Below are 115,440 nucleotides of genomic sequence, written 5' to 3'. Positions count from 1 at the left end.
TCTACTTTTTATAAATATCTATCATTATTATAAAATATATTTCAGAAAAATAGAAAAATACAATACTTTTGGAAATTATATCTTAAAACGAGAAAAACTTCCTAGTCTTCAGGGAGATTTTAAGTTTTTGGCAATTTTGTTTTAATTGTGTGTGATTGCCAGAATATGCAGTCTGAAAATAATACTTATTAATGAGTTTATTATTATTAATTTATTTTAGCAAATACGTTTTCAATCCAAGCATACATTTATTAATATGAGGTTCCAAAATGATATGTAAATGCTAAATGAGCAAAAAAAATAAAAACTAAAGTCAAATAAAATGCATAAATGTTGTATTTTCATATGCCTATTTTTTGTTTATGCCTAAGAATGTATTTTGATGGAAGGGCTCAGATTGTACCTAAAATTTAAAATTGTTCGAAACTGTTCGATTCGAAAAGTAAGAGACCCGAGCGCATTAGCACACATATTTACATCATGATTAGGGAATTGTGTATGTAGATACACACGCACACATACAAATGCACAGATACATTGCGATAAGAGCATAGAGCATAGTGGAATATGCAAACATGTGGCACAGTACTCAGATACATATTCAAACATACTTAAATACACGAACACATATTTGAGATTCGACTGAGCAAATGTAGAAATGTTGGTCAACAACTCGCCAAGTTCAAGTGCAAACTATCTGGCAAGCAGACAGTGTTGAATTGGCTACACACACAACTAAGTGCCACATTGATAACAGCAAAAATTCGAGGCGTGGTTCAGGCTACTAACTGACAAATGCTCGGGACAGGGAAATACGAGCACGATAAGCACAAAGCCATAAACCAATCAACAATCTTCTCTAGCTGCTCGCCAACTACCTGAGACGGGTTTAACCCGGCTGTGGTCCTGTCGCTGATGAGTGGTCAAGTGCTGCAACTGTGGTAACACTGGCAGGTAGCCATTTTGTATTGATAGATCGACCACCATGCCAATTTAACAGGCCACAGGCTGCTGGACACGATGCTGCCTGTTTGTTTTTTTCCATTTCTGTAGGTAAAGGATGAGCAATGGTCACAACAATTAAATTAAGTGCCTCTGGCTTTGCAATAACAAAATCACTGAAAAATCCCACAATAACACAATGTGTCAGCGGATTAAACTGTTTGCGTTCGTTACTCCATCCCGACTCGCAAAAGAAATTGGATTTCACAACATTGATGATGAAATCAATTGGGCAATTCTACAACCTATTCTTGCCGAGACTATTATTCTTGACGAACGATTAATACTACACTCAGAAAACATTGCCCTGAAATAAAAATAGCTCTGATAACTAGATACATTTTATTTTTTAAAAATAATTTTTAAATACATGTAAAAAGTCTTTTGCATTTATCAGAAACATTTTCCTAATAACGAAATATATTTCAAAAAGAGACAAATGCAATGCAAATTCAGAAAATATCCATAAAATTTGGTCTTTCGGCGACTAAACTTTTTCAAATTAAATTATATGAATATTACAACCTGTCTAAAAGCCTCTTAAAATAATAATATTTAATCTTCGTATAATTAACAAAAAAAAGAAGCGGGAAATTGAACATTCATTTTGTAAATGTTAAAAGAAAAAATTTACCCTAAAATGAAGAAATGAAAATATATTCTTTCTGACTAATAAAGTGTTTTACCCTTCGTGCCAAAAGTATGTAGTACTGTTCCACCAAATTGGGGGCGCTTTTTAAATTTTGCCATTTGCCATAACTTCATAACTTTAATAGCAATACCTTTTTTCTTATCTAGATTGAAGTTTGGAAACGCAAAACACAGTCCTAATTCAAATTCTCAACAGCGGACCATTATTATCATATACGCAAAGTTCAGTTGTAAAAAGATTACGATTTCTTTTTCTAGACTCCAGCTGTGTTATTTATTTATTTTTATTTTTTGCTTTTGCAAATTAGTAATGCCAAATTCGTTTATGACTTCATTAACTTTGGGAGGCGCCACTGGGGCCATTAAATTCACAGCTTTAACGAGCTGCTCAGCCTTAATGTGCCAGCGATTTCTTGGTAAGCCAAATAATGTAACAATAAATATAACAGCTGTATTTAAAAAGATATGTACATATGTACTAACGTAGACAATTATGTATATCCATCGATTTGAATGTGTAGCGATGAGTTAATTGAAAAGGATGGAGAACATCCTACTGTGGAAACAGTTGATCTGAATATAAATTACTCACTCCAGCAGCGTAAGGGGAAGCCCAAGATGAGTCCTGTCAGCGACAGAATCCAAAAGCCCAAGCATGTATTATATTACAAATCGACGGGAAATGTTGTGATAGGAAAAGCGATTCTATTTCCAGCCGGCTGCTAAATGGGGGACAAAACGTCGCTCATAAGTATAATTAAAAAAACATTTATATTAATTTTGTCGAATACTGGACGAAAGCAAACAGAAGTTGACCCGGCTGGAGCATTCATACAACTACCCCAAGCCCCCAACCAGCGCCACTTGAAGTTGGCCATCAGCGTTAGTCCAGTCAAGTCCCGTGCTGACAATTTCCGACTATGGGTGCCTGAAAAAAAACCGGAGCCATAAATACGCGCATACAGCAACATGCCACATGCCTCACTCTCCTTACGCAACGCCAAAGCCATTGAGTTTGAATTATGTCAGCGCAGTAATAAATTGCTCAGAGCATTAAATTAAAATATACGATACATGTGTGTGGGTGCTAGTGAGTGTGTGTGTGTGTTTGTGGGTGTGTGTCTATACAAGGCGAGGACGAGAACGTTAACACAAATATACATATATATATATATATATATATGTGTATATATATATATAGTATTAGGCAGTTGGCATTGGGTGCCCAATAGGATTTGTGGCGAGAATTTACTACAAAATGACAAACATGTATCGTATGGATTCTAAGGCATTCACTTGATCCTTGGCAACTCTTTTCTCTCTCTCTCTCTTTTTGGGTTAAAATATTGCACTGCCTGGTGGAACATTGAAGGAGTAGTGTTGTTGGCAGGATGAATGGAAATGTACTGTGGGTGTACATTTGCTTTTGTACATTTCGCATACATGCAAACTATTTTATTACGCTTTGGAACAACGAATGTGTATATAACCAATGATATAACTAAGCATATGTCATTCTGTATTAGCCAAAGTGAGGTTGGATCAAGACGAAGCATTTCGAAGTATTTCGGATGCGGAGATGAACAAGATGAACAACTGTAGGCGGTAAGGGTGGGCGTGGTCATATTCAATCAAAGTTGTATTTATGAGATTTATAGTTGGGTTTTGGGTTATTGAGTTATTATAATTTTGTCGTTTGCAACAAACTCAATCAACTTGAAAGAAAGAATTATTTTTGTATAGGATGTCGGATACCGATAGGAACAATCGGTCGAAGGCTGAATTTACGTTCATAAACAGTTTAATTGTTGACCAAGTTATCCGAAGCAAACTCACCAATATGCTGTTAAGATTTAGTCAAATAATTATTTAAATTTAGACAACAATAAAGTCGATTTTATATCATAGATTACATGGGAGCAAACGGGTATAATTTTTACGTTTTTTAGACTACAGTCAGCAATATTCTTTATAATTTACAAATTTTATACCGTCCTTCTTGACCATAGTGAAAAGTTCATATTTTGCTTAGAACGCAATAATTTTGTATATATTGCTTAATGTTCATACGTCGGTTGTAATTCTTACATTTAACCTTTGATTGTGAATTTACAAATTAATATTGAATTTTCCATTTGTATTTAATACAGTCAAAATTATGATTTTAACTATAAATTTGTAATTTTTTAAAATTTAAAAATACCAAGAAATATGTCGGTTCTTAATATTTCCCACACAAGTTACAGTTACAGAGTTTTCCAGAACAATATATACATTCAGTTTTCCTATATACTTTGCTGTAATAAATTAATATTTGAATACAAATTTTGTAGATATGTTATCAAAACAGACAAAAACTACAAATTTTGTGGTTTAAATAATTTTCTTTTGAAATAATCGACATCTTATTTATACATATACAATGGACATACTTTGAGTGCATGTGCAATTATCATTTGGCTTGAGAGATTTTTAAGTTCACATTTTATATCTGATATCAATAATAAAAGGTTAAATGTGAAAAACACACTTAACATACACGCTGGCAAATATATAAGTACAGTCAAACTCGTCAGTCAAAATCGGGAAGTTGTTGAGCATTGTTCTCACTCAATTTGGTTAGAAAATATAAACAGATAATAAACAATTTCCAGTGTACCATATAATTCTGCCGCATGGCGATATTTAAGACTAACATTGTAGTATATACATGGAAAAATAGTTCCACCTTATGCATTGTCAAATGGTTCAGATCAGTGCTAAGCGAACATGATACAAGCCTATAAGCTATGCTAGCTTTCCTAGTAATCCGTGAGCAGATTAGCCCGAGCAACCGCGACAACCGCAATGAACGCATTCCACAATGCGACCCTCCTCTAGTTTAGATTTTGGCACACGACAAATGCAATTGGTGCCGAAATTCGTGTCGCGCGTTTGAATGCAACGCAGACAGCAAAGATTCTCATAGCCAGACTTCTTCCACTTGGCTATCAAATTACTGTCGGCAATCTTCTCCTTCAGGCAGTAGTCGTATAGCTCGCGACTTATGGCCTTGCGTCGATAGAACAAGTCATACACGTAGCGCGTTTTCTGGTGATGAATCTTGAAGATGGGCCACAGAGATTCCGTAATGCGCTTGCCCTCGTGCGGTTCCGTCTCGGCTGCAAATAAGAAAAGCGTTCAAAGTTGACTGCATACAGGAAACATACGGCAACATTTAGCATTTTTAATCACCCTCGCGCATTTTTTGTTCCAACTCTTCCAGCGTTGGTTCAATAAGTTCCCAGCCATCTGGCGGCGGTTTACGACTGCGACGAATTTTTGGCATTTTGATTTATCTATTTAATGTGCGCGTCCCAAAACAAAATCGCTAAAATGCTACGAAAAGTGAAATAAAGCGCAAACAGCTGACGAATACGAACATTGCCTAGTGTTGCAAAATACTCACATTATGAGCGAGCGAACAACACCACTTACTAGTCAGAGCTGCAGCAAGCAGTCACATCGATAGGTGCTGCTGCTATCGATAACAGTAGTAGTTTATTTTCCATTTCAGTGTATATGTAATCGTAGAAGTAATGAGTTGATTGTTTTTGTTTTGTTTTTTGTGTGCCTCGATATAAGCGTGTTATAGCTATTTATTTAAATTTGAATCTGTGGTCAATTAGTGCTGTTTAGCAATATTCAATTGTTAACACAATAAGTGGATCAGCAATCAAGCGCCGCGAACACTGCGCAGCCAAAAGTAAGCAAAGCCCAAAAAAGAGACAGACTCCGTGTGTGCTGTAAATGTGCATGTGAATGTGAATGTGCAGCAGCACACAGCCCACAGTGCTCCACAATGCAAACTAACCCACATACACAAGTTAAGCGCAGCTTCACATGAGAAGCAGTGCTGTATTATTGCCATCGACTGCAGCACTTCGTTTTGCTTAGTGACAATAATTACTGAATAATTACTCGCTCAACTAACAGCGACATCAACTTTAAAAGCAAAAAAAAACACACTCACTTGTGTGTGTGTGTGTGTTTTGCAAAGTATATACCTATATATATATATATATATATATATATATATATATATGTATATGTATGGGTGTTAGTGTACTATTATTATTAGTGTTAGTGTACTATTATTATTGTTGTGACTTCGCTGCCTCACTATTGTCGTATTTGTTGTAAGCCCCGCTTTCATTCATTCATAAGTCCGGTAGCTTTCTTTGCGGCCAGACACAAGATGTCATATCAACAACCACAAACGATAAAAAAAAATTTGGCCTTCGCCTAATGTGCGTTCGCTCGCCTGCTCTCTCTCTCTCTCGCTTTGTCTCTCTTTCGCACTCGCCCGCATCTTTGCTACTGCATTTTCCATTCATTTGGCGATTAGCGCGTACGCTTTGATTGTCATTCGCATTCGTTGTATTTAGTGCATGGTACGTGAAATAACAAAATTAAGCATACACACAAACACACAGCACACAGCTGCAGAAAGAGAGATCAGCCTCCCCCTCCCCACCCACATTTTGTTGGCTCATTAAACGCCCCCTTCGACGGCGTGTCTGTGGCTCTGTCTGCATGTATGTGTGTACAAATGTACTATGTATGTATGTAAGTGGGTAATGAGCGCTGTAAATCAGAATTCTGTTGTTTTGTTTTGCTTTGTTTTCTGTATGTGCACATTCCTCATTTCTGACATTTTCCCCAATGTGCACACATACATACACATACGTACACCCTCAATTGTAAAATTGGCAGCCAAATCAGCAGCTCCACTTGAAGCGTATTCCATGGGGCCGAGTCACCCACCACTCACAAACTACCTGCAAATTGGTCACAGCGTTTATCTAATTTTAAGTACCTCTATGTGTGTATGTGTATGTACGTAATCCATGTGTGTGTGTGTGTGTGTGAACAAAAATGTTAAGACTTAAAGTCGCCTGTGCTTACTGATAGATATTAATATTGATATTGATAAGATTGCAAAAAAGAAAATAATTTATTAGTTAAACAATTGTAGTTATTATATTTTGAAAGGTTTGTGAAAGTTACTTCGAATGTGAAAATGGCAATATATTGGTCTGATTCCCCGTTTCTATTTTTATCTTTTAAATGTAGGATATCTGCTAGTCGAACACTCGTCACTAGCGCGGTCTATGTGTTTTCAACTGAGTATTTCAAATACTCCCCCAAAATGAGAGCTCGTGATTTATTGCATTGCTTGGCAAAAATACTTTTCGCTGTGTACTTTTTGAAATGAAATGAATTTGATTTGTTTTCCCAAGTGAAACTGTAGAATCAGATCAGGTTGATAAGCAAGCTGTACGTCAATTCAAGGACGCTTTCCATGAGCTGATGCTGTTCAGACGCATTAGTTTAATGCACATTTACATTATCTGCCTGCACCTACATAGTAATAATAAACAAACAAAAAAAAGTTCAAAGTGAATTACAAAATTATACTGAAGATGATGAAAAAACATTGAAAGATGAGATAGATATAAGATTAGTAACAGAAAAGTGAAAGTTTTGAAATTCACCTAAATAAACTGATAGCGATGAGTGAGGAGACTGAAATGATCCAAGGAATCGAAGGAAATCGAAGTCGTTGAGCGTTTTTTCTGTTTATCACATCTGTAGAAATGCATGTATGTATATGCATTGTATATATGTATATATCTCTCGGTCCAAGTGACTGACGTCTAGCCCTATCACATGGCAAGTGGGCGTTAATTACCGAGCAAATAGTTCGCTGATCGAGTGAGTGGGAATGGAGAAAGACACACAACAATATTTTATAATTATCACGTATATCAGTAGATCCCATCAATTACAAGCTGGAATGTTCTAGTCGAGGGAGCTCGACTAGGATATACTCTGAAGGTAGCAGGCTTGCTGACACTGACAGTGGTTTCTTCAATATGAAAATACGTTTTGGCCAATAAAATATGCGTTTCTTATCGATTCAAGTGCGATCAGTTGCTCAATAATATGTCTGGGTACATTATATATCAGTTTATCAATGAAGTTAAATACCCCAAATATGCCTATAGTATGTGAAAACTTCTAACTAACTTGCAATCTCTGGGAGCTGCTCAGACTCGGGCGTTGATGCTGATCAAGAACATATATAAGTTATTTGTATATATAAATATGTGTATTTATTCAACTGGAAATGTACGCAAATCTCTTTCATTTGTTTATCTTAGAAAATAAACGAGATAATTATTTAAGAATGCGTTGAAAGTATATCAATATTTGCAGTCACACAATAGCAAATTGAATCTTCACAATATTGTTGATCTATTCAGGTAAAAAGATCCTCACCATGGAGTCCACAGCAGCCGGCAATCTGCTGGAGATCATGGATCTAGCTCGCACTCTGCGCCAGGAGCAGCTGTTCATAAAGCAAGAACAGGCGGCCTTCGCACGGCTCACCGATGCCCTGGAGACAAATGCGGCGACAATAACAAAGGTAACAATAACAACACCCATATTTGTTAAACATATTTAAAGCGATGTCACGTCCCATTGCCTTATACTGACTGAGTCACCGTTTGCACCCCTCGTCCATTTAGCTGGCATACATATGCGCACAACAAAGACAGAATCTGCATGATCTGCTGCTGGACAGAACGGATCACGATCCCCTTGTTTGTTGTCGACGTGCGACCGCCTTCGAAAATGCCCCATTCTTGGATGCCAAACAGGTGTTGCCCTACCAGGTAAGCACAACTCACTTTTATATATATCACTCACATATTTACAATTCTACATATGTTTTGGTTGGGTTGGGTTGGGTTTGGTTGTTTGTTGGTTGTTGTTGTTGTTGCTGCTGTTGGTTGGCTGCTTGCAAATCCAGACAACAAAGAGCAATTTCCGACGTAAATAGAGGAAGCATTGATATAATAATTGCGTTCTCCTTTTGTGAGCGTAGTTGTTCCAGTCTCCAGCCTCCAGTCCAGGAAACTATTTAGTTCAAAGATACTGTGTGGCGGTATCTGAAAGTATCACAAATTGTTCGTGGCTAGCCATCAGTAGATGTAGCTATAAAATGCATATTATTGCAACTATTTGCAATTTTAGAAATTTGTTTGCGACGTAAAAGAAGATTAGGTACTTGCCCTTGCCGCCACATTTATTTTTCCTGTATTATTTTTGTTGTAAACAGAAGTGGATAAGTTTTTCGCGAATGGTCAACCACACTAAAAAGTTGCTATTTTCGACGAGTATTCTTTTGGCAACTCTGGAGACTCCATACAGATATCGCTCAGCTGGTTAGACTTATAACAAAACATAGACTGTATGCAAATATGCCAGGTTGCTTAGTATTGAGTGCGCTTACTGCACCTTTTGAACCTTGAACTTGTAGCAACAGTTAATCGGATTTTGTATTCCATGTTTATAACTTATAGTATGCCCTGGCCTATGAGGATCTGTTCAACTATCTGTACAACACACCATATTTGCTGGCCCTGTCGCTGGCCACAGCGGATCGGCTGTCGCTGCTCGCGCCGTCGCATCTGGGACAGATTGTGAACACAATTGTGACGGGACTCTATGGCAATGCGATCAATACAAAGGATGTGGAGCTGCTGCTCAAGCTGCTGCGAGAACTTATCGAGCTGCAGCTGCTGAACAGCGATCAGCCTCGTCGTTTGCTCCGAGCAAATGGCAGCGCCTTTGCCCGCCTCTATCAACGGCTGGTCGAGTCCCTCTTCTCGGCGCGCATCTTTTTAACGGCCGTGCTGTATGAGCCGCTGATGGCAGTACTCAGCGAGCACGAGGCATTCCTCGATGTGGATCCGCACAAGTTGCTGCAGAGCTTCACTGCTCGGGAGCGCCAGCGTCGCTTCGGTGAGGATGAGACCAGTGCCGCCTATCAGCGCAATGTGGCCCGCTTCCATGCGGAGACTCTCGGCAATTTGCATACCCATGCGCAGGCATTTGTGCGGAGCCTGCAACAGAGCTGGGCATTGTTTCCCAGCTCGCTGCGCTGGCTGCTGCAGACGCTCGGGCAGCAGTTGCGGCAGACGCAGCGGCACAGCGATCACGATATACGCCAGCTGCTCTCCGATCTCGTCTTCACCCACTTCATTTGCCCGGCGATCGTCAGTGCCGATCTGCTGGGCATCGTCGATGCGAACGTCAACGAACAGATGCGTCACAATCTCAATCAGATTGTTCAGCAGCTGCAGCGTCAGGCACTCAGCGATAGCGACAGTGAACTGACACAGCTAATGGAGCTGCTGCTGTTGGGCCAAACGGGCGAGGACATCGTTGCCATTCTGCCGCAGCAGAGCGACTTTGAGCGCGCCCAGCTGGCGATCAATGAGCGTGAATTGCAACAGTTTGCCGACTTCTTTCGCCTGCTTGCCGCTCGCGCCGAATACGATGTGTCCGCCGAGCAGCGACAGCGACTCCGACGCATTCTCGCACGCATACCCAAACAGGAAGCGATCCCGCCAGTGGCGGCATCGTCGTTGCCAGCTGCTAGCGATGCAGCCGCCAGTCCCGAGAAGAATGGGAAACGCTCCAACAAGGGCCTCATGCGGCTGGGCAAGGCCACCAAAAAGAAGCTCGCCAAGGGCATCAACTTCACAACCAACACGGCCACCACTACCACTACCAGCAGCAGCAGCAACAACAACAGCAACAATAGTAATAACAATAACAATAGCTACATCAACAGCAATCACACCAGCAGCAGCAGCAGCAGTAATCTTGCTCCAGATGTGGGCAACGGAAGCATGGCAAATGGTGGACAGACTGCTTTGGCCAATGGCGATGTGGAGCCGTGCTGCTCCTCGCACAGCGGCAGCAACACCAGCCTCAGCTCCTGCGGTGGTGTCGCCACCATCAGCAATGGAGCAGCTGTGGCAACAACTTTACTCGAGCCAGAAGCATCCGATGGGGATGGGCCGGTTCTGATGTTCAGCATTTATAATGCGGCTGGCAAAAGCAAGTTGAAGCCGCTGACCGAGGAGGATCTGTTGAAGATGAACTGTATTGGCCAGGAGATTGTGCCAGTGGCTGTTGCCGCTGCAGCCGCATCCTCGAATGCGGACGATGTGAGCAGCTTGGATGCGATGCGTCGACCGCTGAACGATGATGCTTCAATTGGCAATTCGGACAATTTGGAGGCAATCAGCGAGGCGGCTCACTCGGCAAATCATTCGGTGGCCAGTTCCCTGGATCTGGAGGAGCAGCAGGAGCGTGATGTGCACGATGCTGAAAACGATGACAATCTCTCGGACATGGTATCCGCCAATGTCTCGGGCCGTGGCACACCCAATATTAGTGGGCGAGACACGCCCTCATCCCAGGTAACGGATGGCGATGGCGCCGGCGGTGAGTTGGCCCATCATGTGGCCCGGCCCACACCCCAAATGCAGAAGATGCTTCTATCCAAGGCGCGCTCGGACATCGAGGACAAGTTCTGCAAGTTCGAGCTGAAGAAATTTGAGGGCGATGAGAATGTGAGCATCATTTCGGACACCTGGTCGACGGATGTGCTGGCCAGCGATTCGGAGAACACGCTGGACGCCAGCAGCGAGCAGCAGCGCGAGCGGGACAGAGACAGGGAGCGGGAGCGCAATTTCTCCACACCACTAATACCGTCGGCTGTGGTGCTGCCAGGCGATAATAATAATTTTGTGGTGGAGGCACTTGCACGTGCCGCTGGCGCTCCTGTGCTGGATGCCTCCGATCAGCGTTCCGAGTCCAATTGGAGCACCGATGTGCTCGCCAGCGATTCGGAGAAGCTCGCGGAGATCGATACCGATGACAATGCGAGCATCACAGCCAAATCCGATATTGCGGTGCCCCTGGCACTTGCCGCCGTTCTCGACGATGGCGAACAAACGCCAGGCAGCAGCGGCGATGCGGACGGGGATGGGGATGGGGATGCCGGTGGCAATGGGGGGAATGCCAGTGCCAGTGAGCGCAGCCAGGAGGATTCCGCCTTCTTCGATGCGGTCAACTCGTACGAGGATGCGCACCATTATCAGGCGGCATCCTCGCTGGCTCGCAGCTCGGTGCGCACCAGCTACCATGGCCTGGGCGGCGATAGCGGCGACAGCAGCTTCCAGCAGCAGTACAAATGCAGCGCAGCCGAGGGCAGAAAGAGCACACCCCTCATGGGCACCGCCTGCATGCGTCGGCAGACGTCCGCCGAGAGCAGCATCTCCAATCAGAGCCTCAATCTGGAGGAGCCGATGGCGACGACCAGCAGCAGCAGCAGCAAACAGCAGTCACTGCAACAGCACCAGCAGCAACAACAGCAGCTGCATCATCACCATCATCACCACCACCATCATCATCATCACCACAAGAAGAAGAAGCAGCAGCAGCTGCTGCTGCACCCGGCAACGGCGTCGAGTGGCCATCAGGATCTGATTGATTTCAGTGACTATAGCGAGGACAAGGAGGATCCGCCGGGTCTGGTGCAGCAGCTACTGGACAAGTTTGGTGACGAGCAACATTTGCGCGGCGGCGTCCAGCATCGCCGCATCTCCATGGAGCAGCGCACGGCCAGCGTGGATGGGAGACGCAATGGCATACTCGCCGGCACCGGCAACGGCACCGGCAGCACCAGTGAGCGGCGTCACCAGAGTCTCAACTATGAGAACCACGAGATCATGCTGCAGGCCATTCGGCCCAATGCCACCGAGCCCAAAACGGACGACGATAAGCAGCAGGAGCTGCAACTGCTCTGCGCCCGGGCTCAACAGCTACAGCTGCACGATGATCCGCCAGCTGGCGATGCAGATGCAGATGGAGCTGGAGCTGCTGCCGGCGCCGGCGCCTCGACCCCCGCTAGTAGTAGTACTGCAGCGGCCAAACCGAGCAAGGCAACCGGAGCGATACCAAAGAGCATCAGCTTCGATGCCAGCGCTGATAAGGAGAAGCATCGCAGCCAGCGGGAGCAGCGAGATCAAAGCGCCGGCATTCTAAACAAACTGAAGCAGGGCATCTTCAAGAATCGGCGCGGCAACAACAGCAGCAAGTCCACCTCGTCAGCGCAAAGCCAGCGTTTGCCGCCCAGTGCCAACAGCAGCAATAGCAACAACAGCAACAACAGCAACAGCAGCAACAACAACGACAATAACAATATCGGCGGCGTCAACGATCCGAATCGTTGCGTCAGCTTCGATGCCAGTGCCGCGTGCGTCAGCTTTGGCGCCCACTGCTGTGATAGCAGCGAGGACATTCTGGCCAAATACAGGCGCAAGGTTAGCAGCTCCAGCGAGGCAACCAATTCGGATTCCACCGGCAACGGCCATGGCGGACGCGGTAGACCCTCGGCCCATGGCCAAGTTATCAATGGCGGGTAAGAGTCCTCTCTCTCTCTATATACCCATCTCTCACACACTCACTCTCTGTCTGCTTTTGTTCCTGTTTGTTGATTCATGAATTAGACGCGAAATACTCGCTGAAGTCTTGGTAACGAATCCAAATGAAACAGCAACATATTTGCCTGTCTCTCCTGTTCTTGCTGGATCATTCTAACATTATCTCTCCCTCTCTCTCTCTCTCTCTTTCAGAGAATTGCCTGGCGTGGTGTTCAGCAGCGTTAAGCAGAAGCTACGCATGGTTTTATCCAAGACTGATCTGCACAGCGGCGACTTTCGGCAGACAACGCTGCGACCGTTGGACGCGACCCCGCTGCAGACGTACCTGCAGATTCAGCTGGCGCAGTGCACCAGCCTGCAGCGATTGCCGCAGATATCGCATGTTTCGGAGGCGTTGCGCTGCCTGGCGCAACTGGAGCGGCCGCAGCATGCGCAGCTGTTGCTCGAACTCCAAAATGATCGGCAGCGTCGCCAGAGTTACCTGCAGTACCTGCTCGTCCATCGACAGCAGCTGCTGCTGCGGTCCGAGCAGCTGGAGCAGCTTGAGGAGCGACTGCGTGGCGAGGCGCGCAGCTGCCAGCGTTGCCTGCTGCAGTCGCTGGTCCGTCAGTATTTGGGACGGCAGCAGTCGAAGCTGCAATCCTTCCGCGCCGAGTTCGCAATGCTCAGCGGTAGCGATGAGCGACTGGAGGTGATCGAAGAGTTTATCGAGAGTCTGCTGCAAGAGTTGCGTGTGGGCGGCATGCAGGACGGCTGGCAGCGGGAGTCGGCGCGCGTGGCCATTGAACGACTGCTGTTCGAGCTGATGTACGAGCAAGTGATGTTCCCCAACGAGGATGCTGATTTATCCAGGGATTCTGTGCTCGCCGCGCATATTCTCAAACTGCAGCGTTTTGTGCATCCGGCGCATCCAGCGCTCTGCATCGCCCAGGAGTATCTGGGCGAGGCGCCTTGGACGTTCGCCCAGCAGCAGCTCAACTACATGGCCGCCTACAAAACACCGCGCGAGAAGCTGCACTGCATCATTAAGTGAGTCGATTTGCTTCAATTTAATCAAATCAAATTCATTATTTTACCTAATTGCTTTTCACTCGAATTCTATTTTTGCAGCTGCATCTCCAGCATCCTGAGTCTGCTGCGCATGTCCAGCTGCCGTTCGCCTTCCGCCGACGATATCCTGCCAGTGCTCATCTATGTGGTCATTATGGTAAGTCATGCATCTTCACACACATATCTGTGATATTTCTTAAAACGGTTTTCTTTGATGGCAACTTGTACCTATGGTACCTTGTACCGACAAACTAATTATAATAATTCAATGTGGAAATTCATCTGCGACGTTTTTCAAAAATTTATTTAAAACAAATTAAATCTTATTTGTTCAAGAATTTATTCGAACTTGAATGTACTAATAATAATCTTTGACCTTCAAAGAAAATCAATCAAATACATTTTGGTCGTTATCAAAATAATATCTTCATATTTCTGTTACAGGCGAATCCGCCGTTTCTGCTCTCCACCGTGGAGTACATCAGCTGCTTTCTGAGCAAGGCGCTGGATGGTGAGGATGAGTTCTACTGGACGCTATTCGGATCCGTTGTCAAGTTCATCAAGACCATGGACTACATAGACTAGTGCACAGTGGAGGCTCTAGAAGCCTTCAATCGGAAATATTGGCTCGCATTCGAGTCGTAGCTTATGTATATGTTTATATGTTTTCGACTTGGTGTCCAGTCGACGTTTGATATTTCTGTATTCGTTAAATGTGAACGTTATTCTACTTCTATGCATAAATACTTATATTTAGATCATACATACATATATATATATATTAATATACGATATTTACACATGTATAAAATCGAAATCGAAAACGGCGACACGAAGCTAAATTTGCTAGCAGCTAAATGCAGCTGCCCAACGATCTTAACTATTTTTCGATGAGCCCATTTTTTTTTGTTGTATACTCGTACATACTTAGTAGGTACATGCTGTAAACATAGTACATACATAAATACATACATACATACACACTTACATACATATAAACATATATTTAGCTATATACATATACATTTATAGAAGCATGCACGACACATGAAAATCAACTTAATATTCCTTATTGTGTAACACAAAATTAAAAAACAAATTCCAAAAAAAAAATATATTCACATTGTTTTTTATTTTTTATTGTTCTTAATATAAGGATGTGTATTTTGAAAACTTGCTAGGAGGCTTTTAAGAATTATCCAGATCGGAATATACCTCTAAGAAAACAAAAAAAAAATGACTTGCGACTAAAAGCATCCAAGTAGTTAGGCTCTTAGATGACCGCCATGATCCTTGACTACAGTTCGATAGAACCTGAAAATCTGCAGGGATTTGTCCAAATTCAAGGTGTTTTTGTACATTTTTATTTGCTGCTTTTCTGCTATCCATTTGGATCAGCCTGGAGGTATGCTTTAAATCTTTATTTTAAAATATATACGCTGATGTTTTGTTTAATATTTACAGGTGTGGGCTATTTTGTTTGTTTATTTAATTGTTTATTCTGTAACGAATATCAGCAGAAGCTGAACGCTGCCATACAGAATTATTTGGAGACTGGCGATACGAATCCAAATAAATATTAGAGTAATCACAAGCAAATTAATTTCAAATCAGACTTGAGTTCAGACGGTTCCGGACATCAGAGCCGTAATGATCAACACAAAATGAATTTAACAAGAAAAAAAAATAACAATACGAGAATGAGACGATTAAAGATGCTTTTGTGGTGGATAATGGTGCGTTGGATTTACTGACGCAACGCGTACTTCTCCAGATTGGTGTCACGCCCGCCCATCAGGTAGCTATTGATGCACATCTGGGACATGATGCGTACGCCACGCTGCTGCAGATAGGCAAAGTCCTGGGCGGCCAGCGGTGCCTTCTTCGCATCGACGAAGCAGTGTGTGGCCCTCGCCGCCGACGCATCCGAGCTGAAGGGTGTGCTGGGCTCCAAAATATGGGCACCGCCGGCACGCAGAACATTCTTGATGGCCGCCAGATTGCGCTCCTGTAGACTGAGTATGACACGATGATCACTGAAAGCACCGCTGTCCATGTCCAGTTCGGTGCGCCAACGATGCGCAGCAGCAGCGATCTGCTGCTCCTCCGGTGGCAGCGTCGGCAAATTGAGAGCCTTGGGATTACCCCACTCGTACTGGCACTCATCCAAAAAGACGCCGCGGGCATGACACTGATCAATGTAGCTAATATGCAGCACCCATTTGCCGGCCGCCATGCAGCCGAGCAGCTTCTCGCCGCGATTGGGATGCTCGCAGAGTAGGTGCGTGCAGGCCGGATCATAGTTGGACAGATTCTGGCAGATCTGGCCGCCCAGCATACGAATGCGTTCCATGAGCAGTATACGTTTCTCCTCATCATCGCTACAGGAGATGCTGAAGCATGGCGTGCCCTGGTGACGCATGAGCGACAAGTCAGTGACGTCGGTGCTGCGCCTGGCGCCATTAAAATCGGCCGGATCCCGCCAACCGACCATCTCCTCGCTGCCGGCTAGAGCAAATCCCTCCGACTCGAAGGGCTGCACAACTTGCGCCTCACTTCTCGCCAGGCCGTCGTGATCACGCTTCAGGCTGCTGCGACGTGTCTCGCGACTCTTCAAATAGTCGGTGATCTGCTTGAGTTCCAGCGAATTGTCCGTCGTCTCCTCAAAGCTGATCTTGTCAAAGTTAATGGTGCTGCCACTGGGCAGCTCTTCCTGGGCAGCTGCACCTGTTCCTCGGGGACTTTGTGTACTGGGTACAGATGGTGAGCCGCCAGCTGCTGCTGCTGCTGCTGTTGCCACAGCTGATTCCGGCTGGAATAGCAGGCGTCCAACTGATTGCTTCTGCTTCTGCTGCTGCTTCTGCTTTTGGGGCTGCTGCTTCTCTTCTTCCTCTGGTTCGCTGTAGTCAATGCCCAGCGTCTCGCAGGTGATGCGCATCACTCGCTTCCGAATCACCGCGATGGGCGTGTCCGGCTTAATTGGCTGCTTGGGCAGACGCCAACGTCGCTCGAAATCATCGGCCATTCGCTGCTGGAACTCTGGCGTCAAACAGAAGTTAGGTATGCCAGGAGCTGGCCGCTTTGACTGACGGTGATTCACCGGCGTGCACGCCTGCCGCCTAATCCGCTCCAGCTCGGGCGTCGGATTCTCGCGCATTTCGCGTATGATCTGACGGACACAGTTGCGCGCCTGACTCGTCTCCAGGCGCTGCACCACCTGCTCGAGAAACTCAAAGTTGCATGCACCAGCGGCGCTGCTGCCTTTCTGGCTGAGTGGTGTCCGCGGAGAATCTGGTTGGGTTTGTGGGGCCGGAGAGACGCCACTGGAGCTGCGTCTTCGCGCACTCGGCATGCCCGTGACCAGCTCCGAGATGCGCGGATTACGCAATGGCGTCAAATCCGGCCGCTGCTCCTTATCCTGCTCCTGTTCCTCCACATCCAACTCCTCTTGCTGCTGCTGCTGCTGCTGCATTTGATTTTTGGGCGTCAGTGTTTTGCTCTTGTTGAGGCCCGGTGAGATGGGAAACTCGCTGGCACATTTGCCCACCAGAAAGCGACCGTAGGGCAGCTTCTCGCCACGCTGGGCGCACTGCAGCAGCCAATCGGCATGCACCACTGGATAGCCCCATTTGAGGGCACCCTCGTATTTGGAGCCCTCCGCGCTGGAGCAAACCAGCAGTGGTCGCTCCCTCTTAACGAATGCCTTGTTCAGCTGTGCGCCAAGCAGCTCGGCCAGCGCATTGATGAAATCTCGCTCCAGACCCGCATAGATGGACACCACAATGGTCATGCCGCGCAGCGGTTCCTCTTGTGCCCGATGCGGCACGGGTCGGTGATAGTACTCCAGTGGCAGCAGCTTGTTCTGCTTCATGCAGCTCTCCAGGTAGAGTTCGGTGACCACATGACGTGCTTTGATCGGCAGCACAGATTCGTCCAGCGCCTGCTCGAAGCTGACAATGGCATAATCGACCAGATCCGTATAGCTAGGTGGCACAAGGCAGCCCTGTGCAGCTCGGCACTCGTTCAGCATCTGGTCGTAGAGTTCGCTGCTGAAGCACGACTCGTGCACATAGACCGAGGCCCCCATAAAGTAATCCAGCTTATCAAAGTCAATGGAGAGGGTGCTGGCACTCAAATCCGGCAGGGCAACTGCCAAAGATGTTGGAGGAGGTGGATGTGGATGTGGAGGAGCAGCAGCCGTTGAGAGTGAGAGCTGTGTGGAGCTGGCAGCGGGCAATGGCATTGCTGGCTCCTGCTCCTGCGAGTAGTGTGTGAGCAGTTCCAGTTCGGGTTCGGGTTCAGCATCTGGCCGTGCCTCGTCCGCCTGCTCGAACAGTTTCTTCTTGATGGGCACCGCCGGCTGCTTGAAACTGTGATTCATGGAGCGCAACGTTCGCTTGCTGGCCGGCGAGGCGGCTTCCGGTGGTTGCCCATGCGGCAGCGAGATGCGATGATTAACTTCACTGACAATGTGACCAGCACGTATGCTCTCCAGCAGCCAATCCAGTTGCACCACCTGCACGGACGAGAGCAGTCCTTGCGCTTGCCACTGTCGATAGTCAGCATCTAGCAGCTGGCCGACGATGATGTGCGTCAGTGCTTCGTGCAGGTCATCGTATCGTGTGGCGCCACCCGTATTCAGAACTCGACGCAGCTTCTCGCGTTCAACGCTGCGAAAGCCACTCAAATAGATACAGCAGCCGTCGAGGAAGCTGCCAGCTTGCTTCGCCTTGCGCGGACTAATCTCGGCCAGCGTCTGCTGATATTGGCCGCCACTGGACGTGGCCTGTTTGAGCAGCTTGGCAGCACTGCTTGCGCTTCCGCTCCCGCTCCCGCTCCCACTTCCGATCCCGCTGCAGTTGCTCGAGACGGTCTCGTTTAGTGTGGTATTGTCGCTGCACATGCGACGACCTGGCGCGGACACGAAACTGATGCGCGAGAGATCCGAGAGCTGGGTGTGATCCGCAGCGGTCTGGTTGCCATGCCGCTTCGTCGGCGTGGACATCTGCTTGCGGGGATGCACCTCGTACTGCTTGGTGGGCAGCGCATAGCCACGCTGGTGACTATCGAATATCCATTCGGGCAGCAGGATGTCCTTTTTGAAGCGCAGCGCCGCCTTGTATTTATCGGAATCGGTCTTCGACTGCTCGGTGATGACAATGTCGACCAGCTGGGAACGGAAGGCGCGATGATAGATGCCGCCATTCTCATTGACCAGACGCATCACAGCATCCTTGCGACTCGTCTCCAAGCCGCTGCACGTGATGTTCGCGCCAAAGAATGTGGGCAAACGATACTTGTCGAATTGTGGATCTGTGGCGCTTATGCCACCGCTGCTGGTATTCTGTGTGCATGCCCAGACGCACTGCACCCAGTCGACGTGCATGACGGGCACACCGTTGAGCGTGGCATGCTCGTACTTGTTCGTCTTGATTGTGTTCGAGATCAGGTGTGTTATGTTGCGTCCGAAATTCTGGAAATAATGTCCGCCCATCCACTGGACGAGCTGCTTCAGCTCTTCCTTCTCCTTGCTGCTAGTGCCGCTGGCCGAGATCTGCAGATCGCGCATTGCAGTCGCATAGATAGGACTGCTGCCCAGCGGCACTGGCTCACATCGGCCCAAGCACTCCACAATGCAGGGCGGTCCCAGCACCAAAGCCTTTGTCAACTGCAGCTGCACGAACAGATCGCCCTCAAAGTGCGCCAGTACGAAGACATCCTTCTTGCTCAGTCCGCCGCTGGCGATCAGTGGGAAGCCCTCGCTGGGACGAATCTCGCGGATCTGCGTGTCCGCAAGCTGGGCTCGCATCAGCCTCAATGCGTTGGCATATTGCTCGGCGATTGCCCGGTCGGCATCCGTTTCGCTCTTTGTGTTGTTGACAAAATATGCGCATATCGTTTCGTCCAGGCTTGTGCTCATCTTTGCAATGCTTTCGCCTTATCCAATTGACGCTATTTTGCGAATGTTGATGCTGCAATTCACTGCACTTTTCTCGCGTACTCTTTTTGGCGCGTTTGGCGATGTTTATGGCGCGACTGCTGATAACTGTTTATCTCAAATTTTCTATCGCCTGGCATTTGTTATCGATACTTAATAGTGCTCTCAAGTGAGTATATTTATTTTTGAAAGCTCATTTCAATTATATTGAATGAACATTTATATTTATAGAAAACAAAAATGCCAGTTTAGGCCAGCTTGCATCTACTTAAGAGATTTCATAAGCAATATGAAAAAATTCATGCGAATATGTACTATATATTTATATACGATGGCTAACGTTGCTATCGTATTGCATGGCAATGCTTCAAGAGGGTGGCAACCCTCCCTGCCACACAGTTCGAATTTCGCACAGTTGGCGCGTAATTCAAATTTCAATTGGCCTGGCTATATAGCATTTGTATGCAGAAAATAACAAGAAAATAATGAATGGGTTGCACTGTACAATATCTATTTATTTGTATGTTTTATGCGTTGTGTTTTAACATTATTCAAGGTTTGATTTACTTTTAGTTATGTATATTTTGTTTGGAGTTGATTGCAGTTTACATTGCTTAAAGTACATATTTATTAATGCTTATTTTGCTAATTTGCTGTTTGATTGAGTCTATTGTAGTTATTGTTCACGGTTGTGGGATAAGTGTTCATGTTGATGTTAAGCATTAATTTGACTCTTATCGTAAAAAAAATAATACAAATCATATAGATTATACATATAAATTTATATATAGTTAATTATACAAATACACATGTTGTTTATGTATGCACGCAGATACTTTCGGTCACTGATAGTCAAATAACAATTAAAGTTAATTAAATAAATAAAATACAGCTATGTAGGCCTTAAAATGCTAAATAAATCAAATTAAATGCGGGTGTTAGTTAAATTAAAGTACCGACACTTTTACGTGGCGAAAACAATCAAAAGGACGACAAAAAAAAGAATACATGTATATATATGTATTTATATGCAATATGTGTTTATATATGTGTGTATATGTGTATATATATATATATAGTATATAGGATTTTGAAACAAAGCAAAGAAACCACGTGGCTACGATTCTATGCAAAAATTCATTGGGGTTGTGACGCTTTGATTTGATTTTCGTACTTATTTTAAGTTCTACAACCTACGCATATGGTTAGCAAAAAAAAAAAGATGGAAAAAAAGAAACAGAAGGTAGATGGTTTATTAAATTGACAGCAAAAGGAGTGACAAAGATGGACACTGTGTCTGTGGGAGCAGGTTGGCACATCTACGCACAACTGCGCGCTCGACGTTGAAAGCGCTTCATGCGTCGATACCAATCGCCCTTCCACTCGATAACTATTGAACGCGGTCCAATGCCCAGATAACCGGGCGGCGCCTCCGAGTCTCGCCCCAAGATCAAATAGGATCTGCAACGAATGCAACAAAAATAAAGTGAGTTTTTGATATCATTCTGTCGTAGTATAGTAATTATACAGAATATAATGATCTGACATTCCTGGTTCTTTCATTCGTTCATATTAATACCTAAAAATTTAAAAGCTTTTAAATAGTTTATGGGCAAGAAATAAATACAAAACACAGCAAATATCGCGAAACGTGCTCTGAAAAAGAAGAATTTCAAAAACAATGCTTTGGCCCCTACCCGTAACCGATCTGTCTCAGTTATTAAATATATCAGATCAACAATTGTTTTGAAATTTACTAACGCATCCGGTTGGACGCCCTTTGGTTTTGCCGTTTCATCCAGTGACAGGAGAACGGAATACAGAACGATAGCAAAACGAGACAATTTACTGGCGAACAACCGTCTAACCTAACCGTATATGGCCAATAACCAGTGTTGTTATAGTTTTTGAAATTTCGACTAACATACACAGGCCGAACTTCTGTATCCTATAGCTCCTCTGGGTAAAACATATCTTGATGATGACTATGATCTTAAATGTTTAGGCTTTACCGTATGAAATACGTTATGGAAGGAACGATTGGGAATGATTGCCCGAAAGTTATGTAATTTCAATAGCAATAACACTCTCCTTTGCCTGCAGGTATAACTACTAAATGTAATCTTTTGTAATTGCTTGGGTTCTTGCGTGGATAATTTTTAGTTAGCTATAGTAATCGATTGCTACCTGTTGACTTTGATCCTTGGACAGCGGCACTCCAAATTCTTAATCGGTATGATCCAGGTCATAGGACCTCGTTTCAGCATTGTATTCGGCATTCCGTAGGCGCTGGTTTTGCTGTGCTTGAATACCGCCTGGATTTGTAGATCGTAGCGCGTGGCTTCGCTGTCGTTGGGATAATCCGGAACGCTGGCGCTGTTGATCCCAGCTGCTGACCGGTACTCGTACTCCTGCCCCCCAACCTGTTGCTGGTCCATTTCGTAGTCCACGTCCATTGGATCCATTGCGCGACGTCGCTCGCTGCTGGCCGCCTCGCTGCTCGTATCGCGGCCAATTACTTTGGCCATTATTGCTGATTAGAGAGAGAGAGAGAGAGAGAGCGAGAGAGAAATATGGAGAAATCAATTGCTTTCAAGGTGGTTCCTTATTTATTTATTTTTTTATTTTTCTGTGCTGTGGCAACATACCGTAATCTCTTTTGCAGTATTTGTTGAGATTTAATCTTTTGGTGCTGATTTTGCACTTTTCGCACACTAAAATAAAGAGAAACAGAGAGTTATTAAAAAATAAGTAAGCGTCGTCGCTTAGTAATGATTTCTGCACAGATGCATTTGTAAATTAGCGCCAGACCTTCGATGTAATCCTCCCTGCCCACCCCTCCCCGTGCTGCCACGCCTACGACGTTTCTTTTTTTGTTCGTATTTGTGTTTACAATTTAATTGCAAAATTTATGTCTTTATGGCCAATGCCAATTAGTACGTCCAACAGACACAGAAACAGAAACAGACGCTGCAGCAGCAGCAGCAGCAGCAATAACAACATTAAGGCGCGATTGGCATTGCATTAAAGCTGCCACGCCCCGACCCGCCCCGCTACACATGGGGCAGTCTAAGGTCGCCATTGCCCTCTTTTGTGTTGCACTAAAATTAGCCCAGCGATCATTTTGCTCTCGGGTGTTGTGATAGCTGGCAATGCAAATTGCATCGTTTGTTGATTGTTGTTTGTTTCGTTGCAAGCGCTGTTGTTCTCCTTCTTGTTGTTGTTGTTGTTCCTTGTATTTTTCTTGGTACACATATTTATACCCATTACAAATTTGTTGAAATGAGCATATCCGTTTTAAGCAGGCAGTGCTCTCAACAAATTTAGACATACTGTTTCATAGTGATATTTCAAAACTATTTCTATTTCGCATCTTGCATCTTAATTATGTTGCAAACTTTATATAATAATGACAGCTCTATTTTATATAATGATCTGACATGCCTGTTCTTAAGCATTATATAAATTATGGATCTTTGCATATATAATATTTCTTGCGAAACAAGAAACATATGCGAATAGCAAATAGTATTGCCCTTTGTGAAACTCTTCTCCTAATATGCCGCGTTGATTTTACCATTTTTAAATCTCTAAATAATTTAAAAAATTAACTAAATATTTTTCTGGCCAAGAGCTTATTTTGTATTTGCGTTAGCACTGAATTGAAGACTGCAAAACTTGCCAATTGTGACCAGTAACTTGGGGAGTTCATCTAGGTGGAGTTAATCTACGCAATTTACGCGAAACTTTTTCCTTTTAATTTTTAACAAAAATCTTCCGTTTTTCCGGTTTTTGGGTGCTCTAATTTACACGTCAACTTTGTAATAACTTTTCCGTTTTCTTAAATTGGAGCGCGTCTGATTGTTTCTTGTTTACCATACAAATATTAAGATGGTTTCATCTGATCGATTGTAGTAATGCCCTCAACTGAATTCCGTCTCTGTGATCTGTTTTATGGCTGATCGTTGCATATTTAATGAACAAAGTACGATGATGATGTGCAAAAGAAGCAGACCAGCTTGCAGAGAGTGTGTGTGGCTTGCTTACTGGGTATCATCTAGTCAAGCACATGTACATTGTTTCGCAATCGTCATTCAGACTGCAGCTGTCAATGTCATCGGCAAGTCGTGACACAATTGAGGCAAGGCGAGTTGCAAATACGAGAACTTTGTGCTACATACATACATATATGAGCAGGCGAGCGATAGATCGATTGATCGATCAAAGTGGGTGGGGAGGTAAGCTTCTAAATTTGGACGAGTGCGCCAACATTTCGTGGATGTCGCCACCAATTTGGTATTTATTGCACGCACTTTCAAACAGCGCAGCGCAAACGAAACCCGAATTTCATTTCACTCTAGTTCTTCCTGTTAAGTGGCCCGGCCATATTTATCGCAGCTATTTGCGGCTCTGGCGCTAAAGAGCACTGGATACGCCCACAAGCCCCAAACTCTATATATATATATATATGTATGTAAAGAAAGAAACTAAATATTGTTGAGCGTCATTCGTGCGGCGCTTGCAACTCATGCAGAGTGACTAGTTAATCATTTACATAATTGTGCATTAGATTAACATGTCATTAAATTTCGCATGCAAAATCAGATGCGAGATGTGAGGTCGATAAGTGGGTGGCGCCCCAGGCAATTGGGGTTTTGCGACTGGTGGTGTGAGTGGTGAGTGCTGGGTATGTGGACTGTTGCTGGCAAGCGGCACTAACTTTAAATTGACTCAAACTCGACAGAATTTCAAATTAATTTAATAAGATTATCAAATTATAAATTCATAATTAATATTCATGTCGAGCTGTCTCGCCCACGCCTCGATTTTGCACAGCTCGTACTCTGCCGTCTCTCACTCCTTCCTGCCCCGCAGCGAACCCTATGCAAGGACTAACTTTTTAGCCATGTGTTTGTGTGTGTGTGTGTGTGTATGTGTGAGAGAGAGAGAGATAGAGATAGAGTGTGAGAGTGAGAGAGTGAGAGAGAGAGTGGGTGTGTTAGAGTTTGTCCATCTTGCTTGTGCGCTTCTTGGTTACAAGCGTGCAAACTTCAACTTCATCTTCAACTTGGGTTTCTCAGCATCAACTTTGTGCTTTTCTTTGCCATTGACAAATAAATTTAACTGACTGACTGCCTCTTTAAGCAGCAACAGAACAGCGCCAGAGGTGGCCGGGTGTGGCAGGAGGTGCAGCCGGGCCACTTTAACTGCAAGTCCTATTTGCATTTGATGATGGATGCTCTTCTGAATGGGCGCCCAATGTGTGTTCGCATTTAGTTCTGTGCATACAGCTACTATTTTTTACACTTTACATTTCTTATTCTTTATTTTGTTTTTCTATTTATTTCCGATTTTTTGCTTTCAAATTGTATTTCAACTGTGACTTGACTTTGATTGAAGCTTATGCTGACAACCTTACAGCTTCATGCTTTGGCACAAGCTCCCACAAAAGACAAAAGCGCATTCATGTTCAAATCTATGCATATATATATATATATATATAACTCAACCAAATCGATTCTTCAGAATAGACTAGCAGGAAAATTCAATTTCCCCTATCTATGTATCTGTGTACTAAGAAGTATGTTTATTAATCAATTTGTTTATTTTACACAGCATTTCCATATGCTTATGATTACGACTATATAATAGAACTTCCATTAGAGCGATTAACCCATATTTACAAACATATGCACATCGCTCTATCCCAATATTCCAGACGAATCTATATTCATATCCTTGAATGATGGTATTACAATTTTATTTTCAAGTTTATAACGCATTGAAGCAGATTTTTATGACCCCATAGGGTGTATCTATTCTTGAGCAGCGTTCAGTTGTCCATCCATCCAGTAGAAGCTATTTTGATAAAGTCTACCTAATGGGACCATTACATTTGTTATCGTAGATTTGTGTATTATAAAGCTCTTTATATTTGGCAAAAATGAACAATCGGTTTTAAGTTGGGGGATCGACATAGTCGATCTGCACCATGGGATTATCCGTTGCTAAATGCAGTCTGCAAATAGTCGGCGGCAATTAGTGGGCATGGCAACAGGCTACTGTGCCGGAGTGGCACTTAAAATTGGACGCCGTTGCTCATTCATGAACAAATTAAATAAAGAAACTTTTTAATACATTTGCGTAGCAAGTTGTGAGTTGGTCGCCGCCTGTTTTTCTATCTTTTTGTTTGCTGCTCACCATTCGCTTTGTGCAAAGTTTACTTTTGCTTTTGCTTTTGCTTTTTCTTTTTCTTTTTCTTTAGCACGCGCCACCTTAAAGCGCCAATAGGATGGGGCAGGGAGGCGGCGAGGCGGCGAGGCGGGTGTAAGGCGGCTTTAGCATGATTTATGCCGTTGTGGCGCATTCTGTTTGCTGCTTGTTGCTGCAAGCACTCTTCCCATTTACCACCATTTACCTTCCACAACCCCACTGGCATGGGCAAAAATGTAACTAAAAGTTGCGTTTAAACATTTGCACTATCTGTTAAGTGCTGAACGCCCACGCGGCCATCTTCTGCCCTGCCACGCCCACAAACGCTCTGAGTTAACAGCTAACAGCATGCAGCTATGCCCCCCCAATGCCTTTGTCTTCTTTGGAGGCACTGGGCCGCCGCTTAACCGACAACCGACTGCACTTTAGCGGATTTGTGTTTTCTCACCCATTTGAAAGGATTACAAAGCGAGAGTAGCGAAGCGGCAAAAGTTTTGCCGTCTGACATTGTTAGTAGAAGCGACCACAGCAACAACAGCAACAACAACAACATCAACAATAGTGGTTAACACACACACGCACCCAATGCTCATACTAACTATGAGAGGGAGACATTGAGAGAGAGAGAGAGAGAGAGAGCACTTACTTACCCCTGCCGCCCTCGGTGCGATAATATGGGGATTGGGCGGCCGCCGATGAGGCGCCTCTGTCCACGCCAACGCCTCCAGTTGACTCATTTGGCTCTGGCGCCGTATTCTGCGTATCCAGCATGTTGATCGAGCGTGGTGATTGCTCTGCAAAAGACAGATTACACATATATTAGATACGGCTTAGCCCTGACTTGGCATTTACTGGTTGTGGCTGACAACATTTGGCGATAAATTTCAAACCCACGCAATTTGAAAATAAATATGTATATCTATGACTGGTATCGTATCTCATTGCTTTCATTTTTTGTACTATGATTTGTAAAATCATCTAGCAGACAGGCATCCCCACAGACAAAGTCTGTGACTGCTTCACATACATATAACACGAAATAAAACTAACTCTAATAAGTTATATGTTATCTTTTAAAATATATATATAATATATATAATGTTAAATATTTTTCAATATTTTTCTTTCTTGTTTCTGATCACACAATTTAAGTTTTCTGATTTTTTGTTTCAATTTATTTTTTGAGCTACGTTTTTTTTTCAACAATGTAAAGAAATTAGTAATTTACTCTATATATAAAATATGAAAAAATATTATATTCAAAGGGTTCTTTTAACATTGCAATATATTGGAAATATGTGAAGAATCAAGATTCGTGTTGAAATCGAACCGTGAACCGAGTTCCAAACAATTTGGTTTTATGATTGTGGTCTTGGTTCAGATATTTTCGAATTTTTGATTAACTCATAATATAGAATAAGTAAAATAAAAAAAAGCAAAAATTGCTATTTATCTTAGGCACGCCAAATATTACATACCCTTTTAGACCGGAATTAATCTGCGGACAATCACATTTTTGTGCAAAGTTCGAATTGATGAATTTGAATATATTTTACTCTTAATCAAATATTTTTCTTATAATGCCTGCCTCAAGTCTACAACTCTCGATCCCACAACCTATAACTCATCTTCAGACGATTGCTCCTATGACAGCTGAATGATACAGTGTGAGTACGAGGAACTTTATGACATGCATATTTTGTGAGTTTGGACAAGATTTGTTGGTTAAAATATAATTTATGCAATGCGAGAACTAATCTTTCGATCTAATAGAAGTTATATTATTTAGTGGTTCGATTCGGGAGTCTTCGTCATCGTAATTGACCAATGTAAAAATGGATATGGACCACGTTTCATCAATATAACTTTAAAATTGAGGAAGTTCAGCAAGACTCAGAAGCGGTCGCGACTATATCGACTCAGCTAGTGATGCTGATCAATAATATATGGGGTCGTAGACATCTCCTTGAATGCATTTTAATAGCTTCTTTAAGGTTATACAAAAAATAAAATATAATATTGCATAAATATGCACTAACTGCTTTGTGAAAACAAAACTGATAATGGGGTAGGGGGATGCAAAGTAATTAAGTGTATACAAAGGTAATCATCACAAGTGAGATCTCGGGTACTACTCGGGTCTACTTACTGATGCATGGTGCGATGTGGGAGCGACTTTGTTGATAGCCGCGGGCGCAGCGATTGCAGGTCAGCCCAGTGACGCCGTCCTTGCAGGGACATTGACCGCTCGTGTTGTTGCAGATCTTATCAGAAGAGCCGATCGGGTGGCACTCGCAGGCTGCAAGAAAGGAGAGAACCAGAACAGATCAGAACGAGTTAAGTACAGTTATAAGGCATTGGGATACGCTGTAACCAGATACAGATACAGATACAAATATGATTATAGATACAGATACAGATACAGATGTTGGTAGAGATTGTTGTTTCACTTGCAGCTGCGTCGCGTTGAGAGCTTAATTGCGCTGGCCGCACTTCAAAGCCTTTTTGTTTTTTGTGTTGCCAATCGCAAATGCAATCTGCACGCACACACACACACAACAAATGGCCATGGAGGCTACTTGAATTCAACTTATTGTTGCTTTCAAGTTTTCTCTTCCTTCGAGTTTCTGGGAAGCCAGCGGGTGACGATTGCCAGTCCCCCACCCCTCTCGTTTCCCGTAGCCAGCTCTTGCTGCTCGCTTATGAGCCGTCGAAATGTGCATTAACAGATAACAGAGAATGCATGCATCCACCCAACACCCAACACCCAGCACCCAGCATCCACTACCCAACAATCACCATTCACCACCCACTGTCGGTTAGCCAAATTGAGTGCATGCTGTCAGTTCATTGCTGGCCAATGTTGCCACACGGCTAATTGCAAATGAGAGTGCGAATGTGCTCGGACCAGCGGCAGTCTTTTATCCCGGGTCCTCATTGCTTGAGTGTATTGCATGCATGCAAACTGACTCAAATTATTTAATTTAAACACGCACAAAAATGCAATTGACCCCAAATCAATATTGAGATTGCCAGCAGTCGAGCATCGCCCACCGATTTTGTGATCAATTGAACATGATCGTTGTTGTTTGATCAAAAGATTTGGCTTGTGGCATGTGGCTTGCAGCATGAGGGGAGAGTACATCAAATGTTCTCGACGTGATGGAATGAAAATGTGATTGAAATCGAATCAACTATTCGTCTCTCTTACTTGTACCCTTGTAGGGTTATTAGAGTTTTGTTTGTGATATGTGTAACGCCTGTGCGATTTAATATAAATATAGATATAATCTTGATCAACATCACTAGCTAAGTCGATATAGCCATGTTAGAATTTTCCTATTTAAAGCTATCTTTATAAAAATTCGCATGTATCCTAATTTTTGTTGCAGGCAGGATAAGTTCAAGTAAGAAAGTCTTTTTTGTTCACTGAAATATCTAGCCCAATTTAACAACAATCGGTCAGTTTTTGAAGTTCATAGTATTATAGTGAAATTTCGATATCGGCCTACAAGGTTTATAATATTTGGCGGTTCTTTGTTGCTTTCTAAGCATATTTTGAAGATCTGATTTCCTAGTATCATCCACTTATTTCCTATTTGTCGCATTTATGTTCTTTAATTAAGATGAGCTTCAGTATGATTTTTTCCATTTTTTGCGTTTTTTTTTTTGTTGTTGTCTGGGCCAGCTTTTAATTTATACATGACGCCCCGCAGCGTTCTACGACGTTTCACTTTGCCCTCCCCACAGAAGTGGACAAATGAGCCTTCGTGGGGGCCACTCATCTGGCTGTGATATATATTATCAGCTGACTGGTCTTTTGCTTTTCAAACTTTGCTTTTTCTTGGGATTGGGCTAGGTGTGTTGGTTAATAAGCCGCTTTCGGCCACACTTGAATTGCAGCAGAAGGAGACCCTCAAGCCATTTGCCTGTTTAAAGCATTAAGTGGGACTGTACTGAGGCTTGGAGTAAGCTGAGACTCTGGCATACAGCATATTGCCTAGGACAGAACTCGCGAATGGGAATAAATGAGTGGGGCATGGAGGCATGAAGCAGAGTGTGCAGCGTGCGTGCAACATTTGGTAATTTAATCCGATTTACAATAAATTAAATGCGATTTATATGCACAGAGCGACACATCCGGAAGATAACAACAACAACAACGACAACAACAACAACAACAACAATAGCAGCACAACAACAACAATGACATTGACAATGACAACAACGACAGCAGACAACAATAATAACTTGCTACAACAACAGCGCTTTAACCATTTTGGCGCTTGTGTCCATTGTTGCTGGCCGCAAGGCGCACTCAGCTATGAGGGGTCCAACAATGTGGCTGTACACATGTATATATATATCTATATATGCATATGTATATGTATGTGTGTGTGAGTGCCAGTATATGCGATATCTGAGCACACACAGCTCGCACGCTGGAATCCTGCTGAAATAGCCAAGGCAGAACAAAAAAACAAAAAAAAAAGGAGCAGCAACAACGAGTTCATTACGCATCCTGTCCCATATCACAGCTATGGATATGAACTCCGTTTCAGTTCCCGCTCTCAACTCAAATATGCATATGTACCGACATATGTAGGTGTGGATGTGTACACGGAGAAAATAGCATTTTCAAAACTGCCAATTTCCTTTCAGTTTCTAAAATGAGGAGTTTCATTTTTAACAGAAATTTTACATCTTTTTTCTGAGAAGTTGAAAGAATTGCATTCTCAATTTGAACTTACAAAGCCACGGTTATAAATTTCTATGGCATGAAAAAAAAACAAATGTATTGAAATTGCCTATTGTTTTGGTTTTAAGTCAGTAAAATCTATTTATTTTCCATTTGCTTGTGCAAATAGACGTTTTCAAATGTGTCTCTTACTTGTTTTTCAGTGTACTATATACATGTGCCAATGTTATACATATGTTTTGCCGTATTTCTGTCGGATTTCGTATGGCATGTGGAGCGCTTTTTTTGCAGACTGACCAGGAGAGCAAGAGATTATGAATTTTCATTATAGCAAGCCACAAAGGTACACAAACAGACATGTGTGAGCAGTAGCAGTAGCATAATCAGAGTCATTGCAGGCACTCAGAACACCCACATTCAGAGAGCCATATCATATGCAGCATTTACAGCAAATGTAATCGAGTAGCTGCATTTTTGTTAAGCTTCAGTCGGTTTCTATTTAATATTTTGCCGTATGCTGCATGCTGTTTGGTCTGCTGATTCATTCAACTGGCATATCAGTTGGCAGGGAGCACCTTTCACTGGTTTGAGTCACTGCGCGAAAGGACGACCCAATTAACTAAAATTGAATCACATTTGACTTGTCTGCTGTGCTTTCGCATACAAGTACACAAATGTCCAACAAAGCACGACACAAAGAGAATCTGTTGCAGCTGCTGCTGGCTCCGCATCTCAGTCAGTCTGGGCACAACTCCTGCTCCACATTCAGTGCGGTTCCAGCTGCGATGCAGCAACAACACATGCTGACTGACTGACACGCTGCTCCCCGAAAAGGGCTATTTGAAATATTGGCTCTTAATTAGGACAGCGCACGTGAATCATTGCCAATGTTAATGAAAGCCAGCCAAATGAATCAAAGTTACACATTCATCATTTCGAAGCTAATTCACTTTGATCATTACAAACAAAGACCACAAGAAACGGGGAGCTAACTTTCAAATTTATTTGTTGTGTGACTCAGTCAACTGCTAGACTTGATTCAATTGTTCACATAGTTTCAAAAGTCCAGAAGACAGTCTGGCATCATAATTTGTAATAGATATTTTCAATATTTTCAAAATAAATCCAGTAGGCAGACAGTAGACAGCATCACCATTTTTCATAAATAACTTTTATTTAAACAAAAATTGAAACTACATTTTAGAAGATAGAAAGAAGAATATTATAAAGATATTCAATGCCTATATTTTTGAGTACTCTTTTATTACTAACTTATAATTATTTTTATAAAAATATTTCAACTTTATTTCAGTAGTTTGAGCAGTAAAAATAGCATTTAAATGAAAAAAATGTGTACAAAAGAATGAATAATTGATTTATATTTATTATTCATTTACAGTTTGTTGCTAGACGCTTCATTAAAAACTATAAGCTTGGCTAGTAAACAAACTATTGATCTCTGTTTTTACACCTGCTAAAACACATTTATGTAGACACCTGTACAAATTACGATATCCATCAGTCACAGTGCAGTAATTTCGGGGCAGGCATTCAATTTATTTACAGCTATTGCCTACTGCTTGCGGCCTATTTTATTTTAATATATGTAACACACACATATATATATATATGTATATGTATATGTATATATATATATATATGTATATATAGATTTGGGCTGTGCGCTGATTCACTTTTATTTACAGCGCTCAAAATCTGTTTGGCTGTTATTTATTTTGTTTGGCTTCCTAAAAATTAATTAACCAAAGTTTCACTCGCACTCACGAGTATACTCAGACTCGCACTCGCACTCGCTATTGCATTCACATTCGCACTCACACAGCGCGGCTCTGGACGAAGTGTAAACATCATAAAGCAAATCAAGCGCAATTTGTTATTGTTTATTTCTACTTTGCGCAAGCGAACAATCTACAGAAATATCCACGCCCACGCCAACGCCAACGCCCACGCCTACAGCCCCCACCCCCACCCCCACCCCCACCCCACCTACAGACTTCAACCTCAACATCCCGGCACTTAGCTGACCGCAAGCAGAAAGTGCTTCGTCGTCGACGCAGCGCCCACTTCCCATCAATTGCCATAAGATTTTGGCCCCAAAATTTCGTAGTCCAGCTGAAAAAATGGTGAGTAATATAAAAGCACAGCTGCCACCAGTCAGCCAGGGGAAGGGGTTGGCCGCAGGGTGGGCGGGGTGTTGCGCCTGCTGTTTGTTATTATTAGCAAAAAAAAAAAAAATCATGCAATTTTCAAAAGAAACCAAACACAATATAAGAATTATGAAAAGATTGCCTTGTCGAGTCGAGTCGCAACCGAATGATTTGCCGGGTTGCGAGGGATTACACCTGGCCGATTCAGGTGAACACTAAACAGACTACGCTTTACAGCCAGATGGATGCATCTGGCGGATACCCGATTAGATCATTCTAGTTGCAATATATATAGCAAAATGAATACCATTCGCTTAAAGTGCGAGTGTATTCATACAACCTCAACACCAACACATGACTGGTCATAAACATTTCAAACCCACACAGATATGAACTCCTTCAACGAATTCATTTAGAAAAAGAAAATTACACTGGCTTATTAAACACAGGTCAGAATTAAAACTGTATTTCAAACTCCCAGTATTTAAAACCATGTTTTTTCCAACAAAGTTCAACACAAACTCAATGTCAGAGTCAAGCAAACCCATTAAAACATTAATGGACATCATTGCTCTGCCTGCTGAATAGAAAATCGAAGCTGAAACTGAAAATCACGCTACACCCATACAAAAGCATCTCAATGTGGATATAGGACATCCAGCATCATGGGGAAGATTGTTGTTTAATTTGTTGAAAAACAGCATTGCCACTGAATCCACATAAACTCCCCAAAACTCCACATAAACAAACTATATATAACTATCTATAGGAGTTGTTGTTTTACAAGAAGAATGATAGAAGCAAAATAACGGACAACATTAATTCAATTTTCAATTGAATAACCTTCAAAACTACTTCAATTCGATTGATACATTGCTCAAATCAATTCACTATTTAGAAGAAGACTTCGTCCCAACCTCGATTTCGCACTACTCTTTCTATGTCACTAATTTATATTATAATGTTATTAGAAAAATAAATAATATTAATAATAATAAATACATAATATTCATTTACATTAAGTAAACATTGACAGTTTAACCAAGTTAAGCTTACTGGTCTCTGTACAGGATATTGTAGACTAATAAGTCACCTTACTAATCCAAGTATAGTCAAAGACTTAACATAAGACAAAGATTCTCGCATTTGTGCAGGAATTAGGATTGATGGAAGATCTCCAAGCACAGCAGGTCAAACAACATCTTTTGATTTGAAGATACTCTCAAAAGCACAGCATAAAACCATTTAAAATGAACATTTGAATTTTAATTTCATTTAATATCAGGATAAGTAGGCTTGAGCACCAAGTACAAGTATTATATTTTTGTACTAAGCTATCGATTTTTTGGTGCATTTAAATAGAGTCTCAGAATATCTGTTTTTTACTTTGTAAGGTTTAAGGGAAATTAAATAATCATTGCATATGCAACCGTACGCTCTGCTCTGCTTTTGCCACATAGTTTGTGGATGGGTGTATGTGTGGGTGTGTAGGGGAGGCGTAGGGGGGGGGGGAGGGAGAGGGGGCTGGCGTGGTCTCTTTTTAAGCATATTAATAAATCAACGGCTTCGCACGACGCGACAAAAGTTATGCCCATGATGGCATTGCCTCATTGCTACTGCAAGTGCTGCTGCACCTGCCCCTCGCCAGGCGATCCGTGAAAGTTTATCGCGGTAGCAACTGGCGCAAAAGTTGGCACAACTTTTGCGACGACGCCAAATGAGCAAAGATGTCGCCAACGAATCCCTCACTCAGCCAGAAATGCTGTTCAAGTGCTGGAGGGGGTGCTCCCACAATTTTGTTGCATGTACTAAACAAGACGGCATAGCAAAGTTTTTCGGCGGCAGGTTGCGGAGGCATTTCAAGCGCAAGAAATAAGAGGTCAATTGTATTCAAAAGTTTGCCACACTTTTCAAATTGTGCGTTCAAATTGAGGTGCAGATATAAAAGTCTATTGAAAATTAAACGATGCGCATGAAAGTAGGCAATGCCACAATGTCAAAAACTTGGCGAGCAGAAGGTTGGGGTTGTGGCTGATGGCAGTGCCAATTTGACGCTCGAACAATTTGCACAGCTTTAAATGTCGACTCGCATGCAAAATGTCATAATTCAAATCCCGTGACCCCATCCACACCCACACCAACAATAGCCGCCACAGCCAAAAAGCGTGGCCAGCACAGAGCATCGCACTGGGTGGGTGGGTTTGGTTGGCTTGCTGTGGTGCGGCTTGCCTGATATGCAATGAATACGATACTAAGTAAAATTTGCTAGGGTTGATCAGCCCGTTAACTTTTCATTGCAATGGGGTGACTTGTACACTTAGAAAAAACCAATCGTCCCAAAATAAAAGCCTCGCTCAAAACTAGAAAGTTTTCTCTTATACAAAAAGCTGTTAAGTTAGGAAGAAAATTTAAAACTATAAAGTTTGTTTTTCTATTTTCCAGAAAAGCAAAAGTTTCTTTATAATAGAAAACTATTTCTAAAAAGTATAAATTCATAAAATGTTAATGAAATTTGCTCACTCGACTGCTATGCTTGGAGTTTAGTAATAAAAAAGCTAATTTTGTATATTCTGCGTACACATTTAAAAAAAAAACCCTGGAAAATAGACATATTTTTATACATTTTTAGGATAATATATCCCGGAATTAAGAAAAGAAGACACAACCTTCCGTTTGCGAATAATAAGGTCAGCTGCCCTTGGCAGTTTTCTAAAATTCAGGGTGATTATTTACTTTGAGTGTAGGAATGCTGTCTGCTTTTGGGTAATATTGGTATTATCAATTGATTTATGAACTGCAGATACTATTACAGGAATATCCCAATCTTTTTTACAATTGCCAATCAATGAATCTGATTGCATACTCAAATGGAAAACTCAAAGCTCGTTTTTCTGCGAATGCGATAAATCAAATCAGAAATTGAGGTGTTGCTATATTTATAATAATAAGTCTCACACTTTAAATACGTTTAATATAAGGTATTTTATTATTATTTGCTGAGTCTTCCAATTTCACGCTCCACTGTCTTCAAGAGCATGAACAAACAATAATGTCAAGCTGCGCTGTGGCTACACGGTATATCTCATAGTCGAGCATTCTCGTCGAGTTGCTGGCATCAACTTTATTGCTTTGCCAGCGTAAAATTTGCCTCGCCGCTTAGTTCAAGCTGCCCCACATACACCCCTCACATAGTTGTAATAGATTTCTGTAGCTTAGTTTTTAAAACCGTGCAGACTTAGTGGCTGGCAGCATTCCCCCTTTTTGTTAGCCTGATGATAAATGCATTTTGGCCTGGCATTCAATTAAGTCAGTTGGCCTTTAACCGATTTGTTACAGTTGCAAGGCGTATTTTATGAAATTCTAATGATGTTTGAGTGATAGTCCAACATGCCCAACCCCTAAGATACACCCTCACACACACACACACACACCCACACACACACAAACCCCCATGCAGCTGCTGCTGGCTGTCTAATGATTATGTTGGCAGCGGCTGCGTTTCATGAACTTGGCACAAAATGGGCAGTAAAAAAAGTTGCTCCTCTCTACGTGCGGCGGTTGTGTGTAATGTGTGTGTGTGTGTATGGGTGTGTGTGTGTGTGTCTGTCTCTGTGTGTGTCGCATAGGTAATTCATGACATTATTTTAATTGCTGTTGTTGCTGTGAATGTTGCTGCTGCTGTCGCTGTTATATTTCGCACGTGACTTTGTGATTTTATGGCTTTTAATTTCACGTATTTAGTTACGGATATTGTTAATTGTATTCATGGATGCCACTCCATTCCATTCCCCTTGCCCCACCCGAAACGCTCTTTGTATATACTCATATATGTGTGTCTAGTTCGTGTCATGTTGCAGAGTCACAACACAAGTACAGGCACTGGCAATTTTCTGCATCTTTTGCATTTATAGGCTAAGCAGAGCATAATTACTAAACATGGACTTGTAATGAAAAAAACTTTCTCAAATTGTCGCCATCACAAGTTCATTTTGAAGGTACACATATAGAGTAGTATATCAGCTAGGGTTCGTAGCATCTGGTGTCAAGTATTTTCTTGGTGTTGCACGGCGCATAAAATTAATGATGTCGCTGCGGTGACATAAAAAGCAATGCCTACTTTTTGGGGTGGGCATTGCTTTTAATTATCCAAAGATCTGCAACAGCAGCAACCACACAACATACAATCACAAAACTATTATGAATAATGGTCAGACATCTACAGCTGTGTGAGTGTGCGTGCGTGTGTGTGTGTCTGTGTGTGTGTGTGTGTGTGTGTGTGTGTGTCTTGCAATCCCTCATTGGACAAATAGTATGTAATTTTCCGGTCATTGAAATATTTGCGCAAATAAGGAAATTGGCTGAGCCGAAACCCAAAATGACTTTGACAACATGTCGGGGCATGTATATGTGTGTGTGTGTGTATGTGTGTGTGTGCGTGTGTGTGTGTGTGTGTGGGTGTGCATGTTTGTGTAATGGTTTGCTTGTGCATCCGTTTGGACAGCCCGCAACGTCGGCACCCACCGTCCCTGGACCACCCTTGTCTGATGAGTTATGGCTGGCAACGTCTGCTTTATTTTGCTCATGTCTGCTCGGCTCAAGTAAATCATTTGAATATTTAAATTAAATCGAAATCATGGCAAACAGCAACAACAATAACTGTGCATCAGCAACGAAAGCAATGTCGACTCCACTCCTGGCCCGGAAGTCTCTCTTCACTCGGCATTTGCCCTAAGGCGTTAATTATAATGCGAGACATGCGAGAGACGCGTGATTTGCAATCTGCGAGCAAACTTATGATTTCTCATAAGAAATAAGTCGCAAATTCAGAGGGCGAACTGATATACATATACAAGTAAGATAATAATTAAACATTTATCTTATAATGAGTTTCATTAAATAACCGAGTCGCATAATGTGAAGAATGTAAAAGCTAATGTGGTTTAGAATATATTTTTAATAATAATAGAAAAATTTAAAAATCTCATTAAACCTTTCATCTGTATAATAGTAAAACTAGGAGTCTCCCTAGTATAATAAGGAAATCTTAAAAAGCACATCTATTTAAATTATTTATGTAAGTCATACCCAAAATCAGTTATCAAATTCGTAATTAAGTTGGGTAAGTATTATCAATAATCAGAGAAATAAATTGTTAAAGTGCTAGTTAGCTCTGTAATCTATTTTCCCTATCACTAGACTAAGTCTAAGCTAGGGGCCTATTCATATTGGCATACACAAAAACTATTTATATTTGCATTAAAGAATATTAATAATAATAAAACAGTCTTGAGTAATAGGCTACTAAGAAGTTGCTTACATTTTTATTTGATTTGATTCGTGGAATGCACTTTCTTTAAATTTGTATTCTGCTTCTTGCCAGCATTTTATTAGGAAACTCAACATTGCGAATTGATTCGTCTTAAAAGTGGGTTCTAAGTAAAATGTTTTCAACAAGTCATCTGTGCAAATCATTTGTCAGTAGTTGTACATTCGTATGAAATTCAGCAGTCTCACATTTTTCGTAGTAAAAATCTTTTAGTTGCAGCTCTTTTATTTGTATTGTGTTGTTTGTATTCTCAAGAAAAAGCTTTGCAAAATGTTTAAAATTTTGATTCTTCAAGGTACTTTTCTATATATACAAAAAGTATTTATCTGTGCAAATGGCTTTCGAAAATGTTTGCTTCATTATCAATTCACATGCATCAAAGAAACATTTCATCGCCATGTGAGCTGAGCCACTTGTTATGGGGTCCATTGCGTCAACCGGATGCTATTTTCTTGGTGTGCTGATCCCAATGCTGCTTGTCTGCTTGATCTGAAGTATTCGCAATGGGAATGCGCCGCAAATTTTGCATTAAGCATGCCGGCTGGCCAAGGCAAGTACGGACAAGTCCAGACAGGCTAAGACAGTTGACTAATTGAAAGCCAACCTCTCTAAATGGGCGCCACGGCACAAAGCAAGAAACGAAACAAAAAACATGACGTAAAACATTTTGCCAACAATCACAACAAGAACAACAACAATCAGAGCAGCCTGAACAACAATGCGAGTAAATGTGAAACCGCAATGCAAAAATGTTTTAAACAAATTGCAAGCGTGTCAAAATTAAAATGAATAAATTTCTTTCAACGATGCGCACATAAAACAAAAAAAAGAAACAACTCCAAACCGACAAAAATGTCGGAAAAAAAGTCAAATAAAATTCTGTAAAAAGAAGCCGACGCCAACTTTTCAACTCAGCAAAGCTTTGAATGTGTGTGTGTGTGTGTGTTGTGTGTGTGTGTGTGTTGCTTGCTTAACTTATTTACGATTTGCACATTTAGCTGGCCTTGTAAATTCGGTTGTTGTTGTTGTGTCGTATAATTAATTAAAAATCGATAAGATTTTGATTTGGTTTAACGGCTTTCAGAATTATGATGCTTAGTCAGCAGCGATGTCATTTGAAAAATGATGACAAATGGGACAAGGCGTCGTATGCGCAATTCACAGCTGGGCACTGAGCTCGAGCACAACAGGAACTTCAACAAACAACAACAAGAACAACAACAACAAGAACAACAACAACAACTGATACCCATTACTTGCATACAATATATTTTGTGGGCAATATATAGTTTGTTTATTTGCTTTTCTTTTTTTTTCGTTGGTGTACTACTTAAGTAAATCTTTTGTTTATTTACAGAATGCTGTTTGCCAATTGGACACACGAAATTTGAATATTTTGTGCAGACGTCAGTTCTGATGCGATACGCCCATTTAGATGGATGGAAACGATTTTGCGTGTGTGTTTTTGTGTGAGCCAAAAATAGTAATTGCCCAGCCAGCCATCTGCTGCTGTTGTTGTTGTTGTTGTTGCTCCTGTTGTTGTTTGACTCGAGCTGGCCAACTTACTTGGACGAGCTGATTGGGCGTCTAGTGAAAATTATTGCCAGTTCATAAATTACAATGCCACAATGCCCAGTTCCTGCTGCTCTCTCTAACTATACCCTGTACTCATACATATTTCAGGCTATACACAAGTTGCATCTGTTCTAACGCTCAGATAAAAAACACATTCAGTAACATAATTATGAGATGGGCACAGCGTATCTTGCAGTCAGGCAGCATTCTTATTTCTTTGTCTTTTCGGTTTTTTCCTTAATTGCCCATCGATTGGCAAATGCGCCAAATTTATCGCCCACATAAATTATATATGAAATATTTACAAAGGTCGCTGTGTTAAGGTTGGAAAATTTAGATTCCGTTAGAGCGCTACGAGATATGGACATTAATTTGTGCTAATTAATGTAAATTTATATATATCGTATTGATATTTATTTATGAGTTTCTTTTGTTTCTTGTTTATATTTATTTATTGAAGTTTTTTTTTGTATGAGTGTGTCAACAGTTAATTGATTTACGAGTAGTGGATTTGGCTTAATAGTCACTCTAAGCTGAATTGATTTTTAATGTTAATTATTTTCCGAATTTTTAATCAAGTATTCTATTTTAATCTGTAGCCTTTGAACTTGTTGTTGATAATAATAATAAATGCAATATTTCGCTACATAAAGTCACTATAAACTGAATTGAATTTTAATATAAATTATTTTCTACATTTTTAATTAATTATTTTATTTTGTATCTTTGGCTTATTCAATTTGTATGTAAAATACAATATTTCGAATTCATTTTTAATTTTTGTCATAATTGATAATTAATTAATGTTGACTCACCTTTGCACACCTTGCGATGACCAAGCGGTTTGCTGGGATCCCTGTAGAAGCCCTCCCTGCACAGATGACAATTACGTCCAGTTGTCGAATGACGACAATTCTGGCAAACGCCGCCCGAGACGCCCTCCGACAGTCGAAAGATATCCATATTGAAGCGGCATTGACGCGCATGATTATTGCAATTACACACTGTAAGAGAGGGGAAGAGGAAGAGGGAAATAAAAAAGACAATTAGAAATAGATCATACACACATATAAATATCATTTGTCTGTTAAGACTACTAACTGCGTCTTAACAACAACTAGCGATGTTCTAACAGAACCCACAAAAGAAAAAACTGGAAATGCAATAAATGGAAATAAATGAAAAGCAAAGAGTAAATCGATGGGGCAAAAGATGGGCTGGTGTGGACTGGGTTGGCTGCTGAGTGCTGGCATCGATGGGGCCGAGGCATGTCATTTTTCTAGCGGGACATTGGCATCAATTGCATAATTTATACGACGGATTGATTTGTTTGATCGGCTTTAAGAGCAATCATCGAAATCAGACAGAACGACCATCGCCACTGGTCGTGGCTTTATGCTGGAATCTACTCTATCCATCATCTGGCTAAGATCATTTTGTGATTAGCCACAATGCGGATTAAGCTGAACACGTTGAAGTCGATGCAAGCATGAAGCGAACCTTCTTCTTCTAATCGATAAAGTACTAAGCAATTTTATAAAATAAAAACGACTTTAATTAATATTTTCTTACATCAATTTAATTTTTTTATTGTAATTTCTACTATAATTTTGGACAGAGCTGCATTTCGACTAGGTACATCTGGAGTCAGTTTTGATGTTGGATTTTCATTTTCAATAAGATGATATCTCAATAATTGTAATTTCTGCAATTTTTTGCTAAGTACATATGGAGTCAATAGAAAAATCTATATAGAAAGTCTCTGTTGGCTATTGATATATATATGCCCAAAATGAACATTAAGCAAGGCATCATTTGCAAACGAACCAACCCATAACATGTATAATTTATATACATATTCTAAGCTTCATAGCTTGGAAAGCGTATTCAAAATTCGTTGTGTGTGTTAATTTCATGCTTTGCCTTTTGCAAACAGTTTTGCTATTGACATTAGATGGCGACTGCTGTGTTGGCATCTTTAGCTCGGTTCGAGCTGCACGCCAAGTTGAAGCTGTCAATGCCACAGGCCAACGCTTTCAGACACAAAAAAAAAAATAGAAAAAAAAACTTGAAGCTTGTTCCAGCATTACAACTGTCCACCTAACCATACTCTGTGTGTGTGTGTGTGTATGTGTGTATATGTGTGTGTGTGTGACTGCACACATGTTATAATTATCTTTCACACATTGTGAGGCGCAGACAAAGCGACTGCCTGTCGTCTGCTGCTGCTGCTCGCCCTCTCTCTTTCTTTCTCTCAACATCTCTCTCTCTCTCTCACCATCTCCCACTCAGCGCTTCACATTGCTGAAATGGGCGCGCGCCAGCCGCAGACAAAGTTATGTCAGCGCAAATATTTGAGAGCAGTCGAGTTGTCGAGCTGTCGAGGCCATCTAGTACAATATCAACATACATATAGAGGTGCATGTGTGTGTGTGTGTGTGTGTGTGTGTAGCTCTAGTATGTGTTTGTTTGGCAGAATCATCAACAAAAGCTTTGTGTAAATATTTAGCTACAAAAAGGAAAACAAAATACAAAAAATGCAAAGCTCAGCACGGTGTGTGGCTAATTGGCAAGCCTCCAAGCCAAGTCCATCCGTCTGAGGATCGAGCGCCTTTATGACAATAGGTTCGGCTTCCATTTCCATTTCCATTTCCAAAGCACGGTGTTAAAATAAAATGCTAGATAATTAATTTTAATGACACACTTACTGACTGGGCTGCTGACTCTGCTGCCGAATGCAACGTGATTTATGGACCAGTATTTCGATTTCGTGTTCACCTCTATCTTTATCTCTCTCGGAGATTACAAAATGCGCTCTAAAACCTATGCATTTAACTGTTCATTAAGCCACGGCGCTATCTGAGCCACGCAATACGATGCCGATGCCGCTGCCGATTGGTAATTAACTTCAAATTTGATAAGTGAACCCAAAAACTTAGCCACGAATACAGTCAAATTGTCAGTTGTTAGCTGCATCGTTGTATCTGCATCTGCATCTGCATCTGTATATGTGTCTGTGTATCTGCATCTGCAACATCAGCTGGGCCTTCTAATTAAGTTTCAGCTCAAACACGTTGGCCATGTCTACAATCACAAAAAATTAATCGCCACAAAATGTAGAAAATCGCCCATAAAGCTTTTCTGCTCTCTGAAAATAAATTCTTCACTTACGAAATCTTGAAAATTAAAACCTCACTGAGAAACAAAAAATTTATTCTTCAGCTACAGCTATGTCGTATTTTAAAGAAAATTCGAAGAAATATATTTTCCAAATCAAACACAATTTTTTGATATGCCAAATATAATGATTTTCTCTACTTCTACCTTCTTGAGTTATGTTATATTTGCAAAAAAACCAAATATTTACTGAGATTAAAAATCCTTTCGTGACAAACCAAACCATCTTCAAGTTTTGAGAGCTATGTTCTATTAAAAAAATTGATTTCCTAAAATTTAAATAACTTTTTTGATCATCCATAAATAATGTTCTTTCTCTCTTCTTCTTCTGCATTTAAAAGCTATTTTTTATTTTGAAGACTATTCTAAAATCCCTTATTTTGCTGCTGGAAGAAAACCTCGACTAGCAAGAAGAAGAGCCAGCCAAAATCGCCTTAGCGTTGACTTTTGTGTTGTGATTGCTGTTTGTATTGCTTGTTCAATGTTGTTCTATGTTCACTGTCCATTTTCGATTCCCGATGTTCGTTGTCCGCTGTCCGTTGTCCGTTGTCCGTTGTCTGGTGTTCGATGTTTGATGTCCATTGGCCGTGACCTGGCAGCGTTTTGAATTTTGCTTTCCTTTTGCGCTCGTCGACATTTCATCGTTCTATGATTGATTGCCCTCGCATCGTTGTGATTTTCAGTTACCAAAAATTGCGAATTGAATTGGATGTCCGTGTGGCAGCGATAACTGAGAGCAACGTGAATTCGAGGGGGGCAATAGGATGGGGCATTGCGGTTTAGTGTGTGATTGTGATTGTGTGCGTCCAGCCCGCTTCCTGTTTCTCCCTGCTCCCAGCTCTATGCTCCCTGCCTCCCGATCCCCCAGCTTGTTGGTGTGCGTTGCGGTTGTGGTTGCTGCTTTTGCGTTTTGCGCTGCAATTTGACAATTTCATCGCAAAATTGTTTTGGTGTTTGTGGCCATGTTCAGTTGCGGTATGTTAACGTATTTGTGTATATGTGTTCGTGTGTTCGTGATTTATCACGATTCACAAATTTCTGTTTACGTGTATGCGCTGGTAATTAAAAGTAATCATTTCTTGTAGTAACACAATGCTTACCGATTGTTAGCCGGCTCTTGGGGTAAAAGATCGAAGTGTGCAAAGTAATAAAAAAGTGAGAGAAATGCATATTGATTGAATAATATCGTAAACATGTATATTTTACGATATAAGCCATATAGCAGTACAGTTCTTTTCCGTTACGTACAAATAATTTACAGCCGGACATATATTTAATTATTTTGTTTTTTTTTTTTAGTGTCTGCAATTATCAAACATTTTGGTACGCATTGACCTATTCCAATTGACCCAGTTCACTGGTTGGCTACTTGGCAATTGGTACTTGGTACTTGGTACTTGCATGTAGCATCTAATTATAAACATTTTCTGTTTAAATGCTCGAAGCGATCATTAAATTTTCCCGTTCGGTATAAACTTTTGTTTTATGCCTTCATAAATTGCTCACACTCTCTTCTCTGGAAGCGCCCATAATACGTGGAAATCCATTGCTGATTGTTAAATATGCCATCGCTTAGGATTAGCACAATATATATGAATGTGCATATATAATTATATCGAAGCAATCGAATAATTGGCTAACAATGTGTGTTGCTGAAAACTAAGTTGTTGAATTCACAATTTCCTAAAGTTAAAGCGCAGTTTTTAACTTTCCACACTCGGAAAAAAAACGCAGTTTCATATTTTTAGAAATAATTTGTATTATGTAATGTATTTTTGAAATATGAAAAAAGCATTTATAATTGAAAGATGTTTTTTTTCTTCGTATTTTAGTGAATGACTTCTAATAACAAAAACAAATTTCTAGTTTTCAGATAGATTCTTATTTTTTTGGGACGATTTTCTAAAGAGCAGGGCGATTGTTTTCCTGAGTGCACTCAGTGAACGAAACCTTTCAAATCCCTGAAAAACCAAGCTAGTTAAGTTTGCAACAGTTGTTGGAATTTGGAATTTTAATGCCAGAGACATGAATGCGTCAATTGGAATCAACATATCGTAAGCAATTTGCATTGCAATCGCCCCACGATCGACGTCATTGGTATTTGCCACTTGTTTTGCTCGTTGGCTTCAACAAAAGCTGTACACATAAGCATATTTTGTGCCGCTTCCTTGCAAGTGCAATTAAGGCGGCAGGCGGGACAAAGCAGACAGACCGATGGATAAAGAGAGGGGTAGGTGGAGGATGCTGGGTGACTTGCTTGCAGCTTTCGCGTGCCACAGCTGCAACATTTTCCTTGTCAACGGCAGGCAGGCAGGCAGGCAGGCAGGCAGCAGAACAACGATTACAAATTGTTTGCTGCCAGCGGCAAAATAAATAAATAAATACACAAAAATGTCTGCTTAAAAATAAATTTTAGCTCAGTGTGGAATTCTGTTTCAACTTGATGCTGCTGCTGCTGCTGTTGCTGTTGTAGTTGTTGTTGTTGCCTGTTGCCTGTTGACTGTTGCAGTAGTTGCTGTTGCTTTGGGGTTTGTTTTCCAATTAACGCAAACGAATTAACATATAAATATATGTATGTATATGTTTAGAGAGCCAATGCCGATATCCTGCCGCTAATAAAAAACAAAGTTCATGACTCCAGTTTAGCCCACACACACACACACACACACACACACAGATGAACAAACACTCCCTGTGAGTGAAGCTAGATTGGTATTGTGTGAATTTATGTTTAGTTTTTCGTCGAATTGCTTTTTGTGTCTGGGCACGTTGGGGCCGTTTTGTTATTTTATTTAAATCAAGGTACAACATTATTTTCAATTTGCCCCAAATGAGACGAGCCACCACTTGGACTCGATTCGACTCGACTCGACTCGACCCGATTTGACTCGACTCGATTCGACTACTCTGCATTTTTTCCTTTTAATTTCAAATTCCGATTTCAATTTCTGCTCTCAACAAATTAGTGAAATGCAGCAACAACCGAGGATCCCAAAGAAAACAATAAACAAATTTTCAAAATGTTTGTGTGCTCAGCTTCAATTTGATGTTAGTTTTTCCTCAAGAGCGAACGGGCCAGCAAGCAGAGGGAGAGAGTGTGTGAGAGACACAGAGAGAGAGATGGAGGTACAGTGTGTACCAGAATGGGAAGGCAAGTGAGGGTGAGTTAAATAAACGACTCGTTAAGACACATAAATAAAACGCACCAAGTTTCCTAATTAAGTCGCCCCACTCACACTAACACGCACATAACGCAGGCAACACACACACACACACACACACGCACACACAAAAAGTGGCCCAAAAATAAAAGAAAATACGTTAAGACGAAAAGGCAGCATATTATAAATATATAAGAGTAACGACATGGCCAATACACTTTCCATTTGTTAATCGGCAAAATTTATTCCAACATAAGAATGGGAATGAGACTTTTTCCCTACATCTATCTATATATTTTTAAGAATAAGAATGGGAATGAATTAGTTTGACTACAAAATAAGAATGAAACCTTATTCATAATAACACTTATGTATTTTCATTTATTTGAGAAATTAAATTAATTAATTGGATATTTAATAAAATATTTGCTGCTAAGATTGTTCTCTAGTTTGTTTAATACAAAAGTACCGCTCAACTTAATTCAACTTGATCTATGGCATTCGCGAGCCAACATAACAAACTTAAAGTTTCATATAGCATTTAAAATCGGCTTATACATACAAAAGGAGAGACTCCCGCATGGAAAGGACATATCTGGCATACGAAAAGATGCTATGATATATGGAACGAACAACTGACTGTCTGATTATGACTAAGAACTTGCTTTCGATAATAAAATTAAAAATAATAATAATACAAATAATAATAATAATAATTTTTATTATAATTCTAATAATAATAATAATAATAATAATAATTATAATTCTAATAATAATAATAATAATAGCAGGCTTTCTAACGGGACATTGTCAGTTCATATTCTGGAAGATTGCCCGCCAATGGGCAATCTAAGACTCTCATAGCTAAGGTCCTGCATTCTAAATACTGGTGAAATGATAGACTCTAAGATCAAGTACAATTATTTCATTTTTCCCATAATTGCGCTTGAATCAAGACTTATAAATTCAATACAAGGGAAAGGCAGAATAGACCCATTATAATTATCATACTTTAATGGGTCGCGTTTTTGAACAAGTTTGCTGTGCAAATAAAACACATAATTTTATAAGTTAATTTAGGTCAACGAGAATTTAATTAAATTATATTATAGACATGGAGAGACTGGTTGTGAATATTCAAAATCAAATAGAATTAAATATAATTATATTATTATATTATAGATACAGAGAGACTGATATTAAATATTCACAATTAAATAGAATTAAATATAATATAATTTTGAATATGCACGATTGGTCTTCCTGTATTTCGCTCTCTCTCTCTCTCTCTCTCTTTCTCTCTCTCTCTCTCCCTCCATTAAAGTTTGTAATATTTCCATTTGCTAGGCTTAACAATTATTTAATTGTTTTTGGCAGCGAAGCTGCTGCTGAAGTAAACTATGTAAAAAATTCATTGAGTGTGGTGCTCAAAAAAAAAAAGAAAAAACAAAAAAAAACGAGCAGTGTGTGTGTGTGTGTGTGTGTGTGTGTGTGTGTGTGTGTAGGTTAGATAAACACAACAGCAGCAAGATCAAGCAAGCAGCAGCGCGCAGGTGATGCCAAGACACAAAGACACTGAGCTGGAAAAAGAGACAGCAACTGAAACAGAAACTGGGACTGAGATATAGGTATGTATATATGTGTGTATGTGTGTATGTATGTGTGTGTATGTGTGTGTGGATGGATGTATTCATGTAAAGTGTGGCTGCTGCCTTGCTTTGCTTTGCTTTGCTTTGCCCGCCCGCTGCTTACAGCCAACGTCAGCGTCGCAGTTGACGTCGACCTCAAGTGTCTGCTGGCTGGGCTGCCGCTTGTTGTTGTTGGTTTTTTGATCTTTGTTTTGATTGGGATTCGGATTGGGATTGGGAGTTGGATGTGGATTTGGTTGCCAGTTGCCAGTTGCCAGTTGCCAGTTCAAAAGATCATTCGGCTGCGCTTTGCATTTGCATTGTGTGCTGTGCGCTTTGTCATTAGACGACGGCTAAAAAGGAGCTGCAACAGAAGCTGCGGTGGTGTTGAAATGTCAGCGGCGCGCACTTCGAGCACATGGCCTCCAAGTGTGGCAATATGTTTTGTTTAACTTTTGGGGCTCGTTGTTGCTGTTGTTGCTGATGCATTTGAATTTGTTTGTTTATCTTACAATATCTCTCTGTATATATGACTCTCTCTGTCTCTCTCTCTCTATGTACCTCTCTCGGTGGCAGCAACTGCGAGCAATCGTGGACTCTGTGCAACGGCTGACGTGCCGAGGCAACGCCTTAATTACAACGGCACGGCTAATTCATATTAATGATTTTTAAATGCGCAAAATATGCGCTACTGATTTGAAGTTGACAGCAAGACTCCCAGAGCAGAGCAGAGCAGACAAGCACTTTGAATAGAGTTGTCGATTGTATTTAATTAAGCAAAACCATGCTCTACACCTCTCCTGCCCTTCATTCCCTTTCTCCCCATCCCCATCTCGCTCGCTCTCTCCCTTTTTTTTGTGTGTGTCTCTGTCTTTATTGTGATTAGACTTTGTCCTGTAGATGGCCTATCATTTTATAGCTGCTTTGGTTGTAACAAATTCTCTAGAATCGAAGCGGCAACTGAAATGCGATGCGCCCAAAAGGTCAAAACAGCCAACACATAAATCAGCACCACTCTCTTTGTCTTTCTCTCCCTCTCTCTCTCTCTGCCTCTCATTCTCTTCAGCGAGTCTGCGAGGCGGCAAATTTCAATGTCACAGTTTGCAGTTGCAGTTGATGTTGCAGCAACTTGTTGCCCTTTCCCATAGCGGCTCATATAACTGGCGAGGCAGACAAAGCAGTTGCTCTCCCACGTATATGCGTATCATGACTATTTCAAGTGGTTTGTCACACACTGGCCACTAATCAGCATGACGCTTCAAGTTGTGCGTCTGCCTCTGAGCTCGTTATTTGCATGATGTGGCAAACAATACAAAGGAAAAAAAGTTAGTAACTTGTCTAAGAAATATTGTTACCAGTTGCCATAATTTATATTATGGCAATTCACTTCAAGACTTTTGGCACAATATCAATAAAATGTTCATTCAATCAATTAAATTGCTCCGTTTTCAGTATTTCTTAAAAATGCTTAATTTATTTTGCTTCAAGTGCAGCACAGCGTTGCTTAAGTGTATGTCGGCATCGGCTTCGATTTTTACAATTATTATTATTTACTTGGTTTTTTTACTTTTTGCTAATTCGTCTTGGTCACATTGGGCGTACGTGTTAAATCTCCAGCTGGGCGGCAAAACGAAGGTAGGAAATTCAAATCCTTTTGTACGGCAGAGTTTTGCCATTTATGGCACTTAAGCAAATTAATAAAAGATGCCTTATGGGCGGGCAAAACGGGACAACGGGACAACGGCACAATGGCACTGGGCATTTGGATGAGATTGTAGATGAGGATGAGGATGCGGATGAGACTCGTGTTTGGGCTTGGTTTCTACTCTATCTCTTCTCGCTGCTTGGCTCGACTCACTTTTGTGTTATTATGCATTTTAATCTTTTTGTTACGCTTCGAGCAGGGCAGGGGCAGGGGCAGAGGAGGGCAGTGTCTCATTGATTGTGTGCTAGTCGAGGCTTCGATTTGGTCAATTGTTCAATGAGTTTTCCAAAGCGGCAGCTGTCGTCCTTTTGTTGTCGCTGCTGCTGCTGCTGCTTCTGCTGCTGCTGCAGCCTTGTTGCACATTTTGGCCCGAATCCATTCAGCAAAACTATGCAGCCCGATATGCATGCAAACTATGTCTCTGTCCCCGGTCCCCTGTCCCCTGTTCCCTGTTCCCTGTCCCTTCTGCCACGTCCCTCGTTTCTGTCTCTGTTCCTGTTGCATGATGCGGCAGCTCTGCGAATTGCCTAGTTGCCTCTGCATTTATTTACATTTGCCAGGCGGACAAGCGCACAGATGGACGGATGGACATGCGGACGGACGGACAAACAGATGGAGCTGAAAACAGAGTCGGCCTGTCTGGGCTGCATTCCCATTGCCATTCATGCAGCCAGCGCATTTGTCAAGCCATTTTTTGTATCTTTTCTTTTTTTTTTTGTTCATGCTTCGCTTTGCTGTTGTTCCCAGAGCGGTGAAATGCAACCGAGACCCAACAGGTGAGTGTGTGTGCCTTGCGGTGTGTGTGTGTGTTTCTGTGTGCACACACATGTTCGCCACATAGTTGCCAAATTGAAAATGTTATTTTATGAAGTGCTCGGCAGAGCTGCAGCAAACAAGAACGATCAAAAATGATACAATTTGTATACTGCCAGCTGATCCATTAAAGCACGCAGAACTGATTCTTATTTAAAGAGTGCTCAAGATACAAATACAATTTATAAAACTTCAAATTCCCCTTCCCATATCTGGGCAAACAAAAATACGCGACTCTGGAGCAAAGTAAACTCATAACAGGAGGTAAAACATTTAAGAAAACTCAGAATTTGTCACCCGTAAATTGATCTTCCTTTTAGCAACAGTTACTTTCAAATAATTTGAACTCTTTTCATGCGATTCACAACCTCAGTCGATTGTTGAACTTCAAAGAAATTAGATTAACTTAGATAACAGACGAAAATTTGCTTAATGCACCAAAAGATAAAAAGAAACTATCTTTCGCAGTTTGGCATTGTCAGAAGTTAAGTTGATCGTTTATCTTTGATATTCTTGGGAATTCTCATATTCAACTTTAGGCCAGAGAGATGCTTATCGGGCCAGTTGACTTATTTGCAGCTGCATTTGGGATACCTGATAGTTGAGAACTCAATTCCCAGTTAGCCCGAGCGGAAAGCGGCACCAGCAGCAATTGTCAATGCCATTCACTTTATGGTCGAGGTAAGTTGGTAAGTAAAAAAGTATTGTCAATTCAGAGTCAACAGCAACAGCAACAACAATAACTTTAAGCATGGCAAACAAATCGTGAAAGTAACAGAAAAAGAACAGCAAATCACAATGAGAATAACAACGACAACAACAACAACAACAACAGCAGAAATAAATGCGACTCAATAATAATAATAAGTAAAATGCACAACATTTACCTTCGAAGAGATCGAAGCAGATCTGCGATACTCGATACTCGACTCGATACAGCGATTTGGTCATGATTCGGCAGCAGGAACGAATCTTTATTAATATTTTTGTTGCAAGTTGGGGGCCAAAAGAAATGTGCGCGAGGTCAAAATGAAATCAACTGCGATCTGGTCTACTACTTTGCGGCCTGATGGGCAATTGAACCTTAAACCTGTCTCTGCTAGAGACTCGAGAGAGCTGCAAGAACTGAAATACTTTGGGGAACAATGCAATTTGCATATTAAGACAATGGCAGCGACAAATATTTTTGCATTTAGTTTACTTTAGATATTTGGCTATCTGAATTTTGGTCTAGGCCTTGGCAAGCGCGCACGACAGGCAACAGGCATTAAAATCAGCAGATAGAACTGAAAACCATACAAAAACAATAAGGAAAAAGGCAACAAAAAAAAAAACACAAATAAAAAAAGGAAATCACACACACAATAGAAGGAGCAGAGGCAAAAGTTAATTGTGCAGCACGGATCGGGGACTTTTCGAAGAAATTAACACTTGACCAGGAACTAACATTGCCACACACCCAGTTTGAGAGCCAGGCTCATGTCGAAAGCCACAAAAGGAGCATCAGGCTGTATACAGATAATATTTATGGGCAAATGACAAGACAAGAAAACGACAACCAAAAAGAAAAAACAAAAAACAAAAAACAAATACCTACTCACACAAAACAAAAGCCAAATGCCACAAAATATGCGAGTGCGAATGCGAGTATCTTGTGGTTTTTGCAGTTGCCTGTATCTTTGTATCTTTTGCCGTTTACTTTATGTATTGTAGGCAGACATTTTGCAATTTCATATTGCGGGGCCTAGGACACCGCCTGGTCCGGGACCAGGGTCCTGGTTACCCGGTCCCGTGTCCCGTGTCCCGTGTCCCATGTCCGGGACTGTGGACTCGTAGCTGGTGTTTATTAAATGCTCGCTGGCCAAAAACTCTTGACAAAGGCGAGAATCCCTCTTGGGGGGCAGGCATAAAAAACATCGTCGAGGCCTTAACGACTTTGCCAGTTTCTCTCAATTTTTTTTTTGTTTTTTCTTTTTTTTTTGCCTTTTAGGCTATCTTTCACTGGCTGACTGTTGTTGTGCCTCCTACTCCTTACTCCCAGTGTGTTTTTGTTTTTTTTGTTGGTTGGTTGGTTGTCACATTTATCGCACTTTTATAATTAAAAGGAAGGCAGGGCGAGAAAAACTAAAGGCTGACAGATAAGCGACTGAGCCACAAAATATGAAGGAAGCCAAGTGGACGCCAGTTCTGTTGGCCAAGTTGTCCTGCCAACGACAAAACCAACACCAACAATAACTGCTGCCCGGCTATCAGTTGGCTAAATAATGATAACAATAAACAAAAGCCAGAGCGCATTGTTGTAAACATTTATTTATTTTTTATGTACCCCTATTTTTGTTGTTGTTGTTGTCGTTGTTGTTGTTGTTGTGCGCTTTAAATAAATTACATATTTATGTATCTCTGCCAAGTGGAGAAGGTAACGACTGCCACTGCGATTTACTTGGCTAGTTGGCATAATTGTCAACCCCAGAGAGATAGGCAGAGAGACAGAGAGAGAGAGAGAGAGAGAGAGAGAGAGAGAGAGAAAGAAAGTGCCAAGATTAACAACTTCCGAAATGGCTTTTTTAATGACACCAATTATGATTTTCTTATCGGTGCAGCAGCTGCCCGAATAACTTGGACTCAGGTTCTTTTGATTCTACTGCTGCTTCTTTTTCATTTCCAACTTTTAATGAAGTAATTTTTCTCTTGTTCTCAGCAATGGTGGGGATGAGTTTAGTGGAGTATGGAAAGCACTGGTAGCGTTTGCATTGTTTGGCCAATACAAATATTGTTACATGGCAGGTGACTTTTAGGCCGGGAAACTTGCGACTTTCGCCTCTTTGTTTGTCATTTATAATCTCTCGCGCTCTCGGGTTCTCAACATTTTTTTTTTTTTTTTTTTTTTTTTTGGGTATTTGTATTGTTTGTTGAGTCGCTTTTCTTGCTCAGCCTACGGAGTTGGGGTCGATAAGCAAACGTTTGTTATGTACAAAAAGCAAAGACAATCAGCAGCTACCAAGCAGATGGGACAGCTAAGATAATTATTTGCTGAAAATCGTGGGGGTTAGCTAGATAACAGAAACAAACTTCAGATTTGCTTCCTAACTGAGCAACAAGCGCACTAAAGTGTGCATAGAATTTGGAAGCAGATGAGTTCTTCTATTTTTAGTACCTATTAAAGCAAAAATGTACTAACAAATGAATTTTTGCTAATAGGCGATGAAACCAACGACCCAAATAAAATATAATTATTATTATTAATCTCTTTTAAAAAAAAGACCTCACATAATACAAAATTGATAACTATTCTACACACAAATAAATAAAATATAGATTCTCAAAGATATGGTTGTTTATTTATTGAATATCGTATATTGAGTGCAGCAATCTTGTAATGCATATATTCTTATATAACTGCAGTTAAAGATTTATTTATATATATATATATATATTATTTATATATATATATATATATAATATCCCTTACTAAGTTCAGCTTTCTGCATGTTTGTATGTATATAATATTGCAGCTAAAGATTATAGCAATTTCTTTATATATATAATTTGCTGGCGCTGACTAAAGGGTATTTACTAGTCGCGCAGAGTCTACTGGAAAACTATTTTATTTATGTTTTTCTTATGCGTTCGCCTTGAGACAATTGCCCACTTTCAGCATTCGTCAATAGCTCATTAAATTTGAGATGCTTCACACCTTTCACCTGCCACTTGAGTTGCAACTAATGAGTTGTCGCATTCAAATATTTGTCGCCTGCACTTAAAAGCCCAAATTGTTTGAATCAATGAGACGTCCAATATGCTGTTTGCCTACATAGCAATTTCAATTTGTTTTAACTGATAATTCGAAGCTCTTGACTTCGTTGTCGCTAATGAAGCCAATGTCAGCTGCAGTCCAGTGTGGCACACCAGCCACTGGCGCCTTCAATTGTGCAACGTCATCAGGGGCGAGGTGGAAGCTGTGGGCTTGCCGCTCACACTGTGCTTGATTAGTTAAATGTAATTGAGTTTTAATAGGCGCACTGAGCACCCAGCTTAAATACTGCCCGACTAAGGGGCAAGGCACAAGTTGGCAATCTGAGATGCTGATGCTGATGCTGATGCTGCAGCTGATGCTGAAGCTGATATTGATGCTGATGCGGGTGCTGTTGCTGTTGTCGTCACTGTGAAGGTCGCGTGGGTGCTTGGACATGACGGGAAGATGCTATGACAACAACAACACTAACAATAACAACAACAACAACGACAGCAACTCATTAATGACTTGTCTGAACTGGCGATTGGGAAAGCTCTCAGTGAGCCTCGCCATCAACTTTCTGGCTATGGACCATCAAATCTCATATCTTGGCTCGAGTCGAGTCGAGTCGAGTCGAGCCGAGTCGCGCTTAACAATCACTTAGCGCATTATTAAAAACGCTTTTTGATTGCGCTTTGGCGTGTTTGGTCTTTGCATGTCGGCCGATTGAAATCGATAGGCGTTTCAATGCTTTGCTTTTCCCCTTCATAATCAAATGGGCTACTTGGACTCTAGCAAGCGATATGCAACACAAGCTTTACTTGGATGTACTGATAACTAAGCGGAAATAGGTGTAATCTAAAGAGATGTGAAGTGGTTGAAGTGTTGCTCTTTGTTTTGCATTTCATATTTTTTCCTTTAAATGTGAAAACCTCTCGCATTAAATTTCAAATCAAATGTATGCACTTAATCAATAAATAGTTTCAAACTGTCGGTATCGAAATATTGAACAATAAACAAATAGAAAAACACTTGACCTAGAGCAAGCGAGAAATATATTTAAATTATACAAATTTTGATTTTCCTGGAATGCAAGCAAGAATTATAATTATTACTCATTTTGACTATTTCGCAATGGAATCCAATAAAATTTAAAAAACTTATTCTTTGTTAGTAGCTTGTGAAACCGTTCGGAAAATGTAAGCAATCAATCAAATAATAATTAATTAAATATTAATTAATCAAAGATGCTAAGCAAATATGTTACCAGTTCTATACAAAAAGAAGCAAGTTGTATTTGTGTGAGGGTATTTTATATATGTGTTTTTCCCTCTTGATTTTAATTGACCATGGCCAAGAAGTCGCACTTGGGAATGTCTCAATCAAAAGATACGACAACCCACGGCAAATCAACATAAATATTTGTTGTTGTTGTCGCTTTTGCTGCTGAGCCGGAAAAAATCGAAGAGACCGAAACTTTTTCTTTTGTTTCTTTTTTCGAGGCACGCCCCGCGCATCGATTCAAGTGTGTGTGGTTGTTGTTGTTGTTGCTGTGATAGTTGTTGATAATTTGCATTTGATTACGGGTGTTAGTGTTGGTATTTGTGTTTGTGTTGTTGTTGTTGTTGTTGTCGCTGCGAAAATTGTTCCGGCAAAAGGCTTTGATTTCTAATCTGAACTGTTAGATCTTAAAGCAGCAAGATTATAGCTCAGAGCACAGCTGTTTTTTTTTTTGTTTTTTTTTTTGTTTCGACAAGGGTTTTATATGATATTTGATCTGGGCAAGGCATTTCCAGCTACGTCAATGAAGTTGTCAACGTTCTATGGTCGAAGAACAGTGAGAGCAGAGACGAGGTAGACAGGGAGAGAGACAGGGGGAGAGAGAGAGAGAGAAGCGAGGCTGGGACATACATAACATGCCGCTAATAAGCTCGTTTGCAGCCCAAAATTAATAACACCAACAATGGGACCTGGTTCACAACGAGGGCACAATTTATGTAGCACCCACAAAAAAAAAGAAAAAAAACAAAAACGACAAAAAACGGTAACAGTAACAGCGACTACGACAACGACAACGAGAACGGGAACGGGAACGACAAAGGCAACTCAATAACAATAAAAATAACAAGATGTCATAAAATGAATAGCCAAAGAAATAACAAGTACAATGAGCCTTGGCCCCAAACATTTCGGCAAGCCAAGGAAGGAAGCCAAATAAATAAATAAGTGAGTGCATATAGCCAAAGCAGCAAGCTGCGCGCTGCAGCGATTGAGCTGGAAAGGAATCGTGCCGACCGAAAAAAAAAACAAGAAAGGATAATTACGTGCTCAAGATTTTTTTATGCGACGCATTCAATAATAAAAAAGCCAAATTAAAGTGAGCCTTGAGCATTGAGCGGGAGGAGCGAAAGCGACTTGTATAGCGCCCTTTGGCAAATAAACAGCAACATAAACAACCACCCAAATGTGTTGGCCACGTTTCGAAATAAGAGCAAAAAAAAAAAATATATATAAAAAAATAAAACAGACAAAGCATAAGAAGAAAATTTGTCAAATGAAAATATTTTGAATGCTCGCTGCGTCAACGCTGAGATGGAGGGAAGAAGATGAGTATCTGTATATCTGTATACAATCCCAGATCCCAGAGCTACATACTACGACTACAACTATATATAATAAAATTCACATTATGTATTGCTATTATTGTTGTTGTTGTTGTGCTTTCCCTTTTTATACGCTTCGATGACTTAATCTCGTCGTCTTTTAGCGCTTGTCACCCCCAGCCACCCAAGCCACACAAGCCGCCCCCACCTTGACAGAGATAAACAAAAGCCAATGTTGAAATCGAAAGAACGCTCAACTTGTCTCGAGTCTGAGCTGGGTATAGGCCTGTTGCTGTCCAGCTTTTTTTTTTTTTAGATTGGTGGGGGACGGGGTGGAGATAAAACCCCTTTTGGTCTTACCTTTTCAGACAGGTGTGCGCTTGGCCGGGGTTGCAAAAACCACTATGATGCTGAGCAACAGTGGTGGTTGTTTGTCCCGACAACAGCAGCAAACTTCAATTTTCAAATACTTTTCCGAATATTTGTGTAAAATTTAATTAAAGCAAAAATGCTCAACATAACATTCGCTGCTTGATGCTTGCTTCGCTCTTGGCCCACTAGCAAAATGCGAAACAAAAAACAGGCAGAGAGACAAAGACAGAGAAAGAAAAACAGCAATTTTAATTTGATTTAAGGCATGCGAGAAGGAAAGCTGTAAAGCTGAAGTAGCTTATTTTATTATGTTTGTAAAATAAAAATAAATTCAATTAGCAGCACTTTTCAATAATACAATATTTGTAATGTTCTTTTCTTTTCAATAAAATACATAAATCTTTCTCTACTTACGACAATGCTGCATTTGTAGCAGTTTCACGGTGAAATCTACGCATAGTTTTGCACAAATATATGTATACAGTAAGCTCTCGCTAGACGCAACAAAATTTTCCACTTTGAATATTCGATTGAAAGTGGGTGAAAATAATAGTATGTAATAGGCAGAAGGAAGCATATCCGACCCGGATATCATTGACTATAAAATCCAAACGGATTTTGATTTTATCGATTACTCTTATACTTTCTTAAAATTCGATCAAAAATACCATAAGAATAATTTTTCGATAAATTGCTTAGTTCTTTCAATATCGACAAAAATTCCATGGGGATATCGATTTTGTCAATAACTTTCTCATATCGATAAGAAAAAGACTGAACACAGCAATTACGGGCACAATTTTTAGATATAAAGTCTTTTCATCTACTTCAGTATGATATGGACAACTCATGATAGGTAAATACTTGGGTTCGGGGTATCTACAAGGCAAGCGCGTTCTACTATATCATTTTAAATTATTTTTGTTTTAATTTTAAGAAACTATTGCTCTTATACAGATTTATTCAGTTTAAACAGATACTTTAATTTGAATATATAGACAAATGCATCTAATTTGCAAAAGAAAATTGGCCAATGGCAAATTTAATCTTTGTTCTCGCTGTTGGCCCGATTTGAATGGGTTGCCCTTAGCGAGGGCGTACTGTAGCAACCCATTGCGTGTGTGAGTTTCGTAACTGTAAGCTGTAGTTTCCATCTCAACTCCCGCAACTCTGAGTGAATTCTTGCCCAGCTTCGAGTTCATTATTTGGCTGACCCCCAAGGCGAGGCAAGCAAACACCTGCTGCAAAGAGCCGCAACTCGTTCAGCCAATGGTAACAAATGGGCGAGCAGCAGCATCAGGGCCATCTTCATTATGAGTTGGCCATTGTGATGATGATGGAGTTTCATCGTTTTCTGCTCGTTCGACAGTTTCAGTTTTAATTGCATTTGACTTTTGTGTTGCCTTTTGCATTCAGCTCGATTGAGTTTTTAGTTGTTTTATAACATTTTTTGTGATATTTGTTTTTAGCTGTTGCTCATTCGGCCTCGAGGGAGATGGGGGTGTGGCCCCCGACGTGTTGCAAGTTGGTCAGCGTGTCGCCAATGATCGACTAATGAGCATTTTATTTGACAGCATTACGACTATGCATATGTAGCTACATACATAGATTTTGAGGCCCCCTGTCCCCCTTACCGACCCTCACTTGCTCCCCAGCGATTATCCATTCCTCAACTCGACACAAATTGTGTGTTAAAGTCTTGTGATTAAACAACTTTGGCACCAGCTTGCCTCGCTGCACTTTGATTGCACTTCACACATCACACCTACGCCAACGTCGCTGTCGCTGTCGACGTTGACGTCGACGTCGAAGTCGCTACCGACGTCAGCGGCAACTGTTTCTTTGTATTTGGCACTGCACCTTGTGGGGCACTTGCGCAACTTGTTCGCTCGCTTGTCTCGTTTTTAGTTTGTTTTATTTACTTATGTTTTTTTTTTGTTGCTTTGGTATAAATTTGATCGCTGACAGGCGGGGCGGTGTGGGAGGGGTGACTGGGGGTGTGACTGCCGCAAGCGTAGCCCAAAGACGTGCATGATTTAGTGCAGTCTAGGCAAATTATGTTCAGCTCTTCTCTCTGCTAATCAGGTGAGAGAAAGCAAAGGTGTAAACCAGAGAAATGCATTCGATCGCATCTGTCTTATCTGTTCTTGGCACATGTATTTTCTGCCTACTTTAAATGTTATTTAATTATTATTTAAAATAAAATTAACCGGCAAGAAGGGCTTTCCTAGGCATGCCAAAGATTATAGCCCTATCAGACCGGTGATAATCTGCTGACATACAAATTTTAGTCCGAACTTCGAAATATCAATATTATTTTTACGTGAAAAACCTTTAAGACTTAGTAAAGAAATAACGGGCAATTTTAAGCTTAACAAAATTGATTGTCTAATTTTTTGGTTGCTATTCTTGTGCTTAAGAAAGAAAAAATATTTCGAATATATTTATACACCTTAAGTCAATCGGGTTCAAATCGAATTTCTGAATATATCAATTCTTTTTGGATCGAATTAAATATTATTTAAATAGTATTTGAAGTTGTATTTTTGCTAAAGTGACTTTGCTCGAACGATAAAAATATTTAAAACAAATTTTAGCGGGGTGACTTCAAAAAACAACTACAAGTAATATGGGCAACAATGGTCCTGATTGAGTCAATTAACAATTATTTCTTCGATTTTAAGTTAAGCTCGGATTAATCAATGACTGAGTATGCATTATTATTGACTGTGTATATTGTTTATATATGCATTGAGTTGATATGCTCAATTATTGTTTGTCTTTGGGCAAAACTTTTCCTGTCAATCGCCGAACTTGAGCATAGTATTTAACGCCAACAACAGCAACGACAACAACAATTTCATCAGCTGCACCTTGCCAACAGCAGCGGCAACAATGAAAGGGGGTCCAAAACAGAATTTAGTGGGGTGGGGGGTCTTGGCCGTGGGTAGGAAGGAGCGCATATTGCATGTTCAAGTAGTGTGCGGTTGCAAGATGCTAGCTGGTAGCTGTTGGGCAGCCGACGCCTTGAAAGTTGCCAACATAAGTCAACACTATGTGCTTGTTGTTGTCGATGTAGTTGCTGCTGCTGCTGCTGCTGTTGTTGTTGCATGCATAAATCTGTTGCATGTTGGAAATGTTAAATGCGACGACGACGACGATGGTTTTCATCTGAGCTGCATCTTTGGCGCATTTGCGCTTCAATGCGATTTATTTGCCCGTTGTTTGTAATGCCATTTATTGGCGTTGTTGTTCTTGTTGTGGTGGTTGCTGTTGCTATTGCTGCTGTTAAATGCTTATTTACATTACGTTTAGCGGCACTTGACGGGCGGCTCCTGCAGCTTCAGCTACAACTATGCAACTGTAACTGCAACTCCATATTCAAGTGCCAGCCTCGCATGTTGTCCCCTCGTTTGGGGCGGCAACTTCCCAGTAAAGGTAAAAAAAAAGAGAGAGACGTTGCCGTTGCAAAAATTTTGATTTATGTCGGCGCTGCTGCTAGTTTATTTTATTTTTTCTCTTTTTTTTTTGGCTTTTTATGCCATACATATCATTAGCCAGGCGATGCATGAGGGCTGCTCAAGAATTTATTTACCAGCCAATGTTGCTTATATGAAATTTATCAAAGTTCAGTGCTCATGGACTTTTAACTGAAATCCCTCAGATTTGTAGTAGACAACATATATACGAGCTGCAGTATTTCAAGTCACAGCGCATAAAGTAACAGACAAATTTAAATTGGATAAGTTTTTATGAAATGTATTCTGTTTAATATTTATTTTAGAGTTTTAATTATCAACTCAGACCATGAGTCAGTAAAAAAATCAAACCCATAAATAATGCTTATCTGTTGATTTGAATTTAAAAAAAATACAAATACATAAATATGCATACAGTGATAGGCCTCATTTTGTTTCCGGTTGCTTGGCTTTGATGCGAATGCATTTAGTGGCACCAATACCATTTTCCGAATATGTCCGAGGATTTTCCAGCAGTATAGTGCCCCAAAGCTTGTGTGGATCGAGTGCCAAAAAGCTGAATTCAGAAGCAAAACCTAACTTTATTGAGAATGTATGGGGAATGCTGACACAAAAATGAGATGAGTCTCGGAGGTAATTTCAAGAAAACAGTTATCAAAACATCCTCTTGCGAAATTTACTTAAGTTTTGTAAACTCTCTCAATAATTCCCTTTTAATAACATTTGGTGTTGTATCGAAAATGGGTGAATATTAAAATTATTTAATTAAATTAAATAAGCTTAAAATTAATGCAAAATACAATTGAAACCAAAGTTGATGAAGTGCTTCGCTAGCTAAGCCAATTGTTCGCTGTTGTTCCTCTCTATAAATAATAATTACTAATTTTTCTTAGAGTCCGAGCAAGAATTAAATAATCAATTTTTTCTTTGAATTAGTATTTATAAAAATAGCTAAGTATCCAAATAGTAAGAATAAAATTATCTATCGATTTCCAATGTTATTTTTTTTGTAAGTTGTTCAACAGGCACACATCCAAACCAGCGTACCGGCCTAGTTCGTATAGCATGGTCACACTGACATTCACTTTAATTGCAAGTTATACTGCAAAGCTTAAGCGGTTTAGAGAATGTTAAAGGCGACATGCTAACGAGGATTTAGCCGTTGTGTAATCACCAAAGAGAGAACGTCGAAGAGTGCGGAGAATAAAATCAGGAAAATAGTCATCCAAGAGTCGCCAGCTTTAGTTTCGAGCGCAACTTTTGTGGCAGCCCGTGCTAATCTCTTGCCACAGATCCACAGAGCTGCCTGCTGTGTACAGGCATGATGACTTACCATTTTCAGGCAGACGGTAGCCCAAGTAGCTGTTGTTGTTTCATGTTGTTGTTGTTGTGCATGAGCAGCTCGAGAATCGGCATTAGACCAAAAAAAAAAAAAAGAAAAAAAAAAAACAAAACAAAACAACAACAACAAGAAAACATCGCGCATTCCCAGTTTCGATTTAACATTTCGCTTATTGACAGAGCAGCATCGGGAGGAGAAGAAACGAGGAGCTCAGAGTTTTGAATTCAGAAGAACTGCTTGCCACGACGCAAGTGCAGCAGCTGTGAAACAGCAACAAACACAACAGATGTGGCTGTTGTTGTTGTGTCTTATTTATATATTTATTACATATATACAAATTTATTAGCAAGAAGAATAATAATTTAATAGATTCCATGAAAGAGCCGAGACTTGAGACATCAACTGGCAAAGGCAAAGGCAAAGGCAACCCACAACAGCTTTAGACAACTTCAGCTGGTTCCTGAGGCTAATGTTGACATTTGTACAGATGCGGAGCTGACAGCCTATGAAATATGTATTTGGCTACATTGCAGCGCCACGAGGTATGCAACAAACGTGTAAGCCGTTTCTCAAGATGCACACATCAAAGCGGGCGAGAGGGTCGGCGACGTAGGACTGACCCAAGCCCCCTGATCCAATTAACTGCTTACACAAAATACAAATGGCCAGACGAATAGACAGCAAGACTAGAGCGGGGCAGAGCGTGGAAAGAGCCAGGGAAAAGCGGGGAAGGACAGGGCATAGACCAGGGAGAGAGCGGGGCAAGAGCTGGTCAGACATGGACAACATAGACATATGCCAGGGACCAAATAATAACAGTGAAAATCAACGCAACGTTCTAATGTCCTTACAGAGCTGCCCTCTGGCTACGGCTACACTTTAGCTCGCTCACCCACACACACACACACACACACACACACACCCTCATAGACCCACACACATACACACACAGAAACAGAGCCGTGGTAGCCCGCTCTATGCTTTGCCTTTGATGCTCTCACCGAGGGACCATTACATTTCCGACTTGAGGCAAACAACTACTTAGACTTAGTTCCCCTGGCATATATGTAAATATATATATATATAAAACATGGTGTTGCATTAAGCTATAACTAAGTATTGCAAAAGTAGCAAAGAATATAGCAAAATCAGTCAAAAAATGTCCCTGAGGGCAGCTCACCTTTTTAATCAGAAAGTATATTTGTAGCCGGCAAGTTTGTGCTTTTCCAAAGCTATTCTATTGTTAAGTAAAGTTTAGATATTTCTAAAATTTAAATGCGAAAAAAGCAAACTTCCGAAACGTGGTATTTAGAAGAACTCTGACTAAATATGAAATGATTTATGGAAGTCAAGACATTAGACAACTTGGTGTATTTCATTAAAGGTGTCTCAATCTCTGGTGCCAGATTCACGAAACTTGTTTTAGAGATGTCCCAAAAAGCAATTAACAACTGACTGGCTGCTTTTCTATTTTTCATTCTTCACATTTTTTTTACTGAGAACAAAACAGATTTTATTGTATGATTTGACTACAGTACTCCCTCCATCAAATGATAAGACATGATGATTAATTAATTCGAGTTTAATTTTTAACTAGAAAAACTATATCTTTTTGTCATACAATAATGATAATTTTTGAGCTGATGATTATTTTTTGGATGAACAAATAAAACTCCAAAATAATAAGGACAATGAAAATTATGTTTTGGTAATTAAATATTTGAAAGAGCAACTGAGCTTCGTTCTGACAGCCTGCATTTTGCTATTCATGCAAATGCTGGCCGCTGGCTGACTTTTTGCTTTTGTGTGTGTGTGTGTGTGTGCGTGTGTGTGTGTGCGTGTGTGTGCAGGAGTGTGTGCGTTTGTCTGTTTTCGGAGACCGGCCAATGTGTGTGGCTGGCTTTTGCTTTTGACATGGCCTGATGAGCCTGACGCTTTAGCATTGGCTTTGGCTTTAGCATTGGGGTTGCTTAGCCCGCAGATGTAACGTTATGTGCATAAAAAATAATCATAATCATTTCAGAGTCGGGCATGGGCGTGGGCGTGGGCGTGGGGCGTCAAGGCAAATAAAGGGTTCGCTTTGCATGGGGCTGGCGACTTGTTGGCTTGAAGCGCTTTGAGCACTTTGCCTTAACAATAAATAAAATATAAATGCCAAAACAGCAAAAACAATAAACAAGTGATTTTCACTTTTCACTTGCGAATGCTGTTTGCCTGTTTGCCTGTTTGTCCACGTACCCGGACTTTGTTTACCGTGTGCGCTTGCTTATTAAAAAATATGGCTAAGTGAATTTTGCAGTCAAAAACAACAAAAAGAAATTTAATAAAACAAGAACATCATCATCAGGCAACTGTTTCAAATTCATAAACATATAACAAAAAAACAAACGCTAACATTCAACAAGAGATGGCTCAGGTAGTTAGAGATATGGAAATGGAAATGGTCTGTATACGTGTGTGCGTGTGTGTGTGCGTGTGTGTGTGTGATAACCAGTAAATCAGAGCGTATGGCAATGACAACCTCGTCACAGACAGCGGCTGCCATGACGAATGGCAGCCCAGAGCTCCAAAGCTGTCCAATCTCCTCATCCTCATCCATCCCCCAGCTGCCTTGATGGTTGCCCTGGAGGCACTGGGGGTTTTTGTTTTTTGCACTGAAGTGCGCATTTGACAAGCCCAGTAAACAACAATTAAAATGACAACGGGCCGAGTGATAGAACGAAATGGGCAAAAGGATTTTTGCACGTTTCGCTTTCTTTGCAGCCGTTCCCTTAAAAAAAAAACCGAAAAAAAACCTGATGAAAACTAACAATGAACGAGATTGAAAGACGGCGAGCTCTGCACAAAATTATAGCCACAGGACATAGGACACAGGACACACACACACACAAAACAAGCGAAATCAGAAACTAAGCTGCAGTTGCACAAATGATGTGATAAACAAGGCCAAAAAATGCCCAATATGTGGCTACGAGATGGTCAGCAAAAAGAGAAATAAAACGCGATACAAACGGAAAAAACAAAAGCGAACTATTGCAAGGGAATATCTTGGGGACATGACAATGCAATTTCGAGCCAATGCTCGAAGCATCGCACAATGAAAAATCTATCAACGAATCGTTGGCTACCCCGAGAACCCCCTCCCAGTATATTCTCGAATATGTTTGTCATGCTAGTCTAGTCGCAGTAGTTAAGAGCACGGAGTTTTGATTGATCTCTGAGGAATCGCAGCAATGCGTGAATCACTCTGCAATGTGGCACAAAATAGGCAAAAACAAGATAGAACTAAAAGCACGTCGAAGATTACATATCTTTGCAGCCGAGTCAGCTGCCGATATCGTGTAAAAAACCGACCTCTGTACATAAGTCCGATGTTGATGATTTCTTGGCAAAATGCTTGAAGTATAAGAAGAGTATTTTGCTAAACGAAAAGTTCCTTATACGAGTTCTCATCTTTCGCAATGTGTACAGCAAGGTTTAAATCTGAGGGAATTGTTCGCATTGAAACAGATACAAAGACGGACAGACGAGCATGGAAATATCGACTCCGATAGTGATGCTGATCATTTATATATTTAGCTAATGAAAACAACCCAAAAAAATAGTCTCAATTTTGGAAAATAGCCATACTCTTGGCGGCAATTGTAACTCAGATTACTTTTCAGAAAACATATTTCTAACGTGCAAGTTTGTGTCTTTCTCAAAGCCAAACATTTCCATTTATAAATGCAAGGTGCGATTTTTCTAAAATTTAGAAATACGGGTTAATTCGATTCGTTTTCATATTAAGCATTCGAATTTTAATATTTCACACATTCGAGTATTCTCGATAGTTTATGAATTTATATCATTTATTTGAAAAAATCGTACGATTTGATTCAGCTACTCGACCTCTAAGGTAGACTGCAGCTAAACTCAATCATAGCAGCTGAAAAACAAACTTCTTTTATCTCTACTTTTTAGAAATATTTTCTATTGCAAAGAAATACATTTATAAAAAATAGGAAAAAAGATTTTGGAATATACAACATTTTTGTTCGTATATTTGAAAGTTATTTCTAAAAACAAGAAAAAATCCAAATGATTTCTAAGATGACTTAGACACACAGAGGACAACTGAGCTCGTAATATATCTCAACCAATCTCAAAACTGGGCAAGGAGAAATAAGTTAAGCTAGGTTTATGCTGATCAAGAATGGGATAATAATATATAGTGTATATAAAATACGATTCGCTATGCATTTTAATGAGTTTGGGGTAAGTTTTCAGGTTAGGTTTCGGTTTAAAGCAAAATAAATCAGCTTTTTTGCTTGTAGCGACTTTTAAGCAGGTCGATTAGAATTAGTCGTTGTTGATCTTTACCAAACATAAATCAAATGCGTTCTATATTTAATATAAATAGCTTCGTCGAGTAACTCTCGAGAGCTGTTGAGAAATTTATGCGATGAGAAGAAAACAAACAAATACAAATCTGATTCAAATATATATGTTCTATAGCCTTGAAGCTGTTGCTTTATGATGGCTGACGCATCGCCTCCTTATGCACATGTATACCTATGTATGTATCTATATATATATATATATATATGTTTATATATATATGTACATATGTATTTATATATATAGTGTTTGTCAAATAGCTGAGCGGTCGCTTTGGCTCATTTGATTGGACAAATTGTTTGGCTAATTTGCACGGCATTTGGCTGAAAGCGTCGCCACATTTATCATGACGCGTTTAGCATTAAAGCGTCGCATCAGAGATACGTCAGCACAAGGGGCATGTCAGGGGGAGGTGTGCGGGGACGGCGAAGTCTGTCAGTGTGGATAAAAACTATTTTTGGCCAGCGCCAACCACACGGCGTATGAGTAATGTTTTGATTTGCCAACGGCTTAAGTTTTAAATTAATTTATTGCTGCCGCTGCAACCCAAACTGAACTGAATTCAACTCAAACCAAACACAAGTCGTTTATTTTAGATTGTTGCTGTTTCTTCTTGTAGTTGTCGTTGTTGTTGTTGTTGTTGTTGTTTCATTGCTTTTTAGTTGCCATCAACTACATATTTGAAAATCATTGCGAGCTCTTCTCCACTGTTGCAAATATTTTTAGCGCCCACAATGGGGGCATATCAGAAGGGGGCTGCTGTGTGTGTGTCTGTATATGGGAGGCAGATAGGGGAGGGTAAGGCCATGGCTTGCATTTTAATTATGATAAAGTGCTGTTAATGTGCCTTTGATTGGGTCTGCAGCTTCACACCGCTTTTGGGCTATCAGTTGATCAGTGGACAGCGGCAACAAAGGTCAAAGTTGCGAAAGGTGAGCTTTGCAATAACTTAAGAGAGTGGAGAAAGAGAGACGCAGAGAGAAAGAGAGAGAGAGAGAGAGAGAGAGAGCTGTAGCACTAATAAGTTATTTCCAATCAGCCATTGGCAGGTCAGCTTTTTATATTATATATTATTATATTGATACTAATACAATGAGCTCGACTACGATATACTCTAAGCCCATCTGTTAAATATATTATTCTAGTCTCACTGCCCGATTTCCGTTTAAACTTTGCACACTCAAATTTAAGCAGATTTGCAAGTGGCAATTTCTAATGCGTTCAGGTTAAAACAAGTAACACTTTGAATTATAAACAGGAAGGCAAACCAAAGTGAATTTCTGCTAGGCAAATTCTAAATATTCCGTTCAAAATGATGCATACTTCCCAAATTATTGTTGGCATTCAGTTTTGTTTAATAATTATATCAGTTGCAGCTTCTGTTTCTTTAATTACTTGATTACTTATTTCGATTTACGGTTTCAGTTCAGATTTGACTATGATTGTAGTAGTTCTATGACAGCCTTATGATATGCGATCAAAGACAGTTGTACAAAGATTCTAGAAGTGTATTGCCGAAAACCATCAAATTAAATCACACAAATTGCGATACACTTTGATTGCAATCAATAAATCAATTAATTGTTGTTTTTAGACTTTTAGACAACATATTCTAAATGAATTCATTTATATTAGTAGTGATTAGAGCGGGTAGTGATACTGATCAAGAATATATACATTTACTTCTCCTTCCTCTCTCTCTCTCCCCCTTAAGTGCGTTGCAAATTTCACAACTCAATTATAATACTCCCCGAAAGGGTATCCAAGGAAGAAAAAAAAAACCCAAACATCAATGCAAGTTTCTAGGTAAATTCTCACTTACATAATCTCAACATGGTCATCGGATAATGTTTGCTTAATTGAAATCGATGCGGGATCTTTGCCTTTCTTACTACAGACATGCAAATCCAATCGCATCGTTGGGCATAAGTTGTTATTAGTTATTGCTAATAGTAATTACACACACACACACACACTCGTACAAAGACTCATTATGTGCAAGAATCAGGCCCGTTTTCATATGCCGGTCACATGGCAAAAATTTTCCAATTTTCTTTGGTTTTTTTGTTGTTATATTTTTGCCAGTTGCCCTTGTTGTTGTTGGTTGTAATTGCCAGCAGTTGTTGCTGTTGTTGAGGTCACATTGAACGTCAAAAGCAAAAGTTGGCAGCGTTAATTTCGTTTGCCCATAAACATGCAACATATGCGATGTGTGCAAAGGGGCAGGCGTGTGTTCCCTCTGTGTGTGTAAGTGTGTGGTGCATGTGGAAGGGTCGCACTGCATTTGCAACCCTAATAAAGCGCAGCGCGGTTGCTGCCACACGTGGCCTGCCTCTGATAACAAACGCCCGCTTGCCAGCCTGCCTGCCTTCCCGCCTTTCCGCCTTCCCGTTGGCCTGCCTGCCTGCCTGCCTTTGCCTTTGGTTTGTTCTGTTTGCCTGGACAATACCGTGCCACACTGTGATTTATGCACTAAGCAACGGCTCGGCTCGACTCTAGTCGCCTTGCCTCCCGGTCGCGCCCCTTTTGGCCGCGCAGCAAAAACAAAACAAAAAAATGCAATTCTTATCTCATTGTTGCTGTTGCTGCTGTGGCATGTTTGGCATGTGGCATCCACGCGAGACGCGCATCGTACATGCCACTTGCAGCAAGTGCCACAAAAACATTGACACATCGTTTACAAGGCCAGCATACTAAAAACCATTCAGTGTGAGGGACAGAGACAAAGAGAGAGAGCGAGAGAGAGGGAGAGAGAGCCTGGGGAGCCCTGCAATGGATCGTGCCAAAATAACAAAAAAATAAATAAATAAGAAAATTAATTCCAAATTTGCGAGGAAGAAAAACAAATATGAAATTGAAACCCTCCCTTTAAATTAACCACACGGAGAAAAAAGTGTTGCCAGTGACAACTAAGCTTCAAAAATAATTATCAATATTCATTAAAAAAAAATAATAATAATTCAAGAAATAAGTAAATATAAACATTTTTAAAACTGCTGAAATTAATTCACATATTTTTATGCGAGTGGACAAAATTATTATATATTTGTAATGGGTGAATTTGTATTGCCATTTGCCATTATCATTTGCCCTTTAAATTGGGTGACTCTAGTTCTCAAATTGTGTGAGTTATATGCTTGTATCAATTTACACTGCCGGGTATATCAGTTTTGGGTCGTGACCATAAAAATTCTTAGCAATCTACTAACAAAATTTGGGAAATCTAGCTTTAAAATTTGAACTTCGTCTGACGTGGACACAAACGAATACTTTCAGTTAGAGCGTATACAAAATCTTCTGAATTTATTTATAGAAACCAAAACAACCCATTTTTGGTCCTTTGGTCGATTTTCATTGTAATTTGTATTTTTCTTCGAAGTGCAGGCACGCACATTCTCTCTCAGTGTAGTTATGTCTATTCGCCCCCTTTGTGTCACAGTTCGATACTCGACTCGGATTCGGATACGGATTTGGATTTGGATTCGGACTCTTTTCAAAATGCTTATCAAATTAATTTCGCTTAAATTCGTGTTTATTGTTCGAGTTCAGCTTGCTCCGTTTAGAGGGTTAATTGCGAGGGTTTATCCGCAAGCCACATATGAGTATTGCTCGCCTAACCCCAACTTCAATATAACCCACCCGATCCCTCTCTCTCTCTCTCTCACTGTCTCTCTCTGTCAGACTCCTCACACCATTTTGCATTGCAATTCTCTCATTTTAAGTTTCTTCAGCTATTTGACATTGATTGCATGTTTGCTTGTTTATTTGCTGTTTGTTGTTTGGACTCGAGTGCTGAGTGGCGAGGGTTGCTGCAAGAGTTGCAAATTGATTGAAAACGCTAACTCTCTCTCTCTCTCTCTCTCTCTCTCTCGCTCTTATTCGCTCTCCCGCTACACGTGTCCCGAGTTGTTCAATTATGGCTAAGCCAAATCCGCAGCACAAATATACGCTCCCCGCCCCCTCCCCTTCCACGCAGCTAGCATGTTGCGTCCAAGACAAACAGCAAAACAGAAAAATAGCATAAATGAGCAACCTGCCCCTGCCTGCCCGGTGAGTGATGCAACCCCATGCAGCAAGCAGTTGAAATGCCATCACCAATTTTTAAGACGAAAACTAAACACACGCGACTGGCGAGCGTCGTCGTTCGGATTGAAATTGAGTCGTTTAAGCCGTACCCCTGCTTAGAAGTGCCCCTCCCCACACACACCCTCCTAGCACATAGACACATACATCAGACGGCTCAGCATCCCCTCGCCTTGTATGCTTTGCAAATGGCAGGACTTATTCCTGCTGCTGGTCGTGACTTTTATTTGGTTTTGTGTTTTCGTTCTTTTTAAGGAGTCTTTAAACTGAAACTTAAACTGAGCTAAGACATACATACATTAATCGTTTTGACAAGACTTGATAGATCAAACGGGTAACAAATTATATAAGCTATATTTATAAAAGTTATTTAAACATTTCAAAAGAAAATCATTGTCTGTCATATTTGCATACACTTAAAAGAAAATTGCCTTTCAAGCATAATTTATATATCGCAATATAAAACTGCTCTCTCCAGATAAAAACAAGCGAAACTTAAGGCTTAACATAAAATAATCTGAAAAGCGCTGTGACTAAATAAATTGTACTTACATAATATATGCATATATATATTTATATATCAGTAAGTATATATAAACGTATTAGTGCATTTTGCATTTGAATAGAAATTAAATTCAATAAAATATATTTTGCTTGCTTAAATATATTTTACACTGTCCAGTGAAGCACGGAAAATTAACTGAAAATGTTACTTAAAGAGAGTTAAGAATAACTAAAGTTGAGCCAAAAATATATATAGAAAAGAAATAGCCGCAGTTAAAAAAATCTGTCTTTTAGTTTTATCTTTTTTTTCGTAAATAAATCAATTGGCACAGATTTAGAGCAAAATTAACTGAAGTGATTTCTTCAATTGGTGAATTAAAAATAGTGCTAAATTATTATTAGATATTTTTAGTATTCTTGTTCTACTACAAACCGAATCAGTAACTCGATTTACAAGTATTTTCTCGAAGATGCAAAATGAAACTGCTGCCAATTTATTATTATAACTATATTTATTATTTGAATACTCTTAGCTTTGTCTGTGACTCGATTTGGGCAACTCGATTTATGCACGAATCACACAGATTTTTAGTATCGAAAAATATTTCTCAGTGTATGGATACGTATTTAGGATATGTATGTGTGTTTGGGGAGTACTCACCTTTGCACTCGTTGGCATCCCGAGCTGTTGCTCTACCCCAGGGCCGATCAAAGTAGAAGGGCTTGCATCGCTCGCAATCCCGTCCAGCTGTATTGTGGCGACACTCGCAGCTCAGCTGCCCCCTCGAGTCCAGCGAGCACTTGGAGGCGTGTCCGTTGCACTTGCAGCGCCCACCCACCGAAAAGTCAGAGACGGCATAATGCAATCCAGCCCCAGCAGCAACAGCCGAGACAGATGTGGACTCCAGATTGTTGCCACCCAATTGAACGCTATATTTGCCGGTGCGCAGATCCGCGGGCGCATCGATGGCGAGCAGGGCCTGCTGGAGATCGGGCTGCTGGAGCCGATGGAAGACAATGCGTATATCGGTTGCGGTCACCCAATCCTGCAGCACCGGCGATCCATCCAGATCTCGGGCCGAGGGTCTGCCCTCCAGTGTGCTGAACGCAATCCTCGAGGCGAGTCCCACATCATGATGTCCATGATTGCGATGGGCATCGCTGCAGCGTGGCTCCTGCTCATTGTGCTTGGTGATAATGGTGCGACTGTGTCGTCCAAACATCCTCTTGCACTGAGAGCTATAATATTGAAACGGCTGCCAGCTGTGGCCATAGTCCGAGCTCTTGTAGATGACCAGAGAGTCGGGGCGGGGGGCACGCGGACAAAACTGCAGACTCACATAGGTCAGCTCGTATTTCTTGCCCAGCGACAGGGTCAGGGTGACATTATCGCCACCCGATGCACTCGACGAGGGCTGTTGAATTGGTGCTGATCGCCAGCAGGTGACATTATTCGAGTTGTTCAGATCGGTGAGGGCGCGCGGCGAGAAGCTGTTTGCCTCACAGGTGTGGCATGACAGTAGCTGCTCGCTGGCGCCACCAACTGCTTGCAACGGATACTCGCAGTAGCGTTGCGGCTGGCGTTCACCGCAAGTGCTGCTGGCCGTAATGGGCGCATCGTAGGCGGCATTTACAAAGTCGGGTATGCAATGGCGAGCCTTGTCGTAATCGTAGCAGGGATCCTCCGCCGGCGGCATGGCCAACATTTTGAGGTACGAATTGTTTGGTTTGGCCTGCGCAGCGAGCGCACAGAGGGCAAGTAGAAAGAGTTGCTGGCGCCAGTGTTGCATGGCTAAGCACTTTTCACCCACACACAAATTGCACAAAAGCACACAAAACAAACAAAAACAAGAACAAAAATACTTGAAACAATCACGAATTATATTTTATGTGGTTTTCTTTTTTCTTTGAGCAGCGCGCGCAATCGTTTCTCTGCTAGTGTTTTAAATCGCGCGCGAATCGCGTCGTTGTCGTCGTCGTCGCTCGGTTGAGTCTTCGTTTTTCACGTCAAGTCGGCCTGCCAGTTAACAGTCGACTGTGTTCGTTGTGCACAAAATGCGCGCGCGCCAGCCACGAGAAGTCGGTGTGTCGGTGCGTGTGTGTGTGTGTGTGTTGCAGCGTTTGATCGCGTCTGCAGTTGCTTGTGAGGCTGTGTGTATGAGTGTTCGGCAACATATGTTGCCATCCACATTGTTGCTGTGCCTATTTTTGGTCTTGACTGTCAACTCACCACACACACACACTCTCTCTCTCTCGCTCTCTGTCTCGCGTTGCGTTCGCTCTTGTAGTCGCTCTCATTGTTTGCCTTGCGCAGTTGTTGGCGCTTGGCAACATTGCTGCTTGCAGGTGGTTGTTGTTGTTATTGCTTCTGGCAACATTTGTTGCTTTTGCCTTTCGCATGGCAATGCAAATCTTTTATTGCCCACTTGGCGACACATTTTGTAGCATATGCGACAGCTACTGCTGCTGTCGTTGCTGATTGTTGCTTGTTGTTTGTTGTTTATTGGTTTTGGAATGATGACCACACTGCCAAATCAAAACAACACCAAATGCAGCCTCTTCTCTCTTCTGCCTTCTCCCTTCTGCCTGCTGTTTCCTCAGCAGCTTCTTCTCATTTTGTTTCTTCTGTTTGTTTGCCTTTCGATTGCTATCGATAATGAAGTCGCCAAACGGCTGGCGAGGATGGCGGCCTAAGTTATTAACTTGTCGTTAATGAAAATCATCAATTTTGAACCAAACCGATATGGAGATATGGGGATGAGAGAACGAGAGAATGCGAGAATGCGAGTACGGGATAGGGATAGGGAGAGAAAGACAAGCACGTAATTACAACATGATGCGATGGCTTCATTTATGCTGCTTATCTGTTGCTGTTGCTGTTGCTCTTGCTTTTGCTATTCTTGTTGTTGTTGTTGTTGCTTTGGCTGCATTTCACTGCTAAGCGTTTCACTTTCGGCTGTTTGGCTTTGTTTGCTTTGTTGTATGCAATTAGCTCGCTGCGAGATTCACCTTTGGGCGTGTCTTTCTCTCGTGTGGGCGTGGCATTAAACGCCACAATCCACAATCGAACCATGCGTTAATTGTTGAAATTCTCACGCACTTCCTCAACATGTCAAACTTATAAGGAGCATCAATAAATATATGCAATAAACATATACAAAAAACTTTATGAAAAATTAACTAAAAAACAAGTGTAATTATAATAGTCAAAGTGGGGCTATTTTTTGTTCATAATCTATATTTTCATGTTAATAATTTCTATTTTCCCATTTGTATATATTTTTTGACGATTTTTCAGACAGCCGAATAATTTGCATATAAGATTCTATGGGAACTATCGATCGAAGTGATCAAGACAAACTTTAGCAGAATTAAAACAGTTTTCTTGATCTTGACTTGGCATAAAGATTTATACTTATTTCGGATTGTCAGCCGACGTCTTCTATCTTGGAAATTATACAAAATTATAGTAGTAGACACAACATTAAAAGTACAGTTAATAAATGATTAGATTTGAACACAAGCAGTCAACACTGAAGATAAGTAAATATTGAAAGATGTGATAAAATATAAACACAAAACAAATGAGAATCTTTAAATTTATATGTCGGAACCATCTGGATCTGATCATATAGTTGCCAAATGAACAACTGATTTGCTTGCCAAGATCTGCAGATAAAATACATTAATTTTATATGCACATCATATTTGTCAACAATTAGAAACAACAAATTCAGCAAAACAAAACAAACGAATATTAAAACACTATAAAAATCGCACAACGATCGTTCTACTAATCGTTCGAATTTTCTTTTCTATTTTTATTTTTGTTGGATTAATTATAAACTTTTAGATGTGAGCAGACTAACCCAATGGGCTGCAAGAGTATTTAATATTCGGCGTGCCAAAAGCTGTATGTTAATCACGATTTATGCATGATAAGTTTGCAATCAAAAGTTTCCCAAGGTTTTTAGAAAGCTCTACACAAATGAAGTGATATATATATATATATATAGATATATGTAATAGTAATAATAGTGAATTCGTGTGGCATCGAATGTCAGTGCTATTTGTCTACATCATCTTCCGTCTCTGTCAATCTTGCACACTCGCTTGTCTCACAAGTTGCAACCAATTAACTGAAATTGATGCCGCCCATTAAACGGTTGATTATTTGTTGTCGTCGTTTTTGCTGTTGCCGTTGCTATTTGCCACTAGTAGCAAGCCATTCAGTTTCACAGCCAACTCTCTGTTTAAATATCAAGCCACGCACACACACGCACACACACACACACACACAGATATGCTTATGCACTGGGGTTGGGCGATCTCATTTCCGCTTCCTTTGTTGTGGGGCAGCTGAATGGCTCTTCAGCTGGATTCGTTGGTTGGCTCTGTGTGTGTGTGTGTGTGTGTGTGTGTGGGTTCATGCGTTATCAGAACTTTTGCTTTATTACCTTGCTGGCAGTGGGCGTGGTCAGTCGGAACAGAGTGAGTGTGTCTGTGTGTGTGTGTGTGCCTCTGTGGCTGACTCAGCATCTGCAACAAACACTTGCAAACTGCTCGAAACTTTTGGCGCTCAATGAAAATTGCATTGTGTTGCTGTTTGAATTTCGGATTTTGATTTTGATTTTGTTCTCGAGTGCTGGGGCACAAAAGGCGCCTTTGTGCTCTCTGCTCATAATGTCCAGGCGTAAACGGACCAGTGACAGTCTCTGTTTGTTTTGTCGTTGTTTTGTTCAGTTTGTTCTGGTTGTTTTTATACCCATTGCAAGTGGGTAAATTGGGTTCATTGAAGTTGTTCCGAAGTATGCAAGAGACAGAGGTAAGCATCTCCATCTCCAACGACATAAGATATACACATTCTTGATCTTATTTTCATTTCATTTCAGCGATTTATTTTGCTTGCATTCACTCGATAATAATACTAACTAACTTAAAACAAAATATAATTTTTGATCTGAGCAGGGTATCTCCTGATCGAGCTTGTTAGCTTACAGCATTCTTACTTGTTTTGTTTGTTTTTTTGTTGTTGGCCGTTTTGCACTGTTGTTTGGCTCTTTTGGGCTGGTGGCAAGATATCTCGATTATGCCGCCTTTCGGCCCCAATGCAACATTAGGTCAACCTCAACCTCAAACTGAACTGAACTCGCATCTCGTCTCCTCTATTTACTTGTCCTCTCTCTCTCCCTCTCTCTCTCCCTCTCTCTCTCTATCACTCTCTCTATCACTCTCTCTCTCTTTCTATCTTGCACCTCATTGGCGATATCAATAATGTGGCAGGCTAATTTTGTTTGCTGAGTGCAGAGTTGCACACATTTTCAATTGGCACAACATGCGACGTTTCACACGAATGTCGCTTACAAGTAAAACGGTTAAAAGTCACAACTCACAAAAGCGAGCCACTAAACATCCCCCGCCCGATCGCCCCACCACCCTGCACTGGACAACAGGTCAGTTTTTTATTTCTCATTCTTTTTTTGGTCAATGTTTATCTCAACATTTTGTTTGTCTTTTCTAAAAAGCACTTTTCTTGTTGTTGTTGCTTTTGTTGCAATTGCATCTCGATTTTATTGCTTGAGCTGCAAGCATGCGAAAGGCAGAAAGATGTGACGCAGACACGGGCGGCAAGCTGACTGGGAACAATATCACCTTCTGCTACCCCACCCCCTCCCCCTTCACCCATCTCACCCACTCTTGCAGCCGTTAAGTATGCTGGCGACTTTGGCGCTGTGTGCAGTGCAACTAAAACGCACAGATAGATGACTAGATTCCAATCAGCGTCAATAAATAAGCTTTTTAAATGGAACAAGAAAATAAAATATATATATATATGTACGTATGTGTGTGTGTTTGTAAGTATGTATGCCTTCCATCCATGCCCACCTTCCTCACCCACCCATCGGATGTCTTCCAGTTGTCACAGTGAGCAACCAGACGCTCTGGCAGCACACAGTGGGCCCCATCGGCCATCGGGCGAACAGTGCAACTGAGATATCGATGCCAGTGTGCTTCAAGTGTTCTTTAAAAACCTGTCTTTGGTCAAATATGTATATGTATACAGACCCTTTAATCCATCAAATAATACAAACATTAAATGCCTTTAACTGGAAAACTAAAATGTAAATATAAAAAAAACGCACAATTTATAATTGACTTAAGCAAAAAAAAAGTAAAAAGTAAATTTCCTTTTATTCGTTGATAATTAGGTGGAATACTTAAAAAAAAAAAGTGAGAAAGAAGAAATCCGCAATTTTATTCGCTTTTTTGGTCCTATTTAAAAAACTGGATTAATAATTAAGAAAATTGCAATTGAAAATTAGCATTTGAAAAAATTCGAAGAGTTATTGTTTGTTGTTGTTTTTCGAAATTACGCATATAATTATAATTAATTCGTATGGGGTTACCAAAAGGAAGCTTAGGCTTAGGCTTAGGCAGTAAATTGAAATTGAACAAAATATTGTGGAATTTATCCACAGTGCAAATCCTCAGCTCAGACTTGCAGTTTGTCGCTTGTCTTTTTATTTTTCTGTTGCCGGTTTCTTTCATATTAAAAAAGTTTTTCAAGTCTCTGTGTTCGCTGTGTCTACTGCTGCTGCTCCCACTCCCCACTCCCCGCTCCCCCATCCCGCTTCAACGCTCTTTTGGTCCATCAGTCGCTATTCGATTGCTTCTGCTGCTCCCAGCTCTGTCTGTCTATTTGTTTATTGGTTCTCGTAGGTTTTGTCTCCTCGCCAGTGCTGCAATATGCGTCGTATCTTTGCGTCTGGCAACTGCAGCGGGGGCGTCCTCAACTGCACTCCTACCTGCCTACATACACATGTATTTGTATGTATATATTTATGTGTGTGCTTGCAGCTACTTAAGGTGATTTTATAATTAGCGATAGCAGCAAACAGGAAGCCAGGAAGGAAGGAAGCTGACAGTGAAAGAGAAAGAGAGAGAGAGAGAGAGTGAGAGAGAGAGAGGGAGCACTTCAAAGTCAACTCTCGTGGCCATAAAAACAGCCAATTACCTTCAAGACTCATTAAGTACTACAACCATTTGGCTTGCAGTCACAGCCATATACACTAATGTGCGAAGAGTGGGGGGTGTGTGTGTGTGTGGGGGGGGGGGGGGGGTGTCTGTGGGGTGAGCGTGGGTTGGATTGGGTTTTGCCAAAGGGCTGTGGCTCTGTTTAGCTAGCTGACCGTGACAATAGAATTCGGCGCAGTTCGCAATGTTAAGTGCAATGAAGACTTGAAGATGTTGATTACATTAGAACATTGCAGGCCACCCAGCGACAACGGCTCTTGGGGTCTAGGGGAGAGTGTCGGGTGTCGCTCTGTGTGTGTGGGGGGGGGGAGTGCTAGTAGCGCGTGCGCTTTGTGTATATTTGTACGTTGTTTTCATTACCTTCTCCCCCTCCTCCACCACCACCCGCCCACAAAGTTGTGGCAACTGTTTATGTTGTTGTTGCTGCTGCTGCTGCTTCTGGCTGTGCTTTTTTTTGTGTTCATAATTTATCCCTTTTTTTACATTAAGCAGTTCTGCTTCTTGCTTTCTTTTTTTTTTGGGGGGGGGTTTTTTTTATGGCACGTTCAAGGGAAGCTTGAAGGAAAACCGCCCAAAAATTATTGCGGTTGACCAGACTTATTTTTTATACACACACTGCACAAAAAAGCCAAGAGAAAACTTTGTCAACGTCGTGAGAGGATGGACAGAAGGGCATCTGGGAAGGGGTGAGGGGGGTTATGGGTCAGTTTGGCCTGATTATGCCAGCAAAACAAGGCATCTATCAGTCATGTGTATGTGTATGTCGGTGTTTCGACGTGTGTGTGTGTGTGTGTGTATGTGTGTGTGCGAGTCGCTGGCCTGGCATAAATCTGAAATCCGCACGCTAATTTGTGCATGATAAATTATTTATGCCCAAAATGGAAGTCAACAACAGCAGCGAAAACAACAACAATTTTACCCAAAATCCCAAATGGGTTTGTGGGGGTAAATGGGAGAGGGGGAGGGAGGATATAAGCTACAATCGTCACCTAATCCCTTGACGTTTTCACTCAACACGAATCATTCATAAAAATCTGTTGCAAATTCGAGGACCCATTTGCTGTAAGCGGAGCGGGTGGATGGGAGGGCTTGCAGGTGATGTAGATAGCAGCAACGTTTGCCTGAATATTTGATAAGTTGACTAGAGTGAAAGTTTTCCATCCGCATAATCCCCCGCTTTCATTAGAGGCACACTTCAGCGGTCCACAATGTTTACCAGGTGAGTGAAAAAGCATAGAACCTGAATTTCATTTAATAAATCATTCTTCGCCAAATTGCAACATTTTTGTTGTAAGATTGTATAACTTAATGCCGCACAATTAATCCACCTGTTTTCACCATCCATTCTATGTATTCGCCACAGAAGCAAAAGTGTTTTTCAGTTGTCCAATTAATAGTTTGTTTAAATTATAGTTGGTTTAAATTGGATGCTAGTTGGATTTGGTCAGATCCTAGTTCGATTAAGTCTTATTATCGTTCTATTATATATTATCTATGTCTAATCAGAGATAATTTTTTTAGCTGTCTTTTTTAAAATACCCTGCTAAACTAAAACACATGTTTATAGCTAAATTATTTTGTTATAATTATCATTTTGGGAACTTTAAGTGTAAATTTATTTTATGATTTGGTTTACTTACTAGTTTCACTGACAGAAGTAAATCAACGCAAATGGTACGGGCTAAAATATTTAAAATCTTATTATGTTATTAAAAACAATCTTATTTATCGAATTTGTGAAGTACTTAAAATTGATGTTTAAGCAAATTCAAAACTAATTTTATAATTCTCTAAAAATTAAATATATATTTTTTTCTAATTTTTTGGAAAATTTACCCTGAAGTGAAACAGAGAAAAATCCTTGCTTTTAGAAAGACAAAGCCTTCCGCTTAAGATATACATATACTTTCTGAATAATAAAGGGAGCTAAACTTGGCGCTAAAAATAGGGCAAGTTTCCAAAACACACTGCGATTTCTCGTTCGAGTGTATTTTAAATCGATGTTTTGCTTCGGTTGTGTGGTCAGAATTGTTGATGCAGCACTTTGAGTTAGTATGTGTTTAAATTTAATAGTCCAGTCTCTGTGCTGGCAGTCATCAGCTAATTGATTCAACATCCTCGTCCCTCGTCACTCGTCCCTAGCCCCTAGCCCCTAGCCCCTCACCCCGTACCCCGCTCACCTGCTGCTTCGAGTCGCAGAGACTTGCAAAATGGAAAATGCAAAATGCAAAATGCATTTGCTGCGCCAGCTTATTGACCAAAGTCCTTGGCCATAATCAGCTTCTGTTGCACTCAAAGTCATTTGCCTGCCTGCCTGTTGTGTGTATGTATTTATATGTGTGTGTGTGTGTGTGTGCATGGTTGTGTCTGTGTTGGCCACTTTGCTGCGCTGCAGCTTTGGCAAACACTTGGCGCCAGCTGCTGCTCCTGTTGCCTTTCATTTGGAGCTCATCAAACGGCGGCCACTTTGCTGGCAGCATTTGTTAGCTTTGTTGCTTGCTGCTGCCCCTCTGAGTTGCGTCCTGACTATGGTATTCACTTCACCACACACACACACACGCACACACACGCACACACACTATCCTTTTACACTCAAAAAACAGTTTTTTGATTTTCGGAAATAATTTCCATATTTCCATTATTTATAATAAGTTCCAATAAAAATGATTTTCTTTCGACGACTTTGCAGACATATTAATTCACTTGAAATAATATATTTATAAATCAATGACAGTTTCCATTACAAAAAACATTCTTCTTCTTTATTTATTTACTTGTATATTCTCCTATTAAAGAATTTACAGTTTTTAATTTTTTTTTTATTTTTATTTAATAATAATTTAAAATTTTAAATTTACATTAAGCTTACAAATTAAAACACTTAAAACAATTAAAAGTTAATAATGAAATATAAAATAAAACACAATTGATTAAAGAATGTTATAAATTATATGACATAAACTGGTTTCTATTCAGAAAAGGAAAGAAATATGCTAACAGCCAGAAGGAGAAGGAAATGTTCGCGATTTTTTCTCTGAGTGTAGTGCTCTGCTGCTCAGGTGTCGAGCATTGCGTTTGCTGCCTGGCGCTGCTGTTTCAATTAGAGTTCAGACGGCGCCTGCATTTACCTAAAATCTCCTAGCTCACACCCCAGGGGGCACTCATTAGCAGCGCTTGCAGCTGCGGTCTGCGGTATTTGTTGGCCAGTTGTCGTATTGCTATTTTGCCATTTTGCCATTTTCCCATTTTCCCATTTCACCTACCACCAACCCCGATCCACTGCCCCTCCACGTAACTGGCAATTGGAGCACGCTTTGTCGCCTCCGTATCACTTCCAACTTCCTGCCGCTGCCTCTAATATGCTGACAATGTTGTTGTTAGACCGCCTCCCTCGCCCTCCGCATTCTCTATCCCTCTCTGTCTCTCTCTCTCAGTGCATCATCTAACGTTTGCCGCTGCTTCTCCTCTTGCTCATTTTGCTGTGTCAACCCTTCAAATGTTTAATTATTTGGCCTCTTATTTCATAGCATACTTTTGTGCGACTGGCATTCAAATTGTGTCTCTCTTTGCCTCCCTCTCTCTGTTTCACTCTGTCTGTCTGTCTGTTTGTCTCTTTCGGTGCATGCTTTGTGCATTTATAATCATATTTCATAAATGTTCGTTGACCGTTGGGCGGCGGCAGCGCTCCAAGCACATTTTCTGTGGCAGCTCTCAAAGGATTAGACGTGTTTCACATTTTAAAGAGCACCCAGAGACTTGCAAATGATGTTGATAATCAAAATAATCATGATGCTCTAGATGAAGAAGAGGAAGATGATGACGATGATGATGATTATTATTATGATGATGATTATGATGATGATGACGGTGATTGTGCTGCTGGCAGATGTCTAGTCTCGGTTGCTCGTTAGAGCGACATAGGTTCTCTCTATCTCTCTTTCTCTGTCGCTTTCTCCCACACTCTCCCCGTCTCTGCATACTGTTCCTTTTTTTTACAATTGTATCTTCATTTTTGTGTGCTCTGTGGCTTTTTAATTTGTGCGAAACTGATTTAATCCGCTTAGCCACAACAGCAAGCATACCAAAATAACGGCAAAAGCGCCGCCCATCGACGGTGAGCGCCAATTTTGAAATACCAATTCGACGTGTTGCCTTCATATTTCAAATGGTTTGGGTAATTGACGTTGACCGAGATTATACGTCGTCAACGCCAACGTCAAAGTCAGCGCTAAAGTTTGCGTTGGCAGCACGTTCTGCTGCATGTGCGTCATAAATGTGACTTCTCAGCTCAAAGTTAGAAAACTACATCAAGCGGAGCTAAATTCGACTAATTGCATTAGTTGAAAAATGAACACTGCCAAAATAAGCGTATTAAATTGCAGCAAAGACGTACTGACTTAATTGAGGAGTATCAAGAATCTATCAACTTTGTTTCTCTGTACACCCAAAACTTTTTATTTCACAGCAGAAAATAGCCAATGGAAAGTGAACTTAAGCAACAGGAGCTTTTGTTCTCTTAAGATTTTATTTATTTGCTTCTGTGTGCTATCGATACAGCAGCAACATATTCATTTTCTTTCACTCCACACTTTTCTCAACACACAACAATCAAAAATGGGAGAAAGATAACTCTTAGAAGCATTTTGTATAATTTCATATTTAGGCAAGCGCATTGCGCATTTCGAGAGTGTCACAACGAGTCTAAAAAATAATAATAATAAATTAAAAATGAACGCGTATCTTGCATTTTACACTTATGCAGAGAATGCCACAAAATCAAATTTATCATATCTTATTATATATATCATATTTTATTATATATAATATGTACAGACACCGAGTAAAAGAGATGACGAAATTTGAAATCTGCATTAATTGGAGCTCACCTGAAGCATCAACCAGCCGAATTCCGAATGATAAAATACAGCTGGCAAATCTCATAGGAATTGTATGTAAATACATACTACATTCTTCATTAGAAGCAATAAGAAACTCGATCTGGCCATGTCCTTCTGTATAAACATTGATTGCACAAACTATTAAATCCAGCGAATTTAATTTGGAAGTAAAATAAATTTAATACCGGATTCAGATCAAGTATATTTTTTTATAATATGAATGTATTGACTACGGAAAACTGCTTATTAAAAAAATAAATGATGAATCATTGTGTTAATCAAATGAGAGGATCAGCAGATGTCCAATGCTGTAACTGTCCAATGCTGTAACAAAATAAAGATTAAAGCGCTTAGTTCAAATGAAGCAAAAAATAAAAAATAAATAAATAAAAGCTTGCCAAATTATTTTGTCATGTCGTGCAATTAAAAGTCTGTAAGCAATGGCCCATGAAGCATTCAGCAGGAGCAGCAGCAGACACCTTAGCCAAGAAAAGTCAAAGAAAGCGCAGTGAGCGGTGATTAGAGGAGTGGAGAGTAGAGTAGAGTAGAGGAGAGGAGAGGAGAGGAGAGTCGAGTCGAGTTGGGAGTTTTGTTTTTATGCGTGTCTAATGATGCGTCAATCGAGTCCAAACGGCACTGATTTTTTGGCCGCATCATCAAATGAGGCGTCATTAAGTAATAAGTCTTTCAGCCATATCCAGGTCGCTATCCGAGGTCCGAAGTCTGAAGCCTGAAGTCAAGCTCCGAAGCTGTCGAAGTTCGAGAGTTGGGAAAACCGCGTGCGAAAAGTTCAGTGAAAAGCTATTAAAAGTAAACTTGCCACAGCCAAGGCAAACGCCCACTTCTCGCCGCCAACCTCCTCCCCTCCGCAGCACACTAAAAGCGCTTAACGTTTTCATTGGCGGGGCGAGGGTGTTTGTGGGTGGTTGGTTAAATTAAACTTTAAGGCACAGCTGACTGAGCCAGTTACCAGCAGTTGCAGTTGCAAGTTTTTATGTTGCCAGTTGCCAGTTGCCATTTGCTAGTTGCCAGTTGCCAGTTGCCAGTTGCCAGTTGGCAGTTGCCAGTTGCCAGTTACTTACTGCCCTGGCAGTCAATCAGTTAGTTTGCCTGTCTGTCCGTCTATGTCTGCCTCAAGACGTGGCACTTCCGTTTCTGCTTCAAGTGCGTCTCCCACCAATCTTCACGCCGAAGAATTAGAAAAAGAAGCACAAGAAAATTGAGCATTGCACCAAACTGACAACTTTTTTTTGTTCCCTTTTGTTCTTTTTGTTCACTAAAAGTGTTTCTTGTGCTTTTGATTTCGCTCTCGGCTTTTGTGTATGCAGCCGCACAATAGACGACACGCCTAGTCGCCCCCGTCTCCGATCTGCCCCGCTTCGAATTGGTGTTTTTTTTTGTTGCTGTTTCCGCCTGGGCGCAAAAAGTGGTTTCTATTTATTTATTTATATCCCCATTGTGATGCACGTTGCAGTTGCAGCATTTGCCGAACTGAGCGCCAGGGGGTGCTACTGATGGATACGGCACTAAGAGCTGTTGCCGGCTTATAGTTTTGCCACCATTGGCCGTTGCCAGGCAAACGGCGTGGAGGCATTAGTTGTGAACGATTTGGCAGCTAAGCGCGCGCTAAGCCTTCAACTACCAAAGGGATTAGCCGTTCAATCCCAATAGAATTTTAGTTTTCCGCACGCACAGGGCAGCAGACAAAGCATAAGGATCTAAGCAATGACTTTAAACAATTCTTGACACTTGCATTGATATCTTCAATCTATAGATGAATAAATATACTCTTTACCCCATATGCAGTCTGAGTTGTACTCTAAAGTGGCTCAATAGTTTAGCTGCCATTCGAGTAAGCGGGTTCAGCCTCAATCATACCTATGTACATCATTATATAAGCAAATATATATTTATATGAAAACTGCTGCGAGCAGGTGAAGATAGATCGCATGGTATTTGTCTCTCGCAGGCTGACTGGACTTTAACGGAATGAACTGAATATTTCTAATAAATGCATAATTAATTTTCTTGCTTTTGTTTTTCATTGTTGTTGCAAAAGAGGATTATCAGGTTGTTCTCGGTGCTGTTCTCGGTGCGTGCATTATCTTTAATTGGATCTTGATTCAATTTTCCATATGCCAACACACAGCCGATATGTACATCCAATAAGAAAATGGTCTAGTTTATGGCCCATACATATTGAAATGAAAATGTAATAAATTTGATTTGCGTATGGGTTCATTTTGCACAGTTTCGCAAACTTTGGAAAGTTTCTCCCATTCATTCTTAGTGCTTTATTTATTATGTTAAGGCTGTTGTATTGTTGTTTTGTTTCTGATAACGAATTCAATCCGCTTACAAAGGAGTGTGGTTTTTTATGTTGGCAGTGTCGCCATAAAATCGACAGTCTTATGTCTGCGATGTGTCTTCTGTTTTCTATATATATATATATATATATATATATGTGTGTTCAAACATATAGTTTGCTATAGGTTGTAATTTCAAAACCTCGATTCCATCCATCAATTGTGGGTTTCTGTTTCTTTTTCTGTTTCTGTCTTTTCTTTTTTCTTTTTGTAATATATGATTATTGGAAATGTGGGAAATATGCACCAGGGTTATCGAAATTGCCTTGATTTTCATAAAAGTTAGGGAAATGGATATTCTCATAAGCAACATAATTGGTGTAATGGTTGTAATTTGGCGGTTGCCATAAGTTCCAGTTATAGGCGTGTCCGTATCCAGGATGCAACCATATTTGCGGTGAAACCATGTAAAATCCAAATGGTACTGCTTGTGGTGCTTGTGGTGCTTGTGGTGCCATTTCCAGCTGCTGATTTGGCATTCGATTAATATGTGTTGCTTCTGGTATCTTACCACCGAAACGTTGCGTCTCCTCCGTCTCCTCCTCCCTGCCCTCGTGGTTGTTAAGCTTCCAGTATTTTTCGAACTGCTGCTGATGCTCCCACTCAAATTGAAGCTCGCGCTTCGAGCGCAGCCAGGCTTTGTCCTCGTCACTCAGGTGATTCACGTGACGCTGCTGCTGCTGCTACGGGGAGTGGGTAGCGGTTAGGGTGTCCGCATATTGGCTAAGATTACCTGGCTTACCAATAGTGGCATGTTTGGATTTGGAGCTTGCATGGCAGTCAAACGTTCAGCTCGCTCCGAGCCAATTGGCGGAAGTTTATTATTTATCGGATTCATAGTTATTAATTTGATTTTACTTTCGCTTTTTATTTCGCTTTTTTCGATCTATTCGAAATTACTGCAATGCCAGCAGTTTTTCTCTTAATTCGGATTTTACTGACTTAAAGATTCAGGTTAATGCCAAAAATGAATTTTATTTTTCACCTTACACAAGTCATCCACAATTGTGTAAGTGACTTTGACACTCAAAACTTTTCGGTACTGCTGTACAAAATTATCGATTATATGTATTTCATGTATTTAAATATCATACAGTCCATAAAGTAGTGCTTGAAGCAGACAGACCGATATCAAGGATCCATTCTGATGATGCCGTGTCGTGTGTTCAATTCCTCAATCATTTTATTCAAATCAATATGTTTGAAATTATTTTTTTTAACACAAATATATGTGAATTTTATTACAAAAATGTGATTAAGATTTTGATGAACGGAGCACCCAGCTAAGGGGCACACTCTAAGAAAACGACTTGGAAATGCCATATATAAAGTTTATTTTTAGCCTCGTAAATTTTTTTTTTTAAATAATTAAACTAAAAAAAAAAAAAAAAAAAAAATAATAATAAGAATAGATTTCCTTGGAGTTGGTATTCATTTCTCAAATTCAGGTTTTTCTCAGATTTTGCCATTAATTAAATTAATTATTAAGTTTTTTAAATTAAATTGTTATCGGGGTTAATTTTCAATTAAATTTTTGTTAACCTTGTAATTTTTTTGTTTGAATTAATTAATTTTTGGTAATTAATTTTTTTTACAAATTTCATAAAATTTTTAATTAATTACAATTTTTTTATTATTTTTTTGTAAAATTCCAAATTAGGGATTTCTAGAATTAAATTTTTTTTCTTAATTAAATGCTTCTTATTGTTAATTAATCTGTAAGTCACTTCTATCTTATAAAATTAATAACTCCCATTCTGTGGCCAACACTAGGAGCCCGGAATGATGAGGGATGAAAATGAATAAACCCGAAAAGAAATAATCATGAAGTGCTAAAGTCGTAACGTTCCTGGGAGGCATGGTAGTATAATGAGTTAGGATAAGTTTTTTTTAGAGGATCATCGACTAACTGCGCTTCGATGATCATGGTTGGGTTAGGGTATAGAACGCGAGAGTCGACTACCACCTCAGACCTCGCCCCTTTCAGGGCAACCTGAACCGATGACAGCCCACTATAACGGGAATTGGTCTAGTCCCTTATTCGTTTGTGAGATTTGTAAACCCAAACGAACTCTTCGAGGGGTATCGTCTCCCCATGTAATTTCGATGTAAATGGAATCCTAAAAAAATTAAAACTATGTTGTCCCTACTGAGGCTCAGCAACAACCCACCCCATCCCGAAAGAGCTACGGTCCAGAGGATTCCGCCCGCTTTGTCCCTCAGTAGCAATAAACGTTCTCCCGACAAGAAAAAAAAAACCCACCAAAAACGTTTGCCAATCGGGCGTACCCGAATACCAAAGGTGGCAGCGTATACGTTTGAACGGTTGACGAGAACTGTCAAGTAATAACATTATAAATTGTTGCTGAGAAAATTATCCTCTCATATCCTCTACAGAATTGAAGTCTGGTGATCGAGCTAGGCACTATCTATATCATCGGTCGAAAGAGATGAGTTCTTACCTGAATTTATCACAAACACACAAACACACACACCGCCAAAGAAGTTTTGCTAGACTAGGCAAAAACTTCAACTCAGGACTTAATGTCAATTTGAGCACCCAAGTTTCAGTTTCTCTATGAGCTCTTCTGATACATCTATGTGTGTGTGTGCTGCGAAAGTTTATAATCCTTAACGGAGCTGAGAACTAATTGCAATGTAAATAAATTACAGGCGACATCAGCAGCAACAGCCAAAGACTCCACCTGCTGCCCCTGAAACAGCCAGCAAACAATATTTCAGTCAATATTCAAAAGCAGGCAAAATGCACCGCACTTCTCTCTTCGCTCTTTCTTTCACTGTGTGCGTCTATCTCTTTCTTTCCCAGTGTTAAATATCGCATTCAACTCGACTTAACTAACTATTAAGCATTACTTCAAGTTTTCCACAGGATATATGCTGGTATTTGCACTTGCGTTGTCCTTGCGTTGACTTTGTTCAATACTCTTAAGTTGTCGGGTCTCATCGGTTTTGTTTTACATTTATATGCTTATAATTGGCTTGAGAAAAACAATTCTCAAAAATAAATTAAATTAATAAAGATAATAAAATGTCCTTGATTAAAATTGATAATTCTAGTATTGAACATGTAGATCATATTCTAAGGCTGGGTATCTGGCTATTATGAAACTCACATTTGAACGAAAACTCAAAACTATCCGGGCCAAAATCTCTGGTTACGTGCACTATTTCGATTTGCCCATTTATACAAGGGTCTACTATGCAAATTATCTCTGAAAATATAAATCTTAATTATTTATTATTTAAAAAAAAAACGTAGTTTCAGGCTTGAGATAGGAAAAGAAGTCGCAAAAAAAAAATGCCAAAACTTTTATGACCACAACTTAAAACACACATTGGACTGCAATTTTCAATAATTGGCAGAAAATTAGGTTCCATTCCAGTCCATTCTTCGTTCCATTATTAATCGAACAATGTACATCTTAATGAGCGTAAAGTTTGGCAACAGTATTTAAAAAATCAACTGACTGAAGCTGTAATAAAATATTATTTTTCGAATATGTGCCAATAATACATATAGTGCAGTGAACTATGGCAGCCATATGCCATAGTAATCCGATCCGACTGACAGAAATGGCATTTATGTATATATATATTTATATGAATTTATTTTATATGAATGAAAACACGCAGCCCTCTACAAGAGCACCCCTATGTCAATTGTATAGAGTATATCGTATTCGGATACGCGCAAGAGTGGAGAGTTCTTAGATGTTTTTACTTGCAGTTTGTCGGCATCGTTTTGCAGCTCGTCCTCGAACTCTGTGTATGTTTGTGTGTGTGTGTCCTTTTGCGATGTTGTCCTTGTCGATTTACATGACTTGCAATTAGTGTGCTCTGCCTGCAAGCTCTTGTTGCTTTCGCAATACTTCCCTACCCCCACACCCGACATCCCCAAACTGCTACTCCACCTACCAGACTGCCTTGTCTTGTCCATTGTTTGTGGTTTACTTTTGTGTTACCCAAATGTGCCGGAAAGTGTTGAGCTCATGTGATCCTTGCTTTACACAATCGAAGCGACTGAGTGTATGCTGAGTGTGTGCAACAGCTCATGCCTATGAACTGCATCCGGCTGGCATATCCGTTGGGTAACAGCTTTCAGGTTTTATAGCTTTTAAATAGTTGCAAGCGACCAAGTTTTGTTCAACTGACACCAGCTAACAGCGCCACCCCACACCCATCCACTCAGTCACCCCCTTACCATTTTAGAGGCAGGGGTCACTTTTGACAGGTTCTTGGCAGTCGCCAAATTTATGACTGTATTAAAGAGTTTTGGCAACTTTTTGCCGCACATAATTTTTGCATAGTTTTCGGCGCCTGAGCTGTTGGTAATGAATTTTAGACCATGCCACCAACGCAGGGAAAGTTTTGTGATTTGAAACATTATACGCAGAGTGCCACCAAGGCGAGGCGAGGGTGGTAAGTAAGCAGACTGTGGCAGGACTCACTACTTTAAACACGGCTTCTTACCAGAGCGTACCTCAAAGTTGGCTCTTCAAATTCGTTGTCAACCTTTATCGCTGAGCTGCTGTCCAGCCTGCAACTTCCAGGCGGCACACACAGTTGCCATGTTGCAGCAACACTCAATATTACATTGTTGTGCAACTATTTGAAATGTTTTTGTTTGTCAGCCGCACAGGACCAGTGTGTGTGTGTACGCTTCCTGTTGCAGGATGTGTTGCGGCATGTGGTCATTGTGGCACGATGCTCTGTCTCGCACAACGTGTTGCAACTGCGTATGCGTATGTGTGTTCAGGCGTTGTTAAACACTGTGTTGTGACAAAAATAACAACACCAACAACAACGCATGAGTGCCGGAATGATACTTGAGGCAGTTGCCACTCGCACTTCATTTGCTTCCTCACGAGCGCTGATAATGCACGCGCTTTATGTTGCCATTCACTATTTACAATCGCCAGGGCAACAGCTTTAGTTGCACGTCTGTATTTATACTCTACACTCAGAAAAATACATAGCTTAAAACTAAAAAAAATCACATTGAAGTCCAGAAAATTGCTATTATGCTATAAAAGTGTATAATTATTGTGTGCAAAAGTATTTAACAGGCAGCAGGAAGCACTTCCAATCCCATAAAGTATATAAATTCTTGAACAGCTCGATAAACCCATGTCCGTCTGTATGAACAAATGGATCTCACATACCATTAAAGCTATAGACAAATATTGGAATATAAGTTCCCGTATACCATATGCATATTAATCCCATTCAATTTGATCGATAGCTGCCCCCATCTGGTGAATATCCATACTCATCGAGCACACTCGACTAGATCATTCTTATTTGTTTTGTGTGCAGCGATATATGCCCGGTGAATACATTCTTAATTTGAAGAATCCATAAGAACAGAATATGATGCTCAAGAAATTTCCAAGAACCATTCTACTTGATATGCAAGAAACCGACTACCGGGAGGTATCAGATTTATATTTTTTAAGATTTATTAACGAACAAACTGGCAAATTATCAAGACTAAGAAGTTTCGCTGAATGACCTCAATAATGGAAGGGATTTTGAGGCCTTTCCTGCTGAAAGAATTTATAATCAGACGAGCTGAAAGATTTCGAAGATGTTCTAGCCGTGACCCTTAACAAAAAAAAAATCCCAAAAAATGTTCAGAAAATAAACGGCGCCATCTTTTTTCTGAGTGTGTGTACAGCAATTCTGGCACACAACTCACATCTCTGACTCGTTGCCATTGTTGAGGCTTAGTCAAACTCCGAGTCGAGTGTTAGTCGTGGCTAGCACAGCAACTTGCTGTTGCTGTTGTTGCTGCTGTTGTCGTCTCGAGTTCTTATGTGAAGTGCACTCTTTATGTTAATAGTTGACACTAATTAGGTATGTTGGCACAACAAAGCGCTGTGTGCCTGTGAGTGTGTACGTACATGGCGTATACATATTATGTTAAGTCCACCAAGCAGCACAAAGACTTTGTTAGTGGCGCCGTTTGACGCATGCGACAGAGGGAGAGAGAGAAAGAGGGAGAGAGAGGGGGAGGGGGAGATAGTCAGAGAGCGAGAGACAGGGGTGCTACAGTAAACGCTGTGTAACGCATTCACAAAATTATTCACTCACAGTAATTGAATATGATTCACAAGTAGAGAGTTGAGAGTCCTTAGCATTTTCCGCAGAAGTACTATGCACATTCATCATTTAATTAAAATTACATATTTTAATAAGATATACAGGCATGGTTATACAAATACCACAATTCAAGACCAAAAAACTGTGTATTTTGCCACTTTTTTCCATCAATGACTTAATGCTTTTTTAAACTTCGATCAGCTCAGACTCGAAGTGAATAAAATGGAACATTTTCAAAACAAAAGAAAAACCAGAATTATTATTATTAAATAAATTAAGTAACTTAAATAGTCTTTTCAATCAACCAGATAATTTGCAGTGCTTTAATACATGTTGTTGTGTAATTATTCTTGGATTCAACCCAACTGTGAAACCATCTGAAATTGATCTGCAGGCCATTTACTACTGTACTTGGCGAGCTGCTCGTTCAGAGCAGGGGCAGAAGCAGCAAAAGCAACATTTACATTGTCGTTGTCACAGTTCTTGTTTCATGTTGTTGTTCTTGTTGTTGTTATTTTTATTGTTGTTGCTGTTGCTCCACATAATACGGTGTTAAGCATAGGGCACAACTATTACTTAATCATTTTAACCTGTTTAAGCGGCTTAATGTGCCACGAGTGTGCCCGCTTGTGTGTGTTTGAGTGTGTATATACTACTCAGTGTATGTGTGTGTGTGTGTGTGTGTGTTTGGTTTGTGTGCCCAACGAGCTGTGCACTATGCTGGGACAGTCAGTTCCACAAAGCTGCTCTCGAGTGCCACATGAGCATCTTAAAAGTCACTCGAAAGTTTAGGCACCCACTTGCACACCCCGCTGCCTGCCGCTCTTACCACTCCTCCTACACGTCCGCCTCCCCACTGCCGGGCAACTCGTTATTGTTGCACAGAGTTTACAACTATCCGTGGCTTTGCAACAACAGCAGCAGCATCTCGTCCATTACATTGTCTGGATACGTGTGGCACATATGTATATACTCCGTTGGCTATGCAGATGCCGCTTTGCCCCTGGCTCTGTTTTCATACCATCATAGCGGGTATTAAAATTAAGCTAGATATTATATCTCCTTTATTTTTAATAGTGCACTTTTTACACAAATGTTACAGATGTTTTCAAAATATTTCAATTTAATTTACTTTTAAAACTATTACATTTTTTTAAATAGTTCAAATATAGTTCATTTTATACATTTTAAATTCAATAAAAATTAATTTATTTAAAACATAAAACAAGTAAATGATAAATCAAATTAATTAATAATAAACTAGTATAATTAAGTTCATAACTGAATTTATTAAAAAATATACATCTAAAATATAATTACATTAAAATCAATTTTAGTTGTATTAAAAACATTCCTCTGTTTGTCGGAGTTGGCCGGAGTCGGTCAAAAGATGAGTTCTCGTATAAAAAACTGAATTGTTCACAAAAATATCCCGACCAAGTTTACAGTTATGCTTCTCACACATATAGCTTTCATAGGAAAATTCGATGTTGTTTTTTTTCTTCAAAATTATTATGCAATTTTTATGGCAGCAAATGGACTCCAGCTGGCGAGGGTATTTAACCATCGGTTCTGTACTTTGTGGCTTACTGTTTCATTTGAAGATTCTGGTGAACCCTCGCACCACGGCCCCCCAGCACACCTCATCTACCAATCATGCATCCGTTTTTGTTGCTTTTGATGAAATTTTAATTTGCTGCGGAAATGCGCAGTCAGTGTGCCTGTGAACTTGGACAGAAGCTGCGTCAGCAAATGGACCAGATACGAGTATCTGATACAAGACCAGAGGCCGGCTTCAGCTCCAAGTCCAAATACAACTCCAACTCCAACTTCATTTGCATTTGCTCCTTCAGCTCTACAATTACTTGGACTTATGCATGTATGATTTATGTGCATGGCTTTGCAGCCTCTGCGTGCAGTGCGAGTGTATTGTGTGTTCACCGTACGGGCAGCACACAATGCAATGAAAAGAACGTTGTGGCAATTGCGATGTTTAGTCTAAATTGTAGCAGCTGCTTGGTGCGGGGTGTGGGTTAGGGGTGGATGAGCATATATATTTATATAAATAAATCTTTGGAAGTTGCTCTGCGTTTTTGGCAGCGTCATTTTTTTATTTTTTTTGTTGTTTTTTTTTTTTTTTGTAACACGCATGCGGCTTTGATGTGTTGTGCAGTGTTGATTGATGGACAAGTGCAAAGTTTGATTGAACATTGAAAATGTGAAGTTGACTGTGGCGTATGTGGCAACAAATGTGAAGGAGTGCATGGGGCATGGGGCAGCTGCACTTAGAGTTATGTGTTTAGAGAACTTCTGCGATTGCCACAGCCGCCGTAAAGTTGGCCGTAAATCTGACAGGCAAATTGAATACTGAAAAGTTCTTTATTGCCTGCTAATGCGTGTGCTGAATTTATTCAATTGAGGAAGATATCTTCAACATAGTGGAGTACATACCGCCATGATTATAAAAATAATAAAATAGCTTAAGAAACAATCGCTTATAATCAGTAATGAAAATGTTATCTGATTTCGTGTTTGTTGGTATATAATGTATTTTACATAATTGATTCACATTTTTAACTCGTACTCTCCCCGAGTTATATGAATTCTTCATCTTTATCGGTGTAGACTGGCAGATGATTACATATTAGGCAGAAATTACCATAGCTCATATCTGTGGGATTTAACCACTATATTATAAATCTGCGACGAGAACCAATTTAGAGTTTTACTCAATTTTTTTTTCTTTTTTCAGCAGATACCAGTCTAAATTAAATATTCAAAAACTGAGATTTTAACTATGTATATACAGATTATTCAATTATGTATCTGTAATTTTTTCTGCATATCTATTCAGGCGTCAATCCGTTTTCTGGCATATTGTATTTATCAGTCTGCGTGCAAGAGCAGTAACAGAATTTTGACTACACTTAGAAAACAAATCGAGCTCATATTTCATACAATTGTAGACCGAAATTAATCTGCTGATATTCAAATTTTAGTCTGGAGCTCGAAAGATTATAATGTTTTAGTGTGTTTTTATCAAATTCCTAGTTGGTGTAGTTGTATTGTTTCAGAGAGGGTAACAGGCGTGTCTATCTCGATCCCACAGCCTAAAACTCCTCTTTGGACCGATTGTTCCTATGGCAGCTAAATATTTTAGTGGTGCAATTTTGTCTGCAAAGGACTATGGATTCTTTGGAGTAAAAATATAGTTTGGAAACCGAGTAAATATTGCCTTTTTACACGAAATTATAGTCAACTCGGCTAGTGAAGCTGATCCAGAATTGATATATCCTGTATGACGAACACGACTCTTTCCAGACTTCAACACCACATTATAATACAAGCATATAAAAAAATATTACATATTATAACAAAATTGAAATACATATTTTTTTTTGAGTGCACACGACGGCACATGTAACAACCAAATTTATCTAATGGCACATGTAGTGGAAAATGAAACACATAAACAATTTATGCTCAAACGTGAATTATAAAAAACGTAAAAATGAAAAGGCTAAAATTGTGGTGCTGCTGCTGCTGCTAAGTCACTTCTGGCTGTCCTTGCTTCCTGACAGTCAGCGCAAGCGACAGCGACAGTGACACTCGCGGCATGACAAGCTGACATGGATTGTGGATGTGGCATTAGGATGATGATGAGGCTGACGCTGAGAATGAGGATGAGGCTGAGGATGAGCAGCAGTGCTCTGGCAGACGCTGACTGCCAGCGATTTGTATAACGTTGGCTGGGTGCCCCTCATGTTGAATGGGAAGGGAGGGCGTTTCACGTGCCTAAGGTGGAGGCGTGTGCGTTACAGAGCAATAATTGTATAACGCGGGGAGCGGGACAGGCTGGAGGTGCAGCAAAAGCAGCATCATAAGCTGCTTCTTTCAGTTTCGAGTGTCGCAAATAAATGTGATTACAACGCCCCGCTTGAGGGTGGCAACGTTGCTCAAGACCCACGGCTCTGACATACGCATGTATACATAGTTGAGTCCAGTTCCAGCAAGTGGAGCAGCAATCAACTGGCAGTGATTTGTCATTTGGATGCCACTCATTGTTGCTGTTGTCTAGCGGCTATAAATAAACATCTGCAGTCGAGGATTGGTGTAACCACAGTGGGTACAAGGTATGAGTGTCATCCGCCCATCTGCCCATTTCTGCATTCGCATTGCTGGCTGTTTGTGCTGATAAGGAACTCAATTGATGTCAAATTCATAAGATCGAAGTATGTACACACTCTCCGTAAAACTTAATAACTATATATGTCTATCAGTTGAACATGTTAACTGCATACATATATTTTACCCTCAGTCATTTAAATTTTCTGCAGCATCGTTGCTCATTTGATTTTCAGTTTTATTAACAACTCTATTCAAATCAAATGAATTTTGAAATATTCGATTTAATGAAGCTTTAATGGAACACACTTTTTGTGGTCCATTTTGTTCTTCATAATATATTATACAAATCTATAAATTAAATATTAAGTTTTGTTAATTAGAATCATTTCATAACAATATCCATATATAATAAAATTAACAATATCCATATATAATAAAATTAAAAATATTATATATAACTTGAATTAAAAAATAAATATTTTAAAAAATAAAAGGAAAATAAATAAAGAAAATTTAAAAATATCAAAATAAATAAAACTAAAATAAGGAGCTGCATTAAATTAATAGCAATTGTTTTTAAGCTGAAATCAGCAAATAAGAATTTTCAACTCGAGTTGTTCCGGAGATTTACTCAATACATTTCATCCAACTTATCGCGTTTTATTCCGACTAAACAGATATATTTATATATACATATATATATATATATATACATAGCCTGATTTCCACACAACTTTCACCACCAATTTAGTGATTCAAAGCGGTTTAATTTAACGCTAGCAGCATTGAAAATGCTATCATTAAAAACAAAAATAGTAGTAAACCCTGCCTCAGACCAAAAAACACTTTTTGCGTGCTCCAGTTGCATAAGATTTGCATCATGCCCAATGCCATATCGTTGTAGGGTATTCGGTTTCACTTTTCGGCCCGCCGGCTGAAATATATCTCTTCATAAATTTCGCGTCCGTGAAATCAGTAACAGAAAAATTGTCTACTGCCTGTTTTTTTTTCCTCCTATTTTCTGTTTTTGGTTTTATGATAAGTATTGCTGCTGTGCGGGGGAATGCGAGAGGGGGGAAAGGGGGGTGGTGTTTGTCTATTGTAACTGCTGCTTAATAGAACAAATATTGAAACGACTTGGCACACGGGGGTGTTTGGGGTTGACAGTTGGGTGGATTGGGTTCGGTTGGTCGGTTATTCACCGTATCCACTCCCCTCCCGCATTGCAAGTGTGTGTGTGTGTGTGTGTGTGAGTGTGTATGTTTGTCTTTGTGTCTGTGTGTGTGTTTTCGTTGTTTAATGGGCATTTCATAGACCATTGACCAGTGTGTGGGTGGTTGGCTGGAAGTATCAGAGCGGTACAGAGCTGATTAATTATCTTCGATGATGGTCCTGCGTCCTGCGTGCAGTATCCAGTGGCAACTACCGCTGCTGCTGCTGCTCACTTGCATGCGTTTAATACGTTTATTAATTACATTCCGGCCGACAATGTTGTTGGACATCGGCCAAGGCACAAAAATGTTTTGCAAAAAGGTTCAACAATGTGTAAGTAATTGGAACATTCACCCACACAGTGAGACAGAGAGAGAGAGAGAGAGGGGGAGAGAGAAAGAGAGAGAGAGAGAGATAGGGACAACATGGCTTGGCGACAATTTCAGTTAATGTCCCGCTCTGCTGCCACTCAGACCTCCCTCCATTTTTGGCACCACCATCATCACCCCTTGCATGTTTGCGCCAATTAATTTGTTAAATAAACGCATTTGTCCGGGCGACGACGTCGACGTCGACGTCAACGTCGCTGCCAATAGCCAGTGCGTGCGTGTGCGTTAATTATTCTGTGTCTGTGAGTGTGTGTGTGTGTTGGCATACTCGTTAGTTACGGCTGTGTAATTGCATGACGGCTCACATTAAGCAACGTTCGTGATCCTCATGATCTACCTGACCAATTTGCCGGCTACCTTACACACCCCTCACCGGCCCCCTCAAACACACACACACACCCCAACTGAGCTTGAATTAAGCACATTTCTTATTAATTGATTGGTAACTGCTGCAATAATGGCAGCTGCGGTGGCGACTCCTTTTTAATTGAATTTCACGTTCAACAAATGTGTTGTAGTTGTTGTTTCCGCATTTTTCATAAATCAATTTTAATTGTAGGTAATTATTGGTAAAGTTATTTTTCGCATTTTTCCATTAAATTGCTGCTGTGTTGTATGTGAAACCTGAGGCTCAGCGCCAATTTGTATGTGCCATCATTAATTGTGCTGCAATTATTATCATAATCGCTTCATTTGGACACAAAACGGTTTCGCTGGGACAACACAAAACTTCCTATATTAAAGCTGCTTTTTAATACATCATAAATAACAAGTGCTTACATTTTATTGCATTGCATTACAAAATTGCGTATGATTTATGCGAGCAATGTATCTTCCCAACGATACCAGGCTATATTAGAACATGAGCTTGATTTTGAATTCTATTTGGCATATGCAGGCTCTACAAATAAGAACTAATTCCTCACTTCAAAATTTAATAATATGAAAACTAATTATCCCTTTCTTAATATAATAATTGTAATATACAAAAATAAATAGATAATGCGATCATATCTAGTGTAAGCACAATTCACTTTTGAAGTTAAAGTTATAGCACTAAGTAGTCAATGCATAGAATCGCCAAATAGACTGAAATCCTGCTGCATATGTTTTCTGTCTGTCTGTCCGTGGCTGCTATTCCACTGGATAGATAGGAGAAAACGGGCGAGATATTCTAGAAATATGCAGTTGGTTGAGATGAAATCGCAGAAGTCTTCTTCCAAAAAAGGAATTGACTTGAGCAATGTTTCGAGCAAGTGAGCTGGAATGCTTCTGAAGTTTATTAAGCTGCTTATATGAGTTAATAATGACCGTTATTTTGCTTATGTTATTATTCTTCATATTCTTCATATGTAATGTGTGATAGAACATTAACAACTCTTATATATATTGAAACTGACTAGTGCTTCAGATTAGCGTCCTGAAGAGAAGGTCTAACGGATAGGGTATTTTTAGTTTACGGACGGCAGTATTGTTGTTCAACAGATTAATGCTCAGGTTGTTGGGATGGTCAGCGAAGTGTTTCCTGTATCTGGAGATAAGTTGTGCTTTTTTCTCTGTTATATATAAGAAACGAAGCTATTCATTTATTTCTCGCCTATCTTGTTCTGGAACTTTTGAAGAGTTATCACATTAGTTTCCTTGGCTCTTCCCCATAGGTGTGTGTATAGCAGAGTTTGTTTCTTTTTTATGTTATTTAAGAATCAATTACTGTTACACTTTCGGAAGATATACTAGCTGATATGACACGATAGATATTGATTTCAAGGGCAACCACGGAACAAAAAGCTTTTTGAGTTTGTATAATCGATCTCGTGCTGATTAAATGGCCAACCCTTCTGAAAACAATCGATAATTGGATATGCATTGATAAGAAATGATGGCCGCAGTCCGATGTCAAAGTTCTAACATTCCTATGGGCATACTTATGTATATTTAAAATGCCACACTCGATTATTGAAGCCATAAACAAAGACATAAAGATGCGTGTGCAGCCACAATTTTCTTTTACCATCGCAGTCATTTATAAATTTCGTAATCCAAAAACACACATCGATATAAATGTATACACATATATATTGATTTATATGTGTATACACAACTTGCAGCAAAAACTGATCGGATAAGTAAATTGAAAACTGAAACATGTTTATAATAATATTTATAGCACTTATCTTTTGGCTCGCCTAACCGTTTTCTGCCAGTCAACCCACAAATGTATGCATCCCCTGACCCCAGCCTGATCCCATGACAAATGCGATAAAAAATACTTTATTTTACTGGCTGCCCTCGTCACTCGTTTTCTTCATAATTTATTCAGGCTTTGGCCAATTGGCCGCATGAAATGCATTTGTCTAATACATACTTACTATAACTTGTCCAACAAGTGAGCACTCTTGTGCTCTAGCCGGCTTGGCTCGAATATGAGATATCCCGTACGAACATTATTTGCCCATCATACATAAACATAAACGTCTTAGATACATTTGAGAACACTTTATATGTTCATGTGTATGTGTGAGGTGTGTGTGTGGATATTATTTAATTATGTATGTACATGTAGAAGTATGTATGTGCAAATATGCAGAAACTTCATGAGTTGGCTTCTGAAAAACACAAAACACCACAGAAGCTGTGTTTTGTATTATGCCTGCTTAAATGCTTGGTGAACAACATCGGTTATATCATGAATGTTATTGTGAATTTTAATGCTATCCATTTTGATTACTATTAAGTATGACAATAAATATAGTTTTGACAAAGTCAATTGATGTAGGAATAGGAGAAAAATGAAATAAACAACGTCGAAATAACTTAAAAGTGTCCTAAACTAATTTCATTCCAGTCGGAAACAAGATTGATAAACAAGAATGAACAGTTAGAGGCATGCTGAAGATTACATAGTTTAGACTGGAGTTAATAATCGATTTCGATGAATTCGAAAATGGTTTGGTTTTTGTTCTTTTTTTTTTAATTTTCGCTTATGCAATTTATTTTTAATCAGAATTTAAGGTTATAGCAGCATGTCTTGGTAAATTTTTTATTTTTTTTTTAATATTTATAACGATTCCTATGTGAACTACATATATAATAAAATAGTTCGATCCGGTCGTCCCTAATGTCACAATTTACCGAAGCTAAAATTCGGACATATTCCAAGCTTTATCAATATAACTTTCAATTTTACGGAGTTATGCGCATATAAGACTAGAAGATTCTGACAGAAGGACAGACGGATATGGCTATAGCGACTCGGCTAGTGATGCTGATTTAGAATATATATACTTAATTCTAAATTATGTTTGCGTAGCGCTGGTGGCCTCTGGAAAACATACAGACAGATAGACAGGTGAACATGGCTAAATTGACTCGATGCTGATCGGGAATATATATGTGTATATCTTGTGGGGTCGGAGCTATTTCCTTCCGCCTGATACACAATTTTGCACTAGATCAACCTCTTGATACCCTTTTTGACCGAATTTCAAATAGGAAAAAATAAATTCATGTTTTGTATTTTATAGCCACTTACCTAGCAGCGGCAGTTACGATTTGATGTGGAGCAGAGCACCTTTGTATGCATCGGGCATTATGTCAGACAAAGAGGCAGAGAGAGAGAAAGAGAGATAGCCCAATTGTGTATGTGATGTAGTTGTATATACACATATGTACATATATGCATACATGTATGTGTGTAGTTGCTGGTTTATGTTGGCCCTTAAACTTGAGTTGGCTCAAGTGCCGCTCTTGTCTAAATGACCACTTGGGTGAGCTGTCCTGGAAGCCTTAAACCCTTGCGGAGGGTCTCCTTTTGGAGAGGTGTGCAGCAAAATGTGGGCAACCATCTGTCCTGGGCTCCATCTGCATCACGTGGCACATTTCACATTTCGTATTTCGTATTTCATATTTCATATTTTGCGGCAATTGTCGTTTTTTGTTTCTGCTCGTGGCCGAAGCAAATACAAATGGCCAAGTTTATGGCTTGGCTATTTCAATTTCATGCAGCTTGACCACCACATTTCCATTACTGTTCCGTTACCTCTCAGCCACCTCCAACTTCTGTCCGCTGCCCCAGATGAAGGCAAGACACTTGAGCATTAACTTTCTGCTCCTTACATTCTCAATTTCCACAGGGCACTTGAACACTTTGCGATGTTTTTCTTTTCGTTCCTTTTTTTATCACAGTGTAGTCGCATAGTCCGCATCCACATAGCGTTAGTTGTTCAAACTTGAAGTATCATTGACCTTTTCGGGCAGAGGGGTGGGGTTGGGGGCACAGTTCGCAGCCATAGGCGCAACAGTTGCCGCATTGAGTTAAGCGGCGGCGAACCCAGAAAATTACCTTCAAATATAAACAAGCGTTTGCCGAGTGGAATAGATGGGTGGGGGGTATGTGGTAGTACCAGGGTAAGCGGGTAGGTGTACCGAGAGGGGTAGCCGGAGCGTGCCAAGCAACGTGTGAAAATAATGAGCAGGCATGCTTAACACAATAGACGGGGATCCAAAAGGGGTGGACTGAGGCGGGGGACGGGCCGAGGGGCGAGGCGGTTACAAACGACAAAAGTTTGTATATATGTGCATGTGTGTATGTGTGTATGTGTGCTTGTGTCTTTGTGTGTGTGCACAGTAGTAAGAAGAATGCAATTGAAATCCCTGGAAAGTCATTTTTAAACTACAATAAAAACACGCTCAATATGTGAATAGGTGTGTGTGTGTGTGTGTGTGTGTATGTGAGTATGCGTGTGTGTGATTCATCATTCAGTGGCTAAACAAACAAAAGCAACAGCAACAACAATCTCAGCAGCAGCAGCAGCAGCAACTTCAACGTTAATTTGTTGCCTCCGAGTTGAAAATAAAAATTAATATATGCGGCAACACGTTTAAACCTCCCAAAAGACAGAGCCAGAGAGAGAGAGAGAGAGAGAGAGACAGGGAGAGAGAGGCAGAGAGAGAAAGGGAGCACGCGGTATCGGGGTCTTGGTTGATTAACAGCGGTGAGGCGGGGCGAGCGGGTAAAGAGTTACGCAGTTTCAGTTGCCGTTCAATAAAGAACGATAAAAAAAAAACACAACTTGCCACAACAAGAGTAACAATAACGCAACACAATTGCCATTTCATGCCGCGGCGACTCCACACTCGACTCGTGCAACTTTCCGGTACAGTGTGAAATTGTTGCATGATTCAGCTGGTCAGTCATTTGCGGTGACGAGTAGCGTGAATGGAAGTTGAACTTGCAACAACGAAATTAATTTGATTTAAATTCCTGCCACTTGCCCGCCAACTGCATTGGCCCGAAGGCTCTTCCCCCTTCACCGCCTTGGCTGTCTGCCCCAAGGGAGGGGGATAACAGCGCGAATAGCGTTTCATTAGCGGCTTCCGTGCACAATTAAAAAGGGAATCCCACTGCAAATACCAACTAAATGTAACCGAAATCTTTGTGGACACAAAAATGCTCAATAAAAACCCAATCGAATTTGAGCAAAACAAACAGAAATAGTTTGAAAAGTTTGAATTTGGGTGTGTATTTGTCGTCAGTCTTGAAACATGGAATATTTATGTACGTCAAAGTGCTAAAATTGGACTGGGAAATCGATAACAACGATAAGTCGATCAATTAAAGCTAAAGTCACCAAATGTTGAGAGTATATTGCTAGTCAAGTTCTGCTTCGGCATGTGTATTAAATGTGAGCTAAAAATAGCCCAATCTGGGGTATAAAAATATACAACAATCCAAAACTTTTTACAAGGTTTAGGGTAACCCAGCAAAACCCAAATCAGACCAACATATGTAAAACAGTATTTGAAAGGTAGATTGTTACTGTTAACATTTTGCAAAGATCGGACCACTCCCACACCCGCCCACAAGGTCTTAGAGCTAGATTAACCAAATATTAAAGGTGTCTTCTAATGATTATTCAGTGTTCGAGGTCATCCGTTCATATGTATAAAATTCAAGTCTTGCAACTCTTGCACCAAGGGCAAATATGCTGTTGTTGAAAATTGGCTTGAATCGAAATGTGTGTTCAAAAATAAACAGGTAACAAGCCGACATAGCAGTTTTACAGTATTAAGATCTTAGTATACCCAAGCAAACTGTAAACAAAGCAACAAACAACAACACGAGAAATGAGCTGCAGACAACTGGATATTCAGACATGGCTTAGTGAGAGCTTGGCAACAGAAATAAGACGGCAATAAAAGGCATACCACACACTTGAACCAAGACAGGAGACACGCTGAGAGAGACAATGTGCAAACTATGCACAGTGTGACATGCCTGTGTATGTAATATATTCAATTTTTAAAAAGGATTTCTCTCTTGGATTTCTCTCTTGGGTTTTTTCAATAACTCTTTCACCCAACTTGAATCTTAAGGTAAGACATGTAGACAATAAGAGCGTTTGCAGCGTTTTACTTCCAATAGTTCGCTTAAATTTTTGTTTTGTTTTTACTTATTATTTATATATTTGAACAAAGTTTGAAATGCATTAAAGAAACCTTAAGAAATATATTCACTTTAATAGTAAATATGATAATAATTTTATTAATTTTTGTATGTGTGATATTCAAACAATTGTTTGGTTGGTTCTGTGGTGTTGGAGTTTTTGGTGGGTGGCTTGTGTGAGCCCAAGCTTAAGACCAGCTGTCTCTGGCGACTTGGACACGTTGTGCAATGAATTGCATTTCTTTTTGTTTCCGCATTCGTAATGAAGACAAGTCCCGAAAAAAGAAAGAGAATAAAAATAAAATAAAATAAAACTAGGAGCTACGACAAGGACACGGCTTAGACAGCGCAACCGGAGCTAAGGTCCAGATCCAGGTCCATGTTTGTTTGTTTGTTTGCAAACTGTCTGTGCCAGCAAACCGGCCAGGCAATCAAATAAGCAACAAAATGAAATGGCTGCAGAAATTGGCAGCCGGCGACGGCATCTTTCGAGACGCCGGCTGCACCTGATATATATATACATATATATATATGATATGTATGATATATGTATATATATATATATGTATGTATAGAGCTAGTTGGTCCAAAGATGCCACAGCGCGGGTGCATTCAGCAGCTGAAGTTTTTCTTGTTCCTTTCTTTCGCCTGTCGCAAGAAATAAAAATATTTACCAATAGACGCAGGCGTTGCTCGAGATGATGCTGACTCAACTATCCCACTCAATCTATATCTACACTTTGTTCTATCTCCTTCGCACTCTTATTAGCTTCTCTCTCGTTCTCGCTCTCGCTCTCGCTCTTGGTCTTGGTCTTGGTCTTGGCTGTTGGTTGTGGGTGTGTGGCAGGCGGCAGCTAACGAGTGGCCTTTGAGCGGCACGTTCGTGTTTAGACTCTTAACACATTTTTCGGTTCGCTTTCGTTTTGACTCAAGTGCAATCAGCAGAAGGAGTCGGACAAAGGACAACAACGGACAGCGGACGGCGGACAGCGTACACCGGACAGTGGCACGTACAACATTGTCTCGCCCAGACAGTTTGCAAACACAAGACACTGAATCCTCTGACCCATACCTCCCCCCACCTACGACCCCCGGTTAGCCCAAAATGCTTTCACTGTTCGTCCTTCCGTTTAGCTCTTCAAGATAAAAACTAGTGGATCAGCAGCACTTAATTACATGAAACGAAAACTGTTAACATTTTGGGTGTGGGTGTGGCTGTGGTTGTGAGTGTGAGTGTGGGGCTTGGATTCGACTTTAACATCTTTCGCTTGATGCCCAACTACATATATCAGGAGGGAGGCGAGAGATGTGGGCTGGGGGCTGGGGGCTGTCCTCTAAGTGGCCGTGCCATTGTTATGGCCTGCCTAGGCTCATAAAAGCATTGAGTGATAGGATGTGACATGATAATCATCGTGAACGCCATCGCAAACTTCTGGCCGAAAAGCCTTTGCTTTCAAGACGCTGCACTCCTCGTCCACTCAGAAGAAATTTCATCATGAATCTAGAATGGTATATTTCTTAAAGATAAATCGTTTATCACATCTAAATTCCAAAACATTTTTTCTTAAATTTAGAATGTAAAATATTCGAACTCCCAAGTTTTTTAATGTGTCCACAAAATTCTTAAACAAGCCTTTTTCTTCAGTATGGATTTTTCTCCGAGTGTATGCGTGACAAAGACTGGAACAGAGAGAGATAGAGTGAGTGAGAGAGTTAAATGCTGGCGCGTGCAGTCATAAAAGTAAACGCTTCCGGGTTTAATGCAGGGGTTGGGTGTTAATTGACCTAATTGTTGCTGGCCGTCATTTGGGGAGCTGTAACCCATACCACCAAGCCCAACCAAAACATAAGCTGGCACAAATATTGCAATATTTATGTGCGAGATGACAGAGTGAAAGAGCGTCGAGGGGAGCTAGCCAAAGTGGTAGGTGGAAGGAGGAGGCGGCAGCAGCAGCAGCCATCCCAAAACCAGCAGCAACCATACCACCGAAATTGGGTGGTCGGGCACGGCTCATCGCTGTAGAGTCTCCACATTGAATAATCCGATGCGATTTTGCGATTTGGCGATTTGTAAAGCACACAAACAGAGGAAAGCCGCTTTTTAAAAATGCAACAGCATCAGCAGCAGCAAGAACAACAGCAACAAAAGTTGCCGGAGGAGCATCAGGCAGTTGCCATAAATGGAGCTAAAGTACAAATCGTTGTCACATGTGAGCCGCATTTTTATGGCCACTGGCTTGGGAATTGTTGTTTGCTGGCAAAAGTCTCCGGCATGAGGAATTTATTGTGCACGCTGTAAATGGTCTGGAGCAGGCCACTGTTTGGGCATTGGCTAGTGACTGCTTTACCAACACCAACAACGCCACAACCACCACCACCACCATCACCACCACAACCATTACCCCCACTTGCAACTCATGTTGCTGCTACCATTCAAATGTGCAACAGGTCAACTTGCATCAACTCTCAAAGCAAGCTGCAGGCGCTGCAATTTTTATTGCTTTCATGAGAATCGCTCAGGGCAGAGGCCCTTAAAAGGCCGCACTTGCTGCGTCCGTGGCTTTAGCGGTTTTGAGTGGTTTCATCTGGAATGCATTGGCCAGCGAATACAAAGATGATTCAATTGATTGATTGATTGATCGATTGAACGATTCTCGCTCGATTCTGCCACTGATTACAAACAACACTCAGCGATGAGTCGCCCTTATCAGCTAAGCTCGCAAAGCTCCCAGTTAGCAGCGAAATCAAAATAATTCTGATAACTTACTGAATTTAGGCTTCGTTGAACCGGTACAATATTGCAGCATTCAGTTTGAGTAATTATTGGTAATTGTGTAACTAGTTTTAGTAATACCATACACAGTCTGAAAATGTTAGCTGAAAATAATAAGATTGAGATGGATTAAGCTCCTTATTTATAATATAGATCTATTGCACTTGTCTAGATAGATTGAGCTGTTTAATTTTATAAAACAGTAATTATCGGATACTTTTTAAAGAGCAGTGGGAACAAACCAACAAGTTTTTAATCAGATTAATCCAAATATAAAATTGGAAATGATTGGGCTAGAAAGAAAGGAAGGAAGTCAGAACTATACGTTGCAAATTAATGACAATTTGGCGAGTATTCTTTAAATAAAGACATAGTACCGATATCTGGGTATTTATATAAATAAAAGCTATATTATACAAGTTTCCATTTCCAATTCGATTTACGTTTAAAGTTGAAAATAATTTCGCATTAATTATAAATGCTTCAAAAAGTATAAGTTTATTTAAGAAAAATCTCTGTGAATTTCAGAGTGAAATAATAAAATTTGCTCAGTGGTAAGTCACTTGCGGCCGGAGGGTTTAGATTAAAATATTTTCATAATTTTAATGTTGCTTGTATATGTCTAATCTTAAGATTCAAATGTTTAATAATAATACAAGTAACAAAACAAGCAATGCTAAAGTTCTGTGTTTACACATACAAGGAACAAACACTTGAAAATAGTCAAATTTTGTTGACGTTCTACAAAAATCGACCCTGAAATTAAGAAAAGAAAAACCCTGATTTGTAGAAAAATACAACATTTCCCTTTAGAAATAACAAGGTGATAAGCCAAGAATTCGACGAATTTCTTAAATTCAGGGCAATTGTTTTTTTGAGTGTACAGTGTACAGTATCAGTACGTAAATACATAAAAGTGTTCATCAGTGTATACGAAACATTCTCATTGATTACAATGAGCTGGCAGTCAAAGTCCAAGACGCTGCCCATTGATAAGAGAAAAGGCCGCATCTGATGTTGGTCTCACTTTCTGACACATTCGTGAAATACATTTGGACGTTCAAGCGGGGCGGTTCATTCGACCTGGTTGCTTGACAGTTTATTAAACATTTCATTATGATTTTGGCGCGGAACTTGAAAAGTGCCCTTTCGCAATTGACGCTGAGTGGCTTGTGCCGCCGGCTGAGCGCACGCATCGTTGATGAAGCCAACATTGAGGTGCAACTGGCACAGGTTGCAACCTCAGCTGCTTTGACCTATCCGGGAGTTTGGTTGCGAGACAATTGTCGCTGTCCGGCTTGCTTTCACAGTAACTCGCAGTCCCGCCAATTGAACTGGCAAGACTTCGATGCGACGGTGCGTCCGCTATCCCTGCACATGGACACCGAAAAGGAGCAGCTTCGGGTGTGCTGGAGCGATGGCCATGAGAGCACTTACGAGCTGGATTGGCTGCAACGTCGTAGCTTTAATGCTAAAACGCAACGGGATTACCTCAACGACTTTTATCGGCCACCAGCGATCCACTGGTCGGGCAGAGAGTTTGAGCAGATCGCCCAGCGGTTCGATTACGAGCAGGTGATGTCCGAGGATGCTGCAGTACAGCACTGGCTACAGGCACTGGCCGTCTACGGTGTGGCCCTGCTGCACAGTGCACCACTGGACGAGGGCGTGGTGCGTCACCTCGCCGAACGGGTGGGCTTCATCAGACGCACCACATACGGCGAGGAGTTCATTGTGCAGGCCAAGCCAGGTGCCCAGAACTATGCCTATCTCTCACTGCCACTGCCGCTGCACACGGATCTGCCGTACTACGAGTACAAGCCCAGCGTCAACATACTCCACTGTGTGGTGCAGACCAAATCGCATGGCGGCAGCAATCTGCTCGTGGATGCCTTTCACATAGCGGACCGATTGCGTCGCGATCATCCGCTGGACTTTGAGCGTCTCACCCAGACGATTGTCGACTGGAACGACATTGGCGGTGAAAATGGGTGTGAGTTTCACAACATTTGGCGTGCGCCCGTCATCTGGTAAGCGATTGATGAGTACCACTAACTAACCACTAACTAACAACTAACATCCACCACAGTTTGGATGCCGCCGGCGAGTATACGCGAATTAATCACAGTGTGCCGCAGCGGGACAGCCACTTCAATGTGCCCCTGGATCAGGTGCTGCCCTGGTACGAGTCGTATGCCCGCTTTGTGAAGCTGGCTCACATGGATGCCCACTCCTTTAAGACGCAGCCCGGCGATGTGCTGACGTTTAACAATCTGCGACTTTTGCATGGTCGCACTGGCTACGATGACACTGAGCACAATTCGCGATATATTGTGGGCGCCTATCTGGATTGGGATATTATCTATTCGCGTTTGCGTGTACTGAAGAAGCGTTTGGCGGGCAGTAACTCCTCCAATTTCCCGGGCAGCTGCTCAGGCAGCTCAGCCGCTGCCTAAATGCGCCAATAAAAGTCAGCGACATATTTTCCAAGCCATTTGCGTTGAGCTCATTTGTTTATATAGTTGCCAACAGCTACAGTTAGCTGCAGCACATATGCCTGCCACGCCCATTTGGCATTTGGTTACCCTAATCGTGTACCACTTGCTCACTTAGGCCGCGAAATATCCGACGTCGCCGTCATCATCTCATCATTGGCAGTTAAAGCAGCTCAAGCGCGAAAATGAAAAGTTGTAAAAAGTCATGATGATCCTGGGCGCGTTGTTGCGGATTATTATCGTCTGACAAGTCGCTTGTGAATATGATTGACATCAACGATAGCTTGCACTATGCACTATGGGAAAAAACGACAACGTTTTATTTGTTTTGTTGGCATTAATTCGAAGCTTAAAGCCAGAGGCCTAAAACTTAGCTCGAACATTTGTATGACTAAATTAAAACTAGTAAGAATGATGTAGTCGAGTGCGCTCGACTATGATATACACTCAATCTAGCTCTTAAAAATATACTAGTTTTATTGCTAAATTTACCTTTCAAATATTTTTTTAGTATGCTTAGGAGTCCTATTACTATCGAAAATCAATGTCTTTCGATATTCGATTTCAAAACGAAGGCCGTTATCTGTAAAATGAAATTAACTTGATCTGCTCGGGATATAGGAGAACTCATATTCCAAGTTTGAAGTCTTTGTCGGCTTCAGTCTATGAGATCCGCGTGTTCATACAGACGGAGATGGCTCTATCGACTCGCCGGTTAATCCTAATCAGATATATATATATAAGGTTTATGGGTTCGGAGGCTTTTCCTTCTGCCTGTTACGTGACTTTACACAAAATCATTCCACTCTTTTTACTCTTCTTCAAATGGATTCAGGATATAAGAAAAAATTAGCGAAATTAGCAAGTTTTTACCCATAGTGCAATGGAGTAAATATATATTTATATACGTATATATGTATGTATGTGTGTATATATATGTCGTCGCCAAATTGGCCAAAAGTCGGTGCCACTTCCGCAGCCACATCCGCATTTGCATCCGCATATTGTAAACATGGAAATTTTTTGTTTTCTTGTTGTGCCTGGCTCCTAAAGTGTCAAATGCTGTCAAGTTGTGACGGCACTCAAGGATGTGGTTACTGCCATAGTCACTCAAGCACCCGCACCCTCCTCCACCCCCCTAGTCACATACCTGTGCCGCAGACACCATTCAAGTTTTGGAGTGCATTAACCTTTAGCGGGCGCTCAATGAAAATGCCGTTAATCGCTTAACACTCGGCATTCCAAATGCCAGGCGCACTGCTTCCGGCCAGCTCCGAGTGCTTCAGGCCTCATATGCCCCCCCCCCCCCTCCCTCCCCGCACTCCCCTTTCCCCATCTTCCCCTCTCCCACTCTCCTTCCCTCTCTCTCGCACTTTCTTTTGAAACTTTCTATGCCAATTGCTTTTGAATATTTTATAGAGCTCCATTATGCCTACTTATGTCTTGTTATAGTAATAAAATAAAATTTACAAAAAACGTCGCTGGGGGGCGTCCTCGAAATCGTTAAGGATAATATAGAAGGCACCACTCCACCGCCCAACTCAGAGGTCTGAAAACATTTTTTTCTTGTACAACATAACAACAACAACAGTAATAGAAAATTTGAAAAGGAGTGAGAGCAAAAGTGAAGCAGCCGGCCCCAAGCAAAGGTTCAAGGGGAAAGGGCGGCGCTCGCAGGTTCGGTTGAAGCGGCCAGGTTGACAAATGAGTGCGCTGTGCCTCGAAAATATGAAGTTGAAATATTTCATTTAATTTTAAATTTTATAATAACCAATGGTATTTAGTTGTATTCCCATCGGGATAAGATCACAACAATAAATAAAGATTAAAAATAATAAAGCCACACACAAAACATACTAAGCATTTCACAAAAAAATGAGATTAATTTATTAATTAAACGGATAACCATTGCAAAGTTGCATCATTAAAATTGCATTTGGATTTCGACGATTGCAAACAAGCTTTTAAACAAACAACTTATTTGCCATGCATAAGCTAACAGCTTATTTGACCAAGCCGATAACTACAATTTTAAATGAGTGGAACTTAACAAATATTTGTTAAGTACACAGAAATAAACGAAAGTATTCTATTTTTATTGATAACATATATACTTCACAAGTAACCGAAGCAAAGTACAAATATTCATCAATTTAATCACACAGCTTACTTGATTTTATAAAATTAATTTACAAAAAAAATTCAAGTATATTTCGTATTTTTAAGAATTCGGTATGGGTCCCTCTTATGATCCATAAACGGGTTTTTAACTTATTAGAAACAAATTATTTCTTATCGCACCAGATATATACGGTGCATAGGTATCTGAAAAATGCCCTTGAATATCAATGCATAACACAGAAGCTTTGAAATTTTCTATCTGTTTGATCAAGACTGATAAAAGCTGAACATAATATTTATATGTAATAGTTGATACAAAGATTATTAAAACTTCCCAGACTTATCAAAGGCATCATACTTATTGGCGTATTTCTTGTAGTACGATTTGCAGCCACATTTCAATATCACAATTGCTTTGTGGTCTTTACTTGATTCGATTTGATCCTCAAAAAGTATGCCACAGAACTAATTCTTCAAATAGGGCACCCATAACTCAAACTAATCCTATTGCATACTTTTGGGACCTGCCAAATGCTTAGCTATGAAAATGATTAAAGTGTTGTCGATATTCAAATCTTGCCTTACTTAACTAGTAATCCACTCAATTTACTGTAGAGCATCGCAATTTTTCTTTTGCGTTTTTCCATGTGTTGTGTTGTGAAGAGCATTTCCGCATTGCTGTGCGCCATGGGGGGCAATGGGAGCCGGTCCTGCCTCATGCCTCCTATATCAGAGTACGATTGTGTGTGTGTGTGTGTGTGTGTATATATTCCCTTAACACGCATCATGACGCCCAGACGAAAAGCGTAAAACTTCTATGGCTCAACAGCGGCAAGAGCGAAGAGAAAATGAAAAGTCTATAAAAGTTTACTTTTTTAATACTTTTCCCATTTATATATGTAATAAAAATCTTGTAAAATGCGCCTTTTTTGCACTTCACAATGCGAACCGTAAATGTATCTGTGTGTGTGTGTGTGTGTGTGTGTGTGTGTGTGTGTGTGTGAAAGTTGCACACTCCCGTTTAGGGTTCAGTGCAAAATTCTGCTATACTCGACTGCCGCCGGCAACAACTATGACTCGAGCTTGGGCTTGGTTCTGGGTCTGGACTTGGATATGGTTCTGGGTCTGAGTCTGGGTTTGGGTTTGTGTTTGGCGCTTCCTCCAATGGCTTCCAACTTTTATGTTGTAGCATTTGCTGCAACGACAACAGTAAAAGCAGCGGTGGCAGCATCAGCATTGGTAACAGCAATAGCGACAGTAACAACAACAACAACTTGTGGCAGGCAGCACTTGAAATCCAGGCAGCGTAATTGCCGCACTGTAACATACGTTAGCGATGGCGATGACGAGGATGCTTCTTAGCCCAAGCTAAGCATCTCCTGGGGCAGAAAATCGCAGCGACGACAAATGTTAAAATAAAAATATATATATTCATATACATATATATATATATATATCCTTTGACTAAAGCAGCAGTTGTAGGGGGAGGAGGGCAAGACTCTGCAAAGTGGTGGGAATAGCCACGCTTTGCGGTCGCCAACTAAGTACAACCAAACCAAACCAAACCAAACCAACTACAGCAGCAATAGCAACAACAACATTATTGAAGTAAAACGGTTTAATGTGGCCTTAGTCGGCCGGGCAACGGATACACCAAACGGGCCATTGGCATTTCTGGCCATGGCAACCAACCCACAACCAAAGCAGAATTTGTTGCTCTTTCAAAAGCTGCCACAAATCCAGAACGCATGGCCTGCGCCTGATTGGCCAACTAATCCGTTGCTGCATATTTCTGTCACACTGGAGGCTGTATGCGGAATGTTGAATGCTGATGTTGCCCCCTCTTCCCGTACAGTAGCGAATTTTTAGATTCGTCACTCTTTCCCCCAAACTTTGCTGCAGCGCATAATACACTAAAAGCTTAGTGGATGGGTTTAGGGTTGCTGCGTGCCGTGCTGGCAGGGTCGAGGGTGGAAGGTGGAGAAGATGGAGAAGGTGGCGATTTTCTTTAAATTTTTCAATTTTTCACTTTAATCAAATTAAAATTCATTCGTTACGCTTATGAAGCGTGCAAATGGAGATGCGATTTTGGGGCGTGTGCTGGCGACGTGTGTTTTCTGATTGTTGTTGCGATGCTGCTACTATTTCTGCTGCTGTTGACAGAGGCAACGCAGCTTTGTACTCGCTTGTACTGCATTGCCAGGCAACCACCCAGCCAAAGTGGTTTACCCAGCAGAGTGCTGCTTTTTATGGAAGTTTTTGCTAAGGGCCCAAAAACTTTGCTTGCCGCTTTGCATTGCGGTCTGCCGGCTGCGTCTTTCTGCTCTGCCAACTTCCTTATGCCCCCCACCACCGTCTCCCTTCTTTTGGTGCTGTGGAACGCTGCAAGGCATTTGTTGGGCAACTACAATGAATGTACATTTGGGCGTGTGCCGACGTTGGGTTGAGATTGGTAGAGGAGGATGGGTGGGATCAATTGAGTGCAACAGTAAAAGCAGCGCCTTTTGCAACCCTTGAGGCACTGAAATTTGATAAATATGCGTATTAGTTTCAGTTGCCAGCTCATAGACAGCAGCAGCAGAAACCGCAACATGGCTGTAACACGAACAGGACCAGGACCAGGGCCATTGCCAACACCAGGAATGGCCCTATTCCTCGAATCATCAAATAATAAGCTGCCCGGGGGGAAGCGAGAATGTTACTTAAATTGCGCTTTAAATGAATTTTTTATTTATTTTCTCTGCATCGAATCTTGCTGACCTCTGCTGGAAAGTATGCAGCATCATTTTTGAATCAAAGATAAATATAATTATTATTTATTTGCACCTCCTGATTGGGATGAGTATATCGATCGGTATGTAAAAAATATATACATATATAAATATATTTATTTATTTATTTTTATTATGTATTTATGTGTGTATGCATTTATAAGAGCAAAGTCGATAATGTAGTCGGAAAGTTCATTGAAAACGTGTGCCAAAAAAGAAAACAAAGATTTACTTACCTCGAACTTGTTGTTTAATCCAAAACTACCCAATAGAAACAAAACGTTTAATAAAAGTTCTCAGCAATTGAATTTCGTTAATATATATATATTAGCAATTTGTCCACTTAATTCAATTAAACTTTGTTTTTTATTTGCTTTGCTTGTTTGCATTGTTTATCGGGTGTTCTTTTATTTAATTTTTTTTTACTTTTTCAAGTACACATAAATGATATATGCATATATATATGTATATGTATTTATATATATACTATATGTATATAACTTGTTCTTTTTCGGCTTGTCTTTAATTTAATATACTTTATATTATTTACTTAGTTTTCGCTTCGTTTGACACAAAAATTGCATAATTTGCTGTAAGTGTGTGTGTGTGCGTGTGTGTGCGTGTGTGTGTTTCGAGAGTGATTTATGATTTATGTTTATTGTTAAACATATATTCATAAATAATTGTATGTTTGCATGTGCTTATATTTGCGTAAATGTATTTGTTTTTATTTTCTGAAAATACCAACTACAATACTTTTATATCAGTTAATTTGTGTTTATTTGCTGGTTTTTGATCGTTTCCTTTCTTTATATGTATTTCGATATAACATAATAATTAGCAATAAATATTGTAAATTACTGTTCGCTGCTTTTTTTATAATTTTTTTAATATCGTCTGCGTTTTGAGTATTTACAAAAATTTAAGAAAAAAAATTGCTTCCATTTTGTTTTTTTTTTTTTGATGTGTTGCTTTATATTATTGGTTATATGTGGTATGTATATTTATAATCGTATATATGCATTTAAATAGTGTTGACGTTTTTATATAAAACTGTTTTTTTCTTTTTCTGTTTATTATAATTATTATTTATTTATTAGCTTTCGTTTCGCGATACACACACAAATATAATAATAATCGTAAGTATTAGTGATAAAACGTTTCCTTCAAAAAACATTCAAAAAAATATTCTATTTTATTAAACTTGGCAAGGGCATGTGTATACATGTGTGTGTGTGTGTGTGTGTGGGTGTGTAGGATATGTGATGTTTAGTGTTGTTGTTGTTGTTGTTTTGCACTTAACTAAATCAATAGTTTTAAGTACTATCAATATGCACAAGGCGACTGAACACACAGCAATGCCACACAAAAATAAAAGCATGCAACAAATATGGCAAATTTGATATTTCTACAATTTTGACAATTTGCGATGGTTTGTTTGTGTATGTTTGCTGCCTTTATTCATAACGTACAAATACATTTAGCATATACAGATATATATGTATTTATTTTGTTATTTAATTGTATGTATATTTGTTTATTATATATATATGTATATATATATATATATAAATGATTTTAAATACCTCGTTTGACAACAAAAACAATTTGCTTGCTTTTGCTGCTGGCTTTTCAATTTCAGAATTTTAATTCATACTTTAATTATATAGTTAAGATTAAGAAAAAAAAATAGATATATATATAATATATAAATACATATATATATATATC

General features: G+C 40.4%; 6 protein-coding genes across 7 annotated transcripts; 2 read left to right on the top strand and 4 right to left on the bottom strand.

Moving 5' to 3' along the window:
* Nucleotides 1-4,297: 4,297 nt before the first annotated feature.
* On the bottom strand, nt 4,298-5,075 carry LOC6565419 (protein BUD31 homolog). Its single transcript, XM_001991116.3, has 2 exons — nt 4,888-5,075; nt 4,298-4,814 (listed from the first exon to the last, which is right to left on the bottom strand). Exons 1-2 carry the CDS (start codon nt 4,979-4,981, stop codon nt 4,474-4,476), a joined length of 435 nt encoding a protein of 144 aa, XP_001991152.1. The 5' UTR covers nt 4,982-5,075; the 3' UTR covers nt 4,298-4,473.
* Nucleotides 5,076-5,299: 224 nt separating this feature from the next.
* On the top strand, nt 5,300-15,166 carry LOC6565420 (receptor-mediated endocytosis protein 6 homolog). The gene is made up of 8 exons (XM_032738370.2): nt 5,300-5,398; nt 7,962-8,125; nt 8,229-8,375; nt 9,066-11,870; nt 11,925-12,982; nt 13,197-14,033; nt 14,115-14,211; nt 14,499-15,166. Exons 2-8 carry the CDS (start codon nt 7,979-7,981, stop codon nt 14,637-14,639), a joined length of 5,232 nt encoding a protein of 1,743 aa, XP_032594261.1. The 5' UTR covers nt 5,300-5,398; nt 7,962-7,978; the 3' UTR covers nt 14,640-15,166.
* A 28-nt stretch (nt 15,167-15,194) lies between these two features.
* Nucleotides 15,195-20,067, bottom strand: LOC6565421 (DNA topoisomerase 2-binding protein 1-A). Its single transcript, XM_001991118.3, has one exon. The coding sequence runs from the start codon at nt 19,972-19,974 to the stop codon at nt 15,802-15,804; it is 4,173 nt and encodes a 1,390-aa protein (XP_001991154.1). The 5' UTR covers nt 19,975-20,067; the 3' UTR covers nt 15,195-15,801.
* Nucleotides 20,068-20,482: 415 nt separating this feature from the next.
* Nucleotides 20,483-72,970, bottom strand: LOC6565422 (netrin-A). Of its 2 annotated transcripts, XM_001991119.3 has the most exons (7): nt 71,615-72,969; nt 40,789-40,977; nt 28,355-28,504; nt 26,856-26,999; nt 22,641-22,706; nt 22,180-22,525; nt 20,483-21,453 (listed from the first exon to the last, which is right to left on the bottom strand). In XM_001991119.3, the coding sequence occupies exons 1-7, from the start codon at nt 72,741-72,743 to the stop codon at nt 21,312-21,314; spliced, it is 2,166 nt and encodes a 721-aa protein (XP_001991155.2). In that variant the 5' UTR covers nt 72,744-72,969; the 3' UTR covers nt 20,483-21,311. The 2 variants fall into 2 exon arrangements, with proteins under 2 accessions (XP_001991155.2, XP_032594227.1); XM_032738336.2 differs by lacking the exon at nt 20,483-21,453 and having other exon boundaries at nt 22,186-22,525; nt 26,852-26,999; nt 71,615-72,970.
* A 12,195-nt stretch (nt 72,971-85,165) lies between these two features.
* Nucleotides 85,166-86,183, bottom strand: LOC6565423. The gene is made up of 2 exons (XM_032738332.2): nt 85,995-86,183; nt 85,166-85,935 (listed from the first exon to the last, which is right to left on the bottom strand). Exons 1-2 carry the CDS (start codon nt 86,088-86,090, stop codon nt 85,474-85,476), a joined length of 558 nt encoding a protein of 185 aa, XP_032594223.1. The 5' UTR covers nt 86,091-86,183; the 3' UTR covers nt 85,166-85,473.
* Nucleotides 86,184-107,366: 21,183 nt separating this feature from the next.
* Nucleotides 107,367-108,812, top strand: LOC6565424 (gamma-butyrobetaine dioxygenase). Its single transcript, XM_001991121.2, has 2 exons — nt 107,367-108,352; nt 108,412-108,812. The coding sequence occupies exons 1-2, from the start codon at nt 107,439-107,441 to the stop codon at nt 108,776-108,778; spliced, it is 1,281 nt and encodes a 426-aa protein (XP_001991157.1). The 5' UTR covers nt 107,367-107,438; the 3' UTR covers nt 108,779-108,812.
* The last annotated feature ends 6,628 nt before the right edge of the window (nt 108,813-115,440 follow it).

This window comes from Drosophila grimshawi, unplaced genomic scaffold, assembly GCF_018153295.1.
Source record: "Drosophila grimshawi isolate 15287-2541.00 unplaced genomic scaffold, ASM1815329v1 contig_848, whole genome shotgun sequence".
NCBI lineage: Eukaryota > Metazoa > Arthropoda > Insecta > Diptera > Drosophilidae > Drosophila > Drosophila grimshawi.
This window is presented reverse-complemented; position numbering and strand designations above follow the sequence as displayed.

Bases quoted from the DNA above. Each gene is read 5' to 3' on its own strand.
- LOC6565423 (XM_032738332.2), bottom strand. From the start codon at position 86,090: ATGAATCCGATAAATAATAAACTTCCGCCAATTGGCTCGGAGCGAGCT. The intron at 85,936-85,994 runs GTAAGCCAGGTA...CACTCCCCGTAG, and splicing joins ATCCAAACATGCCACTATTG to CAGCAGCAGCAGCGTCACGT.
- LOC6565422 (XM_001991119.3), bottom strand. From the start codon at position 72,743: ATGCAACACTGGCGCCAGCAACTCTTTCTACTTGCCCTCTGTGCGCTC. The intron at 40,978-71,614 runs GTGAGTACTCCC...CCTCTCTTACAG, and splicing joins GGATGCCAACGAGTGCAAAG to TGTGTAATTGCAATAATCAT. The intron at 21,454-22,179 runs GTAGCAATCGAT...CATTCGTTGCAG, and splicing joins CCAAGGATCAAAGTCAACAG to ATCCTATTTGATCTTGGGGC.
- LOC6565419 (XM_001991116.3), bottom strand. From the start codon at position 4,981: ATGCCAAAAATTCGTCGCAGTCGTAAACCGCCGCCAGATGGCTGGGAA. The intron at 4,815-4,887 runs GTGATTAAAAAT...TCTTATTTGCAG, and splicing joins GGAACAAAAAATGCGCGAGG to CCGAGACGGAACCGCACGAG.
- LOC6565421 (XM_001991118.3), bottom strand. From the start codon at position 19,974: ATGAGCACAAGCCTGGACGAAACGATATGCGCATATTTTGTCAACAAC.
- LOC6565420 (XM_032738370.2), top strand. From the start codon at position 7,979: ATGGAGTCCACAGCAGCCGGCAATCTGCTGGAGATCATGGATCTAGCT. The intron at 8,376-9,065 runs GTAAGCACAACT...TATAACTTATAG, and splicing joins AACAGGTGTTGCCCTACCAG to TATGCCCTGGCCTATGAGGA. The intron at 12,983-13,196 runs GTAAGAGTCCTC...TCTCTCTTTCAG, and splicing joins GGCCAAGTTATCAATGGCGG to AGAATTGCCTGGCGTGGTGT.
- LOC6565424 (XM_001991121.2), top strand. From the start codon at position 107,439: ATGATTTTGGCGCGGAACTTGAAAAGTGCCCTTTCGCAATTGACGCTG. The intron at 108,353-108,411 runs GTAAGCGATTGA...CATCCACCACAG, and splicing joins TGGCGTGCGCCCGTCATCTG to TTTGGATGCCGCCGGCGAGT.